The 120,054-nt window shown below is 41.2% G+C and overlaps 2 protein-coding genes across 3 annotated transcripts; both read left to right on the top strand.

Moving 5' to 3' along the window:
- Positions 1 to 733: 733 nt before the first annotated feature.
- Positions 734 to 75,547, top strand: sacm1lb (SAC1 like phosphatidylinositide phosphatase b). 2 transcript variants are annotated; one of them, XM_073024322.1, is made up of 21 exons: positions 734 to 811; positions 21,673 to 21,770; positions 26,408 to 26,482; positions 28,409 to 28,536; positions 30,769 to 30,918; positions 31,934 to 31,993; positions 39,704 to 39,737; positions 45,871 to 45,972; positions 46,864 to 46,949; positions 48,564 to 48,650; positions 50,351 to 50,401; positions 50,621 to 50,689; positions 50,778 to 50,857; positions 54,771 to 54,869; positions 55,024 to 55,162; positions 56,714 to 56,783; positions 57,214 to 57,286; positions 60,628 to 60,721; positions 67,528 to 67,620; positions 72,445 to 72,502; positions 74,077 to 75,547. In XM_073024322.1, the coding sequence occupies exons 1-21, from the start codon at positions 780 to 782 to the stop codon at positions 74,211 to 74,213; spliced, it is 1,815 nt and encodes a 604-aa protein (XP_072880423.1). In that variant the 5' UTR covers positions 734 to 779; the 3' UTR covers positions 74,214 to 75,547. The 2 variants fall into 2 exon arrangements, with proteins under 2 accessions (XP_072880423.1, XP_072880424.1); XM_073024323.1 differs by lacking the exon at positions 50,351 to 50,401.
- Positions 75,548 to 79,844: 4,297 nt separating this feature from the next.
- snrpd1 (small nuclear ribonucleoprotein D1 polypeptide) lies at positions 79,845 to 93,062 on the top strand. The gene is made up of 4 exons (XM_073024321.1): positions 79,845 to 79,944; positions 89,408 to 89,484; positions 91,320 to 91,511; positions 92,882 to 93,062. The coding sequence occupies exons 1-4, from the start codon at positions 79,931 to 79,933 to the stop codon at positions 92,956 to 92,958; spliced, it is 360 nt and encodes a 119-aa protein (XP_072880422.1). The 5' UTR covers positions 79,845 to 79,930; the 3' UTR covers positions 92,959 to 93,062.
- Positions 93,063 to 120,054: the final 26,992 nt, after the last annotated feature.

The raw sequence follows: 120,054 nt of genomic DNA, 5'->3' as shown, positions 1-120,054 counted from the left end.
AAATTAGTGCTAATAGCAAAAAAAAAGTGAGGTAGTGTACATGGGTTCCTTGTCCATTCAGAAATCTGATGGTGGAGGGGAAAAAGCTGTTCCTGAAATGCCAGGCTCCTGTACCTTCTCTTTGATGGCAGCAATGGAAAAAGGGCCAAAGAGCTGGAATTGTGTATGTTACTTTGGATTTCCAGCATCTACAGAACTTCTGATGATTTTTCTAATGTACAGGAGACCAACAGCCATAATTTCTGCTAGCTGCAATAGGCTTCCATTACCAGTCTATTCTTTAAACCCTCTCCCCTATCAGCATTCCAAAGGAGAAGCATCTGACATTTAAGCTCTTCCTTCCCCAGCACCCGGGGGGGGGGGGGGGGAACACAATAATTCACTTGCACCTTTCGCAAACACCCTCGCTATTCTCTCCACCCCTTCCCCCTCTATTTCAAACACATTCGCCTTCACGTTTTTCCAGCTCTGAAAGAGGGTTTGGGGGTCACCGTTTCCACCTTCGACCTGCTGTGGGCAAACCAGAATTAGTTTTGGATTTCCTGCAATGGCAGATTTTGTTCCAAAATGCATTAGCAATCAAAAAAGGTTGCATTAACAACCAGCAGCGGGTGGAGGTAGTCATCTTCTCGCCTACTTGTTCCTGGGCGGAGAGTGGAGCCTCCCCACCTCTCTGTTCCTCATCGCCCCGCGTCCGTCCAGCCGGCACGACGTGCCACGTCATCGCGTCACGGCGCCCAAGGAGGTCAGAGGTCGAGGCCGGAGGCGGAAACAGCAAGATGGCGGTCGCCGCGTATGAGAGCTTGAAGCTGTGAGTGAGGGACGAGAATGCTATCGATCCACTGGCAAGGGAGGGGAGTGCACGGGAGCGGAGGCAATGAGAAGGAAGGGAGAGTGCTGGTGGGAGGTGAAGAGGGGAGGGAGGGGTAAGAGGAAGAAGGGAGTGGAGCAGAGAGAATGGGATGGGAGGGGTAGGATACAGGGAGGAGCGGAGAAGGGTAGAGTAGAAGGTGTTTCGGAGGGGGCTGAGGGAAGGATGGGCACAGCTTTGGCATTATGGGGAGGGAGGGTTCGGTATATTGGTGAGTCACGGACACCTTGAGGAAGGGCACGAGAATGGGGCAAAATGACCATTTGCGAGGGAGAACTGGATACTCGAGTGAGTGATGGGAGACAATCCACTCAACAGGTCAGGGTGGTGGGAGGGTTGGTGGTGCTTATAGAAGTACGCTACTGGGAGAGATGTGAGAGGATCTGAGCGAGGCACATTGTGCAGATGAGAGGAATTGGCATTACCTGAATGGGTGGGGAAGTGAACTGTCAACACCTGGTAGTGGGGAAGGAATGAATTGTAGTCACCTGGATAGAGGGTGAGGGAGTGAGTTCTGGACACCGCAAATGTTTTAGAAAATTGCGAGGAGGGTGATGGTTGAAATAGGTTGGAGTGTGCAACAAATATGCTGGAGGAGGAGGGGTGTCAGACATAGAGAGGGAGAAGTGGAATCTTTTAGGGTGGGTTATGGAGATTCACACCAGAGTGAAGGGTGACATGGTGTGGAGGGATAGGATTGGGAAAGCAAAGGTGGCATTATTGGAGGAGGAAGAGTTAGTTATTCTCCACTCCTCAGTTAAGTGGAAGAATCAATGCTGATTATAAGGACTTAATCTGCTGAGTTCATTTCATAGATTGAAGCATGCTGTGGTTGGGGAAAGGTATATTTCACCCCTTCCTGGTCCCTGGAGTACAAAAGTGAAAAGGAATGGCAATCCCTCATTGTCGAGAAGTCTTGTTTCCTTGGGAAAATGGAGCAGGAGTTAGGGCTGGCTTACATTTTGCAATAGTTCTGAAATGCTAGTTTTAACTCCTAGTTCATGAAACAGCAACATGGAGTTGGAAAAGCTATGTTGAATGATTGGAGCATGTTAATGCAGTTTGCTTTGTTTAATAACAAGACATGTTCATTCAGTCTCTTTATACTTATGCATTTCATGGGATTTTGGCACATCTCTGCTCTAAGTTAGCCCATCTAATTTATTCTTCAGCCTTAAACATTTTTGGTTAAGAAATTGTTAATAATTGGAGCAGTGTTGCACCAACTCATAGTAATAATACCTATGTTGCACCAATACATAGTAATAAAGGTTCTGGTATTGCGTCAGTGCTCAGTGTTCAGATAACAACTTAGGGATTTGCTGAGAGTCATTTTTTCCCCCTGTTGACATTCAAAGAGTTAAGAAATAGGTTAAAAGGTTGGCACAACACCAGGGGCTGAAGGGCCTGTAAGGTGCTGTAATGTTCTATGTAAATGCTGACCAATAGACTTCAGAATGATGGATCAAAGTTTACTGAGGCCAAACGATTTTCCAAATTGTAACCTTGATATTTTGACGAACTGTAATGATTGTTAAAAAATTGTTTGAGGTTACTTTATATCTACGGCTGTAATTTGATATCTTTGTCGGACATTAAGACAACCTGTAGGTTCAGGATCGTGTACTCATTCAAGATCCACGTGACAGTAATATTCCTTCCTATGTTGCAGTTACCTGCCGAATGATAAGGTGACAGACTTGTACACGGTGCCAATTCCAAGTGCAGCCTGACCAGTGTCTTATAAAACCTCAATATTATCCCCTTGAAATGAATGGCAATAGCGCACTTGTCTTTACCGCGGACTCAACCTGTGAATTAACCTTCTGGGGATCTTGCGTGAGGACTCCTAAGTCCCTCTGCACCTCTAATGTCTGAATTTTCTCCCCATTTTCATAATAGTCCGCACTTTTGTTCCCTTTACCAAAATGCATTATCGTACATTTCCCAACAGTGCATTCCATCTGCCATTTTTTGCCCATTCTTCCATTTGTCCAAGTCCTTCTGCAATTGCATTGTTTCCTCAGGATTACCTACCCCCTACCTATCTTTGAGCCATCTGCAAACTTTACCACAAAGCCAACAATTCCATCATCTAAATCATTGACAGACAGTGTGAAAAGTAGCGATTCCAATACTGACCTCTGATGAACACCACTAGTCACTGGCAACCAACCTGAAAAGGCCCCCTTTATTCCCCCTCACTGCCACCTGCTTGTCAGCCATTCCTCTATCCATGCCAGTATCTTTCCTTAATGCCATGGGATTTTATCTTGTTAAGCAGCCTCATATGTGGCACCTTATCAAATGCCTTCTGAAAATCCAAGTAAATGTCATCCACTGCCTCTCCTTTGTCCACCTGCTTGTCATTTCCTTGAAGAACTCTTAACAACTTAGTCAGGCAAGATTTCCCTTTACAAAAACCATGCTGACTTTAACTTTGTTTATCATTAGTCTCCAAGTATCCTGAAACCTCATCCTTAATAATGGACTCCAGCACTTTGCCAACCACTGCAGTTAGGCTAACTGGCCTATAATTTACTTTTTTTTGCCTTCCTCCCTTCTTAAAGAGTGGAGTGACATTTCCATTTTTCCAGTCCTCCAGGACCATGCCAGAATCATGTGATTCTTGAAAGATCATGACCAATGCATAAGTTATCTCTTGAGCATCCTCTCTCAGGACTCTGGGATGTAGTCCGTCTGGTCCAGGTGACTTATCCACCTTAAGACCTTTGAAGTTGCCTGACACTGTTTCCTTTGTAATGGCAATGACACTCACTCCTGCTCCCTGACACTCATGGACCTACCTCTGGCATACAGCTAGTGTCTTCCACAGTGAGACAGATGCAAAGATGTAACTGACAAAAACTTTTAGTATCCTGCTTTATATTATTGGCTAGTTTGCCCTCATATTTAATCATTTCCCTTCTTATGGCTTTATTGGTTGCCTTTTGTTGGATTTTTTTTTAAACTTCCCATTCACCTGACTTCCCACTCACTTTTGCTACATTATATGTCCTTTCCTTGGCTTTTATGCAGTCCTTAACCTCCTTTGTCAGCCACGGTTGCCTCCCCCTGCCATTTGAGAACTACTGTGCGACATATCTATCCTCTGCCTTGTGAACTATTCCCAGAAATTTTAGCCACCTCTTCTCTGCTATCATCCCCGCCAGTAACCTGCTCTGGTCCACCTGGGCAAGCTCCTCTCTCATGCCTCTGTAATTTCCTTTATTACATTGTGATACTGATACATGTGACTTATACTTCTCCCTCTCAAATTGCAGTATGAATTCAATCATATTATGATCATTGCTTCCTAAGGTTTCCTTTACTTTCTCTCTAATAAAGTCCGGATTATTACACAATACCCAGTCTAAAATAGCCTTTTGCCGAGTAGGCTCAACCACAGGTTGCTCTAAAAAGCCATCTTTAAGGCATCCACAAATTCTCTCTTCTGTAATCCGACACCAACCTGATTTGCCCAATCCTCTTGCATATTGAAGTCCCTCAAAACAATTGTGACATTACCCCTCTTGCATGCCCTTTCCAGCTCCCTTTGCAATCTCAACCCTGCATCTTGGGTACTATTTAGAGGTCTATATAGGAATCCCATAATGGTTTTTTACCCTGGCTGTTTCTTGACTCCACCCACAAAGATTTGACATTCTCTGATCCTATGTCACCTCTTTCTAAAGAACTAATTCCATCTCTTACCAACAGAGCCACACTAGTGCGTATGTGTTCCTGCCTGTCCTTTTGATATAAAGTATATCCTTTGATGCTAAGCTCCCAACTATGACCTTCTTTCAGCCACGACTCAGTGATGCCCACAAAGTCATACCGACCAATCTCTAATTGCTTACCCACTTTATTCGGAATACTACATGCATTTAAATACAGCATTTTCAGTCCTGCATTCTTCACTTTTTAAGATTTTGTCTCTGTGGTGCAGTTTAACTCGTTGCACTGTGTGCATTTGTGTGCAGTCATTGAATTGAATTAACTTTATTTCTTACATCCTTCATATCAGTTCAGTTCATTTTCAGTTTATTGTCATTTAGAAACCACAAATGCAATGCATTTAAAAAATGAGACAGCGTTCTCCAGAATGATATCACAAAAGCACACGACAAAACAGACTACACCAGAAAATCCACATAATGTTTGGTCATCACCAAATCCAGAGTCCGGAGAGGCTGCTGCGCATTAATATTGCGCTATCATCTTAGCGCATTCCCCAGAAAGGAGCTCCAAACCCACAAGACAAAACAAGACTACCCAGACACATATACATGAAGAGTAAAAATCTTTACGTCTCCGTCTAAATGTGCAATATGCAATTTATATTAATTTATAATAAATAGTATGTACAACTGGACAGTCAATATAGCATAGAAGTACAATTGTATCAATCAGTCTGATGGCCTGATGAAAGAAGGCCATCCCTACTCTTCTCAGTAGGCTGTCTCATTATTATTTGAGATTAGGCCCAATCAGTGTAGTGTCATCAGCAAATTTAATGAGCATGTTGGAGCTGTGGGTGATGACTCAGTCATGGGTATACAGAGAGTAAAGGAGGGGGGGTTTAGGACACAGCCCTGAGGGACACCTGTGTTGAGGGGCAGAGGTGATGGGACCCACTTTTACCTCCTGCCGGCGATCTGACAGGAAGTCCAGAATCCAGCTACACATCCTTTCTTACATTCATATTACACCCATCATAAATCTGCTGGCTCATCCTCAGCTCTATCATGCTTGTTCTTATCCTCCTGCAATATTAGTTTAAACCACTCCCAATAGCTCTAGCAAGCCTGCCCAGAAGGATATTGGTCCCCCTTGGATTCAACTGCAATTTGTCCCTTTTGTACAGGTCTTGCCTGCCCCAGAAGAGGTCCCAATTATCCAGAAATCTGAATCCCTACTTGCTGCTCCAATTTTTCAGCTACACATTTATCTGCCACCTCATTCTATTCCTATCCTCACTGTCGTGTGGCACATGTAGCAATCCCGAGATCACTACCCTTGAGGTCCTGCTTCTCAACTAGCTTCTTAACTCCCTGTATTCTATTTTCAGGACCTCCTTCCTTTTTCTACCTATGTCGTTGGTACCGATATGTACCACGACTTCTGGCTGCTCACCCTCCGTTTTCAGGATATTGTGGATGCATTCAGAAGCATTGTGAACCCTAGCACCTGGAAGACAAACTGACATCCGTGTTTCTTTTTCACCTCCAGAGAATCACCTGTAGAGTTGCCTATTACTGTTGCCATTCTCTTCAGTTCCCTACCCTTCTGAGCTGCAGGGTTAAGCTCAGTTCCAGAGGCATTACCGCTGTTGCTTCCCCCAGGGAGGTCTCTCTTCTCTCCCCCCCCGCCAAACAGTACTCAGAATAGAGTATGTACTATTGAGGGGAATGACCACAGGTGTGTTTTTTCACTATCTGACGTTTTCCCTTCCCTCTCTTAATAGTCACCCATTTATCTGTCTCCTGTAGCCTTGAGGTGACTACCTCCCTGTACCTCCTGTCACTTTCCCTAATATGCCAAAGGGCATCGAGCTGAAGCTCCATTTCCCTATCACGGTCTCTAAGGAGCTGCATTCTGATGCACCTGGTGTAGATGTGGCCATCGGGGAGGCTGGAAGTCTCCTGGAAATCCCACATCTGACACCCAGAACAGAACACTGGCCCCGCAGGCATCCCCCAATCCTTTCAAGAATTAAATAAGAAAAGAAATAAATTTACCTACTTACCTTGCTGAAGCCTGGAAAGCCAAAGCCTTACTGCTCTGACACTGACCACATCGACAATGACCGCTCTGCTAGATGGTACCTCTTTTATGGAGACTGGGCTTTTCAAGCTCCGCTCTGGACCTGCGCGGGAGAATTTCTACTGTGTCTGCGCCGCTGTGCAATCAAAATTTATATTTGAATGCACATAGTATATGGAATAAGGTAGATGATTTTCTCGTACAATTAGAAATTGACATGTATAACGTTGTGGACATCAATGAGTCGTGGCTGAAAGAAGATCATAATTGGGAGCTTAACATCCAAGGACATACCTGGTATTGAAAAGACAGGCACATAGGCAGAGGATGTGGGATAGCTCTGTTGGTTAAAAAAAAACATGAAATCATATCCTTTGAAAGGTCAGAGAATAGGATTGGAGGATGGAGAATGTTTGTAGGTCGAGGTAGGAAACTGTAAAAGTAAAAAGACCCTGATGGGAGTTGTATACAGGCCTTCAAATTACAACAGGAGATAGAATAGCATGTAAAAAATGCAATGTTATGATAGTGATGGGAGATTTCAATATGCAGGTAGATTGGGAAAAACAGGTTGGTGCTGGATCCCAAAAGATGTAATTTGTACAATGCCTACAAGATGGCCTTTTGGAACTACTTGTGGTTGAGCTCACTAGGGAGTGTTGTGTAATGAACCAGATTTGATTAGGGAGCTTAAGTTAAAGGAACCCTTAGTTATCAAAATATGATAGAATTCACCCTGCAGTTTGAAAGGAAGAAGATAAAGTCAGATGTATCAGTATTACCATGGAGTAAAGGGAATTACAGAGGCATGAGAGAGGAGCTGGCCAAAGTTGATTGGAAGGGGACCATAGCAGCATGATGGCTGAGCTGCAATGGCTGGAGTTTCTGGGGGCAATTCAGAAGGCACAGAATAGATACATCCCAAAGGAGAAGTATTCTAAAGGGAGGATGAGGCAACCATGCTGACAAGAGAAGTCAAAGACAACATACAAGGAAAAGAGAGAGCAATAATACAGCAAAAATTAGTGGGACGTGAATTGGTAAGCTTTTAAAATCCAACAGAAGGCAACTAAAAAAGCCATAAGGAGAGAAAAGATGAAATTTGAAGGTAAGCTAGATAATAATATCAAAGTGACTATCAGAATTTTTTCAAATATATAAAGAGTAAAAGAGAGGCAAGAGTGGATATCACACCAGTGGAAAATTATGCTGGAGAGGTAGCAATGGGAGGACAAGGAAATGATGGATGAACATTTTTGTGTAGGTCTCCTTTGTTGAAGACACTAGCAGTATGCCAGAAAGTCGCGATTGTTGGGGGCAGAAGTAAGTGTTGTTGCAATTACTAAGGAGAATGAGCTTGGGAAGCTGAAAGGTCTGAAGGTAGATAAACCACCTGGACCAGGATTCTGAAAGAGGTAGCTAAAGAGAACCATTGGTAATGATCTTTCAAGAATCACTATATTCTGGAGTAGTTCTGAAGGTCTGGAAAATTGCAAATGTCTCTCCATTCTTTAAGAAGGAAGGGAGGCAGAGAATGGAGATTAGTCTGACCTCTGTTTGGGAAGATGTTAGAGTTCATTATTAAGGATGGGGTTTCGGGCTACTTGAAGGTACACGATAAAATCAGCCAGTGTCAGCATGGTTTCCTTTAGACGAAATCTTGCCTGACAAATCTTTTAGAATTCTTTGAGGAAATAACAGACAACACAGATAAAGAAGATGTTGCTTACTTTCAGAAGGCCTTTGACAAGTTGCTGCACATGAGACTGCTTAACAAGATAAAAGCCCGTGCTATTACAGGAAAGTTATTAGCATGGATAGAAGATGGGCTGACAGGCAGGAGGAAGAGTGGGAATAAAGGAAGCCTATTCTGCTTTGTTGACAGTGACTAGTGGTATTCCACAGGGACCTGTGTTGAGACCACTTCTTTTTAGGTTATATGTCAGTGATTTGGATGTTGGAATTGATGGCTTTGTGGCCAAGTTTACAGATGATTGGAAGGTAGGTGGAGGGGCAGATCCCGTTGAGGAAGCAGGAAGTCTGCAAAGGGACTTGGACGTATTGGGGAATGGGCAACGAAGTAGCAGATGGAATATAGTGTAGTGAAGTGTAAGGTCATGATGCACTTTGGTAGAAGGAATAAAGGGGTAACTTTTCATTTGGGGAGAAAATTCAAAAATCATTTCAGATTCAGGGACACAAAAGTATATCCAACAGGTTACACTGCAAAGGGACTTGGAAGTCCTTGTGCAGGTTTAGTCGGTCTTAAGGAAGGCAACTACAATGTTAGCATTCATTTTGAAAGGACTAGAATATAAGAGCAAGGATATAATGCTGATGCTTTTAAGGCATTGATCGTACCTCATGGAGTATTTTGAGCAGTTTTGGACCCTTTGTCTTAGAAAATATGTAATGGCATTGGAGAGGGTTCAGAGGAGGTTCACGAGAATGATTCCAGGAATGAAATGATTAGCACATGACGAGAATTTGATGGCTCTGAGCCTGTACTCACTGGAGTTTAGAAGAATGAGGGCGGGGGGGCCGGTGTTCTTATAGAAACCTATTGAATATTGAAAGGTCTGGATTGAATGGATGTGAGTAGGATGTTTCCTATAGAGGATTAGTCTAATACCAGAGGGCACTGCCTCAGAATAGAGGGACATCCATTTAGTACAGATGAAAAGGATTTTCTTTAGCTAGAGTGTAAGTATTCTGTGGAATTCATTGCCACAGACGACTGGAGGCCAAGTCATTGAGTATATTTAAAGTGGAGGTTGATGGGTTCTAGGGCATCAAAGATTATGGGAGAAGGCAGGAGAATGCAATTGAGAGGGATAATAAATCAGCCGTGATGGAATGGTGGAGCTGACTCGATGGGTTGGATGACCTAATTCTGCTCCTATTTCTAATGGGTCACAAGCAGAAATTCTGATAAGGATCAGTCGATAAATCTATGGTGATAAACTTACAGTGTAGGCATGTCTCCTTCATTATTTAGTTTTAAATGGCTAAGTAATCTAACCCTGCTACTACATTCAAATATATAACTTACAGCAGGAGCACATTCAGTGATGCTCTCTGGCTTCTCTGTAAAGCTATCCTCACAGAAGTCACATAAGGAAGATAACTGTAGATTTCAGGGACACAAAGTATATCCAACAGGCTACACTGTGTATTTAGTTCTGGTGTACCTCCAAAGAGCCTTCTTATTTAGTATTTTTAATGCAAAGTTGAAGTTTAATTGGAGCACAGTAGCAGTTTGCTAAATTATGGGTGCTGTTCGGACAATTCTGCCCTTCATATAAGGTGCAAGGTTCCATCACTGATCAGACAGCTCAGTAGGCAGTCTGGAGTTATTTATAACAATAATCCATTTCAACATTGTAAACCTCCTGTTTTAATCAAAGAATTTGAATAATTTTTAGCCAGCAGTGAGGAATGTATAGATTATAAACTTGTACTGTATTTGACTTTTAATTAGCAGTAAGAGTTTTCCAAACTTTAGAAAGTTATTATTGAAAAGTCATTTATACTCGTGTAGATATTTGAAGGTAATAATCATATAAAAAGCAACTATATCAAAAAAACAAACTTCCGATGTGTATTTTGTTGCATTATCCAGCGAATTTATTGTTCCTATGTAAAATATAACTATTCTTCTGATTGACTGTGACTAATGAGTTTTCCTTCATTTCTAACCGGATTGTCTGAATATTCCTACAAATAAAAATAATTGTGTGTATCCCTGTAACTAATAGTCAAGAAACAACATTTAACCACAAATGTTCATCAATCACTTAACTAGTGCAGGTCTTATTAGATATTACATCACAGCTAAGTGAAAAATGCCAGAGATGCTCTTTTTGATGTTTATTTGCTGCTATCACGTATTTGCTGCACAAATCACTCTCTCACCTAGAGGGGGTCAGTTGTGCTGTGAGGATTACATTCCTTGACTTCTCTAGTGCCTTTAACACCATCCAGCCCAAGATCTTAAGGCACAAACTAACGGAGATGGGAGTAGACTCTCACATGGTGGATTGGATAGTGGACTACTTGACAGATAGACCTCAGTATGTGCGGTTGGGAGACTGTAGGTCTGACACGGTGGTCAGCAGCACAGGAGCGCCGCAGGGAACCGTACTCTCTCCGGTCCTGTTCACCCTGTACACATCAGACTTCCAATATAACTCGGAGTCCTGCCATGTGCAGAAGTTCGCTGATGACACGGCCATAGTGGGGTGTGTCAGGAATGGACAGGAGGAGGAGTATAGGAAACTGATACAGGACTTTGTGATATGGTGCAACTCAAACTACCTGCGTCTCAATATCACCAAGACCAAGGAGATGGTGGTGGACTTTAGGAGATCTAGGCCTCATATGGAGCCAGTGATCATTAATGGAGAATGTGTGGAGCAGGTTAAGACCTACAAGTATCTGGGAGTACAGTTAGACGAGAAGCTAGACTGGACTGCCAACACAGATGCCTTGTGCAGGAAGGCACAGAGTCGACTGTACTTCCTAAGAAGGTTGGCATCATTCAATGTCTGTAGTGAGATGCTGAAGATGTTCTATAGGTCAGTTGTGGAGAGCGCCCTCTTCTTTGTGGTGGCGTGTTGGGGAGGAAGCATTAAGAAGAGGGACGCCTCACGTCTTAATAAGCTGGTAAGGAAGGCGGGCTCTGTCGTGGGCAAAGTACTGGAGGGTTTAACATCGGTAGCTGAGCGAAGGGCGCTGAGTAGGCTACGGTCAATTATGGATAACTCTGAACATCCTCTACATAGCACCATCCAGAGACAGAGAAGCAGTTTCAGCGACAGGTTACTATCGATGCAATGCTCCTCAGACAGGATGAAGAGGTCAATACTCCCCAATGCCATTAGGCTTTACAATTCTACCGCCAGGACTTAAGAACTTTTTAAAAGCTATTATTAATGCTTTTTGAGATAGTGATTTAGATGCATATCATATTTTTTACTGAGTTAAGTATTGTATGTAATTAGTTTTGCTACAACAAGTGTATGGGACATTGGAAAAAAGTTGAATTTCCCCATGGGGATGAATAAAGTATCTATCTATCTATCTATCTATCTATCTATCTATCTATCTATCTATCTATCTATTTCAGTCACTCACTTGCCTGATACGCCATGCATCTTCTCAGCCTGGTTATCAGTATGCAGGATGTATGTTTCTCCATTATGAAAACTGCTTCCTCGTAATCTTGTTACCTCTCTGCCTGTGAGGCATTTCTCTTCAGTGGTCCCTCAAACTCTATATTTTTGCTTTTGAAGACTTTAGCTCTTAGATAGCTGCAACTTCTTAATCCTTACCTTGAAAAGGCATAGCTGTCTTTGTCTCCATCAGTACTACATAGGTACTGGTTGTTGGGAATGTAGTGTACTAAATCTGATAGCTTGTGGATATAATATAAATAAATACAAATACTTTCCACACCTTTTAAAATTTAAATTTAAGATTATAGTGTATGGTTAGTAAGGATGCTGTGCTAGCTTTCAATCATTGACCTTGTGAGTACATGATAAGAATTTGCCAACTGTTTCCAGATATTTTATTTCTATGTAAAGAATGAAGAGAACTTAGATTGTCTTTTATATGATAGAGACACGTAGTTGCTTTTTTATGATACTGATACAGTTCAAATGATTCATAAGTATGTGTATTTATATATATATGTATGTATGTATGTGTGCACACGCACACACACAGGCAGCTGAGGTTTCACTTAAAGTTTTCAAACCATTACAGGATTGGTTGTGTTAAGGTTATATGAAGAGAATCTACTTTTACTGGTTAGGAAGAGTGTAAAAACTAAAAATTGGAAGTAAGCGGGGAATGAAATTAGATAATTTTTCAACATGCAGAAGATGGTGGAACTTTGAAATTCTCTCCTTGAACATTTTTAAGAGATATGGGACTAAATGAAGTACAAGTCGACCTTCTATAATCTGGTACCATTGGGACCTGAGGAGTGCTGGATTAGTGAAAATGCCGAATTACAGAAGGATCACATTAAGCAATAGCTAACTGCTTCATCATACTTTTTTTGTTTTAATTTTTTTATTGAAGGAATGAAACAATACAGAATACGTAATGCATTACATTTTCCTCCATTTTGCTTTTATATCTTATCCCTAAACAAAACTCCCCTCACCCGCCCTCCCCGAGCATACCATTGCAGCTAATGTATTTACAATACAACACTTCACAAATACAAGTACGGACATTTCACAGCCATACTCCAACACTCCTTCAAGACGAAGGCCCACACACATCCACAACACGGCAGATGATCCAGAATACACTCATCTTACAATTCATCAACCACCCTGTGAGGTAAACCATATGTGTGTTAAAAGGGGGCAAATTCCCAAGTACAATCAAATGCCCTCAACTAGTAGTTAATTCCTTAAGACTTCCAAAATATGACAAGAAAGGTCCCCATTTTGAATAGAACTTTTTCACAGACCCCCTCAGAGTAAATTTAATCTTTTCTAGTTTCAGAAAAAACATTACGTCCTCTAACCAAGCAGCAGCAGATGGGGGAGTGGCAGATTTCCAGACCAGCAAGATTCTCCTACAGGTCAAAAGCGATGTAAATGCAATGATATCCGACTGGTTTGCATTTAAACCCAAAGCACCATCTGCCACACCAAATACAGCTATAAGCGGGCAAGGTCTCAGTGTCACCCCCAAAACCTCACTGGTAATTTTAAAAACCAGTGCCCAATAGCCATCAAGCCAAGGGCAAGACCAATATGCATGCACTAAACGTCAAAATGCACCTTTAAAATATCATGTAAATCAGTACAAGTTAGATAATAATGAAACAGAAATATTAAATGAGTAGCAAGTGAAATTTTAATAAAGTAATATACTGTACAGGCACAGATAAAATAAAGAGTACAGGTAGATGTACAGGAATTAACTTAAACAGAACAGTTGAGTACTGCTAAAGTGAGATGCTTAATATACCTTCAGGCAAAGTTACATATCTGCAAGTGTGGGGTTGTCAGGATCATCTACATCTTCATCTTGAAAAATGAGCGAAGCATCGGGAACTGGTGCTGAAACTGGTACAACAGTTTCTTCAAAATCTGTTGATGATGGTGGCAGCACATCTGGGTGAGCAGAAGCAGAAGTCGGAGAAAGGAAGTTTTCTATACCCCACATTTCATGCGATCGCCAGGCAGCCAGGGATTCGGTGCTGGCTTCTCTCTTCACTTGCACTTACTGGGGGAATCCTCGTTAGTTTCTTTTCCTCCACTTAGTAATGTGCTTAAATTCAGTGGGTCACCACGTCTGAGGTCGTAGGCAGAAGAGAACGGATCACAGGCCGGGTGATGCTGGAGGGTAGTGCGCTACTGCCGGCAGGCGGGCGAGAAGGCGAACCGACCTAGCGTGTGCCAGCTCACCCTCCGCTGGTGGGTGAGATGGGCAGGGGCTGGGCGGTCGCGCTTCATGCAAATTATATTAATAAATGCAGGAAAACAAGCAGGAATCGCCTGCCTGTGCTTACAAGAGCGAGCCAACATGTGAACAGATCTAGCACAACCAAAGCAATGCGCAGCAGATTGGTAGGGTGGCCCAGGAAATTTTAAATTACAGTTGCATGGAAAATTTGAAATCAGTGCCGGATTATCGAAGGAACTGGATTACAGGTAGTCGGATTAGTGAAGGTCAACCTGTATATTGCATTAAAACACAAAGGACCCATGATCTCATTGCTTGATAGAATAGACAGAAGAGCTAATTGTTCTGCTCATGTGCTCTGAAAATGATTGCACCAAGTTGTGCTCTACACACCAGAAAATACAGCTAAGTAGTAGAAATGGAGAGCTGGATGTTTTCCAAAAGGGAAACTGACCAGTGATACTGTTGTGTGAGTGACCTGCTTGATGCAAATATGTGTTGAAGGTTGGCAGATGACTAAGTTTCTTGCAGCTGCTTGGAAAGCATTTGTTGCTAAAGGGCTTTATAGTTGCCAGGATCATCCCTCTTTGGAAATAGGTTCTGAGTTTGGTTGTACATGTCTGCTGTAGATTTTATGAAGAAAAGCAGTTTTTGGCTACAAGCATCTTTAACTCCAACCCTGCACAAGACTCCAGCTGTGGCCACAGAAGTAACAGTAGAGGGTAGTTGCTAATGGAGATTGGGCTTGTTTTCATTGGACCAGAGATGGGTTAACTTTTGAGGGGCCTTGTCAGAATATGTAGAAAGGAGTTTTATCATTTATCCAAGAATTCAGAAACCAGAGCTTTTATAATAATAACTTATTTATAGAGAACTTGTCATCTTACAATAGCATAAAGTAAAAACATGAAAAAAGACAAAATAAAAGTAAACCTGGAACTAAAAGGCAAAAAGATGTTAAAAGCAAGGATAAATACAGTGGATTCAGGTTAATTGGGCAGTCAGTTAAACAGGACAGCTGCTTATTTGAAACAACTCTTAAAGAGCAAAAACTTATTGAAAATAGCTGGGATTCCCTTTCTTTATTTGGGACACTATACCGCTTAATTGGCACTGGAAGCTGTTGCCGGACAGTTCCTAACTAGCGTTACATGCGTGCATTCGTTATCAGAGAATATATGCAGTATATAACCTGAAATACTAGTCTTCATAGACATCCACAAAAAACAACTCCAAAAGAATGAATGACAGAAACACGTTGAAACCCCAAAACTGCCTCTACCCCTCTCCTGCACAAGCAGCACCAAGCATCAACACATAAGACTCCCCCTGCCCGTTTCAGCAAAAAGCATCAGCACCCACAATGCAACAGCAAGACACTCAGAGAGACCATGATCTGCAGTCAGCAAAAACTATTGCTTAGTTCGACTTGCCGCAGGCGCTCTCTCTCATGAACAAGGCACAGAGAGATAGCACCCATTTTCACAGTGGAAGGGGAGACTAGGATATTACGTTCAGCCGCGTCACTTATCCATACATCTGCTGCAGTGAAATCCTGCTGTTCCATCTCCCGCGATGCCCAAGTCAGTAGCTCAAGCCTGGAATCAGTTGTCTACAGAGCCACACTCCGGAGGTGCCATCTTCCAAGCTGAGCCTGGAGAATGTCGGAAAACGGACAGCTGACGAGCTCCAGGAATGGGAACTCACCCGCTGTTTTAAAAAAAAAGCAGTTTGTATGCCACTTGCAGATCAGGACCTCATTAGAACCCCAACCACCTTGAATAGGTAAACGAGACATTGAAGAGAGGCATTTAAGCTGCTTCCGCAGATGAGCTCAAAGAGGCAGCCACTTGGTGGCACTTGCATGGCCGTTAGACACTGCACTGTGCTTACAGCGAGCAGTATTTAAATACCGCCAGTCACGTGTTTGTGTTTAAGAAAGAGTGATTTTTGACACTGATGGTTGGCGAGAAATAAGCAGTAAGACAGTTCAGAACTGTTTTGTTCACAGCGTTTTCAGCAATTTAGGTTTGGAGATGTCAGAAACAGCCAGGAATTAAAATGAAACAATTGAACTATGAAGAATTTGGTGGTATCAACAATCAGCTTGAATGTTACAATGAAAGTAAAGATTTGGAAGATGCAATTGTCGAAAGCATTGTTTGAAGGCTGTCCCATTACCTACACTAGATGTCTGCACTGATTTTGTTCATTTACAGTCAATCAAAAGTATGCAACAGCGTACCCTGGACTGAATTCTTCAGTCGACAACTATTCAAAACTAATACACGCCTTTATAGTACTCTAGTAGTATTGGTTGTATTCTAATTTGTTCTGTATTTCATTTAAATATATAATCTGTTACTCAGTTAAGCAGTAGTTTGTATTTTTATACCTTTTATGAAACTTTGGCTAATTGGGTCAGCCACTTAATTGGGCCAAGATGTTCTGGTCCTGATGTGTACCAGTTAACCAGAATCCACTGTAAATAGTTTACAAGTGATGTTTAAAAGTGTCAGCTGAGTTTATAGTTTTCTGTTGTAGGTTTAGGCATTGAATTCCACAGCTTACGAGCGTAGTTCAGAAAACCTAACCTGCCAACTTTCTTTGTGAGATTATTTAAATTTAAGAAGAGAGCTCAAGCAGGATTATAAAACGAAAGTGATTCTGTGATGTACTCCGGTCCCAGACCATTAAGAGCTTTAAAAACAAGTAAGAGAACTTTTAAATCAATTCTAAAAGATACAGTAAGCCAATGAAGAGTAGTTAGGGTGGGAGTGATATGCTCCCTCATCATGGTTTTAAGTGAAAAGTTTGGTGGCAGTGTTCTGAGTGAATTAAAGCTTGTCATTGGATTGCTTTGGAAGGCCAGGAAAAAGTACATTGCAAAGGTCTAGTCTATCCGATGCAAAGGCATGAAATAGTTCTTCAGCCTCATTATGTGACAGAAACGGGCGTATGCTTGCAATATTTTTTAAGTGTAGAAATGCTGCTCTGATCACTTTCTGTATGTGGGACTTCTGGCTGAAGGATTTGAAAGTGGTAGGAGTTTGGAACTCATTGGCTGAAAAAGATAACAGAGGCAGAAGCCCTCAGTATATTTGACAAGTGCCTTGCTGAGTGCTTGAAGAGATGTCCTGTTTGGTCACGTATCAAGTGCTGAAATGTGGAATTAGTAAGATGACTTTTTCACTATTGTGGACGTGATGAGGTCGATGAAGTCCTGGGTCTTGTATTGTTCCAGTTACAACACTGTTCTTAATAATCAGGCAAAGCTGACAGGCACTATATGTCGAATAAAGTCTGATATAATTATCTGTGCCTTTAACTTCTCAAGGACAGAATATAGCACAAAGCGTTGGGTTGCAGTAGCCTAACCAAAGAGATGAGCCCTCCATGGAATGCTGATATTATTAATCAGTTGCATGAACTGTGTTGGGAAGGTGTCCCGCCAATTGTGGCATGGTAGCATAGTGATTAGCAGCACAAGTTCCAAGTTCAATTCTCACCACTGTCTGTAGGGAGTTTGTATGTTCTCCCTGTTGGTGTCCTCCCATTGCTCTGGTTTCTTCCCACATTCTAAAGATGTGTGGGCTTGCTATATTGGCACTGGAAGTATGGCAACACTTGCGAGCTGCCCCCAGCACATCCTTGGACTGTGTTGGTCATTGGCGTAAATGACACGTGTCATTGCATGTTTCAATATACATGTGACAAATAAAGCTAATCTTTCTTTCTTTCAATTGCAAATGTTTTGTGCCTTTAGTGAGCTTAACAAACAATGGAGTACAAAACTGTTAAATGCGAGGTCATCCACTTTGGAAGGAAAAATGGAAGATTAGATTACTATTTAAATGGTGAAACATTCAAAAATAAAATTATAAAAGGGATAGATAAGGTAGAGGCAGGAAAGTTGTTAATACTGATGACTGTGATTAGAACTAGGAGGCATAGCCTCAAAACTCAGGGGAATAGATTTAAAACAGAGATGAGGAGAAACTGCTTTTCCCAAAGAGTAATGAATCTGTGGAATTCTCTGCCCAGAGAAGCAGTAGAGTACCTCATTAAATACACATAGATTTTTGCATGGAAGCAAAAGTAAGTGTTATGGGGAAAAGTAGGTAGGTTGAGTTTAGTCCACAGCCAGATCAGCTATAATATGGCAGCGTTGACTCAAGGCTAGGTGGCCTACTCCTGTTGCTGTTTCAAATGTTCTTTTGTTCACAAAGGGAGGAAGTTTGACGCTGGTGAAGAGCAATTGCAGAAGTAACAAGAGCATACAATTTGGAGTGTCGGCAGCAAATGAACTGAGATAGGGGCACAGTGTATTATGTTATGAAGGTAGAGCTAGGGCATCTTACAGCTGGCACAGGTATGTGGTTGGGCATTTCCTGGGATCAAATAAGATTCAATTACCCTAGATTAGTGTTTTTCTCTGATGCCATGGTCTGTGCCATGGAATGTCAGCAAGTAATTCATTATATAAAAGGGAGTCTCAATAGGTAGTATCTTTTTAGCTTATGCAATTTGGAAGAGATACTCTTTAACTGACTTTGGCGCTTGGATCACCTTTTTTCCCTCTAAAGTAGCAGATCTACTGAACCTGGCATTCCAAGATGATCTTCAAAGTACAGTATTTAATTGGTTGTAGTCCACATGAGTACTCATGTGAACTGTGATGCACATACTGATTCATCACTCCTCAGGTGGAGTGTGCGTGTAAAATGCAAGTGAAACAAAGGCCTAGATGGGGATTGTGTAATTGATAAAAGCTGGTAATGAATTTGAAAGGAGAAAGTCTGTTGGCTATTATTAATTTTTATTATATGAGAAGGTATTTTACCTTTTTTTCTCCTTACTAAACAGCTTCGGTCTTGGTAGGGGTTAGATTTTTTTTTTGTAATAAATTAGTATATTTCAATGTAACTATTGATTAACTTACATGAATATGGGGTAATGAGATTGTTCTTGTGATCAGATATAATGTAATTCGTAGTTCTTTTTATCTTTTTTGACCTTTTATATATGCTTTCTTGTACTCTGTATTCTATGTAGAAACTAATAAAAAATATTGGAAAGAAAGGAAAAAGTCTTTGCTATAATCTTCACTGCTGAAGGATTCTCTGCTTTCTGGTCTCTGTAACACAGGAAAGATCTGATGCCATTGTAAAAACACAGGAGATGCACAGGGATGTTGACAGGACTGGAGAATTGTAGCAGTGGGGAAACATTGGATAAGTTATAGTTGTTTTCATTGGAAGAAAGGATAATGAAAGGAAACCTATCTGTGATTTATGACATTGGGGTGATTTGGTAGAGTTATACAGTACTGAGCAAAAATCTTAGCCGTCCTAGATTTTTTACATGAATTTTGATTTAGATCTTTTTTTTGTCTTCTGTGTCAGTAGAAAAGAGCAAATTTTAGATTTCCAAACATTCATTTTACAAAAAAAATTAAATGTGACAGAGAAATTATTGTATTTGATAAAGGAAGTACCGGTAACATATTAAGTAAAAGACCACTTCTCAATATATTAAAAAAACTTGATTACTTTGTAGGTAATGATTAAACAAAGAAAACAAACCAATGCAGATAATCAATGACATAATAAGTTGAATTGAACTAAACTAATTAACTGAAACAGAAACAGGTGTAGAAGGAATCAAACTGGCCAAAGGAAAACCAAACTAAAAGGTGAGGGTGTGGCAGATGTGACACTTTAACATTCAAACACCATGGCAAGCGTGAGCATAGCAATAGACATAAGGTGGTCGTCCTGCATCAGTAAGATCTCTCCCAAGCAGAAATTCAAGATGTGCTGTCCAAGCTCTTCTAAAGAAGTACAAAGAAACGGGCAAAGTTGAGGATCAGAAACTCAGTGGTCGGCCATGAGTGTAGCAGATGAGAGAAACATCAAACTGCCATTTAGAACCATAGAACCATAGAACACTACAGCACAGTACAGGCCCTTCAGCCCTCCATGTTGTGCCGACCCATATAATCCTTTTAAAAAAAAAGTACTAAACCCACACTACCCCATAACCCTCCATTTTTCTTTCATCCATGTGCCTGTCCAAGAGGCTCTTAAATACCCCTAATGTTTTGGCCTCCACCACCATCCCTGGCAAGTCATTCCAGGCACTCACAACCCTCTGTGTAAAAAAAAAACTTACCCCTGATGTCTCCCCTAAACTCCCCTCCCTTAATTTTGTACATATGGCCTCTGGTGTTTGCTGTTGGTGCCCTGGGAAACAGTTACTGACTATCCACCCTATCTATGCCTCTCATAATCTTGTAGAAATTTAGATTTCTTCTAAATCAGAATTAGTCCAGTACTGCTATCACCTCTGAACTCATAGAAACCACTGGAACCCAATTATATCCTTCTACAGTCTGGAGAATACTTGTCAGAAGTGGTCTTCGGGGAAAAGTTGCTGCCAAAAAGCCATTCCTTCAAAGTGGAAACAGAGCCAAGAGTCACAAGGACTGGGGTGCTGAACAATGGCAGCAAGTGTTCCAGGCTGAGAAGTCAAAATTTTAAATTTTTGGCTCAAATAGGAGGCAGTTTGTCCATGGAAGAGTTGGAAAGCGCTACATGGATGAGTATCTGCAGCTAACAGTGAAGCACGGTGGAGGTTTTGTGCAGGTTTGGGGCTGTATTCTGCAAAAGGAGTTGGAATCTTCAATGCTGAGAAGTACAGACGGATTCTCATCCATCACATAATACCATCAGGAAGGCATCTGATCAGTCCCAACTTTATTCTGCAGCAGGACAATGATTCCAAACACATTCCACCCCAACGGCTGATATGACCTCTACAGAGCACTGAGCTGAACTTTAATGAGGCTGTCTGGGATTACCTGGAGAGAGAAAAGCAAGTGAGACAGCCAAAGTCTGCAGAAGAACTGTGGCAATTTCTCCAAGATGCTTAGAACAACCTACCAGCCAATTTTTAAAATATAAAACTACACAACTGTGTACTTAAGAGAATTGATGCAGCTTTAAAGGCAAATAGTGGTCACACCAAATATTGATTTGATTTAGGTTTTTTTTTAATGTACTGCTCCTAATAGTAAACTTTTTGATATTTAGAAACTTTTCATTTCACTATTTTTGAAAGCATCTTTGCTTTACAAAATGTTTTTTTCCATGTGCCTAAAACTTTTGCACGGTACTGTATTAAATGCTATTCTTTGGCCAAAGCTTCACACACCAAGGTGTATGGATTTAAATTCATTAATTGAGTGATGGGAGGAAGATGAGGAAAATATTTTCACTGAGAGGATGATAAGGATCTGGGGTTCACTCTCTGATAGGGTGATGGGAAACATCACATGTAGTCAGCACTTGAATCTGTACATGAAATACTTGAAATTCAGAGTCATGGATCTAACAATGGATGGTAGAATTAAGCTAGGCATTCTTTTTAGACTAGCAGAGACATGATAGCCTTGTACGTCATAAAATTTCTATGATTCTGTCCTCATTTATCTTCATTCCATGGTCATCCATAATTCGTTGCTTGCAGAGTACTTTTTTGGCAATTAGATTAAGCTTTGATATTTTCTCATGTAGTTTTCAAAATTAATTTTTAAGGCACACAACTCCAGAAAAGTTCTACTTTGAGGCTTGTGATGATGGATCCAATGATGTTCTCATGATCGACCGGGTCTCTAATGAAATCACCCTTGGAGGTAAGACCTGCATTTGAAGCAAGGTACTAATAATCTTTTTGGCAAGCAAAAACATTTTAAAATGGAATTTAATATAGTCAAGCTGCTAGAAGTAGGTGCATGTAATTATAACAGGGCTTGACAGGGTCAATGTAGAGAGGAAGGTCCTGACGAAGGGTCTCGGCCCGAAACGTCGACAGTGCTTCTCCTTATAGATGCTGCCTGGCCTGCTGTGTTCTACCAGCATTTTGTGTGTGTTGTTCGAATTTCCAGCATCTGCAGATTTCCTCGTGTTTGCTCACTGCAGAGAGGACTGTTTTCCTGGCTGTGGAGGCTAGGAGTAATGGTTGCAGTCTCAGAATAAAAGATTTAGAAGTGATATATTAGGAGTGATAGCTAGAATGTGGTGAGTCTCTGATATTCTGTACTCTGTGTGGCTGTGGAAGATTAGTCACTGAGATCATTAAGAAATAAATACATTTATGGTTATCAAGGGTTAAAGGGATCAGTGGATAGTCCAGAAGAATGGACTAGAAGATCAGGTAAAACCAGAAATTAAAGCATGTGTAAGGGATAGGCATTTGGTTTTGTATGAATCTATTATGTTTATGGAGAATTACGAGTGAACAAGAAAGGATGACGAAAAGGGTGTGGAATAGTGGAGACTTGTGGAGGGGTACACTGAGATTCTGAGACAAGACTATCTTCTTGTTGGGACTCTGGAACAAAGTTCTTAGGGGCGATGTTGTCCCACCTTTTGAGCCTGAGTACAAATCCAGCTTTAAAAGCTGGTGGGCGTGGACTGGTCAGTAATAAACAGGCTCTGCTGTTGATACAGGTGTATCACTTAGAACTATGTTGCCACATTATACTGGGTTGTCATTTAAAATATCAGTATTTAGTTTCGATTGTATATCTGACCTTTGTGAATTAGATTGATAGGTGTAAAGTTATCTTCTGTTTATGTCCTCTAGTTTCATGTCATGCAGATAGAAGAGACTGTGTACTCTGTACATCAGAGAACTAATTCAAGTTCAAGTTCAAATTTATTGTCTTTTCGAGTATTTTTTTTATTGAGATACAGTGTGGACTAGGCCCTTCCTGCCCTTTGAGCCACAGTGTCCAGCAATCGCCCAATTTAATCCCAGTTTAATCACAGGATAATTTGCAATGAACAATTAACCTATCAACCTACAGTCTTTGGACTGTAGGAGGGAACCGGAGCACCCGGAGGAAATCCACACAGTCACGGGGAGAACGTACAAATTCCTTACAGGCAGCTGCAGGAATTGAACCCTGGTCGCTGGTACTGTAAAGCATTGTGCTAACCACTACGCTACCCTGCCATCCAGTAGCACAATACATTACACACATGTCAAACATAAATTCCATGAGCAAACACGAGGAAATCTGCAGATGCTGGAAATTCAAACAACAACACACACAAAATGCTGGTAGAACACAGCAGGCTAGGCAGCATCTATAGGGAGAAGCGCTGTCGACGTTTTGGGCCGAGACCCTTCGTCAGGACTAACCGAAAGGAAAGATAGTAAGAGATTTGAAAGTAGTGGGGGGAGGGGGAAATGCGAAATGATAGGAGAAGACCTGAGGGGGTGGGATGAAGCTAAGAGCTGGAAAGGTGATTTGCGAAAGTGATACAGAGCTGGAGAAGGGAAAGGATCATGGGACGGGAGGCCTCAGGAGAAAGAAAGGGGGGGTGGGGGGAAGCACCAGAGGGAGATGGAGAACAGGCAAACAACTAAATATGTCAGGGATGGGGTAAGAAGGGGAGGAGGGGCATTAACGGAAGTTAGAGAAGTCAATGTTCATGCCATCAGGTTGGAGGCTACCCAGCCAGTATATAAGGTGTTGTTCCTCCAACCTGAGTTTGGATTCATTTCGACAATAGAGGAGGCCATGGATAGACATATCAGAATGGGAATGGGACGTGGAATTAAAATGTGTGGCCACTGGGAGATCCTGCTTTTTCTGGCGGACCGAGCTTAGGTGTTCAGCGAAACGGTCTCCCAGTCTGCGTCAGGTCTCACCAATATATAAAAGGCCACACCGGGAGCACCGGACGCAGTATACCACACCAGCCGACTCACAGGTGAAGTGTCGCCTCACCTGGAAGGACTGTCTGGGGCCCTGAATGGTGGTGAGGGAGGAAGTGTAAGGGCAGGTGTAGCACTTGTTCCGTTTACAAGGATAAGTGCCAGGAGGGAGATCGGTGGGAAGGGATGGGGGAGACGAGAGGACAAGGGAGTCGCGTAGGGAGCTATCCCTGAGAAAAGCAGAAAGGGGGGGGAGGGAAAAATGTGTTTGGTAGTGGGATCCCTTTGGAGGTGGCGGAAGTTACGGAGAATTATATGTTGGACTTGGAGGCTGGTGGGGTGGTAGGTAAGGACAAGGGGAACCCTATCCCGAGTGGGGTGGCGGGTGGATGGGGTGAGGGCAGATGTGCGGGAAATGGGAGAGATGCGTTTGAGAGCAGAGTTGATGGTGGACGAAGGGAAGCCCCTTTGTTTAAAAAAGGAAGACATCTCCTTCGTCCTGGAAAGAAAAGCCTCATCCTGAGAGCAGATGCGGCGGAGATGGAGGAATTGTGAGAAGGGGATAGCCTTTTTGCAAGAGACAGGGTGGGAAGAGGAATAGTCCAGGTAGCTGTGAGAGTCTGTAGGCTTATAGTAGATATCAGTAGATAGGCCGTCTCCAGAGATGGAGACAGAAAGATCAAGAAAGGGGAGGGAGGTGTCGTAAATGGACCAGGTAAATTTGAGGGCAGGGTGAAAGTTGGAGGCAAAGTTAATGAAGTCGACGAGCTCAGCACGCGTGCAAGAGGCAGTGCCAATGCAGTCGTCGATGTAGCGAAGGAAAAGAGGGGGATGGATACCGGTATAGCTTTGGAACATGGACTGTTCCACAAAGCCAACAAAAAGGCAGGCATAACTGGGACCCATACGGGTGCCCATGGCTACACCCTTGGTTTGGAGGAAGTGGGAGGAGCCAAAGGAGAAATTATTGAGAGTAAGGACTAATTCCGCTAGACTGAGGAGAGTGGTGGTAGAGGGGATTTGGTTAGGTCTCGAATCCAAAAAAAACTGAAGAGCTTCGAGTCCATCTCGGTGGGGGATGGACGTCCATGGTGAAAATAAGACGGAGGGGGCCAGGGAACTTAAAATCATTGAAAAAATTCAAAGCATGAGATGTGTCACGAACATAGGTGGGAAGAGATTGAACAAGGGGGGGATAAGACAGTGTCAAGGTATGCAGAAATGAGTTCAGTGGGGCAGGAGCAAGCTGAGACAATAGGTCTACCTGGACAGGCAGGTTTGTGGATCTTGGGTAGGAGGTAGAAATGGTAAGTGCAGGGTGTGGGAACTATGAGGTTGGTGGCAGTGGATGGGAGATCCCCAGAGCTGATAAGGTTGGTGATGGTATAGGAGACAATGGCCTGGTGCTCCTTAGTGGGGTCATGATCAAGGGGTAAATAAGAGGAGGTATCAGAGAGCTGTCGCTGTGCCTCGGCCAGGTAGAGGTCAGTACGCCAGACAACAACAGCTCCCCCCTTATCAGCAGGTTTTATAGTGAGGTTGGGATTGGTGGTGTGGAGGGAGCGGAGAGCAGAGCGTTCGGAAGGAGTGAGGTTGGAATTGGAACAGTGTGTGGTGAAGTCAAGACGGTTGATGTCCCGTCGGGAATTAGCAATAAAGAGATCCAGAGCAGGTAGAAGACTAGAGCGGGGTGTCCATAAATTACATGAACTTAAATTAACTTAATTTTTTATGTTCTGGCATTTTTATATTAGAGGGTCATTATTTCTTGAATTACTCCCTGTTTGGGATTTCATGTTGATAAATACTTTCCAAACTTGCTGAATTTTATTCAGAGAGGATTCCCTGGGAGAAATTAGGCTGCATAATTTGATCTGCTAATCTGTGTTTCAGATGCTGATTCTGCTCAAAACTGCAGGGAATTTTCTCTAATTGACATCATGTCCACTAGCTTGTTTGTAATTAATGAAGGAATTTTTTTGTTTGCTACACACATACATGTGCATTTCTATCACTAAACATAAGATCTTGCCATAAATTATCCATCATTATCTTTTAGTGTGGATATAAAATTAGATGCTTTGGGCATTTTTTTAAATTTAAGAAATCTGAGTGGTTGGAGTACCTACTTTTTATTGGTTTTAAAATCTTAGTAATATGTTAATTATTTTAAAAAATTTTAATAATCTTTCTGATTGTATGCTTGTTCCTTTTCCAAACCCATCCGATTACTTTCACCACAGAAGTAGGTCATGCAGTCTTAGTGCTGGTCTTGGTCCACTCTGTTCCTTCATCCCTTAATTCTCCTTTCTTTCAACCTCCCATCCTTCACTTTTGACCTAATCTCTGCTGTGGTCACCAAGTCCTGTAGTATGACCTTGTCAGATATTTCTCTTGCTTGCTATTCCAAATCTTTTAAGTATTTTCTTAAAAATTGTGACTCCCTTAACGATCTAAAATATTGCAATTGCTCTTCAAAGAAAGACATCCTTAGCATTCAAATACTGTGTTGGGCTTTATTCTGCATTTTGTATAACATTTTATATGTCTAATATTGAAATCCAAACTATTTAATGTATTTTTCCTTGTTATGTTTTTCCTCAGTTAAGAAAGATGTCCCACCCTCTGCAGTTACCAGATCAGTCTATGGAATCATGGGAACAATTCGTCTGGTGGCAGGTGGGTGATTTTTAGAAGTAAGAGAAATATTTTCAAATTTTAGTTAGCTTGAACATTAATCCTGGCATTGATTTCATTTATTGTTGCTGTAGACCTAAATACCGCTATTGTGAGATAAAATTACTATTTTCGGATTACTAAGCAGTAAGGTCAAGGAAAGGTTAAATGGATTGGCAGGGAATTGGGACTTGAGAGTGAAGTTAGTGAGAAGATAGGGGTACATACAGCAACCAAAGAATGTAAGCTGGCGATCAGCATTGCCGCGTATACAGTAAAATGGCAGATGGGATCACTGCTTTAAATTGCATTGATTTCATGCATGTAGCTTAACAGGTAAGACAGACAAACTGAGGGTGTGGATTGCCTCAAGAGACTGGGATATTGTGGCAATAGTAGAAATGTGGCTGAACCAAAGGCAGGACTGACAGCTAAATATTCCAGGACACTGACGCTTTTGGCATGAAAGAAGACCAGGTAAGAATGAGGTGTTACCTTTTTGAATCTCTTGGAGTATTTTAAAGAGGCAACTAAGGGGATAAGTGAGGGTTGGACTGTGAAAATATGAACTTCAGAAAGGCCTTAGACAAGGTACTGCATTGCAAGTGATGTGGAGGGTTAGGTCATGTAGAATTTGGGGAGCTAGCAAGGTGATGAAGGATCTTGGACTGCAACATGATTTTTTTTTGTGCTACATTGTGAGCATAATTAATAATGCTTTCAAGAGTATTTCTTTCTGAATGTGTGATAAGCTTTTATATTTTGAAATGCACAAAGAACATTTTGTGCAATAATGAAGATGTTGGCTATTTGGCAAGTTAAGCTATTGCAACCATTGAAAAGAATTTGACAGTTTTTACCCTGTCTGAAATTTAGGAAAGCAGTTGATACTACCAAGTTAATGTATCATTTTCACTTACTACTTTTAAAGAAAGAAATCACCAATTCGTTATCATGAATGTCTACTGGCAAAGCTTGCAGAATTCTGACATCTAAGATAATTAAACCTTGCATTAATTATTTTTACTTCAAATGTTGGTTGTTTTCCCAGAGAATTAAATTCACAACATGATAAGGTTGGCAGTCATAGTCTTTTCTCCAAGGTTGAAGAGTCTAAAACTAGTGGGCAAAGATACAAGATGATTGCTGTCCTGATGAAGGGGTCTCAGCCTGAAACATGGACTGTTTATTCCCCTCCATAGATGCTGCCTGATCTGCTGAGTTCCTCCAGCATTTTGTGTGTGTTGTCTATGATCAGATCATTTGTTTTTCTGATTGAGGGATAACATTGGCCAGAAGCAATTGCTGCTCTTTAAAGTAGTGCCACAAATATAAGAAAAAGTGTTTATGAAACGAAACAATTTTTGTATCCTTTGTGAATAAAGCATTTAACTATTGTTAAAATCACAGGCGATTTAATTATGCCAGTAAGAAAGGGTGTGCAATTCCAATGACTCAAACATTTCCATAATATTTGCATTAATTACCAGATTGAAAAAGTTAGCGTGACGGGGCAGGAGGAGAAGGGTGAGCCAGTGTTCAGCTCACTGATTTGTGAGGTTTACTTGTCTCCACCCTGAACTAAGGTTGTGGCCTGCAACCAGCAGGCTTCTGAATCGGCTGCAGTAATGCCTTGCTGTGGACTTACTTTAGTGAACTTCAGTTCACGTACTTTGATAATAAATGTATTTTGAACTTAAAAGAAAGCAAAATTAGGGAAAAAAAATGTTTCTGGATTAAGTTGTTCCTACTTAATCTACATGGGTGACAACTTTCGTATCTTGGTTTAATCGATTCACCTGGAGATGCTGGGATTATTGGGTCTTTAAGCCTAACATTTTGAAAATGTGTAGAAACCTAAGGTTGGTCGGGATCTGTTGTAGTCAGCACTACTGTGTCTCATAAAATCCTTTATCGCTCTTCCTACAGGCATGTACCTTATTGTCATTACCAAAAAACATAAAGTTGGGGAGTTGTTCAGTCATTCTATCTGGAAAGCAACGGAATTCGACATAATTTCGTACAAGAAGACAGTGTTGCACCTAACGGAAACACAGGTAATAGACATAAGTAATAATCATAAAGCAAAACTTGCAGATGCTGTAAATCATTAATAGAAACAGAAACTGTTAGCAATTCTCTGCAACAACACACACAAAATGCAACACAGCAGGCCAGGCAGCATCTATAGGGAGAAGAGCTGTCGACGTTTCGGGCCGAGACCCTTCGTCAGGACTAACTGAAAGGAAAGATAGTAAGAGATTTGAAAGTAGTGGGGGGAGGGGGAAATGCGAAATGATAGGAGAAGACCAGAGGGGGTGGGATGAAGCTAAGAGCTGGAAAGGTGATTTGCGAAAGTGATACAGAGCTGGAGAAGGGAAAGGATCATGGGATGGGAGGCCTCAGGAGAAAGAAAGGAGGGGGGGAGCACCAGAGGGAGATGGAGAACAGGCAAAGAGTGATGGGCAGAGAGAGAGAAAAAAAGGAGGGGAGGGAAAATAAATAAATCAGGGATGGGGTAAGAAGGGGAGGAGGGGTATTAACGGAAGTTAGAGAAATCAGTGTTCACGCCATCAGGTTGGAGGCTACCCAGACGGAATATAAGGTGTTGTTCCTCCAACCTGAGTGTGGCTTCATCTTGACAGTAGAGGAGGCCGTGGATAGACATCAGAATGGGAATGGGACGTGGAATTAAAATGTGTGGCCACTGGGAGATCCTGCTTTCTCTGGCGGACCCAGCGTAGGTGTTCAGCGAAACGGTCTCCCAGTCTGCGTCGGACACCCATTTGCGTTTAGATTAATCTTAGACAAATGTTTTCTGCATTTAATGCAATGTAGTGCATCCTCACTGCATGTAAGTACCCTTTACCATCACTGAAATCTTCCCCTAACTCTTCCCCTGCTCCTGTAAAGCAGGGCTTTTATCCATGAAGGTCTAGTTTACGTGCATTAAAAAAATCTCTACTTGTTTTTGTCTGGGAGATAATATCATTGATCATTAACCTTTCAATATGGTGTAATCACATAATTGACACCAGGAGATTTAGTTAACTGCTCGCCTTCATCTGGCTCAGGAACTGTTGCTACTTCAAATTTTGAAAGCACATAAAACTAATGTCACATACTTAAGTCAGAAAATATTTTTGCCTAAATACTCATTTCTGTTAATTGGCATTTAGAAATAATGGCCGCAAAACAACATGTTACGTAAGCAGTGAAGGCTGCAATTAATTGTTCATTCTAAAGTGTATGTTGTTTTCGTATTTAATAGGAAGAAGTTTCTATTCATCATTCATGTTTCTGTTGCATCTGTCTCCTTCTTGATACAAAATACAAGACTGTTCTGGAGTTCACAAAATCCAGCAATGCATTTACCAGACATTTGGGATGTGGAAGAAATTGGAAGGTTGTATGACCTATCCAATTTCCCACACGCTACCACCAAACAACAACTCATCAAGCTTCCTTTCATGTGTTACTTTTCTAACTGATGTGCAAATGTTGGGAAGTACCCAATTTTTCAATACATGCAGAACTTGTTTTAAAATTGCCTGTCTTCTGATGGTGTTCACAGCTACACTGAGCTTCTACAAAAAGTTCTCCATGTCATACCCAACTCTGCCAAACCCCACCATCTCAGACGGTCTGAGGTTATTACTCATTTACATTTCTTTATTCTTCATGTAATTCCTCTAATATACCTGTCTTCCTTTAGTTTATTTGAAAAGTATTGTATTGTTCTGCCCAGAGAGCACACAATTCAAGACGACAGTTGATACTGTAATACTTCGCAATTCCTAACTTGTTGAAGGAATGAAATTGTTTCACTCCCTGTTGTTTCTGGCATCTCCAAGCCTGAAGGCTTGAAACTGCAGAGCAGAACAGTTCTGAATTGCCTTGCTGCTCATTTCTCGCCAACTTTCAGTGACAAAAATCACTATTTTTTGACCACAAGCACACACAACTGACACTGTTTCAAAACCGTACATTTTCAGCACAACGTAGAACCTGACAGCCATGCAAGTGCATATGACTGACGCTAGTTAGAAAGTATTCAGCAACAGTCTCCTTCCCAAATTGAGCATCATAGTGTCTCAAATAAATTAAGGAAATCCCAGCTATTTTCTTGATTAGATTTTGGTATCTTAAATAAGTGGCTACCCCAATTAACTAAAAATCCACTGTACTTATTTACTAATTTCATGTCTTGTTTTTTATATTTAACACCCGCACAATAATAATGTTGGAAAATGTTTATCGGAAACTATTATTTTGTTTTTATTCAACAGATGCTAGATAACAAGACTTTCTTGACGATGCTTAACAATGTGCTTAATACTGATGGATTTTACTTCTCTACAACCTATGACCTGACTCATACATTGCAACGCTTGGCCAACACCAGTCCAGAGTTTCAAGAAATGACTCTACTGGAAAGGGTAAGGTTGATTCAGGGTAAGAGGATCAAAAACAGGAAGCCATATTTGTGCAGTCTCCTCCAGTTTTGCTTACTGTAGTATGAAGTTCACATTACACACTGGCGCTATATGTTCCACTGCAAAAGGTTTGAGCAATCAAATGTGAAATATTCATCCTGGATCTTTTCAATCCTGGGCTTTTGTATCTTATAGCAAAATCCACCAAATTTCTTAATTGTTTTGCAGAAGTAAATTCTTGTGCTCATTAATTTTCAGCATATTTCCTTCCACATGTAAGGCCCAAGTATTGACTTTTTCATTTTGGACACTGGTTATAAGGACCCAAGTGCAGTATTTTTAGCATTCAGTCCACAGAAATAAAAGGTATCATAATGGACACGCATAGTTCTGAACTAAATATCGGCACAAAGGTCAACGGATAATAATGGCAAGTACAAAATCCAAATAAAAAAGGCTGTTTTAACTGTGTCAATCTGAAGGTTTGATTAAACTAGTGTATATTGGATTGTGAAAATTTAGATAGTTCGACAGTAACTACAGTAATGCCGCTTTAAGACTTATAGCAAAGCTCCAAATTAAGAATAGTGTCAGCTTTGCCATATCTTGTGTCTGCAGGGTGGTAGCTTTGAGAATGTGGGAGGAGGAACAGTTTGACAATATTGCCAACAGCATAATTGCTTTGCTTGTTTGAATGCCAGACTTTAACTAACATTAACACTAACAGATAAAGCATCCCACTATGCTTGTGTGTTGGTTGGCCTTATGCAGCTGAATGTGTTTCCCTATAATGCTGGTTGGCACCATCAAGTAGTTTTCATTTAAATCATTATCTCTTAGCATGGGAGTTATTCTGCATATGTTTCATCAGGAAAGATAAAGACAGATAAATCTGTTATATTATGTTAATTGCATGTTTCAGTTTGCACCACCAAGCTGCATTTATTTAATTAAGTGGTGTCAGTTGCATGGATATGTTTACCTTAAATTTGTGTTTACAATGCCGTTATCCTCATAGGCAGATCAGCGCTTTGTATGGAATGGGTACCTCCTGCGGGAATTTGCTGCGCAGCCAGAGGTAAGTTCTTTGGTAGGATTTGAGAGAAGAGGAGGCTGGTTATTCATTGCTGATGGTAGCATGTGTACCTCTGACCACACTGGTTCACTTTCACTTTTGCATTCAATTCGACTAATGAACTTACTCAACAATACACTGCTCAAGTCAGCAATCTTGCCCAAAAAAACATTTTATTGATTGTTGGCTAATTCTGATTTGGAATTTAAATCAAGGGCAAGAATGACTTTCTCCGTTCCAGTTCTGTAAGTTCTGACATGGCTACAGGAAGTTCTTGATGGGGTAGCTGAGTGGGAAATGGTGGGTTCCTTCTCCTTATGTTGGGTTTCTGTGTGCTGGTGCCTAAAGGACTCAGATCTCAGTGCCATCATAACTGATGCTCATGTTTTCCTATGAGATCTGTGAAATGTTACAGCTTTTCAAGAAGGTTTGGAGAACATCCTTACACAATTTCCTCTGGCCACCAGATCTTACACTTGGGGGGGGAAATTGTCTGCTTGAAAACTTGAGTGTCAGGTCTTAGCTTGGGAGAGGATTTTATATTGATTTATTTATCCTACCAGTGGATTTATGAGGTAGTATTGGAGAGTACTTTATAATACTTTGAGGTGCCTGTCTCAGAATTGAATGGTAGGACAAGGATCACTGGCAGCTGGTTGGTAATGAGCTTTGGGCTGAGTTTGAGATCTTGATCTTCAAGTACCCTTTTCTTCCGACGGTAAGAGATTGCTGACTTAACTGATAGCAATAGTGAATCTTACCATCGGTCTGTCTGCATTGAGAAGCAGCATGTAAAATATGAGAAGTGCTTCATATTTTCCAGACTTATGTTGTTAGAGAGTGGTGATTACTGACTGTTTTTTGCAAATATTTTGTGTAAGACCACTTTCTAAAGTATTTGATGATGATTTAGAGCTTTTATTGTGGCCATGTGCAAGTATAACCTGCGTTCTGCATCTTGAGACTCATGTTGAGCTGATGTTGGTTCCTGAACTGTTTCCCAGTTGTCCTGTAAGTTAACTTCGCTCCCGTTCGTTGGTAAAGGCATGCAACACTGCTACCAGTCACTTGGAGAAAAGTATCAGGCAATGACATGGCTTTGCTTGACACAGCCTGTAATAAGATTGGATCTGCTTTTAATCCATTACTAAGCATTGCAACAGCTCTGAGGATCTCTGGCATTCCACCTCTTTTACATATATACATGGTAAGATGAGGTGACTGAAGTTCAACTGCCAACTTGTGGAGCTTCAGATCTAATTTTCAGCTGGCATAATGGCCTCTTCATGGCATGTTGGCCTTTGGCAGCAATGAAATTAGACCTGATTACAGTGCCTTGTAAAAGGGTTCAGCCCCAAACCCTTTGTTCACATTCATGACTATTATAATCAGGGATTTTGATCAATTTAACTGAAAATTTTTATCTGTGAATCACATGCTGTGTTTTCCACAGTAGAACCCCCCAAAAAAGGGAAATCTGTGAAGTATGAAAAACTGAAAATTCAAAAACTGAAATGTCAGCAGTTCAAAAGTATTCATCCCCTTTGCTCAGTATTTAGTTAAGCCACCACTCACAGCTATTACAGCCAGCAATCTTTTTGGTTTTTAACTTCTATTAGCTTTGTACAATGTGATTGAGCAAGATTTGCCTCTTCCTCCTTGCAAAATAGCAGGTAAGTTGGGGAGTGGTGGTGGACAGCAGTAAAGGACAAGACTCTGGCCACTCAAGGACATCAATTTTCTTCATTTGAGGCCATTCCTTGGTTGCTTTGTCAGTGTGCTTTCGGTCATTGTCCTGCTGAAAGACTAGCTTCCTTCACAGTTTAAGCTTTCTGGCAAAGGCCAGCAGATTTTTATCCAGGATCTCTCTGTATTTAGCAGCATTCATTTTCCCGTTAGTCCTGACCATATTTCCAGTCCCTGCTGCTGAAAAACATCCCTTTAGCATAATGCTACCTCCACCACACTTTACAGTAGGGATGATGTTACCTGGCTGATGTACAGTATTAGATTCACGCCACTCTTACTGCTTAGTGTTGAGGCTAGAAAGTTCCATTTTAGTCTTATCCTACCATAAGATCTTCTTCCACGTATTTACAGTATCTTGTAAGTGATTCTTTGCAAAGTCTTTATGGGCAAGGATATGTTTTTTTTTAGCCAGGGCTTCTTCCTTGCCACTCTTCCATAAATACAGTCCTTAGAGACTGTGGACCCATAACTTCATCTCCAGTTGCAGCCTCTGGCTTCTGCAGCTCACTCAGAGTGACTGTTGACATCGTAGTACCTTTCTTACAAGTGCCATTCTTCAGCAACTGCATTTAGAGGGGTGGCTTGACTTAGGCAGTGTGACTGTGGTTTCTTATTTTTTCCACCTGTTCCACAATGGACTGCACTGAGCTCCAAGGTATGTTCAGTGCCTTTGAGATGGTCTTGTGCTGTTCCCGCTTCTCTATTGTCATTTCCACAACTTATCTTGAATGCTCCTTGGTCTTCATTTTGGTTTGGTTTGGCCTGTTGAAAATCTACCGTACTGTTGGACATTATAGAGAGAGGGGATACTTATTCAGGTGATCCTCCAATTTTCTGCATCAAAAAAATTTGGTGAATTGGTTAGGTAACATACAGTATTGTGCCTGAGGAATGTTAGTATAGTAATTACAAGAGGTTGAATACTTTTTCAGTCTCAGTTTTGATTTTTAATTTTTATTAAATTGACAGGTTTTGGAATTTTTCTTTTGATTTGACATAATACACAATGTTTTGCAGATTAGCTCAAAATTCTACTTTAACATACTTTAAATGTAGAAAATGGGCAGTGAAATGTGAAAATTGTTGTGGCTGAATACTTTTTCCAAGGCATAAATTTGTTTTAGGATGAAGTCAGACATTCGCAATAAGGGCTGTGGTCATGGCTAACAGATGCTTGGGGTGTCCTTCAGCTGACTGCACCTTTGTTCTCTAAATTCACTTCCAATCTTGGCTCTCAGTGAACACCTTTGGGTTTTTGAGCTGGGGTTATATCTTTGATAGTGCTGAAGAATCCACACATGTCCCAGCATCATTGACTTTATTGAAGTTATTCCCTTCTTTCAGTTCCTCTGTCTCTATCACTGTAAACTCAGGTTAGAAGAGCAACACCTCATATTCCATCTGGGTAGCCGCCAATAGATATGAACGTCTATATCTCTAACTTCTGATAATTTCTCCCCCTTTCCTTTTCTCTTTTTCCATTTTCCATTCTAGTTATCCTCTCACCCCTTCTCTCTTCTCATTTGCCCATCACATTTCTCTGGTTTCCCTCCTCCTTTCTATTCTGAAATAGTACACTGTCCTCTCCTGTTAGATCCCTTCTTCTTCAACCTTTTACTTTCTCCACTTATCCCCTCTCAGCCCCCTTCATTCCCTTTCTCTCCCACCTTCCCTCTCACCTGTTCACCTATCACCTGCCAGCTTGTACTCCTTCCCAGCCCCACCTCCTTATTCCAGCTTCTGCCCCCTTTCCAATCTTGGTAAAGTGTTTCAACCCAAATTGTTGATTGTTTATTCCCCTCCATAGATGCCTACTGAGTTCCTCTAGCATTTTGTGTGTGTTGCACAAGATCAACAGTATTTGCAGAATCTTTTGTGTGTTGTGATTGAATTGTCAGGCTCTTTCTGCCCACCATCTCATTCTTTTGAGTCACTTTTTTTCTTCTTTGGACCTTTGCCTTCAACTGCCTATAAAACTATTTCTTTTCCCTTTGGCTAGGGTGGAGATTCCAATCCAAGAATTCCTTCCTCTGGAGTTAATTAAACCCTGGATCCCCTGGTCACTCTCATCACACCAAACCTAGTGCACCACACACAAAGTGCTGGAGGAACTCAGCAGGTCAGGTAGCATCTATGGAAAGGAATAACAAATCAACGTTTTGGGCTGAGTCTCTAGTGTTTTCTGCTAATGAAGCCAAAAGGCTCTTTACAAATGCTAATTTTAGTGGACCCTTGAGTTAGTCTTAATACTATGGGCACTCATAGATTGTGCTAGTTGGGTGTTGTCAGGTGCCTACGAGGTACTGTTTGAGAAGGTGAACTTATAGACACATTTAGTATTGATTTTGCTATGGCAATACTTCTGTAGCTGCTGCTCTTTTGGGATCCAGAATGTTGAAAGTAACAGATTAAATTAGGCATGGTCAGTTCTACAGTCATTGGTACTTCTTTTGATGTCAGTAATGTAGACATCATATTGTGCCTTTTCTGACCCTAATAGGTTGCCAGGGAGGATCAGTTTAGTTCTTTCTGGGTTGTAGGAAAAGCTTTCTGAAGATCAGAAAAGTGCTCCTTGGCCTCATTTGTAGCTCACATGCTGAAAATTGCAATGTCATGGTTAGAGTGAACTGGAAGATCAGGGACATTCATGTATACTGCATAGAGCGTCGCAGAGAACATGGACTAACTGACTTTTACTGACTGATCCCCTTCTCATGAAGGCAATAATCCTGTTCCATCTTGTCTTTCTGAGAAAAAGGGGAGTCCAGTACCAATGGGTATAGGTAGGGATGAGAGAGGGTAATATGAGGCAGCATCTGCAAGAGCACCTATGTCTGAGGCACGTTGTGGTGTACGCTTGTGTGTGCATGCAAGTGAAATCAGAACAAATGTTCTGGTACCTGCTTGTGTGTGCAATTACATTCGGTGGCCACTTTATTAGGTATTCCTGTGCATCTGCTCGTTACTGCAAATGGCTAATCAGCCAATCATGTGGCAGCAACTCAGTGCATAAATGCATGTAGACATGGTCAAGAGGTTCAGTTGTTGTTCATCAGATTGCGGAAGAAGCGTGATCAAAGTGACATTAACTGTGGACAGCAGAATGGAGTGGTTTGATTATCTCAGAAACTGCTGATCTCCTGAGGTGTTCACGCAAAACAGTGTCCAGAGTTCACCGAGGATGGCGTGAAATACAAAAAAAACATATAGCGAGTGGCAGATCTGTGGTGAAAATGCCTTGTTATTGAGAGAGGTCAGCGGAGAATGGCGAGACGAGTTTAAACTGACAGAAAGGGAGCAATAACTCAGATAACCACATGTTACAACAGTGGTGCACAGAAGGGCATCTCTGAATTTTGAAGTGGATGGACTATATCAGCAGAAGACCACGGACATACAGAAATACACTCAGAGGCCACTTTATTCTGTGCTTCGTGTACATAATAAAGTGGCTACTGATTGCATACGTGTGCCTTTGTCCTTGCAGCTGAGCTTGTTACCAAACCACCTGGATACCTTTGCCACTGGATCGAGGCCTCACAGTGTGAAATCTGCTGTTCCACAAGTCACACGTGTAATCAATGTGCAATAGTTGTTCCACAAGTCACATACAGGTGAATTTCACTAAATATGAAGCTTGGGATCTTGAATCTCAGGACTCTAATGGACAGTCCCACCAGCCAATAATGTCAATTCTGAACAATGCTCTAACATCAGAACCTCACTTCAACGGTTCCATTAGAGATCAAAGAATGTATACAGTATATAACCTGAAATTTTTACTCTCCACAGACATCCACGAAACAGAAGAAAAGACCCAAAGCATTAGAACCCCAAAGCTCCCTCCTCCCACACACAAGCAGCAGCCAAGTATCAATCCTCCCCACTCCCCCTCCCTCTCACCTGCCTCAGCAAAAAGCATCACCCCCCCACCCCCCCCCCCAACACCCAGCATGCAAGCAATAGCAAAGCCCCCAAAGAGACCGTGATCTCTTTGCCAGGGTCAGGAACATCTCGGATTGCATCTACAAGATTTTGGAAGGGGAGGGAGAGCAGCCAGGTTTCTTGGTACATATTGGTTCCAATGACATAGGAAGGAAAAGTAAAGAGGTCCTGAAGAGGGAATTTGGAGAGCTATGCAGAAAGCTCAGAAGCATGGCCTCCAGGGTAGTAATTTCTGAATAGCTGCCTGTGCCATGCATCAGTGAGGGTAGAAACAGGATGATTTGGCAGATAAATGTGTGGCTGAGAAGCTGGTGCAGGGGGCAGGGCTTCAGGTTCTTTGATCATTGGGATCTCTTCTGGGAGAGGTATGATCTATACAAAAGTGACAGATTGCACCCGAACCCGAAGGGGACCAATATTCTCATGGCAGGTTTGTCAGAGCTTTGGGGAGGGTTTAAACTAATTTGGCAGGGGTTGGGATCCAGAGTGAAGGACTCAGGATAGGATGGGTGGCAAAAAAGCAAAGCTAGCGTGCAGTCAGTCTGTCAGGAAGGGCAGACAGATGGTAGGACAAAACTGCAGTCAGCAGGGTGAGAATCAGTGCATTAGGGATGCAGAATCTAAAAGGGTAGCAAGTACAGTACATAAAGTGTTACATCTCAATGCATGGATTATAAGAAATAAGGTGGATGATTTTGTTGCACTTTTTCAGATTGTTGAGAAATTTATTTAGTCAGAAAGTGGTGAATCTGTGGAATGTCTTACCACAGGCAGCTGCGGAGGCTAGGTTGTTGGATGTATTTAAGGCAGAAATTGATAGGTTCTTGATTGGCCATGGTATCAAAGATTACGGGTGAGGACCGAGGAGTGGGGCTGAGGAGGGGAAAAAGTATCGGCTATGATTGAATGGTGGAGCAGACTCGATGAGACAATGGCCTAATTCTGCTCCTGTGTTTTCTGGTGATATGGTCATATCTAGAGTCAATCAGAAACTACTGTTCATCCCAACAGTTCGACATGCCACAGGTTCTCTCTGTCTCACTAACAAGGGAGGGAGAGGTATTATTCCTACCACAGCAAGAACGGAGACCATCAGCTCGCTGTTTCGATGTTACAGTCTGTAGCATCATTTTATTTCGAGTTTCTCTGACTTGAGAATCAGTAGCAAACTCTCTCTAACCATTGAGAGAGAGAGAGAGAGCCATCGCTCGAGTGCAGAGGCCTCTGACAGCAGCACCTGCTGTCTCGATGTTCTGATCTCCTGCAACGCTTCAGTTAGTGACACCAGCAAGGAATCGGGATTGTCTACAAGGACACACCCCAAAGGTGCACGACTTCCAGGCTGCTCCTGGAGTATTGAAAAAGCTAGGCCGCTCGGTGAGCTCTGAGAGTGGGAACCCACTGCTGTGAAGAACCACAGTTTGAATGCAGGTATAGATAATGGACTCTGACAGGACCCCAGCCACCTTGAAAAGGAAATAAGAGGCATTAGAGAGAAGAATTTAAACTGTTTTGCAGGTTGCCTGGGAGAAGTTGCCCTCTTGCGTCAACTTTAGCTCCTCCACTTTGACATCAACATCATTGTCCTGAGACAAATAAGTCAAGGATGAGGCTAATATGTGCTCTTAGTTGGGAAAAAGGAAAGCTGAATATATTATTTTGAATACAATTTTTAATATTTAACTTTAGAACTTTTGCTAATGCTGACATCTATGACCAATCCAAATTGCCACCAAATTGAGATAATTAAGAATTAAGCCTGATAGATTTGAGTTGCATGTAGTACAGACTGGAAGATGTTGTTCAAACAGATGGGTTTTCACATTGATCTGGTTGCTTCCTGGTCATATTGGCCTTTCATTTCAGTTCTGATTATTTGAACTTATTCTGCAACTATGTCTTGCAATTTATACACGTATTTGTGGATAATGGTGAAACAGTGGTATTGTATTCATAATGTTATGCCAAGTCACATGGTGTTAATATTGCATTGACTTATTTTTTTTATCTGTCCAACAGCTTCACAGGTTTGCTGTGCCAGTGATTCATGGGTGTATCCTTTCCTAGAAATGGATTGGTAGCAATAGCTACTGCAAGTGACTAAAGTGTATCTAATTGATTGATGTGAATGAAACATTTGCGCAGGTAATGGAAGTTGGCTTTTACAGAATTCACAAATCATTACCAAAAATTGGTATCTCAAAATTTGTATGAAAAGGAAACAGTAACTAAATACTACTTTTTTTTCCAGCTTGTATTTCTTATCCCATGTGCGGATGACCCAGCTTTGTGCTATGGAGAGCTTTGTCAGAATATAACACCCCACCCCCCCCATTCCTCCCCATCATGTGACCTTTATTACTTCCCATGGAAGAGAATTTCACACTGAAGGAATTTCTCTCCGCAAGCTTAAAATTTTTGCCCAAACTTGTAAGGCTGTGACTCCATGTTCTTAACATCTCAGATATTCTTGTTAGTAATGTGATACACCCTTCTTTAACAAACATTTGTGACATTACAAAAATATTGTGATTGCTATAAAACCTTTCATGATGGCACTGTAACCAGAATACTGTCTTTGTTTGATTTTCCGAATGATGGCTAGTGTTCATTCTTGTATTAACTTTTAGAAGCCTAATTCTGACAGATTAAAATTACTTGTTTTCCTGACCTTATTATCCTTGCTATCCTAGTTGCTTCCTGCTTGCAATCACTATCACTGCTTGACCATATCAGTAAGCATTCGTAGCTCCCAATTTGGAATTGCAATTGCAACTTATGCAGTTGTGGACTTCAGAAAGGGTAAGATGAGGGAACACAAACCAATTCTCTTACAGGATCAGAAGTGGAGAGAGTGAGCAATTTCAAGTTTGTGCGTGTCCATATCTCTGAGGTTCTGAGCTGGTGCCAACATACAGCTATAATGAAGGCAAAACAACAGCTATATTTTATTTATCACCTAAAATACTCAAAACCTTCCACAGATGTACCTTGGGAGAGCATTCTGACTGGCTGCATCTCCATCTGGTATGGGGGCGGGGGGGAGGTGGTGGGCTACTGCACAGTATTGACGTAAGCTGCAGAGATTCGTAAAATTAGTCAGCTCCTTCATGGGCACTAGCCTCCATAATATCCAAGACAAATTCTAGGAGTAGTGCCTCAGAAAGCTGACGTCCATCATTGAAGAGCACCACCACACAGGTCATGCCCTGTTTTCATTGTTACCATCAAGAAGGAGATACAGAAGCCTGAAGGCACACAGAAATTCAGGGACAGCTTCTTCCTCTCTGCCATCCAATTCCTAAATGGACATTGACCCATGGACACCACTTCACTGCTTTTCAAAATTTCTGTTTTTGCGCTACTTAATTTAATTGTTTAATACACATATATGTGCTTTAATTCAGTTTTTCTCTCTATATTTATCATGTATTGCATTGTATGCTGCCACAAAGTTAACTAATTTCACAACATATGCCAGCGATATCAAACCTAAACCTGATTCTTATTAACAACACACACAAAATACTGGAGGAATTCAGCAGGCCAGGCAGCATCTATGGAAAGGAGTACAGTCGACATTTCAGGCCAAGACCCTTCCTCAGTACTGGAGGGAAAAAAAGATGAGGAGTCAATGTTAGAAGGGTGGGAGGAGAGGAAGAAATACAAGGTGATAAGTGAAACTGGGAGGGGAGGGTTTAATTAATAGATTGGTGAAAGAGATACAGGGCTGGAGAAAGAGGAATCTAATAGGAGAGGACAGAAAGCCATGGAAGAAAGAAAAGGAGGAGGAACACCAGAGACTGCAGGCAGGTAGATAAGGTGAAAGAGTGAAAAGAGGCTGGGGTATGGTGAAAGGGGCGGGTGCTAGCCACTACTGTAAATTCGAGAAATCGATGTTCATGCCTTCAGGTTGTAGGCTACCCTGATGGAATATAAGGTGTTGCTGTTCCAACCTGAGCATGGCTTTATTGCGACAGTAGTGGAAGCCGTGGATTGACATGTCAGAATGGGAATGGGATAAGATGGGTGGCCACTGAGAGATCCCGCTTTTTCTGGTGGATGGTGTATTGGTGCTTGGCAAATAGGTCTCCCAGTCTATGTTGGGTCTCACTGATATACTGAGGCCATACCGGGAACACTAGATGTAGTAGATGATCCCAACAGACTCACAAGTGAAGTGTCGCCTCACCTGGAAGGTCTGTTTGGAACTCTGAATAGTAGTGAGCGAAGAGTGTAACACTGGTTTTGCTTGCAGGGATAAGTGTCGGGAGGGACGAATGGACAAGGGAGTCACGAAAGCAGCAAGTGGGGGAAAGGGAAACGTGCCTATGGTGGGATCCTGTTGGAAATGGCGGAAGTTATGGAGAATTATGTGCAGGACTCAGAGCCTGGTGGTGGTAGATGAGGACAAGAGGAAATCTATTCTTGGTGGAGTGGTGGGAGGATGGGTTGAGGGCAGATGTGTGTGAAATGGAAGAGATGCTGTTGGGAGTGGAGGAGGAGAAGCCACTTTCTTTGAAGAAGGAGGACATCTCCTTCATTCTGGAATGAAAAGCCTCATCCTGAGAGTAGACATAGTGGAGACGAAGGAATTGAGAGAACGGGATGGCATTTTTACCAGTAATGGTGGGAGGAGGTATAGTCGAGGGAGCTGTGAGAGTCTGTGAGTTTATGAGACATCAGTAGATAAGCTGTCTCCAGAAATAGAGACAGAGAGATCGAGAAAGGGGAGGGAGGTGTCGGAAATGGACCAGGTAAATTTGAGTGCAATGTGGAAGTTGGAGGCAAAGTTGATGAAGTCAACGAGGTTGGCATGGGTGCAGGACACAGTAGCAATGCAGTCATTGATGTAGCATAGGAAAAGTGGGCGAGTGACACCAGTGTAGGCTTGTAACATAGATTGTACCACGTAGCCAACAAAAAGACAGGCATAGCTGGGACCCATGCGAGTACCCATGGCTACCCCTTTTGTTTGAAGGAAGTGGGAGGAGCAAAAGGGAGAAATTATTGAGAGTGTGGACAAGTTTTGCCAGATGGAGAAGAACTGGTTGGGTGTGGTGTCCAGAAAGAAACGGAGAGCTATGAGGCCTTTCTGGTGAAGGATGGAGGTGTATGGGGACTGGACATCCATGCTGAAAATAAGATGTTCAGGGCTAGGGAACTTGAAATCATTGAAAAGATCCAGAGCATGTGAAGTGTTACGGATGTAGCTAGGAAGGGACTGAACCAGGGGGGGATAAAACAGAGTCGAGATATACAGATATGAGTTCAGTGGGGCAGGAACAAGCTGAAACAATGGGTCTACCTGGACAAACAATTTTTGTAGGTCTTGGGTAGGAGGTCCAAGGTGCAGGTTGGTGGCAGTGGATGGGAGATCCCCAGAATTAATAAGGCCAGTGATGGTGTGGGGAACAGTGGCCTTGTGCTCCTTAGTGGGGTCCTGTTCAAGGGGTATATAAGAGGAGGTATCTGACAGTTGTCACCTGACCTCTGCAAAGTAGACATCAGTACGCCAACTACGACAGCACCCCCTTTAAATGCGGTTTTAATGATGAGGTTAGGATTAGTGCTGAGGGAGTGGAGAGCAGAGCATTCGGAAGGAGTGAAGTTGGAATTGGAGAGAGGAGTGGTGAAGTCGAGAAGGTTGATGTCCGGTTGGCAGTTAGCAGTGAAAAGATCCAGAGCAGGCAGAAGACCAGAGCGGGGTGTCCAGGAAGAGGAATGTTGAAGACAGGAGAAGGGGTCATCGGTGCGGGGTGGAGAGTCCTTGCCAACGAACTAGGCCTGGAGACGGAGACGGTGGAAGAATCAGTGTGGACCTTTGATTCTGATCATAATGGCTATCAATAGAAGGACTTCATGTACTTGAAGAACTCAAATTCTTTTGAGTTCCTCTAGATGTATTATGGGCATCATTCTATTTCTACCATAGAACCATAGAACATTACAGCACAGAAACAGGCCTTTTGGCCCTTCTTGACTGTGCTGAACTATTTTTCTGCCTTGTCCCACTGACCTGCACCTGGCTCATATCCCTCCATACACCTCTCATCCATGTACCTGTCCAAGTTTTTCTTAAATGTTAAAAGTGAGCCTGCATTTACAACTTCATCCGGCAGCTCATTCCACACTCCCATCACTCTGTGTGAAGAAGCCCCCCCGATGTTCCCTTTAAATTTTTCCCCCTTCACCCTTAACCCATGTCCTCTGGTTTTTTTTCTCCCTTAGCCTCAGTGGAAAAAGCCTGCTTGCATTCACTCTATCTATACCCATCATAATTTTATATACCTCTATCAAGTCTCCCCTCATTCTTCTACATTCCAGGGAATAATGTCCTAACCTATTCAACCTTTCTCTGTAACTCAGTTTCTGAAGTCCCGGCAACATCCTTGTAAACCTTCTCTGCACTCTTTCAACCTTATTAATATCCTTCCTGTAATTTGGTGACCAAAACTGCACACAATACTCCAACTTCAGCCTCACTAATGCCTTATACAACCTCACCATAACATTCCAACTCTTATACTCAATACTTTGACTTATAAAGGCCAATGTACCAAAAGCTCTCTTTACTACCCTATCTACCTGTGATGCCACTTTTAGGGACTTTTGTATCTGTATTCCTAGATCCCTCTGTTCTACTGCACTCCTCAGTGCCCTACCATTTACCTTGTATGTTCTACCTTGGTTTTTCCTTCCAAAGTGCAATACCTCACACTTGTCTGTATTAAAATCCATCTACCATTTTTCAGCCCATTTTCCCAGCTGATCCAGATCCCTCCGCAAGCTTTGAAAACCTTCCTCACTGTCCACTACACCTCCAATCTTCGTATCATCAGCAAATTTTCCTGATCCAATTTACCACATTATCATCCAGATCATTGATATAGATGATGAATAACAATGGACTCAGCACTGATCCCTGTGGCACACCACTAGTCACAGGCCTCCACTCAGAGAGCAATCCTCCACTACCACTCTCTGACTTCTCCCATTGAGCCAATGTCTAATCCAATTTACTACCTCAGTTCGTTACCACCTCAGACATAGCTCCCATTTTTTTAAGAATTGAAGATAATACAATTGCACTTTGTATTTATATTTGACTTTTCCGTGTGATTTTTTAAAATATCATTCAAAGTTACAGTTTTTGATCTAGTGTCACTGAAAATTGTGCAAGTGCTGTATACTATGTTTCACAGTTTAAAGCAAGACAAACAATGAGTTAGATCAATTTGACTGGTTTTCTTCAGCTATGGAACATTTATTAAAATATAGTTATTGATTGATAGTTCCATGTAATATCTGCAATGTTGCAATTGTCTTTCAATAATTATAATCAAATCAGAAATCAGATTTTCAGTAAAGTGATAAATCTGCTGTTCATAACTAAACAAACTTGTAAACCTCCTTATCGATAAAATAAACAATTTTTCATATTCTACATGTTACTCCTGAGATTTAATTGGTTATTTAACATTTAAAAAGAAAATAGATTTATTTTTTAATATATCCAAAATGACCTTTTAACACTGGAGCATCTCAATTACTCCATACAAAAGAAGGCAAAACTGATATTCTCCAAATCAAAGAAAATACGCTCTTCAAGCATTTTTTCCTTTTGATAGTGAATAACAAAAACAGTGCATCAGATCAGTATGGTGAGTATGGTAATAAGAAAGAGTAGTGGGACCTTTGCCCTTCCAACTTGTGTAACCTGTCCTCTCCTAAATACTGATATCCTCTTGATGCAGGTGCTTGACATGGCTTCATGCTGAAGTTTGATTTTGATGCTGATGCTATAACATGCCCACTCCTGGCTGCCCTGTTGGGTATTGATATCTGTTTCCAGTTGGAGTCCTGATAGCGATCCCAAGATAATATGCATTCAGTGCTCTATTGCCACTTCAAACTATCTAATTTTTATATACTGCGGTGTTGTCCCAGTTATTTGACATTTTGTTTCGAGGTGAGTCATTTGTAGGAAGCCGCATGCTTCACAGTGGAAAATCTTAATAGAATGTTCTTAATGTTTTTCCCTTAAACTATCTTGCATAAGCTATGAGATATCTTTAAAATTAACTGCACAATGTTTTATCATGCTGTTGTTATTCCTTCTAAAAGTGGAAATTTTATTGTTCTTTTTAAGTTAAGCATCCTTAACCATTCACCTCTTACCTCAGTCATTATTGTGAAATGTTGTAGTATAAATGGGAAATACTTTGACTGGACGCTTCTCTCCAGAAGAAGCTGTTTCAGAGCTGGGGTTCGATATTACGTTAGAGGTAAGTGGACAGATTGTGTCCTGAACTAGTCAGCCAATGAACTTTCTGCTCTGTGTGTGTGTATATCTATATGTATGATTTTTTTAAAGAAAATTTTGGTTACTAAGGTAAAATATAAAGTTAATTTTGAGGCCATTGAGTGGGCGCAGAGAAAATACAAAGTTGATCCCTAAGTTTTAAACCATTGTAACAATTGGAAAAACTATGCATATTTTGCATAATGAAATTGATGAGAGAAGAATATCTGGGGAGCTTAGGCAAGACTGTATGATGATAATTAGAAGCACTATGTGACAGTAGAACCATGTAATTGAAATGGGCTCCTGTGAGAAAGCTGGTAAAAGTTGATTTGGATGTGAAGCCAAGAAAACAAAGTTTGAACAAAATAATCTTAAGGATAGACTTATAAAAGTAAATCATCAAGCCGGATGAAGTGACTTGAATCCAATATTTCACAAGTAATGGTAGTTAATTTCAATAGTGACGCTGGTTTCGTTTGGTTGTACATTGTTTTATTTTCCTGAATTGTCATGGTGCAGCATTTGGCCTTTCTCATGCATTTCTTAAAGATTTTAACTAATTGAGGATGTCTGTGCTACAAAGTGTTGGTATGGTATAGTGCTTTGCTACATTCCAGCAGGATATACAGTAAGTTTCCATCAGTTAGTTATCAATTAATTGCCGGCAGTTGACTATTTTCAAAGGCCTTTGGGTTAGATGTGTTAGAAGTAAGTGTAGGAAAATTGCAAGGAGTTGCGTTGCAGAAAACAAAATTTAGTAGTTGAATCTTCCACATGCAAGTTCTAATTTTATTGCAGTAACTTGGCTATAGTTCACCTAGGATTTCTTTTAAATTTCTAAGCTTCATGTTTTTAAAAATTTTTTAATTAGGTATTGACTCTGAGGGGCATGCTGCAAACTTTGTGGAGACAGAGCAAATCATCCAGTACAATGGTTATAAGGCATCATTTGTACAAGTGAGTGATTTCTACTGCATTGTACTAGTCATACAACAACTTGCATTTTTACAGCATTTGTGAGTAAACATCCATTCACTTCCCAAATGGAAGCATGGGTAAAGTGATTAGAAAGGAACAACCAGCCTCTTAGGAAACTTTTACTTTGGAAGGGCAAAGTAATAGGAGTGAGAAGTTCAAGGGATTGCAGGCACTGTAACTAAAGACCGTTCCATAAAGAGTCAGGCAATGTTGGCATTTATAAGCCAAATTTTAGAGATGAAATCCAAAGGCACTCAAAACATTACCAGTATTATGAAAAGTGATAGGAAAGCAGATGATTAAAACTTAACAGAGAAGCTGGTTTTAACAGTGGGTTTTTCCCTCCAACCTTCTTTCTGCACAAAGATTATGGCCTAGAGCAGGGGTTCCCAACCTTTTATTATGCTATAGATCCCCAGCATTAACCAAGGGGTCTGTGGACCCTAGTTTCGGAACTCCTGGGTGTGGACAAAGAGAATTTCCAAACTGAGGGGATGGAGGCTTATGGTGAAGTAGGTTATAGAGGTGAGGAAGTATTGCAGCAATGAAGGAAATTAAATACCAGCATAAGTGATTATGAATTGGATGTGTTGAGACTGGGATCCAATGTAGGTTCATGTGCCTATAGCTAATATATAGCAAGACTTAGAGTAAAGTCAGATATTGGCAGTGGCATTTGAGATAATCTATGGTTTGTGGATGTTATCCAGCTGTACATTAGAATAATTTTGAAGGTGATAAAAGCATGAATGATAGCCGCAATCAGAAGTGATGTTCCTGAGTAACAATATGTGGGTTGGGAAGTTTATTCTTGGAGAACTCACTGTCTAATGTGGCAGTACATTGGTTATATAATTTGAGTTTGTAACAGAGGCTCAGAGGGCTAATGAGTTGTAGTACTTTAGATATTTCCATTGTGCCATTATTGCATCTTGGGAATTTGGTTTCTGCTCTGGCACTGACTGACATACATTTATTCTTGCTCTGGCAGTGCCTCAATTTTTAACCTTTGTTTATATTTCCTCTAAATTTGACCTGCTGCATATCTCTGAGTTTTACTTTTCCCCTTGTTTAAAGTGTTGGCAGCTGTTCCTTCAGCTCCCTTCACTCTGGAATTCCATTGCTAAAACATTATCTTTCTTTCTGTCTTTCATTAACACACTGCTTAATACCTGTCTCTTTGTTTGGACTTTGTTTCACTTGCCCCAAAATCTTCATATGCAATTTGGAGTCAAGTTTTCTCTCTATTGATAGTGAAGAACTGTGAATTTTTTTTTAATTTCAAAGAGTATATGAATATAATTGAATTAGGGGAATAAAAGAGTATTTTACTCCCTTTTGAAGACTTGCTCTGAATGGAGATCAAGTAAATCGTGTCCAAGGAAAGCATCTTCATTTAATGAAAAAAAAACGGGTTGAAATGCAAGGATGATGGAAAAATAAGGATAAAACCTTATATTTGGAATTCTTATCACAGTTTTAATAACTTGCATATTCATAACTAATCTGCTAAAAATTGTTCTAGAAGTCTGATTAACTGAGAAAGATGATTCTTGATTATTATCTGCTATTAAATGTACTTCTGCTTTCCAGACACGAGGTTCAATCCCCTTCTTCTGGTCTCAGAGGCCAAACTTGAGGTACAAACCAAAACCACAGATTAGTAAATCCATGAACCATGTGAGTACATTTCAAATATAATGAAGTGTTTCATTAATCTCTGCCCTGCAGTAAGTGAGCTGTTCTACTGTGATATATGTGTGGTTTTATGTTATATGAAAGCTTTTTTCAGGGATGATTAAATTTATATTTTACTAGATGGAATCACACATAATTGGTGACTTAAATCTATTGATTTGCATGAGAAGACAGTAAATTTGTGTAGTTGAACAAAATTCTTGAAGTAAGGAAGTCTGCAGTTAGCATGTATTCTGAAGATAATCCTTTGTCGGTTTTTCAATTATGCTCAGGGAACCTAGCTCCATCTACACCACCCCCTCTGCCCACCTTTCTTGACCGTTCTACTATTGTAAGTTGCCACAATGTTGGTCCAATGTGATTGCTTGATGAGACCTGATTTATTCCAAGTAAATCCTGGGGAGACTGCAACAAATTGTATTCTCCAGCCACCAACTATTTCTCTGACTAACCACACACTCACACTGTCAACTTTCTGAGTTCAGAACCAGGCTCTTCAAAGCCTTGCTCATTATTTGAGCTTGAGAGGGCTTTACACATTTCTGGCCTGCCTGCCTCTTTCCACTATTCATTAAAAAAAATCGCAGTCCCCCCCACCCCATCCACCCACACTCTTCGCAGCCCCATGTTTGCTGACCTGCAAAATTTTTCAACAAAACCTCAATTTAAAACTTCTCACCACTGCCATCTAGTCCATTGGGCAAACCTCCACAGGCCTGTGTGTACTTGCTTTTTTCCCCCCTGCTGTCTGATAAAGAACTGCCAGCAAAATCAGCTCATGTCATTTACTCACCTGCTGTCTATTATCCTGCCCTGCCTCTGGATGCAACAATGAGAGCACAGGCAGATCTCAGGCGTGCTGAGCTGAGAAATCAGATGCTCTTTGCATCTGTTTCACGACTGGCCCATTTGAAAGGGTCACTAAATTAGATTGAATGGATAGAAGAGGTTTATCTTTTATTTTACTTGATCTTAGTGCTTTTAGTTCATTAAAGTGCCTTTAAATAATTTTGATTTTCATTGTTTTGAATGAATTTTAAATATCTACAATAATTAGGAACGTTTAAAACCAGTTCAGCAGTCTTTGAGAGCAGCAAACTTTCAAAATGCCATTCAGATAATCTGTGGTGGAGGTGGGACTCAGGATACAGTACCTGAGGTCTAGTTTGCTGGTTGTACTGCCACGGTAGAAATGCCTGGAGTTTGTGATGCCACAATTACTACGTCGGCTGAAAGAAATAATTGATTGTAAAAGCAAAATGCAGTCTGGATCAAGCATGATCCAACTTATTTTCTTCAGCTCTACAACCCTCTATCACACCTGATTTAATTCTCATCCATGATTATAAATCAACCATCACAGGTATCTGTGCCTTCAGCTTTTGAGGCCCAATGAAACTTTAAAACCTTGACACCCACCCTAATATCTTGTATGGCTTAGTATCGATATTTCCATGATACCTGTATAGAAATGGAAGTTGCTGTTGTATGTCAGTGTCAGTTAAGCTCTTGCATGTATAAGAATGGTGAATATTTTACTTTGAATTCAGTAAAGTTTTCACATAGTGTTTTTCCCTAAGTCTCAGTCTAATACAGCCATGATACTTGTACTCTTTGTTAAGTACTAGAAATAGGGAAAATGTTTTGTTTTGGCTCAGAAATTGGCATTTTCATCCCTCCAGGAATGTTTGTCTAACAATACAGTACTTGGGCAGCAAATTGCGCTCCGTGCGGTAAGTGTAGAAGTTTGCAGAACGTGTCAGTGTGCCGCATCAAATTGCTTGTCCTGTTAACAACCACTGCAGTCATAGAGAACAGTTCTAGAGCATTAGTGCACTACCTAGATCATTGGGATGTTTTGATGCATTAAAAAGTGCTCTAAAGTTGTGGTGTTTTTAACTGGATTTATCATTAAAGAGGATAATAAGCATTTTATTTGTTTTTCGTTGCAGATGGATGGCTTTCAAAGGCATTTTGATTCCCAACTTATTAGCTATGGGAAGCAAGTGATAATAAATTTGGTATGTATTTGCTTTTATTTAATATATCTATACTAAAATACTAACTTTGATAAAGTTCTAAAGCTTTGTTTTTATTAATTTTTAACAGGTTGATCAGAAAGGCCCTGAAAAATCTCTTGAGCAAGTTTTTGCCAAAATGGCAGCAAGCTTGGGGAATGGAATGGTTAAGTACGTTTCCATAATATTTTCAGAACTGAGCACCTCCTAGCTTTTATGCATACATTTTATTTGAAAAATGTAGCTTACTTGATTTACAAATTCCTCTTCCTAGTGTGCCCATTTACTGTATAGGAAGGAAAACATTTCAACAGAAAGTGCTGCTATTCTTGCAAAAGGAAAGTGGAACAAGCATTTGGGTTTGAAGTAAATTTATTATCAAAGTACATATGATGAGACCTCTGTCAGTTAGGGTCAATGATTGATGTTGCATCCTAGCTCTCTAGATATGCAAGCCTGGGCAGTACAATATGGAGAGCAAGCTGTTACCTATGAAGCAAGCTGCCCCTCTCCAAGCACCTGATGAATCCAAAGGAATGGCAGAGGTTGCTACTGCTTGATACCAGCAGCATTGCAGGAGTTGCCAGTCTGTATTGAACTCAACGTAGGACTGCCTCAAGGACTCCAGCTCAAGATTTTTCCCTCTCGGTTTACTCCCAAAGCCACAAGGCAGTGAAGGTTTGAGATCAGAGTTTTCCTTCTAGATGAGCTGCCAACCATGGCTGATGAAGCACATCTGCCCAAATCGACTGGTTTTAAGACGCCTGTAACCTGCCTTTGCCCCTTTTGTCAGTAAAAATGGTTCTGCTTGGCTTAATAGCTAAGCTACATGTGAAGGCCAGGAGCAGGACTTGGTTGTCAGAGGGTATTTGAGCCGCACGTTATTGGGAGCATTTATTAGATGGGGGGGGGGGGGGTTCATTCCCACTACCCCCCCCCCCCAGCTGTAACAGCCTTAAGGAATCATATGTAGTAAAGTAGATTTATATCACCATATTTTACCCTAAGATTTTTTTTGTAGGCATTCACAGTAAATACAAAGAAACACAATAGAATCAATGAAAAACTATACACAAGCCAATGTGTATAGACAAATAGCCAATGTGCAACACACAACAAATTGTGATGTACACCAAAAACCAAAATAATAATAATAGATAAATAAGTAATAAATATTATTGAGAACATGTAGAGGCCTAGAGAGTGAGTCCATAGGTTGTGGAAGCAGTTCAGTGTTGGAGTGAGTGAAGTGAGTTCAGAAGTCTCATGGTTGAGGGTAATAACTGTTCCTGAACCTGTTGGTGTGGGACCTAAGATTCCTGTCTTATCATGCCTCAACACATTTTGTAATTAGTAATTTCTGAATGCAGTGACATGCTGCAGAAATATACAGTGATGCTAGAAAGTGTGTGAACCTTGTAGAATTTTCTTTACAGTATTTTTTCATAAATATGATCTAAAATGTGATCAGATCTTCATGCAAGTCCTAAAACTAGATAGAGAACCCAATTAAACAAATAACACAAAAAATATACTTTTTCATTTATTTATTGGGAAAAATAATGCAATATTACATGTATTTGTTGGAAAGAGTATGTGAACCTTTGCTTTCAATAACTGGTGTGACCCACTCATACAGCAATAACTCCAACCAAATGTTTCCGATAATTGTTGATCAGTCCTGCACAGCAGCTCGGAGGAATTTTAGGCCATTCCTCCTTACAAAACTGCTTCAACTCTGGGATGCTGGTGGGCTTCTTTGCATGAACTGCTTGCTTCAGGTCCTTCCACAACATCCCTGTAGGATTAAGGTCAGGACTTTGACTCAGTCATTCCAAAATGTGAAATTTCTTCTGCTTTAACCATTCTTCAGTAGACTGACTTGTGTGTTTAGGGTTGTTGTCTTGCTGCATGACCCACTTTCTCTTGAGCTTCAGTTCACAAATGGATGCCCCCAACACTTTCCTGTAGAATTTGCTGGTACAATTTAGAATTCATAGTTCCATCAATGATAGCAAGCCTTCCTGGTCCTGAGGCAGCAAAGCAGACCCAAACCGTGACACTGCCACCATCATGTTTCACAGATGGGATGAGATTCTTATGCTGGAACATAGTGTTTGCTTTTAGCCAAACATAATGCTTCTCATTTAAGCCAAAATCCGTCCACAGAACATTCCTTCAGTAGCCTTCTGGCTTATCCATGTGGTCTTCAGTAAACTTTCGATGGGCAGCAAAGTTCTTCTTGAGGAATAGTGGCTTTTTCCTTTCAATCCTGTCACGTACACAACTGTCGTTCAGTGTTTGCCTGATGGTAGACTCATGAACACTGACATTAGCTGCTGCAAGGGAGGCTTGTAGCTCTTTAGATGTTTCCCTGGGGTTCTTCCTGACCTCCTGGAATATTGCACGCCTTGCTCTTGGAGTGACTGTGTGTTGGTGGAGCCCAAATCTTTAGAAATGGTTTTGTATCCAACCTGGTGAACATCAACAACTTTTTTTCTGAGGTCCTCAGCAATCTCCCTTGATCGGGGCATGGCACTCTTTCAAAAGCCTGTGTGGTGAAGATCAGATTTTTAGTGAAGACCCAGGTTTATGTTCTTTAAATAGGGCAGGACCTCTCACACTCACATTGAAACACTTAATTTCCCCTTTAAATGAACTGAAAATCCTAGAGGTTCACATCACTTTTTCCAACAAATATATAATATTGGATCATTTATCTCTATAAATAAATGAACAAATATAATGATTTTTGTGTTATTTATTTAATTGTGATACTTTATCTAGTTTTAGGACACATGAAGATCTGATCACATTTTAGGTCATATTTATGTGGAAATAGAGAAAATTCTTCAGGGATCACAAACTTCCTAGCAGTGCTATATATGACAACCTTGTGCACATTGGCAGCATTGAAATCATGCCCATTTACTGTGCCATTGATGTTGGTAGTGAGGGAGATATATTGGGTAGAACAGAAGAATTTCCTATTTATAAAAAAGACAAACCATTTCTAATGTTCCATTTATGGCCTCTGGTCAGCTGAATGTACATTTCAGCCATATTTGCAGTATATTCAGTGTTGTGATGAAGAAGTGGCAGCCAGTTCAAGCTCTATAATTCCCACAGTTACTAACAACAACCAGCAAATTGGCTGACACACAAATATTTTATTGGCATTTTTGAAGATATTCATCACTGCTCAGTAAAGAATTCTCAGTTTAAATCTATTTATTTGTGATCACAATCTGAGCAGAAACATGCTGTTTCTGTAGCCTTGAAGTGTTATTCAATTTAATTTAATCCAGTGAATATTCAATTAGTCATCACTCTCTAAAATTGTGACATTATATCCTGCATACCTTTTCTCTTGGGCTGTTCCTTAGAGCTGAAGCCTTTAGTGCCCAGGATTAGCTTGTCTTGCTCTACCATTTGGTTTTGTCTGAATGAATCAAAGGCTAATGATTGAAGTCCCACTCCATGAACCTAATCCCAGAATATCCAGGATTCACATCCATTGCATTTCTGGGTATGTGGTGCATTACCTGGTTCCCTATATTTTAGATGAGATGTTAAACCAAGACCTCCTCTGCCCTCTCAGGTCGACTTCAAAGATCCAATCTCAGAATTTCAAAGCACAGTGAAATTTCCTAACCTAACTGGGAAATGTACTGCTGTATTTCCATCATTAAATTGCTGGAACAATCTACCTGCAGTGCCATAGGAGTATCTTCACAAGGAGGATTGCAGCAGTTCAAGAAGATGCCATGCCACCATCTTGAAGTATCAGAGATGTGCGTTAAATATTGATTTTTTGCTAGCATTGTTCACAGTTTAAAGAGTTAAATATAAAAAAGGGCAGTCTGATCCACATCTGCTGTTTCACGCAGAAAAATGAATATTGAAGGTAACTTACTGCTTTGTTTTTAAGATGAAGAAATTAAGCAATAATATCTCTAAAAGGCTATTTTGAAAAAATTAAATGTATCAGAAAATCTTGAGGTACACTTTGTATTCTCAATTGTTCTTTCTTATTTTAATCTCTTTATTATGTCTACTAATAACTTCAATGTTATGCCTGCAGATACTGTGCATTTGATTTCCACAAAGAATGCAGCCACATGAGATGGGATCGACTTCAGGTTCTTTTGGATCGGGTGGCAGATCAACAGGATGAATTTGGGTAGGTAGTTTGCCTAATTATTTAAAGAAAGAACCTTTGCTGTTCATTAATATTAAAGTTGGATATTTGGTTGTTATAGAGAAGTCTCGATTATTTCCAGTTACCTGATGTTGTAAAAAAGTTTACTTGCTTCTGCTTTGTTTGTTTGCAACAGTTATTTCTTGGTGGATTCTGATGGGAAGATGGTCTTGCAGCAGGATGGAACTTTCAGGACCAATTGCATTGACTGCTTGGATCGAACGAATGTTGTGCAAAGTTTGGTAGCACGTCGTTCTCTTCAGTCACAGCTTCAGGTTAGAAGTTCTTTAAAAATTGTTTAATGTTGATTTAACATTCAGATGCTTTTAACTCAGAAAGAGCAGCATGTAGCAACAACTTGTATTAATGCAACGTCTACAAATTAGCCAAAATATCCAAAAAAAAAGTGTTGTTAAATTGAATTTTACTCTGAGTCACGGGTCAAAATGAATTCAACCAATCTTTGATTTTAACCAAAGGTAGTACCTAATAATATGCATCGTAAAAGAGTTGTTTATTTTGGTCAGCTCTTGAACAGGAGAGAGACCAATGTATGATGTATCACCTTGAAAGCATATGTTTGCAGAGCAGAGAAAACTTTTGCAAACTTCAGTGATTGTAATATCAAGGTAGTAAATGCAAGCAACACACACAAAATTGCTGGATTTCCAGCATCTGCAGATTTCCTCTTGTAAATGGTAGTAAATTATTGATTTCTTATTATTTATTTTGGAAAGGAATTTGGAGATGAAAACTTATAGTCGTCTGCACTGTTATGATTTGAGTTTGCCTGGTACCGCCAAAGATCAAATCTGTGGTGCATATTTATGCCGAGGATGCATGAAATTGCTACTTAAAATGAAGATTTCGAAGATTTGCTTTATTTGTCACATGTACATTGAAATGCATCATTTGCATAAATGACCAACTCAGCTTGAGGATATGCTTGAGACATCCTGCAAGAGTTGCAATACTTCCGGTGCCAATATAGCATGCTCACAGCTTACTAATCTGTACATCTTTGGAATGTAGGAGGAAACCAGAGCACCCAGCGGCAATCTACACGGTCACAGAGATAACATACAAAACAATTTTCAAACTTTGTTTCTTGATTTCAGTGCCCATTCTCACCTCCCGTTAGTTTAGTATTTTGCTCTTATAAAGGGGGCGGTGCAAAGTAAAAACAAAAATGTTAAACTGAATTATTTCGGAAATAAGGTGGAAAAACTAAAAGCATATTTGCATCCTGTCTTGTTGAGGAGTTAGCCTCCACAGAAGAAGTAATTGTATTCTTGGTGACAAGATGCTGTTGGGGCTAGTCGCACTGTGTCATGGTTTTATCTGTACAATAACCAAAGGCCTGACTGGTTCAAGCTGACAGTAAATCAAATAACCGCGCGTTACAATAGTGATGTGCAGAAGAGCATCTCAGAATGTACAACATGCCAAACCTTGAAGTGGATGGGCTACAGCAGCAGAAGACCACACCAGGTTCCACTCCTGTACCTAATAAAATGGTCACTGAGTATATATTCATCCTTTCCTAAAGACTAAAACTGCTCTCAGTGCTCTTGAGTATATGCATACTAAGCTCTGTATGATGATAAACAAGGGAAAATCTGCAGGTGCTGGAAATCCAAGCAACACACCGAAAATGCTGAAGGAACTCAGCAGGTCAAGCAGAATCAATGTAAGAGTAAACAGTCAATGTTTATGTAATGATGCCAAGATTTCAATACTCCATAGTCCTATTCCTCTGCAATAACAAGAACAAGCCCAAAGCTCATACATTAAATTATTAAAATAATTCTTCCTGTTGTGTTTAGAGGCTTGGTGTTCTTCATGTTGGCCAAAGAATTGATGAGCAAGCAGAATTTGAAAAGATTTATAAAAATGGTGAGTTTGTTTATTTTGTTGAAATGTTTTCATATGAAAGAGTGGGCTTCTCCAGTTTTGACCCGTGTGCGCCCCATATGATAGCTGAATTCTCCGATTTCACCAATAAGAGCAGGATACTTATGATGGAGGAAGGGAGAGTTCTTATTTGTTATTCAAGGCTTTGACTAAGGTGGATATTGGGTGTAAATAGAGTGGGAATGGCTGTGATGCTTGGGCAGTATTTATGAATACTGCCCAATTAGACCACAACTCAAAAATGTCCAAAAGGACTATTGGATGAAATACATGCATTTTGAATGTGAGGGATTGCAGTAGAGAAATGTAAGGCAGACAATCTAGCTGAAAGTGAAACTAGTCTTTGTTATTTTACTGAACACTGAAATTATTACTTTTGCTAAAGTTTAACAGTAATTTGATTTGTCCATAGCATGGGCAGATAATGCGAATGCATGTGCCAAACAGTATGCTGGAACTGGGGCCTTAAAGACTGACTTTACAAGGTAATAATCTTTGAGATTAAGTATGATTACTGTAGTAAATTTATCCAGTTTTTTTCTCTTTGGCGTGAAACAGAAAAAAGGCAACTTTTCATGATTTGAAAAAAAACTGATTTTGATTATATTTATTGGTGTTCTGAAATTTCTCTGTTGTATCTAGTATTATGTATTATTATAGTATTATAGAAAAACTTCTGTATAGACATCACATAGTAACTGTTCCAGATGGCATTTTCATTCTGCACTTTAGGAAGAGAAATGTAAATAATCACAGTTTAATATCAAGTTCAAATATAAGCAAGCCAGAAATAAGATCGAAGAAGGCTTTCGGCTTGAATGGTGCCGCATGTGTTTAAACAACAGCTAACATGTGTGTAGTGCCTCTAGCACAGCAGAGCATCCCAGGACAGTTCATAAGATTTTTGTCAAAGATCATTTTGCCACTAAAGAGCAGATAAGCTTCTAAGTTCAAAGTAAAATTTATTATCAGAGTATATATATGTCATCACATACAACCTTGAGTTGCTTTTTTTTGCTGGCATACATAGCAAATCTATAAAACAGTACCTATAAAACTGTAAACAAACTGTGCAAATGCAGATATAAACAAATAGCAAAGAATAACGAGCATGGAATAACAATATAACAGTCATCAATATAACCGAGCCGTTAAATGAGTGTCGCTATCCCCTTTTGTTCAAGAGACTGATTGTTACGGTCTAGTAACTGTTCTTAAACCTGGTGATGTGAGTGATGAAGCACCTGTACCTTCTGCCTGATGGCAGCAGCAAGCAAAGAGTATGGCCTTTGATGATGGATGCTGCTTTTCTACGGGAACGTTTCATGTAGATGCACTCAATGGTTGGGAGAGTTTAACCTGTGATGTACTGGACTGAACCCACTACCTTTTGTAGGATTTTCCACTCAAAGGCATTGGTGTCTCCATACCAGGCCAAAATGCAGCCAGTCAGCACACTTTCCACCATACATCTACAGAAGTTTGCCAAGTTTTTTGACGACATGCTGAACCTCCGCAGACTCCTGAGAATGTAGAGGCGCTGTTGTGCTTTCTTCGCAATAATATTCATATGATGGGTCCAGGATAGATCATCTGAGATAATGACACCCAGGAATTTAAAGTTACCGACCTTCTCCACCTCTGATCCTCCGATGATTACTGGCTGATAGACCTCTGATTTCTCTCTCTTGATGTCTGCAATCAGTTCCTTGGTCTTATTGACACTGAGTGAGAGGTGGTTGTTATTGCACCACTCAGTCATGTTTTCAATCTCTCTCCTGTATGCTGATTCATCACCCCCTTTGATACAGCCCGTAACAGTGCTGTCATCAGCAAACTTGGATATGGTGTTGGAGCTGTACTTAGCCACACAGTCATCGGTGTAAAGTGAGTAAGCAGGGGGCTAAGTACACATCCCTGCAGCACTCCTGTGCTGATGGAGATTGTGGAGGAGATGTTTTTGCCAATCTGAACTGACTGGGGTCTATAAGGGAGGAAATCCAGGATCCAATTGCACAAGGAGGTATTGAAGCCCAGGTCTTGGGAGTTTACTGATTAGTTTTTGGAGGGTGATGGTATTAAATTCCGAGCTGTAATCAATAAAGAGCATCCTGATGTATGCATCTTTGCTGTCTGGCTGTTCCAGGGTTGTGTGAAGAGCCAACGAGATAGCATCTGCTGTAGACCTGTTGCTTCAGTAGGCGAATTGGAGCAGATCCAAGTCATCACTTAAGCAGGAGCTGATGTGCTTCAAAACAAACCTCTCAAAACACTTCATCAGTATGGATGTAAGTGTCACTGGGCTATAGTCATATAGACAGGTTACCATGCTCTTCTTGGACACTGGTATGATTGAAGCCTACTTGAAGAAGGTGGGTGCCACACACTGCTGGAGTGAAAGGTTGAAGATATCTGTGAATACATCAGCCACATGGTCGGCACAAGTGTTCAGTACTCGGTCAGGTACTCCTCCGGACTGATGCTTTCCTTGGATTCACTCGCTTGAAGGCAGCCTGTATGTCATCTTCAGGTACTGAGATCAAAGGATCATTGGGAGATATGCCTTGCATGATGGTTCCCCTCTGTTCTGGAGATCAAAGCGAGTATTGAAGGCATTGAAAGCACAGAAGGCAACGAGGCTCTGTTGTCCCCTTGTTCAAACAAGTAGGTTTTAAAGGAGCATATTAAAGAAGAAAAGAGGACTAGTGAAGGAATTTGAGAGCTGAAGGGACTTTTGCCACAGTGCAGTGAAATGTCGATGAGGAGAAAATTAAAACGGAATGGATCTCAGAAGGCTCTAGTGCTAGAGGAGGCTGCAGGGACTGGGATAATGATAATCCCACAGCTCCTGTATTCATTTTTACAGTTGTTTTTGCTGCTTGTAAGCATTAAACCTCCTGAAGTGCAGCAATACATTAACTTCAGCCCTCTACATTGCTGCCAGCCTCTGGGCAATGGAGTGCTTCCTAAATTCTCTACTTGATGGTTGTTGAATTGTATCTATTTACACTACTCCCCTGTTCTGGAATTGCCCAGATATATAAACAAATCACACCATGTTGCTCCTGTGGAACCTCAATACTGTGTGTATCAAAATAACCAGGCAAAACTTGCACGTTATTAGAATGGCTGCCAATGAGGAAAATTGGAAATGATCTTTGTCTCAGTGTTTTGGATGGTTCATCCCATTGTAAAAGTTGTGATTGCTGGGTGATAGTACTGATGGTTATGCCCATGCCAGCTTTAAATTGCTCTGAAGTTCAGTCCCATTTATGTTTTATCTCCATTTCCTTGCAAGGTTCTCCATCCATTATTTACACATGTTTAAACATGATTAAACATTCTTTCGTCTTTTAGGCAATATATGCCATTGTGTAAATTATTATATTGCTAACAGCCATAACTCTTTTAGTGTACTTTTAGGTAATATATGCCATTGTGTAAATTATTATATTGCTAACAGCCATAACTCTTTTAGTGTACTTTTAGGCAATATATGCTATTGTGTAAATTATTATATTGCTAACACCCATAACTCTTTTAGTGTACTTTGCCTTCTGCTGCAAGGAAACATTTCTCTTTATTTGCTAACACAATGTTACATATTTATCACCATTATCAAATCTAATTTTAAGCTTTTCTCCCAATTACTGAAATCACTTGGAAAAGTAACATTATCTTCTCCGAATTTAAAATGTAAAAAGTTGCCACCTACTAGATTCTTTGCCCTTTTTTATATTTATCGGCTGCTCATTAACTACTCATACAACTTCAACTTAAGTACCTACCATTGTTTTAATGGGCTTCATTTGTACATTTTCTGTAGGACAGGGAAAAGAACTAAATGGGGTCTTGTAATGGATGGATGGAACTCAATGATAAGATATTATAAGAATAATTTTTCTGATGGATTTAGACAGGTAAGACATTATTCTGCATGACTTTCCCATGGATCTTGATTAACAATATTTGTGCATTCCTATGCAGGTTTTTGTGCACTTCTGTTTTTGTAAGCAACAATGTGGCAAAGATTAGATGAACTCAAATTTCTGTGGGTGCTTCATGTTTCATCTTGATAGAAAAAGACAAAGACTTTTTATGAAGTCAAAAATGAACCTGTATAATAGTTGATGCCGCTCCCTACGTTTCTCTTAAAGTTGTCATGTGATGAAAGTCAGCTTGTACAGGAAAGTAAGGAGATAATCGATCAGGGGAAGTAGTCTTAAGTTGCTGGAGGTGACTAGCTGGGTGACTGTCAGGAGAAATGGAAATGTGAATAGGCAGTTAACGCAGAGCACCCCGTGGCCATTCCCCTCAATAATAAGTATGCCACTTTGGATACTGTTGTGGGGGATGACCTGTCGGGGAATGCCGTGGGGAGACCAGGTTACTGGCACTGAGCGTGGGTTGTGGTTCAGAGGGAAAGAGGGAGAAGAGGGAGTGGTAATGATAGGGGACTCAATAGTCCGAGGAACAGACAGAGAATTCAGTGGACGTGAACAGGACACCCAAATGGTATGTTGCCTCCCAGGTGCCAGGGTCAGAGATGTCTTGGATCGCGTCCACAGCATTTTGGAGGGGGAGGGAGAGCAGCCAGATGTCTTGGTATGTATTGGTACCAATAACATTGGAAGAGAAAGGAAAGAGATCCTGAAAAGAGAACTTAGAGAGCTAGGCAGAAAGATGAGAATCAGGACCTCCGGGGTAGTAATTTCTGGATTGCTGCCTCTGCCTGTGTCACACACCAGTGAGTAGAAACAGGATGATTTGGCAGATTAGTGCCTGGCTGAGACAGGGCTTCAGGTTCTTGGATCATTGGGATCTCTTCTGGGGGAGGTATGACCTGTACAAAAGTGACTGGTTGCACCTGAAACGGAGGGGGAACCAATATTCTTGCACGCAAGTTTGTTAGAGTTGTTAGGAAGGGTTTAAATTAATTTGGCAGGGGGATGGGAACCGAAGTGAAGGGACTTAGGATAGGACAGATGGTGAAAAAGCAAATTTAGCATGCAGTCAGACTGTCAGGAGGGGCAAGCAGATGATCAATCAAAGTTGCAGCCAGCAGGGTAAGTATCAGTGCAATAGGGATGCAGAATTAAAAAGGGCAGCAAATACAGTGCTCAAAGTGCTCAGTGCACGGAGTATAAGAAATAAGGTGGATGATCTTGTACTATTACAGATTGAGAGGTATAATGTTGTGGCCATCACTGAATCGTAGCTAAAGGATGGTTGTAGTTGGGAGCTGAATGTCCAAGATTACACATTGTATTGGAGGGATAGGAAGGTAGGCAGAGGGGGTGGTGTGGCTCTGCTGGTAAAGAATGGCATCAAGTCATTAAAAAGATGTGACATAGGATTGAAAGATGTTAAATCCTTGTGGGTTGAGTTAAGAAACTGCAAGGGTAAAAGCACCCTAATGGCAGTTATATACAGGCCTCCCAACAGAATTTGGGATGTGGACCACAGATTAAAATGGGAAATTGAAAAGGCATGTCAATAGGACAAAGTTATGATAGTCATGGGAGATTTCAACCTGCAGGTCAATTCGGAAAATCAGGTTGGTAATGGATCTCAAGAGAGTGAGTTTGTTGGATGTCTGTGAGATGGCTATGTGAGCAGTTTGTCATTGAGCCTACTAGGGGTTCAGCTATACTGGATTGGGTGTTATGTAATGAACTGGAGGTGATTAGGGAGCCTGAGGTAAAAGAACTCAGAGGAGATAGTGATCACAATATGAAATTTCAACTTGAAATTTGATAGGGAGAAAGTAAAGTCTGACGTAGCAGTATCTTAGTGGAGCAAAGGAAATTACTACAGCAGTATGAGAGAGGAATTGGCGAAAGTAAATTGGAAGGAGATGCTGGCAGGGGTGATAGCAGAGCAGCAATGGCATTAGTTTCTGGGAAAAACGAGGAAGGTGCAGATAGATGTCTTCCAAAAAGGAGGAAATACTCAAATCACAAAATAGTACAACCATGGTTGGCAAGGGAAGTCAAAGCTAATGTAAAAGAAAAAAAGAGGGCATACAACAAAGCAAAAATTAGCAGGAAGATAAAAGATTGGGAAGCTTTTAAAAACCTTCAGAGAGCAACTAAAAGAATCATTATGAGGGAAGTGATGACATATGAAAGCAAGCTAGGATGAGAAGTGAGTGGATTTACTATTACAAGGGAGAAGGTGCTCAAAAAGCTGAAAGACCTAAGCATACTTAAGTCATCCAGACCAGATGAATTGCACCCTAGGGTTCTGAAAGAGGTAGCGGTAGAGATGGTGGAGGCATTAGATATGATCTTTCAAAAATCATTGGACTGGTGCCAGAGGACTAGAAAGTTGGAGTCTTTAAGAAAGGAGGAAGGGAGCAGAAAGGAAAATATAGACCAGTTAGCCTGACCTCAGTGGTTGGGAAGATGTGGGAGTCAGTTGTTAAGGATAAGGTTATCAAGTATTTGGTGACACAAAACAAGATAGGACTAAGTCAAAATGGTTTCCTTCAGGGAAAATCTTGCCTGATGAACCTTTTGGAATTCTTTGAGGAGATTCCAAGTAGGATTGATAAAGGGGATGCAGTGGATGTTACATATTTGAACTTTCAGAAGGCCTTCGACAAGGTGCCACACATGAGGCTGCTTACCAAGTTAAGAGCCCATGGTATTACAAGAAAGTTACTGGCATGGTTTAGAGCATTGGCTGATTGGTAGGAGGCAGTGAGTTGGAATAAAAGGATCCTTTTCTGGTTGGCTGTCGGTGGCTTAGTGGTGTTCCACAGTGGTCGGTGTTACGACCGCTTCTTTTTATGTTGTATATCAGTGATTTAGACGATGGAATAGATGGCTCTGTTGCCACGTTTGAGGATGATATGAAAGTTGGTGGAGGGGCAGATGGGTTGAGGAAGCAGGAAGGCTACAGAAGGACTTAAACAGATCTGGAAAATGGGCAAGTAAGTGGCAAATTAAATACAATATTGGAAAGTACATGGTCATGTACTTTGATAGCAGAAATAAATGTGCAGACTATTTTCTAAGCAGGGAGAAAATCCAGAAATCTGAGGTGCAAAGGGATTTGGGAGTCCTTGTGCAGAACACCCTAAAGGTTAACTTGCAGGTGAATGTGTGGTGAGGAAGGCAAATGCAATGTTACATTCATTTCAAGAGGTCTCGAATACAAGATGTGTTGGCTGAGGCTTTATAAGGCACTGGTGAGGCCTCACCTTGAGCATTCTGAACAGTTTTGGGCTCCTCATCTAAGAAAAGATGTGCTGGCATTGAAAACAGTTCCGAGGAGATTACACAAGGATGATTCTGGGAATGAAATGACTAGCATACAAGGAACTGGGTCTGTATTCGCTGGAATTTAGAAGGATGAGAGAAGATTTCATTGAAACTTTTCGACTGTTGAAAGGGCTAGACAGAGTAGGTGTGGAAACAATGTTTCCCTTGGTGTGGGAGTCTAGAACAAGAGGGCACAGTCTCAGGATAGAGGGGTGTCCATTTAAAACAGAGTTGCGGAGAAATTTATTTAGCTGGAGGGTGGTGTGTTTGTGGAATTTGTTACCACAGGCAGCTGTGAAGGCTGTGTTGTTGGGTGTATTTAAAGCAGAGCTTGATAGGGTCTTGATTGGATACGGTATCAAAGGTTCTAGAGAGAAGGCCAGGGAGTGGGGCTGAGGAGGGAGAGAAAGGATCAGCTATGATTGAATGGTGGAGCAGACTCGATGGGCCAAATGGCTTATTTCTGCTCCTGAACCTTATTGTCTTATGGTCTACGTCCATTGTGCCAGTAGATGTTGAGAATCTAGACTGTGAATCTAGAGCAGCTCTTCAGCCACTGGATGGAGGCAGCAGAGGAAAGACCCTGGTGAAGATTATCCCTGTAGCAGAATGCAGGGAGTCAAGCCTAGGAATAGCACCTCTGTAGCTACTGCAGTCTGATTTTCTTTTCTTTTCTTGCATCTGGTTCAGGTTACCGTGTCTTTGAGGATGCTTAAAGGATGTGAGATCAAGTTGAGAAATTGTGACTGAAGTTGCTCTCTGCCAAATTTTTGAACTTCATTGGGGATATTGTTGATTCCAGAGACCATATTGTTTTTAATTTGGTGTTTAGCTTTTGTGTATTCTTCATCAGGGGTGGTGGCAAGGTAAGGGTGGATAGTTTGCTGCATGATACAGTCAAGGACACTATGTCATAATTGTGTCCCTTCCAGCCAGTGTCATCTGCCTTTTGTTCTTGGCTGTCAATAGAATGAGTCTTTGGATGTTTGGGACATGAGTTTGTTAGTGTTGAAGAATCCAGATGTCAGAGCTGTCAGTAAGTTGCTAGATCACCTGTGCCCTTTCCACCATGATCAGTTGTTTTCTGTTGAACTTTAGCCTTCAAGTGCCTGCTTCTTTTCCTTTGAGGCACGGTGGAGTTTACAAACCAAGAATGCCTTGTTGATGATTAATGCACTATTCTGATCAAATCCCTGGTGTGTTTTGTCAAGAAGCCAAGGAGGTTCAATGGTACTTTGGGCATACCACTCATCCTATTGGTTGGGGCTGAACAGGTAATATGTGAGGTGTTGTCATTTTGGGATTCTTGAGTCATTAAGTATTGACCTTCTTGCAGCAATATTTCTGTTGGTGCAATTGCTTTAGACCTGGATTGATAGGGAGAACAGAGTGGATTAGGCAGTGACTGATTCATGGTGTGGTCACACTACGTCCTTTTGTCTCTCATTCAGATAATGATGTAATCTTATATATCTGGAAAAGGTGTTGCCATGAAGTTTTGTATTTTACTCTCTGATGAAATAGTATCGATTATGAAAGTGGTCCCTGCCTTGATGACCCTGCAGCTGATCTAAGGGCACTGAGGTATGGCAGGCATCAAGCCAAGCAGGAAACATCTTCCTATAAATCTCATTGATAAAACTGTGCTCTTAGCATGAGGGTAAAGTCCATCTTTTTCAGCATTCTGAATCATCACTTTGAGTAACCACTTATACTTTTAATGCCACTATTGAAGTTAAAGTACCATTGTTCCGGGTCCAAGCTTTGTTTATATATTGATGATATCACACTGATACCATTGAAAGGCATAGTTTATTCAATAGAGCTGATGCAAATCATATACAGATCAAGAATTAAAACTGTAACCTTGTAGAACTTAACTCATTCCTCACTTGAAGTTCAGGGTTGTGATAGAATAGAGGCTATCTGACAGGTTACCCATGTCTTTCTGGATCAATATCATTTTCTACCAGCCCTCCTATCTGCATGGTGAGTGCTTTTTTGTCCTAATATATTCTGTCCTAATATGAGTCCATTTTTGTTTTGTGCCTTTAATGTTCAACCAAAGCTGTTTGATTTTAAGTAACACAAACTGGCAGCTCCAATGAATAATTACAGCCCCTCAGTTGTAATGTTTCATTCTTAATCATCAAGAAAAAATTTTCACCCATTACTTTCTAGAAACATTGGATTTCTTTATTCTAATCTTCTTCCCATCTTTCTGATCCAAATGATTGAGTCAAGAATTGAGTTCAAATCTCAATTCAGTGACATGAGCACATTAGTCTATTCTGACATTTGAGAACAGTGTTGAGAAACTGCTGTATTATGGAGGTTACAGTTTTACATATGAACTATTAGACCAAGGAGGATGTAAAGGATTCCAAGTCTCATTTCCAAAGAATAAGGAAGATAGCATAAGACAACAGACAGCACAAAAAAACTGGAATCCATTCCTTCATTATTTGAATGACTATTATACTGGCTGTAATAAAAGTAGAAATTATTAGGAATACTTAGCAGATCAAACAACATTTGTGAACAGAGAACCAAAAGCTAATATTTCAGGTCAAAGATCTTACCTGTGAACTGTTTCTCTCTCGATGCATTCTATCTCAGCTCAATATACACTAAATGCTGGAGGAACTCGGTGCAGCATCTATGGAGGAAAATGAACAGTCAATGCTTCAGGCCAAATATTGAACTGTGACTCCATTATACGAGGGGTGATTGATAAGTTTGTGGCCTAAGGTAGAAGGAGATGAGTTACTAACTTCAAACTTTCTGCATAATTACTCAGAGTTGAACTGCATGTGCATGTAACGAGAGCTGTATAACTCACCTCCTTCTACCTTAGGCCATGAACTTATCAATCACCCATGCTGTGGACACTTTCTGGAGGTCCAAGATCCATATGCTCCATGACCGTTGGGCTAAGTGTGTAAATGTAGGAGGGGACTATGTTGAAAAATAAATGTGCTAGGTTTTCTAAAATTGGCTCCTTCTACATTAGGCCACAAACTTATCAATCACCCCTTGTAATTCTACATCATCTGTTGTATATTTCCTGCATTTTCTCCTTTTATTTTAGATCACCTGGGACTTGCTGTATGATGAGGTGAACTCTTGACCTCACAATCTATCTCATCATGCCTGCACATTATTGACTACCTGCACTGCACATTCCCTGTAACTATCACTTCTGTAATTGCTTCTCCTTTGTACTGCTTCGATGTACTGATAGGATGAAATGATCTGGTTGGATGGCATTCAAAACAAAATCTTTCGTTGTAACTCAGCACATGTGACAATAATAAACCAATTTACTGATTTTTATTTCATTTCCTAGTCATGTGCCTAGGTATGCAGAATGAGAAATAAAATATGCTATATGGAACTCCTTTTTGAAGAAATCCGGTTTCTGTTTGCTAATGCATATATATTTACGCCTCTTCTAGGATTCAATAGATCTGTTTCTTGGAAACTATGTTGTGGATGAGGCAGATACTTTTGCATTTTTACATGATCCGAAAGAGTGGAGGTTTCTAGCGGTGAGTTTGGAATAGCTGTGAATTTTTAAAAATATCTCTTCTAAGACACTTAAAAACTGTAATTTTGTAAAAACTTTTTACATTGTTTAATAATGTTTTTGTTTTTAAAACATTTTTTAAAGTACTATTAATATTATTTTATGCTACTTTGGTTAGGCAATGTCCATCCCTCACACAACTTAACACAAAGTTTAAAAAAAAATTTTCGCCACATGACTGACTGGGAACTTTTGTGTGAATTAGCTGCTAATTATAAGACCATAAGATAAAGGAGCTGACGTAGGCCATTCAGCCCATCGAGTCTGCTCTGCCATTCAATCATGGGCTGATCCAAATCTTCCAGTCATCCCCTCTCCCCATACCCTTCTGCCTTCTCCCCGTACCCTTTAATGCCCTGGCTAATCAAGAACCTATCTATCTCTGCCTTAAATGCACCCAATGACTTGGCCACCGCAGCCGCTTGTGGTTACAAATTGCACAGATTTACCATCCACTGACTAAAGTAATTTCTCCGCATCTCTGTTCTAAATGGATGTCCTCCAATCCTGAAGTCGTGCCCTCTTGTCCTAGACTCCCCTACCATGAGAAATAAATTTGCCATATCTAATCTGTTCAGGCCTTTTAACATTCTGAATGTTTCTATGATTCCCCCCTCGTTCTCCTGAACTCCAGGGAATATAGCTCAAGAGTTGCCAGTCGTTCCTCATACAGTAACCCTTTCATTCCTAGAATCATTCTCGTAAACCTTCTGAACCCTCTCCAATGTCAGTATATCCTTTCTACAATAAGGAGCCCAAAACTGCACACAATATTCCAAGTGTGGTCTCACGAGTGCCTTATAGAGCCTGAACATCACATCCCTGCTTTTATATTTCACACCTCTAGAAATGAATGCCAGCATTGCATTCGCCTTCTTCACCACCGACTCAACCTGGAGGTTAACCTTTACGGTATCCCAAGTCCCTTTGCATCTCTGCATTTTGAATTCTCTCCTCATCTGAATAATAGTATGCCCGTTTATTTCTTCCACCAAAGTGCATGACCATACACTTTCCAACATATTATTTCATTTACCACTTCTTTGTCCATTCCCCTAAACTATCTAAGTCTTTCTACAGGCTCTCTGTTTCTTCAGCCACAACCTGCTTCTCAACTTATCTTTGTATCATCGGCAAATTTAGCCACAAGTCCAGTAATCCCATAGTCCAAATCATTGACATACTTTGTAAAAAGCAATGGTCCTAACACCAACCCCTGTGGAACTCCACTGGTAACAGGCAGCCAGCCAAAATAGGATTCCTTTATTCCCACTCTTTATTTTCTGACAATCAGCCAATGCTCCACCTGGGTTAGTAACTCCCTTGAAATTCCATGGGCTCTTATTTTGTTAAGCAGCCTCATGTGCGGCACCTTGTCAAAGGCCTCCTGAAAATCCAAGTACACCACGTCTACTGCATCTCCTTTGTCTGCCCTGCTTGTAATTTCCTTTAAAAAATTGCAGTACATTTGTCAGGCAGGATTTTCGTTTCAGGAAACCTTGCTGGCTTTAGCCTATCTTGTCATGGTCCTCCAGGTACTCCATAATCTCATCCCCAGCAATCGATTTGAATAACTTCCCAACCACTGATGTTAGGCCAACAGGTCTATAGTTTCCTTTCTGCTGCCTCTCACCCTTAATTATCCTCCATTTGCAACAGCGTCGATAAAGTGTTCTTGGATATTCTGAAAGGAACATAAAATACTTCATATAAATGTCTGTTTATTTCATAAGACATAGAAGTAGAATTAGACTATTTGGTAGAAAGAATCTGCTCCACTATTCTATCATGGCTGATATATTTTCCCTCTCACACCCATCCTCCTACCTTCTCCCTATAACCTTTGACATCTTTATTATTAAGTACCCATCGGAGTACTCTTGAAGATTTGTAAAGTAGGCAGGAAAGAGCTTAGGAAGGGATTTAGGTGGCTAGAAGGGTGCACGAGAAGGTCTTGGCAGTAGGATTAAGGAAGATCTGAAGGTGTTCTACACATAAGTGAAGAATGGGATGACTAGAGTGAAGTTAGACTATCTAGAAATAAAGATAAAGGGAGAAAATAAGTGCCTTGAGGCCCTTAATGAATATTTGCTTCACTGCTCACCAGGGAGAGGGACTTTAATGAATATGAATTCAGTATAGAATGGACTGATATGTGTAGTCAGCTTAGAACAAGCTAATGTGCTGGGGCAGGTTGAAGTTAAGAAAGAGGTAGTCTTGAAGATTTGGAAAAACATTGGGATAAATAAGTGCCTGGGTCAGACAGGATACACTTCTTCAGGAAGTGAGGGACAACATTGCTGAGGCATTGATGATGATCTTTGCATCCTCCCTTGCCATAGTAGTAGCACCAGAGGAATGGAGAAAGACAAATGATGTTTCTTTATTCTTAAAAGGTAATGGAAATAATACTGGTAATTATAGACTGGTAAGTCTTAAGGCTTTGTTGGGCAAACTAATCGAGAGGATTCTTAGGAACAGCATTTATGAACAGTTGGAGAAGAATAGTTTTATTAGCGAGAGTCAGCATGGCTTTGTGAGGGGCAGATTCTGCCTTATGAGCCTGATTGAGTTTTTCATGGAAGTGACAAAATACCATGGTAGCGTAGTGGTTAGTGTGATGCTATCACAGCTTGGAGCATCAGAGTTAAATTCTGACTCCATCTGTAAGGAGTTTGTATGTTTTCCCTGTCACCACGTGGGTTTCCTCCAGGTGCTCTGGTTTCCCCCCGCGTTCTAAAGATGTACCAGTTAGTAGATTAATTCGTCATTGTAAATTGTCCTGTGATTAGGCTAGGGTTAAATCAGTGGTGTGCTGGGCAGTGTGGCTTGTAGGGCTGGTTGGGCCTGTTCTGTGCTCTATCTCTAAATAAATAAAATTTAAACATTGGAAGTGGTGTTGATGGATTTTAGCAAGGTGTTTGACAAGGTTCCCCATAGTAGGCTCATCCGGAAAGTTTGATGCTTGGGATTCACGGAAATTTGGCTGCATGGATTGAGAATTGGCTTGACCATAAAAGGAAAAGGTAGTAGTAGATGGAGCGTATACTGCCTGGAGGTTGGTGACTGGTGATGTTCTACAGAGATCTGTTCTGGAAAACCTTCTCTTTGTGATCTTTATGAACGACGTAGATGAAGAAATGGAAAGGTGGGCTAGTAAGTTTCCAGATGACATGAAGGGTCATGTTATGGATGGTGTGGAAGTTGCAGGTTACAATGAGATATAGACGATGCAGAGCTGGGCTAAGAAGTGGCAGAAGGAATTCTATTTAGAAAAGTGTGAAGTGTAACACTTTGGAAGATTGAACCTGAAGATGGAGTACAAGGGCAATGGCAGGATTCTTAGCAGTGTGGAGAAACAGAAGGATCCTGAGCTCCATGGCATAGGTCTCTCAAAGTTACCACCCAAGTTGAGAGGATGGTTAAGGAGGCATTTGGCATGTTGGCCTTCATTAGTTGGCAGAATTGAGCTCGAGCTGTGAGGTAATGTTGCAGCTCTAGAAAACTCTGGTGTCACCTCAATGTAGGAAGGATGTGGAAGCTTTAAAGAGGATGCAGAGGAGGTTTACCAGGATGTTGTGTGGATTAGAGACACGTCTTATGAAGAAAGGATTCTTCTCTTTGAAATGAAGGAGGATGAGAGGTGTATAAAATTATGGCATAGAGTAGCAAAGCCGCTCCTCTTTCCCAAGGCAGCAATGGCTATTGTCAGAGGACATCTGTTTAAAGTGAATGAAGGAACTTTTAGGGGCGATTTTTGAGGTAGAATTTTAGATTGAGAGTGTTAGGTGTCTGGAATGTACTGCTAAGAGTGTTGGTTGAGTCTGATACATTAGGGATATTTAAAAAACTCTTAGACAGGCACTTGGATATCCAGAAAAATGGAGGGCTAGGAGGAAAGATTAGATTGATATGGAGTAGGCTTATATAGGTCGGCACAACGTCATGCGCTGAAGGGCCTGCATTGTGCTGGACTGTTCTATGTTCCACTCAGTGCTCTTAAAATGCCATTTTGTAAAGGCAATTTACTCAAATCATATTATGCATTAATGAGAGACTATCTTGTATATCATGCTGAATTGCTCAGGATCCAACCCACAAGCCAAATTTGCCTTCCCATGCACGCAGCCACTTTCCAGTTGTGAATAGCTAGGTGACCTCGTATTACTTCAAATTGCCCTGCAGCGAGAATTGGGTCACCAAGCCTTGGATAACGGATCCTTAGGTCTGACTTCCAAAACAACCTGGTAACCTGAAGAAAACATACTACTGTCAATGCCTGCTGAACAATCTTAAATGTCTCTGACTTTCTAAAAACTATCTTAATAGACTTAATTACATTGTTTAATAATTTTTGTTTTAAAAGCATCTTAAAAGTGCTATAAAAACATTAAGGTAGAGTAAAATGAGTAAACCACTTATTCCATTATGAGTTGTGTCATCAGCCCCTTACAAATGAAGGGAATTTCACTCCTCCTTCCAGTCATCCAGATACAAAGCTGATGAGCCAGATGCAAAGCGCATCCAACCATTGTACTCTCCTGAGTGGAATGTGAGGTTGAAAGTGCTGGAATTGGACCTGCAGCTCATCTTCAACTTCCATATTTCATGCACATACGCTGGAGAAAGCTCCAGGGCAAATGTCATAAAGCTAGCCATTCTCTAGGAAACTGAGATTAGATATAAGTTATGCTCTAGCTCATTGTATATTTAGCATTCTTACTTATGCAAAAGTACCCCTGAAACAATTTTCTGTGTTAAATGTGCTTTTGTATTTCTTGCACAGTTGCCTATAATCATGATTGTGGCTTTCTCGATGTGCATCATCTGCCTACTTATGGCAGGTAAGTAAAGTAGTGAAATTGGACAAATAATTATGGTCAAAGATATGACTTTTAGTGATTCAGCTTCAATTAAAATACATTTAGGTGCATATCCAAATAGTATTGAAACTAGGTCTGAAATGTGGAAAATACAGGCAAGATTCGACAGGATAGGCAGCACATGTCAGTAGAGAATTATACTTATTTACCTCTTTGAGGTACCTCCCGTATCCCATCTACTTCTAGGTTCAACATGTAGTGTATTCAGTGATGCCCTTCTGTACACCACTGTTGTAATACAGGTTTCACCCGCTATCCGAAGGTAGAGCATTCCTATGAAACTGTTTGTAAGCCGAAATGTCGTAAAGCAGAGAAGCAATTACCATTAATTTATATGGGGAAATTTTTGAGTGTTCCCAGACCCAAAAAATAACCTACCAAATCAAACCAAATAACACATAAAACCTAAAATAACACAAACATATAGTAAAAACAGGAATGAAATGATAATATACAGTAGAAATATTGTATGTACGGTGTAGTTTCACTTATCAAAATCTGGAAGACAGCGAGCCAAAATCGATTTGGAGAAAAAAGATCGGCACGTACATGCATACAACTGCCCGCACAAGGCTTCGCAGTCATGGTAGTCTTTCTCGGGGCAAACACACGTATAAAACAGGTGTGTTTTATTCGTAAAAGCGAAAATCCTCTTTGGTTAGTGAAAACAGGTACTAATGTAGGTCTTTTATAACAGCAAGCTGTCGTAAAGCGAACGTTCGAAAAATGGGGGCCACCTGTATGTATTTATTTGAGTTACTGTTGTCTTCCTGTCAGCTGTAACCAGTCTACCTTTCTCCTCTAGTCTCTCATTAGCAAGGTGTTTTTACCCATAGAATACCGCTCACTGGATTTTTTTTTGGTTTTTCATATCATTCTTTGTAAATCTAGAGGCAGTTATGTGTGAAAATCCCAGGAGATCAGCAGTTTCTGAGATACCGGCACCAATGGTCAAAGTCAGTTAGATCACATCTCTTCCCATTCTGGTGTTTGGTCTGAACAGAAACTAAACCTCTTAACTCTGCCTTTATGGAATGAGTTGCTGCCACATAATTAGCTGATTTGCAGTAACAAGCAGATGTACAGGTGTTCCTAATAAAGTGGCCACTGAGTGCAGTTAGGATTTTGGGTTGTTGACAAGATTTTATGGTTAGCTGCTTCATTAGTTATGGCTTCATCAGTGTAGTGCCATTCCCATGTGTAGTTGATGTGAAGAAGAATGCAGTATAATGCACATTACAAAGTAGCACTGTGTTGAGTGCTGGACCTTGTAGTTCAATAATTAGATCTGCAGACAGCAGATTAAGAGTTACCACACTCCTCCATTTTGAATTTTAGTTAATTCCAATTTTGCCTTGGATTCAACATTATTTCCATTGTTAGAGTAGTTTTGGACATTTAATTAAATAGCTCTGCAATTGTAAATTTAGTCTTTAGTATCCTTGATCACTTTCTATTCACTACTAAAGTCTGTTGCTGCTGTTTCAATTATCACAACTTAATACTTGTAATTTTATTCATTGAACCTGATGTAGGTGACACCTGGACAGAAACCTTGGCTTATGTGCTCTTTTGGGGAAGTGCTAGCTTTGGGACTGCTGCTATCATCTTCTTCAATGGCAAAGAGTTTGTTGATGCACCGAAGCTGGTTCAGAAAGAGAAGATGGACTGAATGTGTACCTGTGGAAAGCAGCTTAGCCATCAAGATTCTGTGCAAATGTGGAGGATCTTCTAACCTGCTTTCCACGCACCAGGCCCTGCAGGGTGATTTTTAAATAAGACATTTGACTGGAACCAGCAGTCACGATCTGCGGTCTGAGTTGGATCGTTCAGCCTTAACTGTTATAAACTTACTCTTCCTTTTGGCATTCTGAATGAAAATCAGAAACCATGCTAAAAATTCCAATAATTGTGATCTTCCTGCCCTAGCATCCAGAAACAGAAGCAGCACTGGTGTTTTATACAGGGTATTAGTTCAAATGCAACAGTGCTCTGATCTTTCTTCCATACAGCTTGTTGGCATAATTCATGAACCATATTGGTGAAATAACATACCTGCAGATATAAGTTGTTGCTTCTGGACTTCGAGTCGATTAATTCGATGTTTTGTATAAAAGTTTGCATATCAACATTTGCAAATAACCTCCTTTTGATCAATTCAAAGCTGCTGCTTCCCAACATTGAGCAAATATCTATCTGCAACAAGTGTATCTTCTATTCAGGGGCTGTAATTTATATGCAAAGATGTACAGCAAACTTTAGATGACTATGAAATTTATATTATGTTACAGAATTGATTATATCTTCAGTTGTCTGTTATTGCTGTTTTCCTTAATTGCAATATACTTGCGTCGTAATTGAATGTGTGAATCTGCCCTCCAATGAAAAAGAAAACCTAGCTAGGTAGAAGAAACCCTTTATTTGCATTTACTTTATCATTTCCTACATAATGAATTACAATAATATTTAAATAACATATTTAAGAAACTGATGAAATATTCATATTGAAATGGCTTATGTTGTCACAGCTATCACAAAAATAATGCAGTCAGATTCACCTTTGCCCCTCAAGCGGTGCCTAGTCTCTGTTCATGTCATTTTTAATGCTTTTCAGTACATACTGTATGTTAACTGTTAATGCTATGAACTGTTTTTAATGTGCATCTTTATTGCAGATGTCCAAAAGGTATCAGAAGCTGCAGTGGAGCAGCCAGTTTGCAGAACGCCCTTAAATTTTTGTGCAATCATTGAAGTAGATGATGATTCAATCAATGTATATTGCAAGTTAAAAGCAAGTATTCACTATTAGGAACTGAATTATCAAATTGATGTGAGGAATCATTCCCATGACTCATCCTAGTTTTATGAGTAGGGATGGTATATTGCTATTTATATGTGTAACTCTATTTGGTTTACTAACCATTTTCCATTCCATTGTCACCCTTTTCTGTGTTTGTGTTTCTTTCAGAGTAATGAATAAAGACTAAATAAGAGTTAAGATTTCCATTATATCTTTCAGGTTTATCATTAATATGTATCTGAGCTCTGCTTAATTTGATGTGCTTGTACAGAGGTCCTGACGGTTGACTGGTTGTGTGCATAAAGATTTTGAAAGTGACATGATAGAGAGAGAAAATGCAGAATGTGTCAACTAGGGTTTCTTAAAGGGTTTATTGATGCAATTGTCAATAATTTCTTTCCTCTCACAGAAGCTGCACGATCTGCTGAGTTCTGGCACATTGTCTATTGTTCAGGATTCACACTGAAGTTAGTCCCATTTGCCTGCATATCTGTATACTTGTGCAAGTGCCTTTTAAATGTTGTTAATGTGCCTGGCTCAACTACTTACTCTAGCAACTCAATCCTGCTGTGTTAGAAAAATTGTTCCTCAGGTCCCTATTAGATCTCTTCCCCTGAAAGCAAATGTGGCCTCACCAACACCTTGTACAACTGCAGCATATTTAAAGTGGTAGTCAGGAGGTAGAGGGAGATGTAAGAATAAAAACATTCTTTTGCAAGGAGTTGTTTGATGTTTTGTATGGCAAGTGTTTTTCTCTTCACACTTCTAATTGTTTTTTGTCAAGCCACTCCTCCAGTGCATCAATGGACCATGGCAAAGCCATCTTAAATCTGGTGAGAGGGCATGTTTGGACCAGGTGGATGACGTCCTGGGTTTGGGCAGCACAGGGGCAGGTTGGGGTTTGCCGGGTGCCCCATCAGTGTAGGTGTTTGCGCTGCTTTGGTTTGTCAACTTCTGAGTCTGTTTGCAGCTGTCCAGTTTTTTTTTCTGGTAGCTATAATAAAGCCTGGGAGGAGTGTCGATCAGATCTCTGCTGGGAGCGCAGGGCATGTTGGTGTGCCAGTATTGGTGCCATTCTGTGTGTTCATCATAGGAGTTGAGGTTTCTCAAGTTGTAGAAAGGTTTGCGGGATTTGAATCAGGACGTCAGAGGAGCATTTTTGGTGAGTTTATGAACTGGAATGCTGTTGAGCATAAATTGGATACACTTGTCGGATTCTGCTGAAGCTGCTCTTCTGCAGATCTGTAGGGGTGCTATTCCACTCATTGTTGGGAGCCATTGGACAGGTGTGGATTTTAGGGCTCCTGAGATTATTCTCATGGAAGTATGGAGATGTGTATTGATGATCTTTGTGTGAGCACTTCTCTCCCAGTTGCACAATATTTGGTGACTGAGAGACATAGTTCTAGGCTTGATGTTTGTAGGACGGACTGGTTAGTACTCCATTTGGCTCCTGCTCTCTTACTGATCATTGCAAGCAGTGGTAATGATCTGCTGCTTGCTTTATGTAAGTTGTAGAAATTGGCTTTCAAAGGGGAATTGTAAATCAACACAGAAATTAATGTGCATAGCTGTTGAAAGCTTGAGTGTTGGAACATAATAGAACACCTCTACAAATAGCTAGCACTGTCTTGTTGGACTGAATGGTCTCCTGTGCTGAAATAATTATATTGTAATAGTATTAATCATCCTTTTGTAAATATCCATAAACATTGAAAGTACTATTTTGAAAAAAAAAGTACCAAGATGTTAAAGATCTTGCTAGTAGTATAATTAAGGCCCAATTAGGTGGAACATTTTCCTATTCTTTCTTCAACTCTGCAAGATTTTGTTCAGTAGCACTTGTATCCACAGTGATGAAGTGTTTTAATAGATTGATGATGAAACATTTCAACTCCTGCCTGAGAAGTGACTTTAATCTGTTCCAATTTGCTTACTGGAGCAACAGATCTATAACAGATGCCATCTCATTGGCTCTTCTCTCAACCCTAGAATGTTTGGACAGCAAAGGTGTATACATCAGGATGTTCTTTTAATCAACTGTAGCTCAGCACTCAATAAGTTTCAATACTTCCTTGTGTTATTGGATCCTCAATTTCCTCACTTGTAGACCCTAGTCAGTTTGGATTTATCATCAATATCTCCACGATCTCTGTGCACCACAGAGCTGTGTGCTTAGACCTCTGCTCTACTTGTTTCACACTTATGACTGTAACTAAGCACAGCTTCAATGCCATATTCAAGTTTGCTGATAACACCATTGTCAAAGGCTGAATCAAAGGTGGTGATGAATCAGCATATAGGAGGTAGATTGAAAATCTGGCTGAGTGGTGCCATAACAACAACCTCTTACTCAATGTCAACAAGACCAAGGAGTTGATTATTGACTTCAGCCAGTCCTCATTGGAGGATCAGAAGTGGCGAGAGTCAGCAACTTTAAATACTTAAGTGTTATTATTTTGAAAGTCCTGTTCTGGGCCCAGCACATAAGTGAAATTATGAAGAAGTCATGGCAGCACTTTAGGAGTTTAGATTCCGCATGACATCTTAAACTTTGACAAACTTCTATAGTTGTGTAGTGGAGAGTATATTGACTGGCTGCATCACAGCCTGGTATGGAAACACTAATGCCCTTGAATGGAAAATCCTACAAAAAGTAGTAGATGTGGCCCAGTAAAATCTCCTCACCATTGAACACTTCTACACAAACTGTTGTTGCAGGAAAGCAGCATCCATCATCAGGGTCCCCCACCACACAGGGCAGGCTGTTTTCTCATTGCTGCTTACAGAAGAAGTTACAGAGCCTCAGGACTTTCACCCACCATGTTCAGGAACAGTTATTACCCCTCGACCATCAGGCTCTCGACAAAGGAGATAACTTCACTCAGTTTCACTTGCCCCATCATTGAAGTATTCCCACAATCTATGGACTCACTTTCAAGGACTCTCCATCTCATGTTCTGGATATTTATTGCTTACTTAGTTATTTTTTATTATTTATTTTTGTATTTGCACAGTTTGTTGTCTTTTGCACACTGGTTGATCTCCAAGTTGGTATGGTATTTCATTGATCCTATTATGGTTACTATTCTATTATGGATTTATTGAATATGCCCACAAGAAAATTAATCTCAGGGTTGTATGTGGTGACATATATGTACTTTGATAATAAATTTACTTTGAACTTTATAGTTAATCTCCATGTGCCTATCATATTATAGGTACCAATTTTGTTTCTATTGCTGTATAGGTTATTAATCGCAAATACTAATTGCTCTGAGTGAAAATAGTTTTGCTTTGCATCCCATTGACCCTTAACGTTCTATCACAATGATTGGCATTGTGTTCACTATAATGTGGGAGTAACAAAGAAAGTTATTGCTGATCAATCTCTGGTGACAACTAAAAGGAATAGAACCTGCTGAGTTGTGTCCCACCATCTGGATCACATAGGAAAGGTGCTTAAGATAGGTGTCATTGAACTGAAAAATAATGCAAGGGATGATCTTGTATTAGTGAACAGCATATGTAGGTGATGATTTGATTAAACAAAATTACATCATTTTTATAACAATGGTAAGATTCGAACATGCATTCTATGAAAAATGTATATAGATGTGGTTCTATAAAATCTTCCATGTCCACTGGTAGGATAAACAAAGCAATCTCAATGTCTTCGCCCAGGCCAGCAGTCCCAGCATTAGGCCATAAGCATTGGCCCTGACCAACACCAGATTCCCAAGTCAACCATTCCCCAAGCATAGCCATGGCAAAAGGTTACCAAATGTGAATAGAGAAAGCACTTCAAGAATGTTCTCAAAGATTCCATTAGGAAATGAATTATTCTCACAAGAGACCTGCACGATTACTGCTCAGAATGGAAAGGCGCTCTAAACCTCAGGACTCTGGGAGCATTGAAAATGGCAGGAGGGCAGCATCTCCTGTTAGCCCATGGTCCTAATGCATGAAGCACTTTCTACCCCAAGTATGACAGAGACGGAGATGTACAGTGGGGAAGGACTGCTGAGAGCCACAATTAACTCATAACTTGTAAACATGATCAATTGCAATCAAATTTTTAAATTGGTTCCCCAAAGAACTACATCAAAACGTTTATTATTGTTGTAATCATGGCCCTTCTATGGGATGCTGCTGGTGAGTACTCATATTTATGTCGATTCATTAGATTTTAAAAGGTCTGGGAGCAGAATGTAATTGTTTGAACCAGCCTCTTTCCTTCCTGGCATGTTTCAACTGGGAAGCAAAAACTGCAGATGTCGGACATCTGAAATAAAAGCACAAATTGCGAGGGACTTAGCAGGTCAGGTAAGAACCTGTGTTGATACATTCGTTCTTGATCACACATTTTTATTCCAATTTTTTAAATTCAATTTTAAACAAGCACGTTTGCTCTTAGTTTTGATTAAATGTTAGCTGCGTTCTCTCCGCAAATACAGCACTATTAGCACGACTGGTGGAACAAGCCTTCTGTCGGCATCGTTGCACATGCGCCGTGCTGCAAGTAACCTGCCGGCAACCGCGCATGTGCCGTGGTGAGGCAGGCCGCACCGTTTTCCATTGCCAGAATCATGAAGCTGGTTCGGTAAGCTGAATGGCGGGAACTCAGGGATTAGCAGGCCAAGCAATGGCTTCTGCCCCAATGGAGGGAGAAACTTGGGCGGCGGGGAAGAAATTGGAGGGGAGTTGGTTTGTTTAACGGGAGATTGTGACTGTTGCCAGCGCGGGTTATCCTAGGCCTGAGGCCTGCGGCCTGAGTCGCATGCGGTGGAAACTAGGGGCCGAGCAGGGCGGGCGAATCAGGATGGTGGCAGCGGCATTCTCCTTTCACGCCGCTCTGGTTAATATTTTGGGTACGTACAGAAGCCCGAGAGCCGATCGGTTCTACATGGATAGCGTAACTGGCCTCTATCCAACATTTATGCAGTGTCCTGAATGTAGCGAAAACGGTCCTAGGGTGTCCTCAAAGAAAGCTCGACTTTGAGCCATGTTATGCGATGTCGGACCTGATGGCTATAGATTTGGTCGTAAAAAAAAGAAAAAGCCATGCGAGCCTGTTCCATCATTCAGCAAGATAGTGGCTAATCTAGTATTGTGGACTCAGCGTTTTCCTGAATCGTCTCTGTAACAATTAGATTAAAATACGTCTGAGTCTTGAGTATATTCAACATTTGGTCTTCTCTGAGCTGCCACCAATAAAAGTATATTCCTCCATAAATTAAACCATAGTTGTAATTGATGTTGCCTTGACAATCCCCTGAACAGTCCCCCTGCAATAAAAAGCCTTAAGTACTTGCGAGCTCATTTAAACAGCTTTCTGTAATCTCGATTCATTTAAATAATATTCTGCTTTTCTATTTCTTTTACTAATAAGAATAGCCTCACATTTTCTTATTTGTATTTCATCGGCCAATGCCATGTCCATGTTGGTGAGGAATGATATTCAGTCCCTTGCGAGGGGGGACATAGAATCTGGGGGTGTAGAGTCAGTATGGATAGAACTGAGAAATTCTAAGGGTAGAAAGACCCTAATGGGAGTTATCTACAGGCCCCCAAACAGCAGTCTGGATGTAGGGTGTAAGTTGAATGAAGAGTTAAAATTGGCATGTCGCAAAGGTAATGATACAGTTGTCATGGGGGATTTCAACATGCAGGTAGACTGGGAGAATCAGAATGGTACTGGACCCCAAGAAAGGGAGTTTGTGGAGTGCCTCCGAGATGGATTCTTAGAACTGCTTGTACTGGAGCCTACCAGGGAGAAGGCAATTCTAGATTTAGTGTTGTGCAATGAACCAGATTTGATCAGGGACCTTGAGGTAAAGGAACCATTAGGAGGTAGTGACCATAATATGATATGTTTTAACCTACAATTTGAGAAGGAGAAGGGAAAATTGGATGTGTCAGTATTACAGTTGAACAAAGGGAACTATGGAGCTATGAGGGAGGAACTGGCCAAAGTTCAATGGAGCAATACCCTAGCAGGGAAGACAGTGGAACAAAAATGGCAGGTATTTCTGGGAATAATGCAGAAGGTGCAGGATTGGTTCATTCCAAAGAGGAAGAAAGATCCTAAGGGGAGTAAGGGGTGGCCGTGGCTGACGAGGGAAGTAAAGGGCAGTATAAAAATAAAAGAGATGTATAACAGAGAAAAGATGAGCGGGAAACTGGAGGACTGGGAAGCTTTTAAAGAGCAGCAGAAGATAACAAAAAAGGCAATACGCCAGGAAAAAATGAGGTACGAAGGTAAACTAGCCAAGAATATAAAGGAGGATAGTAAAAGCTTCTTTAGGTATGTGAATAGCAAAAAAATAGTTAAGACCAAAATTGGGCCATTGAAGACAGAAACGGGTGAATTTATTATGGGGAACAAGGAAATGGCAGATGAGTTGAACAGGTACTTTGGATCTGTCTTCACTAGGGAAGACACAAACAACCTCCCAGATGTAATAGTGGCCGAAGGAACTAGGGTAAAGGATGAACTGAAGGAAATTTATAATAGGCAAGAAACGGTGTTGGATAGACTTGAGTCTGATGGCTGATAAGTCCCCGGGACCTGATGGTCTGCATCCCAGGGTACTTAAAGAGGTGGCTCTAGAAATCGTGGACGCATTGGTAATCATTTTCCAATGTTCTATAGATTCAGGAACGGTTCCTGCTGATTGGAGGGTGGCTAATGTTGTCCCACTTTTCAAGAAAGGAGGGAGAGAGAAAACAGGGAATTATAGACCGGTTAGCCTGACGTCAGTGGTGGGAAAGATGCTGGAGTCAATTATAAAAGAGGAAATTACGACACATTTGGATAGCAGTAGAGGGATCAGTCCGAGTCAGCATGGATTTATGAAGGGAAAATCATGCTTGACTAATCTTCTGGAGTTTTTTGATGATGTAACTATGAAAATGGACAAGGGAGAGCCAGTGGTTGTGTACCTGGACCTCCAGAAAGCTTTTGATAAAGTCCCACATAGGAGATTAGTGGGCAAAATTAGGGTACATGGTATTGGGGGCAGAGTACTGACATGGATTGAAAATCGGCTGGCTGACAGGAAACAAAGAGTAGTGATTAACGGGTCCCTTTCGGAATGGCAGGCTGTGACTAGTGGGGTACCGCAAGGTTCGGTGCTGGGACCGCAGCTGTTTACAATATACATTAATGATTTAGATGAAGGGATTAAAAGTAGCATTAGCAAATTTGCTGATGACACAAAGCTGGGTGGCAGTGTGAAATGTCAGGAGGATGTTATGAAAATGCAGGGTGACTTGGACAGGTTGGGTGAGTGGGCAAATGTATGGCAGATGCAGTTTAATGTGGATAAATGTGAGGTTATCCACTGTGGTGGCAAGAACAGGAAGGCAGATTACTATCTAAATGGAGTCAAGTTAGGAAAAGGGGTAGTACAACGAGATCTAGGTGTTCTTGAACATCAGTTAATGAAAGCAAGCATGCAGGTACAGCGGGCAGTGAAGAAAGCTAATGGTATGCTGGCTTTTATAACGAGGAATTGAGTATAGGAGTAAAGAGGTCCTTCTGCAGCTGTACAGGGCCCTGGGGAGACCCCACCTGGAGTAGTATTGTGTGCAGTTTTGGTCTTCAAATTTGAGGAAGGACATTCTTGCTATTGAGGGAGTGCAGCATAGGTTCACAAGGTTAATTCCCGGAATGGCGGGACTGTCATATGTTGAAAGATTGGAGCGACTGGGCTTGTATACACTGGAATTTAGAAGGATGAGAGGGGATCTGATTGAAACATATAAGATTATTAAGGGATTGGACACACTGGAGGCAGGAAGCATGTTCCCGCTGATGGGTAAGTCCAGAACTAGAGGCCACAGTTTAAGAATAAGGGGTAGGCCATTTAGAACAGATCTGCTATGCTCAATTCCATGAGCTGTACACAAATCTGCAGATGCTGGAAATCCAAGCAACACACACAAAATGCAGGAGGAACTCAGCAGTCCGGGCAGCATCTATGGAAAAAAAGTACAGTCGGCATTTTGTTTCTGCTGAACGGGTCTTGGCCTAAAACATTGACTGTACTCGTCTGTAAATGCTGGCTGGTCTGCTGAGTTCTTCTGGCATTTTGTGTGTGTTCCATGAGCTGGAGTCTGTTACGAAATACTTCGAATATCTTTTAAAAATCCAAGTAAACCATGTTCTGGTTCTCTTTTTTCCACCCTGCAAAATAGATCTTAAAGGAAGAGGTTTTAAGGAACATCTTAAAAGATGCGTAAAGATTTGGGTGTAGAGACTTGAATTTTGATCCCTTTCACTTAAACTCACAGCTACATCTCACAAACAACAATGGGATAATGACTACATTAATTATATTAGTGATGTTGATTCAAGGAAAATTATTGGTAAGGACACCTGAGATAATTCTCCTGCCCTTCAGGATATGCTTTGACAACTTTTAAGCAAATGAAAACAGCAGACCAGATAATTTCATTCAAATGAACGCATCATTGGTGATTGTTTCCTTTTAAAAATTCATTGATGATAAAACAGAACAAATTAGAACACTACCAATACTATTTCAGTACTATAAAACTTTATTAGTTCCTTATAGTTACCAATGGAGGAATTCATCCAGTGTACGCTGTTGTGTTCTTTTGATTAACTGTAAATGAACAAAATGAGCACAGACACATATTGCGGATAATGGACTGCCTTCATAAAATACTTTCAATGATTGCATCCTCCAAGTCTTCAGATTCATTGTAACATTCAAGATGATTGTCAATACCTTCAAATTTTTCATAGTCCTAACTTGTTGAAATGGTGAAGTTGTTTCATTTTCACTGCTGGCCATTTCTGGTATCTCCATGCCTGAATGCTTGAAACTGCAGTGAGCAAAACAGTTCTGAATTGTTTTACTGTTTATTACTTGCCAACTATCAGTGACAGAATTTGCTGCTTTTTGAGCCTAAACACACAAGTGACACTATTTAAAAACTGCTCTAGGCATGGTGTAGTGTCTAACGCATACACAAGTACATGGCAACTGACGTGAGCTGGGAACTGTTTGGCAACAGTTTGCTATCCCAATTAAGCGGCCTAGTGTCCTAAATTAACAAATGGAATCCTGGCTCTTGATTAGTTTTTATTCTTTAAAAATTGTCTCAAAAAAGCAGCTGCAATACTTATAAGATGGTCCAATTAACCAGAATCCACTATATTCCACAATTATTCAACATTTATCAGTGGGAATGGTTTCCACATCTTTGTCATTTTAGTAAATCTTATACCTGTTCTAGTGTTTGATAGGTTTCTCACATTGTGCTGACTAGAATTACTAGTATTACCTGAACTGAGGCTAAATAATTGCTGCTCTTTGCAAGCATACTGTATAGTCATTTTATATTTTCAAAGACCCTCAACTCTTTGAAGTTATGTCACTTAGGTTATTTTGCCAGCCCTCATTATTCTGATGAAAATATTATTTTTCTGTTTTTTTTTTCAACAGATGGTGTTCTGCCTTTTGAGCTCATCTGGCTAAATCATTCTGGGGTTATTTACTACCCTTGATGTTACTTACTACATTTGAGTGTTACATTGTCTGCACACTTTGAAGTTAGGGGTGGCATGGTAGAGTAGCAGTTAGCATAATGGCAGTGATAGTGGATTGCAATTCAATTCCTGCTGCTGCCTGTTTGTACATTCTCCTTGTGACTTCATGGTTTTCCTCCAGGTGCTCTAGCTTCGTCCTACATTTCCAAGGTGTTTGGTTAGGGTTTAGTCAGATGTGGGCATGCTATGTTGGTACTGCAAGTGTGGTAACAACTGTGGGTAGCCCAGTACACTGATAGGATTTGACACATACGATGCATTTCACTGTATGGTTTGATGTACGTATGACAAGTAAAGCTGCTGTTTAATCTTATAGTCTTCACTTCAATATCTAGGTCATTCATCTACATTAAATAGAATGTCTTACAAACTTTTGGTAAACACTATATACTACTTTGACCTTTAGACCATTTGTTCTCTGGTTAGGTCTGTTTTTCGCACTGCCACTGTCCTTTTAATTATTTTTTAAACAATCTGTGTTTCTCTGCCACAAGCTCATAGTCCTTTGACATTTTTTTTTAAAAAGCCTTCCATTTAGTTGGAAGTTTGCACGTTTAATTGTTCCATGTCCATTGCCTTATTCAAAGTTGAGGTTCAATTTTATTTACTTAGAGGTACAGAGCAGAATAGGCCTTCCAGCCCTATAGGCTGCACTGTCCTGTAACCCACAACAACCCCAGTTTAACCCTCACCTATTCATGGGACAATTTACAATGACCAATTAACCTGCCTGGTACGTCTTTGTATGTGGGAGGAAGCTGGAGGATCCAGAGAAAACTCACATTCCGGGGGAAGACCTACAGAGGATGCTGGGATTGAACTCCAGGCTTCAACATCCCGAGCTGTGATAGCGTCACTCTAACCGCAGTGCTGCAGTTGTGCCCATTTAATTTAACAGAAGCACATTTCATTTCATGTTGTCCATGGATGTAGTATAATATTTAATTAGATCTTTCTGAAGAGGAAGGGATTTTAAATGCAAACTTGTCTTTCAGGGTCCTTCACAGCCCATGATGAATGATTGAAGCATATTCACTGCTGTAATATTGGAAATTGTAACATTTGTATGCGAGTTGTTTGCAATCAATACAAATAGATGATGACTGAATACACCCTGTCCTCGTTATATGTGGGGGATACGTTCCTCGCAGTCACGCATAATGTGAATAATTATTTAAAGGGAGGAAATAGGGATGCGTTCCAGAGGGCTTCCTAAATATGTTTTATCTGTAATTTATTCACATTTTCATACCAATACAACAGAAAAGCAGTACCACAAGGCGACGTTCGTATTATATTTAATCAATTTAAGGTAATATTCAATGTAATAAATCATAGAAAGTTAACATACTAGGGTGTACAGTTTTCACCAACAGTGGCAGGTGTGTTCAGTCTGGGAGATGAGTGATTGTTGTAGCGTCGGGCAGCTTTACATGGATAAGGTGGATGGTTGTGGTCGTCAGGATCATACCAAGCACAGCAAGGGGTGAAGGAAGACTCACAGGATGGCAGCAGGAGATGACACTGGTTTGAAGAAAAGGGTGAGGGTTGTTTGCTTGGCAGCATTTTGTTTTTCAGCATAAATTTGCTTGTAGGGAAGAAGGGTTGATGGCAGGGAACGACTGAAATGCTGACTCCGTTCTAAACTTGGGTCCATGTCCATCGCCATTTGTGCCAAGTGTTTTGACTTCCACCATTCCCTCACCGTTGATAAACTCCCGGGATTTTCATAATCATCTGTTGCTTGCAGCATCTGAGAGATAGTTTGCTGTAAAAAAAATGCACCTTGAATGTGGATCGCACCTTGGTCGAGTGGTTGAATCAGCAATGTTGTGTTAGGCGGCAGGAAACGCACTGTTAGGATGAATGCTGTCCAAATGTTTAGGATGGGCTGGCGTATTGTCAAGCAACAAAAGAACTTTAAAGGCAAGATTCTTTTCCCGGCAGTAGTGTCCCAGAGCTGTGTTATCTTCACCTGATGCCGCGATGTTCATAATTTCCAACTTTTTTTCCAACTGTTAAATCGGTTCTCTGCTGCTCGGCTGATGGTCTAGGACATCGGACACTTAGGAGGCATAGTTAAATAGTTCAAGCACAAAATCACTGCACCGTAGGTAAAACCAACAAAAGTTTAAGAGCGCAAGATCGCACATCCAGACCTTGCCAAAACCAATGCGAGACTGGTGGGAAAGTGGTAATTCTCATCCCAACAGTGAGACTGTGAGGCATGCACACGTGACTTGTATTGGCGGAAAAGCAGAGCTCCTTGCATAACTCTTGAGTTTTGGACTTATAAGGAGATGTTGGTAGAAATAGGTTCCTCACATAACTGTGAATCCGCATTGTCTGAAGATGCATATAACGAGGATAAGGAGTAATGGCAATGTTAAATTTTGGGTAACTATTGCATTGGTCATACTACTGAATAGCAGAATAATTTGAAATGTCTTATTGAAACTCCCCAGAGCTGCTTTATGTTAATGTGAGCACTAAGTATGTTTGGGCATTTTAATAGCAGGTGATTGTGGTTTTAATTTTTTTTAACTATTTACATGTTCAGGACTTTGTTGGTAGGTATGTGGGTTTTAATTGATTATACAATAGTGAAAGTCCTTCACATTTATCTAATATATATTGGATATCATGTATGCCCATATATAAAGAACATTACAACACAGTTCAGGTACTTTGGCCCACAATGTTATTTTGATCTTTTAATCAATACTGGATCAATCTAACTCTTCCCTCCTACATAGCCCTGCATTTTTCTATCAGAGTTGATGTTATAAATATATCTAATATGTAAGATTTTATAAAATACCTCATCCTTTGAAATACAAAGGATACATTAAAAAAAAAACTGTTTAATATATGTTCCTGAATTCTTCTACATGTCAGCTGTGTAGAAAATTCATGCGTGGCCTGGCAATAATTGAATTAAAAACAAAGTATGATTTGCTTGGGATTGCAAAGGCTGGAATTTTAAATCATATTTAATTTTGCAAAATATGTCAAAGCATTTTATATTTTCTGTTCATGCAACTAGGAAAGAACTTATGAACTGAAGTTACATTCAGAATCAAAATCAGGTTTATTATCGGCTATTGTGAAATTTGTTAACTTAGCAGCAGTTCATTGCAATACATAATATAGAAGAAAAAAATACAGTAAATCAATTACAGTATACATATATTGAATATATTAAATGTACAAAAAACAATATGTTTAAAAAGCAAAGTAGTGTTCAAGGGTTCAGTGTCTATTTAGGAATTGGATAGCAGAGGGGAATTCCTGAATTACTGAGTGCATGCCTTCAGGTTTCTCTACCTCCTACCTGATGGTAACAGTGAAAAAAGGGCATGCCCTGGGTGCTGGAGGTCCTTAATAATGGGTGCTGCCTTTCTGAGACACCACTCCTTGAAGATGTCCTGGTTGCTTTGTAGGCTAGTACCTAAGATGGAGCTGACTAAATTTACAACCCTCTGCAGCTTCTTTCGGTCCTGTGCAGCTCCCCCCATATGTCCTCCCCCCATACCAGACAATGATGCAGCTTGTTGGAATGCTCTCCATGGTATATCTATAGAAGTTTTTGAGTGTATTTGTTGAGATACCAAATCTCTTCAAACTCCTAATGAAATATAGTCACTGTCTTGCCTTCTTTATAACTGCATCGATACAGTGGGACCAGGTTAGGTCCTCAGAAATCTTGACACCCAGGATCTATGAGGATTGGTATGTGTTCCTTCCTCTTACCCTTCCTGAAGTCAACAATCAGCTCTTTCGTCTTACTGACGCTGAGTGCCAGGTTGTTGCTGCGACACCACTCCACTGGTTGGCATATCTCGCTCCTGTACGCCCTCTTGTCACCATCTGATATTCTACCAACAATGGTTGTATCATCAGCAAATTTATAGATGGTATTTGAGCTATTCTTAGCCACCCAGTCATGGGTATAGAGAGTAGAGCAGTGGGCTAAGCTCACACCCCTGAGGTGCACCAGTGTTGATTGTCAGCGAGGAGGATATGTTATCACCAATCCGCACAGATTGTGGTCTTCCAGTTAGGAAGTCGAGGATCCAATTGTCGAGGGAGGTACAGAGGCCCAGGTTCTGCAAGTTCTCAATCAGGATTGTGGGAATGAAGGTATTAAATGCTGAGCTATAGTCATCCTGACAGGTGTTTGTGTGTGTCCAGGTGTTCTGAAGCCGTGTGAAGAGCCTTTGGGATTGCATCTGCCATTGACCTTTTCCAGCGAGGCAAATTGCAATGAGTCCAGGTTCTTGCTGAGGCAGGAGTTCAGTATAGTCATGACCAACCTCTCAAAGCATTTCATCACTGTAGATGTGAGTGCTACCGGGCGATAATCATTCACATAAAATGCACAACACTGTAAAGGAGTTTCATAAAGCCAATTGTATATTTGTGTTTGAAAAGCAGTAGCAATATTCACATTTGGCTCAGTTGTGGATTTTTCTTTGTGCAGGTTTTTGATGAAGTTGAGCCATGAGACCGTGACCATTGAGCTGAAGAATGGAACACAGGTGCATGGAACTATCACAGGTAAAGTTACAGAAGCAAAGAAACTTCGATGCTTATTTAAGGCTTGTAACACACAGCTGTGAGTTCATTAAAGAAATTCTGGAATAAAAAGTTAAAATGAACAATATGTAAAAAATTGAAATAAAATGTAAAAATGCTAGAAATATGTCAGTTCAGGAGCATTAATATTTATGTATTCTTCCTCTCCAGTTTTGCTCAGCAGTGATCATAAAGAATCAATTGATTCAAGCTCAGTCACATATATTTTAGTGGAAAATTGGATGGCAGAATGAGTTTGAGTAACTTCGGCTTGGTGGATGAAGTTGGAGTGGGGAGAGAGAAGTTGGTGAAGTGGAATGAAAAAAGGGGAAGATGTGATAATTTCTTGAATGTGCCTATTAAAACCCTTCATGCTATTTATACAAAGAAATGGAAAATTTTCAATTGTTGAATGTTATATTCCACATGGCAATTAAACTTGCATAAGTTGGCCCATTGCCCACCCACAGCCTCTGAACATGGACATTACAATCGGCCCTCCTTATCCGTGGATTTCGCATACGCGGATTCAACCAACCGCAGATTGGGAAAACCCGGAAGTTCTCTCTCCAGCACTCGTTGTTTGAGCACGTACAGACTATTTTTTCTTGTCATTATTCCCTAAACAATACAGTATAACAACTATTTACATAGCATTTACATTGTATTAGGTATTATAAGTAATCTAGAAATGACTTAAAAGTACAGGAAGTCCCCAGGTTATGAATGAGTTCCATTCCTGAGTCCATCTTTGTCGGATTTGAAGTCGGAACAGCTACATCTGGTACTATTTAGCATCAGTTAGTCAAATGTTTTTCTTAGTACATATTTTACCTTTTTATGCATCTAAAACACTTCAGAAACATATGTATTTCAATAATTAAACCACTGCATTGCTTAGTAATAATTGTAGCTTTCATCGGGACAGGGCCTTTCATGTGCTCCATTAAAATTGTTCCGATCGTTGACCGACTGTAGTCTAATGCTTTTCCAATGACCGATGGCGTTTCCAATCGCTTTATTATTTCCACTTTATTTTCAATTGTGATTATTTTCGTGAACAGGAACACTGCGGCTTCAGAGCTGCGCCAGGTCCTAAAATCCATTGCACTGAGACAGGTTAAATAAGGTCCAGGGTTCCGCTGGGTCCTAAAGACCACCACACTGAGACAGGTTAAATAAGGGACTTGAGCATCCACGTTTCTTCATATCTGCGGGGGGTCTCTGAACCAATCCCCCGTGGATAAGGAGGGCCGATTGTATTTTAAAGTCATTGTGTTGTTGAATATTCTCAAGTTGGTTCTAGTCTGTTGTTGCTGGTGCTAATGGATAGCTTGCTTCAGAGGACGAAATTGCATTTGTAAAGTGTTTTGTATTTTTAGGGTGTTTTAGAATGTTCTGCTTCCCTGTGTTTCCTCAGCATGGCTGCAGTTGATGTTTTTTTTTCATTTAATGCAACAGTCACATTAAATAACAATGAGGTAATTAATGTTGTGATGGTGTTTGGAGGTGCTGACTAGCCAGTGCATGGAGAAAAGATCCTAGTTCTTTAGAATAGTGCTACAAGATGTGTCACAGTCACATAGTGCCACAGTAATCATAGCCTATTGTTAATGTGTCTGCAGGACAGTACCTATAGTAGTGCAGTACTACAGTGGTATGTGCAAGAATAGTGACCAATTCAATCGTAATTAGAACGATTTGAAGACAGGTCAACTTAACCCAGAGGAGGAAGCATTTATGTATCAAGTTCACTGAGTGACTAGCCAATTATGTTTGAAAATGCACACAGAATTTCTGTTTGTCTTCAATTCTAGGGGTGGATGTCAGCATGAACACTCACCTGAAAGCAGTGAAGATGACACTGAAGAACAGAGAACCTGTACAGCTTGAGACCCTTAGTATTCGAGGAAACAACATTCGTTACTTTGTTCTCCCAGACAGCTTACCATTGGACACACTTTTAGTGGATGTTGAGCCTAAAGTCAAGTCAAAAAAGAGAGAAGCAGGTATGGGCTGGCTAAGTGATTAACAGAAATGTTTAGATATAAACAATAAATCAGCTCTTCAATTACAGTATTTGTAAGCAAACTCCTACTGCTAGAATCTAGCCCAAACCAATGAGTTATTGACCCCTGGTTTTTAGAATCAGCTCTAATTTAAAGCTAATTCTTACTTTTGTCAACAGCATATCGATTTGTAACTGGTACAAAAGACGATATTGCTAAAGCACTCAGGAATGATTTTCTATAATTTATTAAAAACTGGCATGCAGTATTTTTGTGGAAAGCTAGATCAGTTAGCTGAAATGGTAAGTATGAATGGTGAAATCAGCAGATTAATATTTTGCATTGCATATTGTTACACTTTTTGACATTCTGCATAGAGGCACATTAAACTGCATCTCTGCAACAGTGTATAGTGTTTTTAAATTGTGTACACTAGTCTGCAGATAAAGGTTTGAGTTTTGATAGTATAAGTTGCTGCAAATTTTTCACTTTTTTTCCCATTGGAGTTCTTTAGCAGAGAACTCCCATCTTAAAAATAAATTTAGGGGTTGTTCGCAGGTTGGATGATTACTCATCTTATTCCTAGAGTTCCATGAATAATTTTAATGCATATTACCTCCTGCTGCACTTCCCAAAATGAGGCAACGCTTCAAGCAGTTGTAGATTGTTGAAGATAGTTTATTAATTTAATGTGCATCTTACATTTCTGTGATATAATTGGCCTTTGGAACAAATGTTTGAATTTCAGTGACCATATACTGTAGGTTTTCTAAGTTTCTAACTCATAATCTTAGATCGGAGACCAAGCTAGTTCGCTGTTTAAAATACATGATCTTTAAAAATCATACCGTTGCAGACACTGAAATTTTAATGTTTTAAACTTTGTTATAGATTTTACAGTGTGGATGTCATTGTTCCCCTCCACAACTGCCCAAAAAAGTATCTGCCAAATATTTTGGTTCCCAGTTTGCTGTCAACCCGAAGTTTGACTCATTGTTAAATTCACCCCAGAGGCGACCATCAGTCCCATTCTTGATGTCGAGAGCAGTCAGCTTCCTTGTTGTCAACCTTTGGTGGGAGGGTGATTGTTTTCTTTATTATTCAGTATAACAGTTTTGTAAATGAAAAGCTTATCTTTTGTAATTACCAAAAGTTACTGTATATATAACACAGAGCTCCGTCAAAATGACCATTGCATTGATATGCATTCTTATAACTGGAATCTGGAAGGCATCACCAAGCTTTGATTTTCAGTAATAAATTCTGCTCAGATTCCTGAGCATGTGCTGGTGGGTTAGTGCTTCCCTATTTTTTAATAATGACAACTTTTTTTATTTTAGCTAACCTTGGCTCTTGTGTTTTAATTTCAGTTGCTGGCCGAGGGCGAGGGAGAGGCCGAGGCCGGGGAAGAGGTCGTGGTAGAGGGAGAGGTGGACCAAGACGATGATGATCTTTTCCAACTTGAGGCGGTTGCAGTTGATGTTTGTAAAAGTTTTGTCTACTCAAGAATTTTTGCATTATTTCTGTTTTTAATAAAGCCAGTTCACATCATTTTGTTTTCCACTGTTTTGTTGAAATGATGGTATGATTAAAATAAGGCAAAAGAAAAATGCATCCCTTTTATATTTTTACATGCCGATTTGGTATTGATCTGTCTGTGAGTAATAAAATGAATGTTAAAATGAAGTCACACAATTATTACAATAATTATCTATACTCTTGTTGACAGATTTCACTGTGATTTTTTTTAAGCATATGATTATTCAGAGATTTCCCCATCTTGGTGGAGTATACAGTCGACCCTCCTTATCCATGGGCGATTGGTTCTGGGACGCCTGCAGATACCAAAAAACATGGATGCTCAAGTCCCTTATTTAACCTGTCTCGGTGCGGTGGTCTTTAGGACCCAGCGGAACCCTGGACCTTATTTAACCTGTCTTAATGCAGTGGATTTTAGGACCCGGCGCAGCTCTGAATCCACAGTGTTTCTGTTCATGAAAATAATCACGATCACGATTGAAAATAAAGTGGAAGTAATAAAGCGATTGGAAAGAGGTGAAACGCCATCAGTCATTGGAAAAGCGTTAGGCTACGATCGGAACAATTTTAGTGGAGCATGTAAAAGGCCCTACCCCGATGAAAGCTACAGTTATTACTAAGCAGCGCAGTTGTTTAATTATTGAAATACATACGTTTCTTCAGTGTTTCATATGCATAGAAAGGTAAAATATATACTAAGACAAACGTTTGACTAACTGACACTAAATTATACCGGATTTTTCTGGTCTGACTTAAAATCCAACTTAAAGACAGGCTCAAGAACGGAACTTGGTCATAACCCAGGGTCTGCCTGTACTTTTAAATAATCTCTGTATTACTTATAATACCTAATACAATGTAAATGCTATGTAAATACTTGTTATACTGTATTGTTTAGGGAATAATGACAAGAAAAAATAGTCTGTACATGCTCAAACAACGAGTGCTGGAGAGAGAACTTCTGGGTTTTCCCGATCCGCGGTTGGTTGAATCCGCGCATGCGAAATCCACAGATGAGTTCTTGTTCTCCAATGGACCTATGTTCACTTTGGCCACTCTTTTCAACTCTATATAATTATAAAGCTTTTACTATCCATTGGTTTTTATATTTTGTGCCAGTTTATTTTCATAATCTATCTTCCCTTTCTTTATTGCTAGCTTAGTGTTTCTTTATTGCTTTTTAAAATTTTCCCAATCTTCTGTTTTCTCACTGCTCTTGATGACTTTGTACGCATGAGCTTTTAGTTTGATGCCGTCCTTAATTTCCTTAGTTATCCATGGCTGGCTCTCCCTACCCTTCCTGTCCTTGATGTTAACTGGAATACACTTCTGTTGAGCACTGTGAAAAATCTCTTTGAACCATATAGCCTGTGTTCCCAGTCTACCTTATTTAACTCCTCCCTCACCCTGTTGTAGTCTCCCTTGTTGAGGCATAATACACTGGTTTTAGATTGAACTATTGCACCCTCCATTTAAATGAGAAAATCATTGATCACTTTTGCCAAGAGGATCCCTAACTACAAGATTGCTTATTTTACCTGTCTCATTGCACAGGACCAGATCCAAGATGGCATGTTCCCTAGTAGGTTCACTAACATGCTGTTCAAGAAAGTTATCGCATATTCATTCTTTGAAGTCCTCAAGACTGCCTCGACCAACTTGGTTCACTCATTATGTGTACAAGTCCCCCACTGGGCCATGGGTTTGGGGTCATTGTCCTGCTGCAAAATGAAGTTGGGACTGATGAGATGCCTCCCTGATGGTATTGCCTGATGGATGAGAATCTATACTTCTCCACATTGATGATTCCATTAATTCTGAGCAGATCATTAACTCCTTTTGCAGGAATGCAGCTCCAAACCTGCAGGGAACCTCCACCGTGCTTCACTGTTGGTTGCAGAAATGGTTAGGTCTGGAGTCCAAAAAAAAAATCGAAGAGCTTCGAGACCATCTCGGTGGGGGATAGAGGTATATGGGGACTGGACATCCATGGTGAAAATAAGACGGTGGGGGCCAGGGAACTTAAAATCTTTGAAAAAATTCAAAGCATGAGAAGTGTCACGAACATAGGTGGGAAGAGATTGAACAAGGGGGGATAAGACAGTGTCAAGGTATTCAGAAATGAGTTCAGTGGGGCAGGAGTAAGCTGAGACAATAGGTCTACCTGGACAGGCAGGTTTGTGGATCTTGGGTAGGAGGTAGAAATGGGAAGTGCAGGGTGGGAACTATGAGGTTGGTGGCAGTGGATGGGAGATCGACTTCACCACACCCTGTTCCAATTCCAACCTCACTCCTGAACGCCCTGCTCTCTGCTCCCTCTGCACCAATCCCAACCTCACTATAAAACCTGCTGATAAGGGGGGGGGGGGGGTGGAGCTGTTGTCTGGCGTACTGACCTCTACCTGGCCGAGGCACAGCGACAGCTCTCTGATACCTCCTCTTATTTACCCCTTGATCATGACCCCACTAAGGAGCACCAGGCCATTGTCTCCTATACCATCACCAACCTTATCAGCTCTGGGGATCTCCCATCCACTGCCACCAACCTCGTAGTTCCCACACCCTGCACTTACCGTTTCTACCTCCTACCCAAGATTCACAAACCTGCCTGTCCAGGTAGACCTATTGTTTCAGCTTGCTCCTGCCCCACTGAACTCATTTTTGAATACCTTGACACTGTTTTATCCCACCTATGTTCGTGACACTTTTCATGCTTTGAATTTTTTCAATGATTTTAAGTTCCCTGGCCCCCACCGTCTTATTTTCATCATGTACGTCCAGTCCCTATATACCTCCATCCCCCATCGAGATGGTCTCGAAGCTCTTCGATTTTTTTTTTTGGATTCCAGACCTAACCAATTCCCCTCTACCACCACTCTCCTCCGTCTAGCGGAATTAGTCCTTACTTTCAATAATTTCTCCTTTGGCTCCTCCCACTTCCTCCAAACCAAGGGTGTAGCCATGGGCACCCGTATGGGTCCCAGTTATGCCTGCCTTTTTGTTGGCTTTGTGGAACAGTCCATGTTCCAAGGCTATACGGGTATCCATCCTCCTCTTTTCCTTCGCTATATCAACGACTGCATTGGCGCTGCCTCTTGCACGCATGCTGAGCTCGTCGACTTCATTAACTTTGCCTCCAACTTTCACCCTGCCCTCAAATTTACCTGGTCCATTTCCGACACCTCCCTCCCCTTTCTTGATCTGGAGACCGCCTATCTACTGATATCTACTATAAGCCTACAGACTCTCACAGCTACCTGGACTATTCCTCTTCCCACCCTGTCTCTTGCAAAAAGGCTATCCCCTTCTCACAATTCCTCAGTCTCCGCCGCATCTGCTGTCAGGATGAGGCTTTTCATTCCAGGACGAAGGAGATGTCTTCCTTTTTTAAACAAAGGGTCTTCCCTTCGTCCACCATCAACTCTGCTCTCAAACGCATCTCTCCCATTTCCTGCACATCTGCCCTCACCCCATCCACCCGCCACCCCACTCGGGATAGGGTTCCCCTTGTCCTTACCTACCACCCCACCAGCCTCCAGGTCCAACGTATAATTCTCTGTAACTTCAGCCACTTCCAACGGGATCCCACTACCAAGCACATTTTTCCCTTCCCCCCCCCCCCTTTCTGCTTTTCGCAGGGATCGCTCCCTACGTGACTCCTTTGTCCACTCGTCCCCCCATCCCTTCCCACCAATCTCCCTCCTGGCACTTATCTTTGTAACCGGAACAAGTGCTACACCTGCCCTTACACTTCCTCCCTCACCACCTTTCAGGGCCCCAGACAGTCCTTCCAGGTGAGGTGACACTTCACCTGTGAGTCGGCTGGTGTGGTATACTGCGTCCGGTGCTCCCGGTGTGGCCTTTTATATATTGGTGAGACCCGACGCAGACTGGGAGACCATTTTGCGGAACACCTACGCTCGGTCCGCCAGAAAAAGCAGGATCTCCCAGTGGCCACACATTTTAATTCCACGTCCATTCCCATTCTGATATGTCTATCCATGGCCTCCTCTATTATCAAAATGAATCCAAACTCAGGTTGGAGGAACAACACCTTATATACCGGCTGGGTAGCATGCAACCTGATGGCATGAACATTGACTTCTCTAACTTCCGTTAATGTCCCTCCTCCCCTTCTTACCCCATCCCTGACATATTTAGTCATTTGCCTGTTCTCCATCTCCCTCTGGTGTTCCCCCCACCTCCTTTCTTTCTCCTGAGGCCTCCCGTCCCATGATCCTTTCCCTTCTCCAGCTCTGTATCACTTTTGCCAATCACCTTTCCAGCTCTTAGCTTCATCCCACCCCCTCCGGTCTTCTCCTATCATTTCGCATTTTCCCCCTCCCCCCACTACTTTCAAATCTCTTACTATCTTTCCTTTCAGTTAGTCCTGACGAAGGGTCTCGGCCCGAAACGTCGACAGCTCTTCTCCCTATAGATGCTGCCTGGCCTGCTGTGTTCCACCAGCATTTTGTGTATGTTGTTGTTTGAATTTCCAGCATTTGCAGATTTCCTCGTGTTTTCTTGATATGTTACTTTCTTTAATGAAATACCAAAATTTTTCTTTAATTTGTTAGAAAATGAGTGCTTGGAAATTTAGTATCTACTCTTTTCTGCTGACACACTAATGGAGTAGACAAAAATTAAACATCCTAACAAAATTTAAATTTAAAAAAATCTAGGGTGCCTAAGACTTTTGCACAGTACTGTACATTGATGCTATTAACAAAACCAGAGATCAATGTGACTGTTGTGAAGAAACTAAAAGCTAATTAGGGTTGTTAACTTACAAACTTAACAAGAACCACAAATTAACTTTCTGTATTTGCACCGGCTGAGTTAATAGGTTGTGGGATTTATCAAATAAATATTTACTTGTGTTTATTAGTGGGGGACTAATCTTCACATAATCTGTTAAACAGCATTTTCTGTAGATAATAGCAAATCTTAATTGATATCTATGAACATAGTTGCTGCCTGATTTGCTATGTGTTCAAATATAAAATATATTGTTTTATACAAAAGGAACCAATGTTCAATACAGACCCTCCAGAATGTTCTACTCCATCTTGTATAAATCAACTTGAGCCATGGTATACAGTTTACTATTTGACAGATAATCTGAATCTCAACATTGTTCTTTGAAGCAATGCAAACAATTGCAAGTAAAATCGCTGGAGGATTGCCTACATTTAAGTTATATCATCATTGTGAGATAAGATCATTCTGTTGCATGCATTATAGACTAGACTCCCATAACATCAAGGCTGCACTGACCCTTCGAAGACCATGGCAGTCAGTCCAGTTTTCCGGACTTTCTCCATGTTATATAATTTATTCTTTGTAGTATAAATTTATTTCTTCCATGAAGCTCTTTACCTACTTGTATCAGGCAGAACACTCCAACTCCTAGCCATTTGATCCACAGAGATTTTCCTCCATTTCTCTAGCATTTCAAAACTGCCATCAGGCATTGTAGACGGTTTCTGTTCATACTCTCTTGAGCCACTCTTGGCATTTTTTCCTATGAAAGCTCAGGTTATTTTTCTCCATGTAACATGGAAGTTATTTTTCATCCTTTGAGCCATTTTATTAATTGCCATTATAATCTATGCCGTTCTCACTGAATTGTGGTGCCTATAATGGGACAATACTCTTCTCACTGAGACTGAGCAACTGCAGGCAATAGTTATGGCTCTGAAGCCACTCTGTATCAAGGTTCAATCCTGCCGCTGTCCATAAGGATTTTGTACGTCTCCCTGTCACAGCGTAGGTTTCCTCTGGGTACTCCAGTTTCTTCCCACATTCCAAAAACATAGGGGTTAGTAGATTAGTTATTCGCATGGGCAGTGTGGGCTTGTCGGGCTGGAAGGGCCTGTTACTGTGCTGTATCACGAGAACAGCTATTGAAGACTACAAAAATGGTAAAATGTTCTCACTTCTTGATCAGCTTAGTCAGTTTTCTGGCTATAAACTTAATTTACATAAGAGTGAACTTTTCCCAAGTAATAAAGAAGCACAAGAATTAGCATTTCGTGACCTCCCTTTAAAGTACGTAGTTCATAATCAATTTACTTATCTTGGGATTACAGTTACAAGGAAGTTTAAAGATCTTTTTCGTGAAAATTTTGCCAATCTTTTATATACTACAAAACAGAGTCTGTCACAATGGTCACCTCTATCTATGTCCTTGGTAGGTCGTATTAATGTTGTTAAAATGTATGTTCTCCCTAAATTTTTATATTTATTTCAATCAATCCCAATTTTTATTCCTAAAACTTTTTTTGATTCCTTAGACTCTATTATTTTGTCATATCTGTGGAAGAATAAGCGTTCCAGAATTAATCAAGTTTATCTTCAAAAATCTAAAAAAGAGGGTGGCATGGCCTTACCTAACTTTTGTTTATATTATTGGGCAGCTAATATACGTTGTGCTACCTTTTGGTCTTTTTTCCATAGCCAACCCAAGTGCCCTAGCTGGGTGGCAATGGAGTTGAGTTCCACTAAAGATTTATCTATTTCTGCACTTCTTGGCTCTGTACTCCCTAGTAGTTTGTCTAGACTAATTGTTAATCCCCTTGTTAGACACACTTTGCGAATATGGGCTCAGTTTAGGAAATTTTATGGTTTCTATGGTTTTTCCTTTTCTAGTCCTATCTTACATAATCACCTTTTCTTACCTACTATGTATGATTCAACATTCCATGATTGGTATAGGAAGGGCATTAGACACTTTGAAGATCTTTTTATCGATAATCGCTTCGCATCTTTTCAACAGCTTTCTGCTAAGTTCAATCTGCCTAATGGCCATTTTATTAGATATCTCCAAATTAGACACTTTATTAATCCTTTAATTCCTAACTTCCCTGAAATGCCTGAGAAAAATGTTATGGATTTCTTTCTTTCTATTAATCCACTGGGTAAAGGTTTAATATCATTTATTTGTGATAAATTAGCATTCTTACGGCATGCCCCTGTCGATAAAATTAGAATGGCTTGGGAGCATGATTTAAATATCTCTTTATCTGATGAGATTTGGGACTCGATTCTCAAATCGGTTAATTCAACCTCTCTTTGTGCTCGCCATTGTCTTTTACAGTTTAAGGTTGTTCATAGAGCCCATATGTCTAAATCTAAATTATCTCGATTTTACCCCAATATTAGTCCCTTTTGTGATAAATGCAAAAGGGGCGAGGCCTCTGTACTGGTCCTGTCCTAGCTTAGAGAAATTTTGGAAAGATGTCTTCATAACTTTATCCTATATTCTGAATCACCACTTAGAACCTAACCCTTTAATTGCTCTGTTTGGTTTTTTGGGTGAGACAGATATACGTTTGAGTTCGACTAAGTGTCGAATATTATCTTTTGCTTCTCTCCTGGCTAGACGTTTAATCCTCCTTAGATGGAGAGATGTTGCCCCACCCACGCATGCTCAGTGGCTTAATGATATTATGTCCTGCTTAGACCTTGAAAAAATTCATTATTCAGTTCTTAATTCGGATATAAAGTTCCATAAGGTCTGGGGACCTTTTATTGAGTACTTTCATAACCTTCCTCTTAATTAAGGTTTTTTTTTCGGTCCCTTGCTTTCAGCTCTTTTTTTTGGTAGTAGGCATTATTATCTTTTGTTTTCAAATGTATTTACAGTTTTGGGGGTTTGAATGTCCTGATTTATATTCTCTATATTGTGTTGTGGTTGGTCTGGAGTTTTTTGTTGTGGGGCTTGGGGAGGATACTAACTTTACATGACTTCAATTTGGGTGCTTTCTCAATTATCTTTTTTTGTACTATATTATTATTGTATGTTTATTTTTGCACTATTAATTTTCTTCATTTTGGTTTGGGGTTTTTTCTTATCTGTAGTGTAGTGTTGTAGAAAATGCATAAAAAAACCAATAAAAATGGTAAAATCTTGCAAGAGATTCAGCAGTTTATCTTGGTCCCCTTTATAATAAGCTTACAATGTCTTAGCTCCATTAGAGTGAATTAATCTCTATAAGTCTAGAATGAAAATTGTTTGCTTTTATTCAGAGATACAGTGAAGCCTAGCAACCCACCCATTTAACCCTAGCTTAATCGCAGGACAATTTACAATGACCAACTAACCTACTAGCCAGAATGTTTTTGGACTGTGTGAGGAAACCAGAGCGCCTGAAGGAAACCCACGTGGTCGAAATTGAGCTCCAAGTTCCATCCTGAGGTGTAAGTGTCGCGCAGTCCGCTATGCTGCCATAAGAACATAATGTATAGCAGCAAAATTAAGCCATTTAATTTTAAGCAGACCCATCAAGTCTGCTTCAACATTTCATCAAGGCTGATGCATTTCCCTCTCAGCGCCTATCTCCTGCCTTCTTCCTGTATCCCTTCATGCCATGACTAATCAAGAGTCTATCAACCTCTGCCTCAAATATACCCAATATACTTGGCCTCCTCAGCCCATCCCACTAAATTTTGCTATATTACATCCCCTCTCTTTGGCTTTTATGTTGGCTCTGTCTTCTCTTGTCAGTCACAATTCCTTTTGGAATTTTTCTTACAAAGCAAAACCTAACATCATGAACGGCAGTGATGCTTCACTCCCAGACAAGCTCAACGTCTTTTATTCTCATTTTGAAATGGAGAATGAAGCTACAGTTATTCCTGCAGCACCCCGTGACCCTGTGATCTCTGTCTCAGAGGAAGGTGTCAGGCTGTCTTTCAAGAGGGTAAACCCTCTCAAGGTGACAGGCCCCTGTGGAGTACATGATAGGGCTCTGAAAACCCTGTGCTGATTAACTGGGGGGGGGGGCATGCTTGAAGATACTTTCATCTCCTATTGCTACAGTCGGAAGTTCCCATCTGCTTCAAAAGGACAACAATTTTATCAGTGTCCTAGAAGAGCAGAGAGAGCTACCTTAATGACTATCATCCAGTAGCACTCACATCTAAAATGATGAAGTGCTTTGAGAGTTGGTTATGGCTAGAATTAATTCCTGTCTCAGCAAGGATGTGAACCCACTGAGGTTTGCCTATTGCCACAATAGGTCTAATTTGGATGTGATTTTATTGGCTCTTCATGCAGCCTTGGATCACCTAGACAATACAACTGCCTATGCCGGGATGCTGTTTACTGACTGAAACTTAGCATTTAAAACCATCAGCTTTGATCAAAAATCTCCAGAACCTGGGCCTCTATAACTCCCTCTGCAAATGGATCCTGTTACGTAACCTCGTAACCAGGTAACTTATCAGCAAAGATAGCGGGATCAGCTGAGTCGGATGCTACTATTTTCAAACGTTTTATTCAAAAAGGGGCACAAACGTATGGTTAATACAAAACATTCAGATCATATACATCGTCAAAACTCAATCTAAAACACCGGTGTAATAATAATCAATCAGAAATAAGCTCTATAGTTGTCTAGGGGTAATACTGAGTCCAATTGAAATATAAAGAGTCACTCAGAAGTTTGCAGGCTTTTCCCTTTTGGGAACCGCTAGGGTTTTCACGTTGTAGAGAGAGAGAGATGGTTTAGAAAGGATAAACACTTGCCCGTTGTCTTTACAGAGCAAATCCTTGGAATCAGGGGAGCAGGCTTCCCCGTTGTTATTTAAAAGCGGTCTTCCGTTGGTTCTAGCCACAGATTCAAAATTTGGAATCTAATGCACGTGGCTTCCTTCAAAATGGCTTCCCGCTCCCACGGGAATCGGTATCGTGCTTCCTTGGTGTCTCCTTGGTGCGTCTGAGGGTTGTCCCCCCCTCAGATCCTCCTTTATACTTCTTCACGGGATCGCAGGTGTCAATCAGGTTGTAGGTGATGCGATCTCTCTCTCAACCAGCCCACTTTGCCCGAGGGCTTTTCACGTGGTCTTCATGAGACAATAGTCAATATCGCCTTTATTCTGCTTCTCGGGAGAACGTGGTCTTCAGCACGTCTCTCTCTCTTGGGTCAGTTGACCCCCCCTTTTGACTAGGGCTCTTGCGATTCTCACAAAGGAGGGGGCCGAGGTCATAACACCTCCCCCAATAGCAGGTTTTTTACCAGCGGTTAAAAACAGGTTGGTACAGGACTTTTTTTTTTTAATCTACATACTACACAAGCTTTTCTCTTCACAGAGTACTACCGTTATACATTCAAGTCAGTATCTAAACAGGTAACAAGTACAGTGCCCCTTTCTTTAATACCTTAACCTCACATGCCATACTAAAGTCTGGTAGCATCAAACTTCCGCTTAATAACCACCTTATTTATTTATTTTCTTCAGCAACATAACTAAAGAGTTGTGATCTTAGCTTACGTGTGTACTACAAAAGTTCATGCAAAATACTAATTTTTATGTTACTTTCAAACTTAACAGTCAAGCTTCCATGGGTGTTGTCTTTATTATTCACATACTTTGTCAAAATCCCTTAAAACCGGCTTCTGCTATTTAAAAATGGCGTCCCCATTAACCCTCGCCTCTTTTCCGGTTAATTCCCTCATGGTGATCTTGGGCACCCTGGTGAAATAGGCTTTCGCCCGCTCCTTTCATAGGAGTTATTTTATCAACAATGTGTTCCAAACTTAGACCATCTTCCGAATTTCCACCCAATTCTTTAATTTTATGCAAGTTGTTAGTTTCCTCTTCAGGACCCTTCAGGCTGTTAGTTTTCAGTTTAAACTCTTTGTTCAAACAGCATTTCAAATTCTGCCTTTTCACACCACACTCTGGAATAACAATAGCGTGTGGGGCCCCTTTACCTTCCAACTCAACCTGCAATTGATTCACAGGCTTTGTGGTACCAAGCCATTGTCTCTGTAGCCTGGTTGCTGCTTCTGATATCAGTCCAGCCTTTAAATTTTCTTCATTCAATTTGGGAACTACACATTTCCCTTTTCCTTCAATAATAATATTCACCTTACCAACTTGTAACCCACTTTCGAGCACAAACACCTGGGAACTCTTACTTCCCAAGGTTAACTCTTTTTTTTCCGAACCAAGTCTATCTGCTCCGAAAGGACGGCCGTCTCGTCCAGCTGAGTCAAATACCTCCACTTTTTTCTGAGCTCCGTGACTAGGTTCAGCACCACGTGCATCCCCATCTTGGACACATTCAAACGGGACATTGGCCTCTTCCAGGCTTTCAACACCCATACCTTTTTCAAATTCTAACATCCCCCAATCCTTCCAGCTACTCTCTAGGCAGCCCCCCGTTGGGGAAGGCACAACCCTGCGAGCTGAAACAACCTCTTCGGCCATTTCAGCTGACTTCTCCACAGCAAGGATACCCTTCCTCTCTAAGACTGCCCTCATTTCACTCTCGGGACCATCGAGAACATCTTTAGAACTCTCAACTTCTCCAAACAATTCTGCCAAACCAGACAGATCAACCACGTCCAACTCTGGACCTTTTAACAGCTTTATCCGTTTCTCATCTTTATTTCCTACCTCTAGGACCTTTCTCTTCACTAAGGGAGGGGGGGGGGCTATCTCCTCGCCCTTACCCCCTTTCACTTTACTCTTTTCTGTTTTACCACCCTCGGAACCCTCGTGGTATAGGGTCGGTAAAAACGTCTTGGCCAATTCACTACTGGCCCGATTTAAACTGCTCTGCTTCTCAGCTGCTTTTCTCGACAGGCTGCAAGTGTCCGCGCATGCGGGATAGCTCGGGGACTCCATGGGCGGGGCCCATCTTCCCACCCGCGAGGTCATTACCCAAAAGGAGGTCCACGCCCTCCCCCGGTAACTCCGGCAGGACTCCTAGTTCCACAGGTCCCGACACCAACTCGCAATCAAGAAGGACCCTATGCAAAGGCACTACTTTGATCCAGTTCCCTAGGCCTCTCAGGGCTACCTCGCCTGTCGGAGGTCCGAAGGGTAACACGTTACGGCTAATTAATGATAGCTCCGCCCCCGTGTCTCTCCAAATTCGTACGGGGATGGGGGGGTCCCCTTCCCTCAAAGACACGGTTCCTTCGGAACTACATGTCTCCCGCCCCTCCTGTATTCCATCTACCTGGGGCCCTCTTGTCAATTTCCTGATTACCACTGCACACCCGATAGGGATCGCTGCTCTCTCCCTCTCTGGCTCCTTTCTCGGAGCAAAGCATTTTGATGCGATATGACCCACCTTCCCACAATTAAAGCAGGTTAAACCAGGGGATCTCCAGGTTTCCTGTCTGTTATCCTCACTTTTTCTGCTAGCTCCCGGCGGGATCTCCGCCTCAGCCGGCGGGCTTTCCCTGCCGTTCCGACGGTCTCTCGGGTAACTTTTTGGCGAGGAAAACTTTGGCTTGTGGGTTAGGGCATATTCATCTGCGAACCTAGCCATCTCTGAGATGGATTGATTCGTCCTCTCATTTAAATACATTTGGATCTCTTCCGGAACGCAACCTTTAAATTCCTTAATCAAAAATAACTCCCTGATACGCCCATAGTTCTCGGCCACCTTTTCAGCGGTGCACCAACGGTCCAAGAGCACACCCTTCTCATGGGCTAGCTCGGTATATGTTAGATTCCACCCTTTCCTTAAATTTCGGAACCTTTGTCTATACGCCTCAGGTACTAACTCATAACCTCGGAGAATGACCTCCTTTACTTGATCATAATTCCCGTCCCTTTCTGGGGGCAGCGCGGCATATACCCGCTGTGCTTTCCCTCGTAACACACTTTGTAACAATGCCACCCACTGCTCTCTGGGCCACTTCTGATTCACTGCCACCTTCTCAAAAAGCAAGAAAGAACTATCAACATCCATCTCCTCGAACGGGGGGACCAACCTCAACGCCCGACTAACATCAAACCCCTCCTCTCTCTCATGCCCTTGAGCTCTTCGCTCTTGCTTTCGCCTGTCCAGCTCCAATTCATGGCTCCTTTGTTTCTCTTTCTCTTCTGCTTCTGCTTCTACTTCTAGTTGCTTTAGCTGGAGCTCATGACCCCGTTTCATCTCTAATTCCTTTAGTTTGAACACATGCTCCCTTTCCTCAGCCTTTTCCTTTTCCCTGGCAGCTCTTTCCGCAGCCTTTTCAGCTGCTTCTACTTCTAGCTGCTTTACTTTAAGCTCATGGTCCAACCTTGCTTTCTCCAACTCTGCCTGATCTGTCCCACTCGCTAATCTCTTTTCGGGGATATTTTCCAAATCCTCAGCTGCAAACACCTTCTTCCCAACGTAATACTGTTGTATGACCCTTCGCACTTCCTGCTTTTTCATTGCTGGCTTCACCGCTGTGAGGTCTAACGCCTGCGCCAAATTTACCAAGTCTGATTTTGTAGCCTTCCCTAGCGCCTCTACCGTCAGGTTTCTCGTAAATTCATCCACATCCATCTTTGCTGGTTTCCTGTCTGGCTACCTGCGTAACCAGATTTAAGTTTGGACTTACAGCCCGATTCACTGACCCTCCCCTTTGGTTTCAAATCCCGGACGAGCCCCCACTTGTTACGTAACCTCGTAACCAGGTAACTTACCAGCAAAGATAGCGGGATCAGCTGAGTCGGATGCTACTATTTTCAAACGTTTTATTCAAAAAGGGGCACAAACGTATGGTTAATACAAAACATTCAGATCATATACATCATCAAAACTCAATCTAAAACACTGGTGTAATAATAATCAATCAGAAATAAGCTCTATAGTTGTCTAGGGGTAATACTGAGTCCAATTGAAATATAAAGAGTCACTCAGAAGTTTGCAGGCTTTTCCCTTTTGGGAACCGCTAGGGTTTTCACGTTGTAGAGAGAGAGAGATGGTTTAGAAAGGATAAACACTTGCCCGTTGTCTTTACAGAGCAAATCCTTGGAATCAGGGGAGCAGGCTTCCCCGTTGTTATTTAAAAGCGGTCTTCCGTTGGTTCTAGCCACAGATTCAAAATTTGGAATCTAATGCACGTGGCTTCCTTCAAAATGGCTTCCCGCTCCCAAGGGAATCGGTATCGTGCTTCCTTGGTGTCTGCTTGGTGCGTCTGAGGGTTGTCTCCCCCTCAGACCCTCCTTTATACTTCTTCACGGGATCGCAGGTGTCAATCAGGTTGTAGGTGATGCGATCTCTCTCTCAACCAGCCCACTTTGCCCGAGGGCTTTTCACGTGGTCTTCATGAGACAATAGTCAATATCGCCTTTATTCTGCTTCTCGGGAGAACGTGGCCTTCCGCGCGTCTCTCCCCCTCTTGGGTCAGTTGACCCCCCTCTTGACTAGGGCTCTTGCGATTCTCACAAAGGAGGGGGCCGAGGGCATAACAATCCTCAGCTTCCTAACCGGAAGACCACAATCTGTGCACATCAGAAATAGCACCTCCACCTCCCTGATAATGAACACTTGTGCACCTCACGATTCTGTGATTATCCAACTGCTCTACTCTATGCCCATGACTGTGTGGCTAGGCACAGCTCAAATGTTATCAATAAATTTGTTAACAGTACAACTATTGCTGGCAGAATTTCAGATGATGATGACAGAACGTATAGTAGTGAAATATATCAGCTAGTTGCGTGGTGTTGCAGCAACAGCATTGCACACAATGTCAGTAACACCAAAGAACTGACGTCAGAAAGGGTGAGACAAAGAAACACACACCAGTCCTCGTAGAGGGATCAGAAGTGGCAAGAGTGAGCAATTTCAAGTTCCTGGGTGTTAATGTCTCTGAGGATCTAACCTGGACCCAACACATCAATGCAGCTAGGAAGAACACACAACAGGGTCTATATTTCATTACAGGTTTGAGATGATTTGATATGACACGAAAAACACCCACGAGTTTCTACAGATATATCATGGAGAGCATTCTAACTGGCTGCATCAGGGACTCATATCAGGGGGAAGGGTTGGGGCTACTGAAATAAGCTGCAGAGAGTTGTAAACTTGGCTCCATCATGGGCACCACCCTCCGTAGTATCCAGAACACCTTCAAGGAGTGATGCCTCAAAAAGGTGACATCCATCATTAAAACCGCCCGCCACCCAGGTCATGCCTTGCTCTCATTGTTACCATCAGGAAGGGGGTAAAAAAGCAGGAAGGCACACACTCAGCTTTTTACCCTCTGCCATCTGCTTTCTGAATGGATGTTGAACCCATGAACACTGTGCAGTGGTTAACACAATGCTTTACAGTACAGGGGACCCAGGTTCAACTCCCATCACTGCCTGCAAGGAGATTGTACGTTCTCCTTGTGACCGTGTGGGTTTCCTCCGGGTGCTCCCATTTTCTCCCACAGTTCAAAGATGTACCGTCTGGTAGGTTAATTGGTCATAGTAAATTGTCCCATGATTAGGCTAGCATTTAATTGAGAAATTGCTGGGCAGCGTGGCTCAAAAGGCTGGAAGGGCCTACTCTAGGTTGTATGTCAATAAATAAATATACTTACTGTAATTCACAGCTTTTTACTGTAATTTATATGACATATACCAATAATATTAAAACTTACTTTGACACTGATTTTTTTCTACCATGGTACCCTTTTATTTTAGACTTACAGCTTGTGCAGTTTTTAAATTTTGCTTTTCTGGAGAAGTTAACTTTGTCTAACTTTGTTTAATTGGCATTGATTTGGATTTGAATATGTAATGCAGGACAGGTGCAGCAACCACTGATGGAAGGAATGGCAGTGATTTGCAGCCCAATGGATTTATCTTTGGTGAAAATGTTCTGCAGAAGCTGCTGGTCATTTGAATGTTTTGTTAACTGTGCAGCCCAGAAAGGAGTAGCAGCAGCAACTGTTTAAAAAGTCTGCGTCAGGAGTGGAGCTGTTTGGGTACTGTGAGGCCCAGCAATAGACAAAGGGAAGCAAGATCTAGTGGAATGCTCACCTTGAGAAGAGCTGTGTTGAGGCGTGAAATGCTTCTGTTGAGCCTTTGGTGAAACTTTGACAGAGACAAGGTAAGGCAAGGAAGGATTTTTTTTTTCCTTTTTCCTTGAGTTGGTAAAAAGGGCAGAGATGGCAGCCACTGAAGTTGTATGCTGCTCTTGTGTGTTACAAAAGATAAGATGGAAAATAAAGGATGAGGTGAGAATTGGGGAGAAGGTTGAACAGCAGGACCTGAGGCATTGTAATATCTGGAATACTCCCGGTGCATATGCTTGTGAGGGTAGAAATAGGGTACTGTGGAAGACAGTGGAGCTGGTGCAGAAGGGGAGGAATTAAGATTCTTGGACCACTTGGATTTCTTCAGGGGCAGAGGTGACGTTTACAAGAGTGTGGGTTGAACCTGAGCTGAGGGCGACCAATGTCTTGGTGGGGAGATTTGCTCGTGCTGCTTGGGAGGATTTAAAATGGCCCGGCAGTGGGGTGGGACCCAACATAATATTGTGACAGAAAGGAAAGCTGAAGGCAAATATCAAAAGTTAAGGGAGCAACTTTAGAAGGACAGGATACGAAAAAGGTTACAATTGAACCCAGTGCATAGATAGGTATATAGAACTGAGATACTGTAGTTATTACAGAAACATAATTGAGGGATTGGCAGGACTGGCAGTGCAATGATTCGTGGTACAGAATCAGGCATTTTAGAGGTGGGCATAAAGGAAAGGGAATTGCATTTTTGATAAAGGAGAACATTACAGCAGTACTTGGGGTGTTTGTGGGTGGTTGTCAATGAGGCTACATGGGTGGAACTCAGAAATAAGAAGTGGTGATCACTTTGATAGGGATTGTATATAGCCCCCTCCTCAAATAGTCAATGGGAATCAGAGGGGGAAATAGACAGATCCTAAGTAGCAGCAATAATAGGGTTGTAATGGGTAACTTTAACTCCCTAATGTTGACTGGGATTGCTATACTTCTTAGGGATTAGAAGAGGCAGAAAAAAAAGTACAGAAAAATCTTCTCAAACAAAATGGAGATTGCTGCCTAATGAGAAAGGGGGCCACACTCTATTTCTTCTGAGGGAATGAGGCTGGGCAAGTGACTGAATGACTGAAGTGGAATAGGGAACTCAGAGCCAGCGTGTTCTTGTTAGAAGAAAGACTGGTAGGACTAGAGCTGACAGGGGAAATCCTAGTTGTCAAGGGATATTGAGGTTTTGGTCACAAAAAAGGAGGCATATGTCAGGTTTAGGCAGCTAGGATTAACTGAATCCCATGAGTATTAGTGATGTAGTCATACACTGAAGTGGAAAATTAGAAAGGTAAAAAGAGGATGTGAGATAGCTTTAGCAGATAAGGTAAAGAAGAACCTTAAGGGATTCTAAGTTAAGAAACTGCAAGGGTAAAAGGTCCCTTATGGCAGTTATATATAGGCCTCCCAACAGTAGCTGGGATGTGGACCACGGATTACAAAGGGAAATAGAAAAGATGTGTCAAAAGGGCAATGTTGTGATAGTCATAGGAGATTTGAACATGCAGGTCCATTGGGAAAATTAGGTTGGGAATGGATCTCAAGAGAGTGATCTTGCTCTATGCCTAATGAAAATGAACCCTTAGGAGACAGTGATCACAATATGATTGAGTTCAACTTGAAATTTGATAGGAAAAATGTAAAGTCTGACGTGGCAGTATTTCATTGGAGCAAAGGAAATAAGAGTGGTATGAGAGAGGAGCTGGCCAAAGTAAATTGGAAGGAAATGCTGGCAGGGATGACAGCAGAGCAGCAATGGTGTGAGTTTCTGGGAAAAACGAGGAAGGTGTAGGATAGATGTATTCCAAAAACAAAGAAATACTCAAATGGCAAAATAGTGCGACCGTGGCTGACAAGAGATAGAAGTAAAACCAAAAGGGAGAGCATACAACTGTTACGTACCCCGTAACTGGGTGTCTGACCAGCAGAGAAAGAAGAATCCATTGGAGTCTGGTGGTACCAAACTAACGGTGTTTATTAGTAAACTACACAATACAATATCAAAAATGCAAATATACATATAAAACAAGTTAGCAGTAATAAACCTAAAAGTGTAGGAATAATAATAATCAATAATAAACAAGCTCTATCGATGTTTAGGGTAAATGAATTGTCATAGGAAAGTATAGAGTTCAGTTCATAAATGCTGAAGTAGTTATGTTTGTGTTGAAATCGTTGGAGAGAGAGAGCGAGCGAGCGAGATGTAACAGCAACAGTTGCGGCTGGCAAACCTTTTTGTGGCTTTCTTAATCCGTCGTGTCATTGTGGCCATTCAGTTATGACCCCTCTGGTCTTCAGCTAGACCGTTCTTCTGTGATGGACTCGTCACTCTGGCATGAGTGGACACACACACAAGTCCCCACCGGCCCCACCGTAACACTGTGAGATTTACTGACCGATCTCCTGATTCGGTCTCCGAAGCCCCCACCTTTCTGTGGGTTCACAACACTCAGTCAGTGACCACTGGTGTGTCTGAAGGGTGTCTCTCCAGACCTGTCTTTTATCCCCACTCATGGGGTCTCAGCTATCCATCAACTCTGGATGTTGTATATTAGGACTTAGTAAGAGGCAGCGAGTGGGAATAAAAGGATCTGTTTCTGTTTGGTTGCCAGTGACTAATGGTGTTTCACAAGGTTTGGTGTTGGGACCGCTTCTTTCTATGCTGTGTATCAATGATTTTGATGATGGAATCAATGGCTTTGTTGCCAAGTTTGCAGGTGATATGAAGATTGGTGGAGGGACAGGTAGTGTTGAGGGAAGACTGCAGGAGAACTTAGACAGATTATGATCATGGGCAAGAAAGTGGCAAATGAAATACAATGTCGGAGAATGCATGGTCGTCCACTTTGGTAGTAGAAATAAATGTGCAGAATATGTTCTAAATGGGGAGAAAATCCAATAATCTGAGATGCAAAGGGATTTGGGAGTCCTTGTGCAGAACACCCTAAAGGTTAACTTGCAGGTTGAGTCGGTGGTGAGGAAGACAAATGCCATGTCAGCATTCATTTCAAGGGGTCTTGAATACAAGACCAGAGTTGTGATGCTGAGGCTTTAATGAAGCGCTGATGAGGCCTCACCTTGAGTATTGTGAACAGTTTTGGGCTCCTCATCTAAAAAAGATGTGCTGGCCTTGGAGAGGGTTCAGTGGAAGTTCACAAGGATGATTTTGGGAATGAAAGGGTTATCATATGAGGAAAATTTGTTGGCTCTGGATCTGTACTTGCATTTGGAAGTATGAGGAAGAATCTCATTGAAACCTTTTGAATGTTGTAAGTTCTAAACAGAGTAGATGTGTAAAGGATGTTTCTGATGGTGGAAGAGTCCAGGAGAGGAGGGGACAGCCTCAGGACAGAGGAGCATCCATTTAAAACAGAGATGGGGAGGAATTTCTTTAGCCATAGGGTGGTGAATTTGTGGAATTTATTGCCACAGGCAGCTGTGGAGGCCAGGTTGTTGAGTGTACTTAAGGCGGAGCTTGATAGGTTCTTGATTGGCCATGGCATCAAAGAACATCAGTACAAGAGGAATGGATTTAAAGTAAGGGGAGGGAAGTTCAAGGGGGATATTAGAGGAAGGTTTTTTACTCAGAGAGTGGTTGGTGCGTGGAATGCACTGCCTGAGTCAGTGGTGGAGGCAGATACACTAGTGAAGTTTAAAAAACTACTAGACAGATATATGGAGGAATTTAAGGTGGGGGGTTATATGGGAGGCAAGGTTTGAGGGTTGGCACAACGTTGTGGGCTGAAGGGCTTGTAATGTGCTGTACTATTTTATGTTCTATGTTCTATAATATGGGAAGAAGACCGGGGAGTGGGGCTGACGAGGGGAGAAAAGGATCAGCTATGATTGAATGGTGGAGCACACTTGATGGGCTAAATGAGCTAATTCTGCTCCTATGTCTATGGTCTCACGGTCAATATTAAGAGCAAAAAGGTAACTAGGGAGAGAATAAGAACACTTAAGCTTCAATGTACAGTAGTCATTGAGTGGAATAACATTGGCGAGGTCTTAAGTGAATATTTTTCATCTATTTACTATAGCCAAGGTCAGCAAACCTAGGGAATTCAGGGGAGAGAATAGTGATGTCTTGAAACACAAAAGGTGCTGATGGATTTAAAGTGCATAAAGGTGGACAAATCTGTGGGCCGTTTCTCTCTGTGGATGACCTTTGTTCCAATGGTACTATGTGTTGTTAGCTCTGTGTCAGTGAGTTGATGGACACGAGCCTTTTTAAAAATATATTCATTTGCGGGTTGTGGGTGTCATCAGCTAAGCCAGCATTTATTGCCCTTGAGAAGGTGGTGAACACCGGCCTTCTTGCATTGCTGCAGTCCCTGAGGTGCAGGTACACCCACGGTGCTGTTAGGGAGAGAATTCCGTGATACTGACCCAGTGACAATGAACGAACGGTGATATGTTTCCAAGTCAGGATGGTGAGTGACTTGGAGGGGGATTTCCAAATGAGGGTTTTCTCAGCTATCTGTTGTTTAAGCAAAACATTTTTGGAGGAGTGCATGTGCATTGTAATTTCCAATCAATGTGATTTACATAATGATGTTGTACTACAACACAGCATCAACCAGCCCCATCACCTAGAAAAGCACCAGAGAGATTTTTCTCTGCCTTTATGTTGACAGAGTCATCGTCTCAGAAGAAAGGACAACTTTCACAATTAGATTTTTCACAACCTAACTTTTACCCAATTAGATTGTGAAAGAAGAGGAAACCCTGCTGAATCAGAATCAGGTTTATTACGCCTCATGTGACATGAAATTTGTTAACTTAGCAGCAGCTGTTCAATACAATATATAATCTAGCAGAAAGAAAATAAAAAAATAAACAAACAAATCAATTACATATATTGAATAGATTTTGAAAAAGTGCAAAAACAGAAATACTGTATATTAAAAAAAGTGAGGTAGTGTCCAAAGATTCAATGTCCATTTAGGAATCAGATGGCAGAGGGGAAGAAGCTGTTCCTGAATCACTGAGTGTGTGCCTGCAGGCTCCTGTACCTCCTACCTGATGGTAACAGTGAGAAAAGGGCATGCCCTGGATGCTGGAGGTCCTTAATAATGGATGCTGCATTTCTGAGACACCGCTCCCTAAAGATCTCCTGGGTACTTTGTAGGCTAGTACCCAAGATGGAGCTTGGGACCGAGTTAGATCCTCTCCACTAGTTGGCATATCTCACTCCTGTACACCCTCTCGTCACCACCTGAGATTCTACCAACAGTGGTTGTATCATCAGCAAATTTATAGATGGTATTTGAGCAATGCCTAGCCACACAGTCATAGAGAGTAGAGCAGTGGGCGAAGCACACACCCCTGAGGTGCGCCAGTGTTGATCGTCAGTGAGGAGGATATGTTATCACCATTCCACACAGATTGTGGTCTTCCGGTTAGGAAGTCGAGGATCCAAGTGCAAAGGGAGGTACAGAGGCCCAGGTTCTTCAACTTCTCAATCAGGATTGTGGGAATGATGGTATTAAATGCTGAGCTATAGGTGATGAACAGCATCCTGACATAGGTGTTTGTGTTGTCCAGATGGAGTCCAGCTGTGTGAAGAGCCATGGAGACTGCATTTGCCATTCACCTATTGTGGGAAAAGGCAAATTGCATTGGGTCCAGGTCCTTGCTGAGGCAGGAGTTCAGTCTAGTCATGACCAGCCTCTCAAAGCATTTCATCACTGTCGATGTGAGTGCTACCGGGCGATAGTCATTAAGGCAGCTCACATTATTCTTCTTAAGCACTGGTATAAATGTTGCCTTTTTGAAGCAAGTGGGAACTTCTGCCCATAGCAGTGAGAGGTTGAAAATGTCCTTGAATATTTCTGCTAGTTGGTTGGCACAGGTTTTCAGAGCCTTACCAGGTACTCCATCAGGACCTTCTGCCTTGCGAGAGTTCACTCTCTTTAAAGACAGTCTGACATCGGCCTCTGAGACGGTGATCACAGGGTCATCAGGTGCAGCAGGGATCTTCACAGCTGCAGTTGTGTTCTCCCTTTCAAAGGGTGCACAGAAGGCGTTGAGTTCATCAGGTAGTGAAGCATCACTGCCATTCATGCTATTGGGTTTCGCTTTGTAGGAAGTAATGTCTTGCAGACCCTGCCAGAGTTGCTGTGCATCTGATATTGCCTCCAACCTCGTTTGAAGTTGTCTCTTTGTCCTTGAAATAGCCCTACGCAAACCATACCTGGTTTTCTGGTACAGGCCTGAGTTGCCAGACTTGAATGCCACAGATCTAGCCTTCAGCAGACGACGTACCTCCTAGTTCATCCACGGCTTTTGGTTTGGGAATGCACAGTAAGTCTTTGTAGGCACACACTCATCCACACAGGTTTTAATGAAGTCGGTAACAACTGCAGCATACTCATCCAGGTTCGAAGGTCAATCCCTGAATACAGTCCAGTCCAAAGCAGTCCTGCAGGTGTTCCTGTGCTTCCCTTGTCCATACCTTCTTGGTCCTCACTGCTGGTGCTGCAGTCTTCAGATTCTGTCTATACTCGGGGAGTAGAAGTACAGCCAGGTGATCAGACTTCCCCAAGTGAGGGCGTGGAATAGCACAGTAGGCATTCTTGATGGTGGTGTAACAATGGTCCAGAATGTTGTTTCCTCTGGTATTGCAAGTGATTTGTTGATGGAAATTGCTTAGTGATTTTTTTTTTTTCAGATGGCCTGGTTAAAATCTCCCAAAACAATGGTGAAGGAGTTAGGGTGCACTGTTTTGTTCACATGGAAAATGATCCAATGACAAATGGTTTGGTGAGAAAGCAACTTACGGAAGCTAGTGTGGATCTTATTAAATTAAACATCCCTCGGCTTGGTCCTGTCTTCAGCCTGCTAAGTCTGAGTTCCTTCTTTTCGGACCGTCATTTTGCGTTTAGGATGACTCAGAGTAGTGTATCTATTCTGGGAGTCTGGTGTTGGGGGTACAACTAGTTTTGGATACCTATCACAGCAACTTGAGTATAATCAACACACACAAAATGCTGGTGGAACGCAGCAGGCCAGGCAGCATCTATAGGGAGAAGAGCTGTCGACGTTTCGGGCCGAGACCCTTCGTCAGGACTTGAGTATAATTGTCACCTCAATGCTGGTGGTGTTAGCCCAAGAGTAGATGCAGATATTTTATTTATGCTGCCAGTGTACAGCATTGGAGATGCCTTTCCACTGCTTTGAGTTACCTGCTGAAAGCAGACCCTGTCTCAGAGGAACTCAGGAGGGTAAGGGTCACTGCTTTGTTCTGCACTTGACGTTGTGATCTTCAAACATACTTCCTGTCAGAATGCCCGAGTCTCAATGGTGCACTGAATGTGATGCTGGATTTTATGTCTGACACCTGACTTCATTCATTGGTGGCCCCTGAGCTACTGGAAGTAGCTTATGTTTTTGTCTTTGATTGTTCGCTGCTATCTTATATGAGGGGTGATTGATAAGTTTATGGCCTAAGGTAGAAGGAGTCAATTTTAGAAAACCGAGCACATTTATTTTTCAACACAGTCCCCTCCCACATGTACACACTTAGACCAGCGGTCGTGGAGCATATTGATCCCTTCTTTCTAGAAGTGGTCCACAGCATGGGGTGATTGGTAAGTTTGTGGCTTAAGGTAGAAGGAGATGAGTTATACAGCTCTCGTTACAAGCATGTGCAGTTCAACTCTTTCAGTGAAAATGCAGAAAGTTTGCAGTTAATAACTCATCTCCTTCTACCTTAGGCCATGAACTCATCAATCACCCCATGCTGTGGACCACCTCTGGAGGTCCAAGACGCCGACTTCTACAAAGAAGGGATCCGTATGCTCCATGACCGCTGGACTAAGTGTGTAAATGCAGGAAAAATAAATGTGCTCGGTTTTCTAAAATTGACTCCTTCTACCTTAGGCCACAAACTTATCAATCACCCCTCGTATGATGACAGTAGGTTGGCAGCAGGTTTTGTTTTGTTAATGTTCTGTGTGTTCTCATTGATGTCAAAGATTCAAGCTTCAAAGTACCTTGAAATTTGTTTGCTTACAGAAACACGAAAGAACCCAAATAAAAAAAAAAGGCCAACACCCAACGTGCAATAGAAAGGGAGAAAAACACAATTCATGCAAACACTGAAGCCAGCAACAACATTCTGAACCAAATTGAGCCTTCAGATCTGAACCCTCGAGCAGCCCAGAGTAGGCCCAAGACGTCGCTTATCAGTTCGTTATATTAGTGGGCAAGGAGCACTGCAGCCAGTAGTCTTCACAAGTTCAGTGACATGGAGAGAGGAGTGACCGTCATGGAGAGCAATTCAGTCAATGAGCTGATGACTTGGATGTTGAGTTCTGAACACAAGCATATGTAAGTACTATCTGCATACCCTAATTCCAAGGTTGAAGCATTGACCTGTAGGAGGAAACTGGAGGTCAATGAGCCTGTGTTTATTAGGGGATCAGAAGTGGAGAGGATCATCAACTTTAAATTCCTTGGTGTTATCAATTCAGAAGACCTGTCCTAGGCCCAGCACGTATTACAAAGAAGGCATAGCAGTACCTCTGCTTCCTGAAGGTTTGTGAATATTTGGCATGACAGCTGAAACATTGACACATTTCTATAGATGTGTGGTGGAGAGAATATTGACTGGTTGCATCACGGGCTGGTATGGAAACACCAAAGCCCTTGAATGGAAAATTCTACTAACAGTAGATACCATCATGGCTAAAGCCCTCCTCACCACTGAGCACATCTGCATGGAGCGTTCTTGCAGGAAAGCAGCATCTATCATCAGGGACCCCCACTACCCAGGTCATGCTCTCTCCTTGCTGCCTCCATCAGAAGATGGTACAGGAACTTTGGGACTCACACCACCAGGTTCAGGAACAGTTATTTCCTCTCAACCACCAGGCTCCAGAATTAGTGGAGATAATTTCACTCATTTTCACTCACCCCATCACTGAACTGTTGCCACAACTTTTGGAATCACTTTCAAGGACTCTTCATAGCATGTTTTTGATATTTAATGCTTATATAGTTATTATTATTATTATTATTTTGTTTTATTTTCTTTTTGTGTTTGCAGTTTGATGTCTTTTACCCATTGGTTGTCTATCCTGTTGGGTGCAGTCTTTCATTGATTCTATTATGGATTTTGGATTTACTGAGTATGCCCACAATAAAAACAAACCTCAGGGTTGTATATAGTGACCTATATGTACTTTGATAAAAAATTAACTTTGAAGTTGGTGTGATTTTGGTTCCAGAGCAGAGACATACACTCAGTGGAGTCTACTAGGAACCTCCTGTATCTAATAAAGTGGCCCTTAGTGTATGTTCATGGTCTTTGGCCTCTGTAGCCCAACCACTTCATGGTTCAATGTGTTTTACATTCAGATTCTCTTCTGCATGCAGCTGTTGTAACGCATAATTATTTTAATTACTGTTGCCTTTATGTCAGCTTGAACCAGTCTGGCCATTCTCCTCTGGCTTTTCTCATTAATAAGATGTTTTTGCCCACAGAACTGCCACTCACTGGATGTTTTGTTTTTGTTTATTAAACCATTCTCAATAGACTTTTGAGAGTTGTCCATGGAAATAAGACCATAAGACATAGGAGCAGAATTAGACCATTTGGCCCAACGTGTCTGCTCTGCCATTTCAACATGGCTGTTCCATTTTCCTCTCACCCCCAATCTCCTGCCTTCTCCCCATATCCCTTCATGTTCTGACAAATCAAGAATCTATCAACCTCTGCCTTAAATATTCGTAAAACACTGGGCCACAACAGCTGCCTGTTGCAATGGATTCCAGATTTATCACTCTCTGGTTAAAGAAATTCCTCCTCATCTCTGTTCTAAAAAGACACCCATGTATTCTGAGGCTGTGTCCTCTTGGTCTTAGACTCTCCCACCATAGAAACATCCTTTCCACATCCAGTCCATCAAAACCTTTCACTAATTGAAAGGTTTCAATTAGGTCACCCCTCGTTCTTCTGAATTCTAGTGAGAACAGGCCCAGAACCATCAAATGCTCTTTATATGACAAGTCATTCAATCCTGGAATTATTTTTGTGAACTTCCTTTGAACTCTCTCCAGTGTTAGCACATCCTTTCAAATATAAGTGGCCCCAAAATGCTCACAATACTCCAAATGAGGCCTCAACAATTCTTTATAAAGCCTCAGCATGACATCCTGTCTTTTCTATTCTAGTCCTCCTGAAATGAATGCTAACATTTCATTTGCCTTCCTCACCACTGCAAATTAACCTTTAAGGAATCCTGCACAAGGCTGCCAAGTCCCTTTGCAACCCAGATTTCTGAATTTTCTACACGGTTATTTCATCTACCAGTGTGCATGACCATACACTTCCCGACACTGTAATCCATCTGCCACTTCTTTGTCCATTCACCTAATCTAACTTCTTCTGTAGACTCTCTACTTCCTCAAAACTACCTGTCCCTATAAATCCATCAATTCCATCATTGATATACAATCTAAAATAATCGGTCCCCACACAGATCCCTGTGGAACACTACTAGTCACCGCAAGCTCATTAGAATTGACTCCTTTTATCCCCATTCTTTTACTCCTGCCAATCAGCCACTGTTTTATCCATGCTAGTATCTTTCCTGTAATTCTTGTTAAGTTGCCTTGTACAACCTTGTTAAAGGCCTTCTGAAAATCCAAGTACACAACATCCACCAATTCTCCTTTGTCTATCCTGCTTGTTATTTCTTCAAAGAGTTCCAACAGATTATTCAGGCAAGATTTTACTTTAAGGAAACTGTGCTAACTTTGGCTTATTTTATCATGTGCCTGAAACTACATCCTTAGCAATCAACTCCAACATCTTTCCAATTACTGAGGTCTGACTAACTGGCCTACTATTTCCTTTCTTCTGTCTCCCTTCTTGAAGAGTGGAGTGAGATTTACAGTTATCCTCTCTCTAGAACCATGCCAGAATCCATTGATTCTTGAAAGATCATTACTAATGCCTCCACAATCCCTTCAGCCACATCTGTCAGAAAACTGCAATATAGACCATCTGGTCCACATGATTTATCTACCTTCAGACCTTTCAGTTTCCCAAGTATCTTCTCCCTATTAATGGCAACTTCACACACTACTGCCAACTGACACTCTTGAAATGTCTGGCATAATGCTAGCATCTTCCATGATGAAGACTGATGCAAAATACTTATTCAGTTTGTCTGTTATTTCCTCCCTCCACCCCCCCCCCCCCCCCCATT

Source organism: Hemitrygon akajei, chromosome 20 (assembly GCF_048418815.1).
Source record: "Hemitrygon akajei chromosome 20, sHemAka1.3, whole genome shotgun sequence".
Taxonomy (NCBI): Eukaryota; Metazoa; Chordata; class Chondrichthyes; order Myliobatiformes; family Dasyatidae; genus Hemitrygon; species Hemitrygon akajei.
The sequence above is the reverse complement of the archived record's forward strand: the minus strand, read 5'-3'. Positions and strand labels throughout refer to the sequence as shown.

What these genes read in the sequence shown, in the direction of transcription:
- snrpd1 (XM_073024321.1), top strand. An exon ending in GGTGCATGGAACTATCACAG is followed by an intron (nt 89,485 to 91,319) that starts GTAAAGTTACAG and finishes CTTCAATTCTAG; the next exon opens with GGGTGGATGTCAGCATGAAC. An exon ending in GTCAAAAAAGAGAGAAGCAG is followed by an intron (nt 91,512 to 92,881) that starts GTATGGGCTGGC and finishes TTTTAATTTCAG; the next exon opens with TTGCTGGCCGAGGGCGAGGG.
- sacm1lb (XM_073024322.1), top strand. Translation starts at nt 780, where the DNA reads ATGGCGGTCGCCGCGTATGAGAGCTTGAAGCT. An exon ending in AATTTGCTGCGCAGCCAGAG is followed by an intron (nt 31,994 to 39,703) that starts GTAAGTTCTTTG and finishes TCTGTCCAACAG; the next exon opens with CTTCACAGGTTTGCTGTGCC. An exon ending in TTAGTAAATCCATGAACCAT is followed by an intron (nt 48,651 to 50,350) that starts GTGAGTACATTT and finishes TCATCCCTCCAG; the next exon opens with GAATGTTTGTCTAACAATAC.